Source organism: Pagrus major, chromosome 14 (assembly GCF_040436345.1).
Source record: "Pagrus major chromosome 14, Pma_NU_1.0".
NCBI classification, from domain to species: Eukaryota; Metazoa; Chordata; class Actinopteri; order Spariformes; family Sparidae; genus Pagrus; species Pagrus major.
In genome coordinates this window covers 2,507,525-2,629,420 of record NC_133228.1, presented here as the reverse complement: position 1 = coordinate 2,629,420, position 121,896 = coordinate 2,507,525, and the positions used below count along the sequence as shown (strand labels likewise).

Here is a 121,896-nt window from a genome sequence, read left to right as displayed (position 1 = left end):
CCAAGACAACATGACTCAGGGAGTTGCTACAGCACAACACGGTATTTGAATGGACTGCTCGACATGAGAAGGAGTGGAAAAAATTAAAGGAAACTGTAACTACAGAGCCAGTCCTCACATCCTTTGACCCATCAAAACCAACAAAGATCTCCACCGATGCCTCAAAAGATGGCTTGGGAGCTGTACTGCTACAAATGCATGAAGACAAATGGCAACCTGTAGCACATGCGTCTAGATCAATGTCAAAAGGAGTCTGCCCAGGGTTCTACCCTGTGCGTGTGGACTTGTGTATGGCTAATGGACTGCTGCTGGGACAAAACAGGATTGTCATCCCACAATCCATGCGTCAGGACATGCTTCAGCGTATTCATGAGGGACATCTGGGTGTGGAGAAATGTAAAAGGAGAGCGAGAGAAGCAGTTTATTAGCCGGGCATCAACGAAGACATAGAGGAGATGATACAGAAATGTGAAACATGTCTCAAACATCACTACAAACAAGCAAAAGAGCCTATGCTAATAGCAGACCCACCCACTGCACCATGGCAAAAAGTAGGCACTGATTTATATCATCTGCATGGCAAGGACTATCTTCAGGTGATAGACTATTATTCTAACTATCCAGAAGTTGCACAATTGTCGAGTACATCAGCACAGTCTGTCATCACGCACGTGGTTTTTTGCCAGACATGGAATTCCACAATGTGTCGTCAGTGACAATGGTCCACAATATGACTGTGGTGAGATTAGTAAATTTGCAAAGCAATATGAATTTCAACATGTCACCTCTAGCCCTTTGTATCCGCAGGCTAATGGACAGGCAGAAAAAGGGGTCCAAATTGTAAAGAGACTGTTAAAAAAGGCAAAAGACTGTAAAGCTGACCCTTACCTGGCTTTGCCAAGCTACAGGGCTGCAGCTCTGGAGTGTGGAGCATCCCCTGCTGAACTACTCATGCATTGCAAGCTGCGCACCACACTTCCACACATTCCAAGACACAAGGATAACAAAAACAACGACAAACTGACTGACAAAAGGATGAGACTCAAGCACAGACAGAAAATGAACTATGACAAAACAGCAAGGCATCTGGAACCTCTTCAGGAAAGGGATGTTGTGAGGATTGAGGGCCCTGAGTACTGGGACAGGAAAGCAACAGTCCTCAGTGAAGTAGGTCCCAGGTCTTTTGTGGTTAAGACAAAGAATGGACAAGTGTTAAGGAGAAACAGGAGAAGTCTGTTAAAGACTCAGGACATTGAGAATCAAGCCGAGGAGACTGCATCTGAACAGCAAGAGGGTGCTACACCAGATGTGCACCACAGCGAGCCTCCTTCACCTTCCCCAATGACTGTGACACTCAGAAGGTCTACCAGACCTAGGAAGCCTCCTGAGAGGCTCATAGAACAAGAGTGAACTGTTCAACTAATAAATGTGAAAGAAAGTTGTTGACATTTGGCACTGTTATAAAAAAAAAAGGATTGTTAATCCTTGTGCTGAATGTGATATGTTATAATGGGTTATTGACTGTTACAGTTGTGTAAAATGTGAAGAACAATACTGTATATCAGTGTTTGGTATTCATTTGATTTGATCAAGGAGATTAATGGTATTTTGAAATACGTATAGAGTCTATGGGCTAGACTACATTTTGTGTTGCACGGAGTTGATGTAATGGTTCATGTTGTGTTTGCCTGTTTGGAAGGGGGATGTAGTGATATGTGGTAGCAGAAGGTCACCCATAGGTGGCAGTGTAACCTCAAGGGGCCTCTGAGAGACTGAATGTGATTACAGGAGTAGAAGAAGTTCTTGAGTGAGACAGCGTGGCTGTGTCCAAATTCAGGGTCTGCAGCCCTCGAAGGGCGCATTTGAAGGCCAATTACGTCACAACGCCGCGTGAAGGCTGTCCAAATTCGAAGGCTCCTTCAAATGCAGCCCACAAATGCAGCCTGCACTTCCCACTTTTTGGAGGACACACCGCTACTATCCTTCACGGCCTGCTATATCCCAAGATCCTTTGCGCACCGCTGCTCAGTCCCAAAACAGAAGAGGAAGCAAGAGAAAATGGCGACATCAAGTGGCGCAGACATGACATTTAAATTTAAGTAATGGGTTTGTACTCGGTTTTTAGTCATTTGAACATCCAACACCAGATATGTTAAACTTCAAGGGACTATAAAACCTCCAAATTTCAACTTTCAGTTAAAATACGTGACGCTGGTACTGCTATGGTAAATATAGTTGTTATTCACCAATGGGTTAATGTTTATTTTGTAATGTTGATAATTCAATTTAGATTTGACACATTGTACACACACAAATAAATGTACACGTTTGATAGATTTGAACCAAAACAGACTTTAATGCATGAACACCTGGTGACGCAACCAGGAAATACTCCGAAGGCTCAACCCTCCCATTTAACAACGGTGGACGCGGCCTTCAAGGTCTCTCCGAAGGACCCGGCCTCCGTGGGCTGCAAAGGCCGCGTCCTTGAAGGCTGCAGCCCCTGAATTTGGACACAGCCCATGTGTTACAAAATAAACAGCTAGCTGAAGCTAGCATAAAGTTCAAGTTGAAGCTTTATTTATAAGCACAAGAACTTTACAGTGCCTTTCAAGATAGAAGTAACAGAAACTGACTTAAGGGTGTTTGAGTCAAAGAGAGAGCCTGCTTCTAGCCAACTTTCCTCCTCTCCTTCTCGAATCTTTCGATCCAGTCGACTTAATGCTCTTGACACAATGAACTTAGAAATCTCTACACATAGATCCACTCTTTGACGTATTTCCTGGTCTGGAGTTGAGACTTTGCGTGGACATCTGCAAAAAGACTTTTGACATCACCGATGATATAATTAAGCAGATCCTCAGCAGATCCTTGTGTTACGACAAGGGCCTAGGGGAAACCCTGGCGCAACATGAAAATGAAACTCCCCTCTTCCCATCCCCCAAGCACCACCAGCAGCAAAGCATTTTTGAAGGTTTTATTTAAAAACACATCTAGAACACAAACAGACATGCTGGCAGTCTGGCTGAGAGAGGAGAGCCCTCAGTAACTGGGAAGAGCTGGCCTTTAAACTTCTGGCTTCAAGGCAGGAACCAATCAGCTCCCTGGAAAACCTACACTCACTCAAACACACCTACAACCAATCTCTCTCTGTCACACACACACACAGGTAACAGAGAGGGGCATTTAAGCACAGAGCCAATTAAAACACATGTTTATACAACCTCTGGGGTCGTAACACCTCCCCCCTTAAAACATTTCTCCCCTAAAGAAATGTTCAATTTCAGAGACGCAATAGGGTGTTCAGCTATCACAAGTCTGACCCACTCTGTCAGGCTGAACCACACAGTCTACATAAAAGTGATACTTCATCTTCTGCACTGGATGAAAATCAGTGGGTGCCACTCCCACTAACAAAATGGCTACCACCATGAGGAGAGAACACAAAACCAAATGCATAATTACTGTGGTAACACACACCACAAAACAGCAACAGGTGACCAACACAACAGTAAGTGCAACAGCCACAAAACGAAAGGGTCACAACAAGTAGATAAACTACAGAATTTCTGCCATCCACTAACAGCAGCACACATAGACCCAACACAAGTGAACTCCCACTACTACGACACAAAATAGACACCTTGTGGTCTCAAACCACACGTTACTGTAATGGAGATAGTAACCCAGAAACAAAATGACTGGACACACTGGGAAGCCACACCCATCACTCAAGATCCACTGATCTGTGGACTGACTCCATCCCAAACACACTAACTGTAATTAAATACACTAAAGCAGTAACACCTACGTGACCACACCAAAAGTGGACTGCAACAACCACCACACAAAAGGCATCACTCTGTAGTCACCACTACACACATATGTTGCCAGCTTACACCTACGCTGCAACCACAAGTGACCCAACAAAAGTGGAGTACAGTTACCACAAAGGTCACAAACTACTAATTACTGCACAAAAGTATTAATTACAGCTACACATCACAACGTGACCAAAACAAAAGCAGCCATCTCACACAAAACCAAGTTGTTGTGCAAAGTATAAAACTAAGGGAAACTGCAGAGATACCCAAACTTTACCTGCCAACCAAGATGGCTAACTTACCTAGCTAGTCTTTAGTGGCTTGCCAAGCTCGAGGCGTCTTTAAACGCTGAACTCAGTGCATCACCGAAGACCAGGAATCTAGTCAACTGCAATACGCTGAAGTGTGCCCCCACTCAGGATTACCACCAAAAATAAAAAAGGCAAAATAATAAAGTGGCAAATTCTTGAACTTGCCCGGCAGCTATCTAGTCAGGGTGCTAAGTCAAAAACAGAACTTAACATGCAGCAACAATAACAAATTATCTAACAAACGAGATGACCACTACACTTAACTAAAGGCCACTAATACAGACAAAAACTGAATCACATGTACCGCACCTCATGGACATTCGGATCCCGGACGAGCCCCCAACTGCTACAACCAGGGCCTAGGGGAAACCCTGGCGCAATATGAAAATGAGACTCCCATCTTCCCATCCCTCAAGCACCATCAGCAGCAAAGCATTTTTGAAGGTTTTATGTAAAAACACATCTAGAACACAAACAGACATGCTGGCAGTCTGGTTGAGAGAGGAGAGCCCTCAGGAACTGGGAAGAGCTGGCCTTTAAACTTCTGGCTTCAAGGCAGGAACCAATCAGCTCCCTGGACAACCTACACTAGCCCTTTTCACACAGAGACGCCGCATTATTGCCGCAGCGGAGGTTTGCCAATTCTCCGCCGCTGTTTGTTCACACAGAGCCAAGCAGCTCTGGCGTAAAGACGCACCAGTGTGTAATTCACACAGAAAGCCAGCGCTGCGGCTCCAAAAGAGGCAAACACGTCATGATGATAACGTGTGTGTTTTTTTCAATGTGTTTCCCCCGGTGTCCTCCTGTTAATCTAAACATGTACCCGCTGACTGTTTATAATCATATGGATGCTGTTATTCTGGAACGTGACAAAGTTACGTTTTTCATTCTAAATTATATAATTACATAATCACCATCAGTAAACAGGAGGCTGTCTGACTCTGTCACTCGCAGGGAGGGAGGCTGTTTTCTGGGGGAAAGTTCACTGAAGTCTCGGTCGGGAGGCTGACCGTCGCGGTGACTTTTTTCATGGCGACAAACACTTGGTGAGTAAAACTTTTTTGCCAGGGACAGGCTTCTGTGACGAAGAGTCGATCGGACAGACAGGATGACAGACACTTCTCCACGTATAACTGGCGCAGCGAAATTTCATCCCTCGCCGCATCTGAGACTTTCACACAGAGGAGGATGCGGAGAATTGGCGCAGGATCCCTGCACTCAAACGGCAGTGTGAATGAGGCTACTCACTCAAACACACCTGCAACCAATCTCACATGCACACACACATACACACACACACACACACACACACACTCAGGTAACAGAGAGGGGTATTTAAACACAGAGGCAATTGAAACACATACAATAGAAATGTAATACGACCTCTGGGGTCGTAACAACTGTGATAATGGCTGCTCAGCAGATTTAGCATGTATTCTCCATTTGTTGTAAATATAGTTGAACCTTTGTTGAAGTACTTTAATTTTTCTGTCTTGCATATCTTTGCCCTTCTCTGTTAGAGTTCTGGTTCTTTTACCTTGTCTAGCTGGGTATTTTCACTATCCCTATCACTGTTCCTTACCTGACTTGTAGGCTCACTTGGCTCTGACATCATCAAATCTCTGCTTTAAATTGACCAAGTTTGTAAATAGAAAATGTTCTGTATGAAACCTCTACATTAACTTTTAACACCTGCTCAAATGTAAATGTCACTTAAATGTAAATACAATACAAATACAATACAATTAAACCAAATAAAATGTTATGACTTTCAATAATAGTATCTCAAAAGAGGTCAAAATGCATTTAGAAAATAAATTGAAAATGTGCAGAAAATGGCCTGATTCAGCTTCAAAATGCACTTAGAAAGGCTTAGAAAACCTCTATAAAAATGGCAAATAGCCTTCACTTATTACTTACAAAAACACACTTAACATTTGGGATATAAAAGGTTCAATAAATAAAGTGTATACACTTTAATTGTGGCACTTACAATGAAAAAAAATATTGACAATTTAAATTTGGCTTAGATGTGTCTATGTATCTATATGGCAAGCTTCAATTACATTATGTAAGGAAATAAGTCAAACATTTACCTCACACCAGGGTAAGCATTCACAGCAAAAGTCATTGAGCAAACCTTTACAAAGCCTTCTTCTTCTTAGATCACTCTTCGCTTTTTATGGCTCTTGAAGATGCTACACCTTAAAACTATGTGCCTTTTCTTACTTCTTTATGTGGCGTATAGTCCGTGTTTTCTGCTCATCCGCAGTCCTCTGCTGCTCCATAAACTGTGGACATGTTGTGGTAAGCCTGCCAATCCTTAATGTTGCCGCATCGTTAATAGATGCCCACTTAGGATAGGTAGGATAGGTAGGATATCAGAAGTGCTTGAGGATGGTTTCATTTTTCCTAGCAAGGCTACAATATTACCTAAGGACACAGGAGAAAGGGAGTTCAAGATATAAAAACTATCAGTGAGAGGACTGGATGAGGGTGAGCACTTGCCATAACCTGGATGATTGATAACCTTCATCAACGTGAGATATTTGCCCCAACGTTAGCAACCTTGTCTATAAAATGAATGAGAACGCTATTGCAGTCAATGTTAGAGAAGATTGGTAAGTTAGAAGTGGTGGGAGAGACAATATTGTTTATAGGACTTTGGGATTTTTTCTTATTGGAAGATATTAGGTTGGTGAAGTAAGACGCTCTCTCAACCTTCATCATATCATTGAGGGTTAGAGTTATTCTCTAGGGTTTAGAGAAGTAACAAGGATGCAGCCTGAGTACTATGGTTTTCCATAGGTATTCAGTCTGTTGACATTTCCGCCTTTAACTTCAGATTTTTTCAATTATCCATGGGGATGGCGTTTTGGAGGGGATCTTTCTAAGTTTCAGGGGAGCCACTTTATTCAGCACCAGGGAGCAGTGGTTATGAAAAGATTGGACAAAGGTGTCAATATTTCTATAATTTAAAACATTATTGCAATAAAACAACATGGAGAAGTTGACAGCTACAGCGTCATTCAGGAAACGGGAGCATTTCAAATGGCAGGATGATGAAGGCTGAGTCTCTAATGAGGAGTAAATGTCAAATAATATACATTTGTGGTCACTGACACATAAATCCTTTGAACCGAGAAATTCAATATCTAAGCTATGTGTAAAAACAGGGTCCAAAGTGTGCCCACCAGTGTGTGTTGGGCCAGAAACGTGCTGCTTAAAATCAAAGGACTCAGTGACATTTATAAATTCAGAGGCAAATTACAATTAGTGCAATCAATACAAGAGTGTTAAGGCTGCTAAAAAAAAAGAGTCAAAAGAAAGATTCATCATTAATGGATTCTGAGGAATATGACTTTGAATAGTATGTTTGGAAACACTGATTGATCTCTTGGGATTCTTTAATTTTAATTCCCATCTCATTATTAATTCTAATTATAGATTGATCAGTATTCTTTTGTCGTAATTGGTGAGCCCAAATTTTTCCAATCTTTTCACTGCACTCTTGTGTATTAATTTATTCATAAGTTTTCAGCATTTTTTGTGGACAAGAGAGAGAGAATACTAGATACTCTTTTATCTCTTTGAAATTAATTTGACAAATCTTGAATCTGAAAGGAGTAAGGTATTGAGACAGATTGAGAGCGTGTAGTTGGTATGCATAGGGTCATCAATCATCAGATCAGAGCATGATCTGATATTACTATTGCCTGATATTCACATTCTGTAACTAATGGAAGCAGTTCATTGTCTAGAAAAAAGAATCAATGCGTGAATATGTTTTATTGACCGGTGAATAGAAAGAGTAACTTCTGCTCTAACTTCTGTAGCAGACACCATCCTGTCTTCGCTGCAGTTTTCAGACATCATTAAACGCTGATTTTGCTTGTGCAACACTCAGTGGATAGTCAGTGGAATATGAAGATCGTAGCTCTGTTGTATTGTAGTGAACCAGCTTCTCTGGCCCAGTGGAGGACTTCAATGCAGTCTTGATAGTAGTGGAGCTTTGCTATTATGGCTAGGGGTTGCCATCCGGTCTCTTTGGTTGAAGAGCCCGATGAGATCTGTCAACCAGCAAAACATTATCCATTTTAAGAGTCTCTTTGATCTATTTTGAGACAAAGACCAGGGAGCTCCACCACATTTTGGTATATTGATGTTTGATCGTCTCAACCCCCTCCATGTCCAGTTACTTCTCCTGTAGGCTCACCACATTTTTTTCAAGATTCTGCACGGTGTTCTGTAGGGATGTTATGTCATCCAAGCAGGCTAGAGGCCCCTTTCCACATCCGACACTGTTGTTTTAATTGTGTCCAAGTCGGAATGCAGCACTGTGGTGTTACTTGCAAGCTTCATTTTAACCACTTGTAATTCCGACTTAATCTCACCAAATTCCAGGAAACACAATCAGGACACTGTCCTGACATTAGCTTTCATGTCCATCATATCTGTCTGCTCAGCGGGCTCGGACATGTTCCTAGATGTAGCAGCAACTGACTTGCTAGCAGTAACGCCTTCCCAGTGTTCCTGTACTTATGTGGACTGTTCTCCATTTACATGAAAAATAAAAACATCAACCAGTTGCGGAGTCTTGGCGACACTTTAGGTTATCTTTTCTATATCTTATTGTCGATGAGGGATGCCAAAAAAAGAGTTAAATCAAATTTCTTGCAGAGCACACCTGACACACAACCTACTCCATTATCTGCTCGCTAGCATCCTCTGGGTGGTTTTAATCAGCCGCTGTAGAGCCTTCCTGTCCTGGGCCGTGATGAACTGTGCCAGTTTGTGATGTTTCCAGTCAGGATGCTTTCTATGGCTCCTCTGTAAATGTTGATGACAATTTGCGTAGTCCTTCTGACAAACCAACCAACAAACAGACATGGGTTAAAGCATACCACCTTTGTGAAGGTAAAAAATAAAAACTGTCCCAATGCTCTGGAACACATAGATTTTTTAAGCCCCTTGAGGCATATGGGTGATTTGTGATCTTGTGCTGTAAAAATAGAATTGACTTGACTTATAAACTGCTGGAATGAAACTAAAAAAATAACCTGCAATGAACTCTGTCATTGAGAAAAGAAGAAGGGTGAAAGAACATCTGATAATGATGAACTGAGTTTTGAGGGTACATTTTATTTTCCCCTTATTGAAGTTATTTTTCCCATGTAAGTATTCATTTCAGTTAGACATAATTTTTTCTCTTTCAATTGTAAACAGTTGGGACCCCACAGATAAAAGTGGAAAAGGACAGGTTGTAACGAATCAGCTGCTGCTGTTATGTCAGAGGCTGTAGCTGTGGCAATAACCGCGCCAGCACTGAGGGTGGCAGTAACATTCCCACCGTACCTCTGTGTCGACAGAGAAGAGGAGGAAACCCGTAAAGTGCCTGTTTACTTTGCTTTACGTCCACCGACAGTCGGTTGTCGGTAAAACGGGGTAGGGCCACCGTTCTCCGTCAAGCTAGCCGGAGTTTGACACGAGAAAAGGCGATTGTGCCGCCAGAGTGAATGCAGCACCGCAGCTCAAGCACATTTCTGATGAGTCTGCCGATAATAAGCATTTTCTTTTGAACGTACTGACCGGAAGTTGTGTTTGTAACTCTCGGAGGTTTGACCCTGCTCAGGCCACAGTCAATGCAGATCCATAACGCTTGGCTGAATATAAAGCAGAAACGTAAGCTAACGGTACATGTATGTGATACATAAAACACTGAAGGAACCGTGAAATTAAATACACATGGATCCCAACCGGATAATCCAGGCTCTGAAAGGGACTATCGACCCTAATCTGAGGATAGCGGCGGAGAATGAACTCAATCAGGTGGGTGAGCTAAAGTAGTTGTTTGTTTTTTGTTTGTTTGTGTGTTCCGGGTAGGAGGCATCATGGACCGTTCTGGCCCAGAAATTATGCCGGTGTTCGTGGAGGAGGGGAGGCCGTGATTTTGGGATGTCGCTCGGCATCGGCCGGGTAATTCTTCAGCCCATGTTTGGGAGTTTTATATCAGGCCGGTGATCAGCAGTTTGACTGAACTGTTCCTCACACCGACTCAGTAAGCTGCGTCGAAGAACAATAGGCGTCAGATGTGACAGCCATCATGAACCAGCAGGAACTTTTTCATGTCAATACTAGAGTTCACTGAAACACTTCAGAGCTCTGCTGCTGCTGCTGCTGCTGCTGCTGTTTCAGTCAACAAATGGTCAGTTTAGGAGAACTGTAGCGATCAGCCCCCCTAAATAACTGATTGATAAAAAGGTGAATGGTTTATTGGATCATAGTTTGGCTCAAGCTTAATATCTATTCAAGCTTTTTTCTTACAGAAAATGGACCTGTGTTAGAAAATGTTAACTGATCATCATTCAGAAACACATTTACCTGTATATCTGTTTACTTCACATTGCAATCGAGTTTCTGCATCATAACCACACCAATTTAAATATTAGATAGTTTAGTTTTATATTGACACATAGTTGAATGATTTACCATGGTCTTATATGATGTTCTCAAACCCATTTACTCAGCTGTCTTAATTCCATTAGAAACTAAATTCTGGTGTTCTGCCAATCGAGCTGCACGGTGCTGGGCTGTCAGCACAGGTCCCACGAGAGGACATCGGGCCCTCATGCCACCCTCATGGAGTCTGTTTCTGACAGTTTGGTCAAGAACATGCACACCAATAGCCTGCAGGAGGTCATTTTGTAGGGCTCTGGCAGTGATCCTGAGCTGTGGAAATTTCTCGATTTTAAGATGCATTGCAGTGCGGACGTGGAAGATCCTAGTATTTTTTAAACCGACATCTACGACATGTCAGATTTTAGGAATCAACTGTCAACTTTGCCGTCCAACTCTGAGAGAGGTGTGTGCAGCAGAGTCAATACATGCCTTATCTTAAAGTTGCCATGTGAAACAATATTATTGTAGATTACAACAAACATGTAAGGTACTGCAGATGGATAAATGTTTTGTTTTGTGTAATGTTTATGTATTGAAAAGATGCAGCTTTTATTTTGTAGACTTATGTAGATGCCATACACTGAGATGCATCGAGAATGGTTTTGCATTTGAATCTTTAACGGATGAATTGTAATGGAATCGCGAGGCTAGCGAAGATTCACACCTCTAGTGCTCCTCCTGTTCCTATTCTCAAAAAGGCACAGATAACAGTCCTGCTGCCGGGTTGATGACCCTGTCCAGTTCTTCTCGTGTAACAGCCAGTCTCCTGGTATCTCCTCCATGCTTTTGAGACTGTGCTGGGAGACGCAGCAAACCTTCTTGCGACTGCACGTATGAATGTGCCATCCTGGAGGAGCTGGATTACCTGTGCAACCTGATCGGGCTGCAGATACCGCCTCATGCTAACGGTGGTGACAAGGACAGTAGCAGAACCCAAAACTAGAGAAGAATTAGCCAGGAAGGATAAGGAGAGAGCAATTGTCTGTGGCCACCGCATGCAACACCATTAAATTTTGGGGGTTCGTCTTGCTTCTGCCTCTCCAGAGGCGCCTGTTTTCTCCATTTCACACCTGTTGTCACTTTCATTTGTACCAAAGCATGTGAAGATGATTCACAATCACTTGTGCTTCCTAATTGGACAGATTGATATCCCTGAAGTTTAACTGACTTGGTGTTATACTGTGACAGTATGGCTGGGAGGGTCAAAAAACAAAGACATTTCAGAAAATACAACATTTCTCATTTCAGAAAATACAACATTTCTCATTTCAGAAAACACAACATTTCACATTTCAGAAAGCACAACGTTCCAGAAAACACAATATTCCAGAAAACACAATGTTTCAAAAAACACAATGTTTCAGAAACCACTTTTCAAAGAGCACATTTCAGAAAACGCATGATTTCAGGAAAAAAAAAAAAAAAACACCTTTCAGAAAACACAGCATTTCACATTTCAGAAAACACAGCATTTCACATTTCAGAAAACACAGCATTTCACATTTCAGAAAACACATTTCAGAAGACACAAGATTTCAAATTTTCAAAAACACAAGATTTCAAATTTTCAAAAACACAAGATTTCAAATTTTCAAAAACACAAGATTTCAAATTCTCGAAAACACATTTCACATTTCAGAAAACAGAAAATTTCACATTTCAGACAACAGAAAATTTCACATTTCAGAATACACATTTCTCATATCAGAATACACATTTCACATTTCAGAAAACACATTTCAGAAAATGCCACATTTCACATTTCAGAAAACACAACATTTCACATTTCAGAAAACACAACATTTCACATTTCAGAAAACACAACATTTCACATTTCAGAAAACACAACATTTCACATTTCAGAAAATGCAACATTTCACATTTCAGAAAACACAAAATTCAGAAAACACCACATTTCCAACAACACATTTCACATTCCAGAAAACACAATGTTTCAAAAAACACAATGTTTCAGAAAACGCATCATTTCAGGAAAAAAAAAACACCTTTCAGGAAACACAGCATTTCACATTTCAGAAAACACATTTCAGAATACACAAGATTTCACATTTCAGAAGTTGCAACATTTCACATTTCAGAAAACACAAAATTCAGAAAACACCACATTTCCAACAACACATTTCACATTCCAGAAAACACAATGTTTCAAAAAACACAATGTTTCAGAAAACGCATCATTTCAGGAAAAAAAAAACACCTTTCAGGAAACACAGCATTTCACATTTCAGAAAACACATTTCAGAATACACAAGATTTCAAATTTCAGAATACACATTTCACATTTCAGAAAACACAGCATGTCACATTTCAGAAAACACAACATTTCACATTTCAGAAAACACATTTCAGAATACACAAGATTTCACATTTCAGAAAACACATTTCAGAAAACACAACATTTCACATTTCAGAATACACATTTCACATTTCAGAATACACAAGATTTCACATTTCAGAACACACATTTCACATTTCAGAATACACATTTCACATTTCAGAAAACAACATGTCACATTTTCGAAAACACAAGATTTCAAATTTTCGAAAACACATTTCACATTTCAGAATACACATTTCACATTTCAGAAAACACAACATTTCACATTTCAGAATACACATTTCACATTTCAGAAAACACAACATTTCACATTTCAGAATACACATTTCACATTTCAAAATACACATTTCACATTTCAGAATACACATTTCATATTTCAGAATACACATTTCACATTTCAGAAAACGGGAAATTTCACATTTCAGAAAACTGCATTTCACATTTCAGAAAACTGCATTTCACATTTCAGAAAACGCAACATTTCACATTTCAGAACACAGCATTTCACATTTCAGAAAACGCAACATTTCACATTTCAGAAAACAGCATTTCACATTTCAGAAAACGCAACATTTCACATTTCAGAAAACACAACATTTCACATTTCAGAAAACACAACATTTCACATTTCAGAAAACACAACATTTCACATTTCAGAAAACACAACATTTCACATTTCAGAAAACACAACATTTCACATTTCAGAAAACGCATTTCAGAAAACACGAGATTTCAAATTTCCGAAAACACATTTCACATTTCAGAAGACACATTTCACATTTCAGAATACATATTTCACATGTCAGAAAACACATTTCACATTTCAGAAAACACAACATTTCACATTTCAGAAGACACATTTCACATTTCAGAAAACACATTTCACATTTCAGAAAACACAACATTTCACATTTCAGAATACACATTTCACATTTCAGAATACACATTTCACATTTCAGAAAACACGAGATTTCAAAATTTCAAAAACACAAGATTTCACATTTCAGAATACACATTTCACATTTCAGAATACACATTTCATATTTCAGAATGCACATTTCACATTTCAGAATACACATTTCTCATACCAGAATACACATTTCACATTTCAGAAAACACAACATTTCACATTTCAGAAAACACAACATTTCACATTTCAGAAAACATAACATTTCACATTTCAGAAAACACAACATTTCACATTTCAGAAAACACAACATTTCACATTTCAGAAAACGCAAGATTTCACATTTCAGAAAACACATTTCACATTTCAGAAAACACATTTCAGAAAACACGAGGATTCAAATTTTCGAAAACACTTCACATTTCAGAATACACATTTCACATTTCAGAATACACATTTCACATTTCAGAAAACACAACATTTCACATTTCAGAATACACATTTCACATTTCAGAATACACATTTCACATTTCAGAATACACATTTCTCATATCAGAATACACATTTCACATTTCAGAAAACACATTTCAGAAAATGCCACATTTCACATTTCAGAAAACACAACATTTCACATTTCAGAAAACACAACATTTCACATTTCAGAAAACACAACATTTCACATTTCAGAAAATGCAACATTTCACATTTCAGAAAACACAAAATTCAGAAAACACCACATTTCCAACAACACATTTCACATTCCAGAAAACACAATGTTTCAAAAAACACAATGTTTCAGAAAACGCATCATTTCAGGAAAAAAAAAACACCTTTCAGGAAACACAGCATTTCACATTTCAGAAAACACATTTCAGAATACACAAGATTTCAAATTTCAGAATACACATTTCACATTTCAGAAAACACAGCATGTCACATTTCAGAAAACACAACATTTCACATTTCAGAAAACACATTTCAGAATACACAAGATTTCACATTTCAGAACACACATTTCACATTTCAGAATACACATTTCACATTTCAGAAAACACAACGTCACATTTTCGAAAACACAAGATTTCAAATTTTCGAAAACACATTTCACATTTCAGAATACACATTTCACATTTCAGAAAACACAACATTTCACATTTCAGAATACACATTTCACATTTCAGAATACACATTTCACATTTCAAAATACACATTTCACATTTCAGAATACACATTTCATATTTCAGAATACACAACATGTCACATTTTCGAAAACACAAGATTTCAAATTTTCGAAAACACATTTCACATTTCAGAATACACATTTCACATTTCAGAAAACACAACATTTCACATTTCAGAATACACATTTCACATTTCAGAATACACAAGATTTCACATTTCAGAACACACATTTCACATTTCAGAATACACATTTCACATTTCAGAAAACAACATGTCACATTTTCGAAAACACAAGATTTCAAATTTTCGAAAACACATTTCACATTTCAGAATACACATTTCACATTTCAGAAAACACAACATTTCACATTTCAGAATACACATTTCACATTTCAAAATACACATTTCACATTTCAGAATACACATTTCATATTTCAGAATACACATTTCACATTTCAGAAAACGGGAAATTTCACATTTCAGAAAACTGCATTTCACATTTCAGAAAACGCAACATTTCACATTTCAGAAAACTGCATTTCACATTTCAGAAAACGCAACATTTCACATTTCAGAACACAGCATTTCACATTTCAGAAAACAGCATTTCACATTTCAGAAAACGCAACATTTCACATTTCAGAAAACACAACATTTCACATTTCAGAAAACACAACATTTCACATTTCAGAAAACACAACATTTCACATTTCAGAAAACGCATTTCAGAAAACACGAGATTTCAAATTTCCGAAAACACATTTCACATTTCAGAAGACACATTTCACATTTCAGAATACATATTTCACATGTCAGAAAACACATTTCACATTTCAGAAAACACAACATTTCACATTTCAGAAGACACATTTCACATGTCAGAAAACACATTTCACATTTCAGAAAACACAACATTTCACATTTCAGAATACACATTTCACATTTCAGAATACACATTTCACATTTCAGAAAACACGAGATTTCAAAATTTCAAAAACACAAGATTTCACATTTCAGAATACACATTTCACATTTCAGAATACACATTTCATATTTCAGAATGCACATTTCACATTTCAGAATACACATTTCTCATACCAGAATACACATTTCACATTTCAGAAAACACAACATTTCACATTTCAGAAAACACAACATTTCACATTTCAGAAAACACAACATTTCACATTTCAGAAAACACATTTCACATTTCAGAAAACGCAAGATTTCACATTTCAGAAAACACATTTCACATTTCAGAAAACACGTTTCAGAAAACACGAGGATTCAAATTTTCGAAAACACTTCACATTTCAGAATACACATTTCACATTTCAGAATACACATTTCACATTTCAGAAAACACAACATTTCACATTTCAGAATACACATTTCAGAATACACATTTCACATTTCAGAATACACATTTCACATTTCAGAATACACATTTCACATTTCAGAATACACATTTCACATTTCAGAAAACAGCATGTCACATTTCAGAATACACATTTCACATTTCAGAATACACATTTCACATTTCAGAATACACATTTCACATTTCAGAATACACATTTCACATTTCAGAATACACATTTCACATTTCAGAATACACATTTCACATTTCAGAATACACATTTCACATTTCAGAATACACATTTCACATTTCAGAATACACATTTCACATTTCAGAAAACAGCATTTCACATTTCAGAAAACAGCATTTCACATTTCAGAAAACGCAACATTTCACATTTCAGAACACACAGCATTTCACATTTCAGAAAACGCAACATTTCACATTTCAGAAAATGCAACATTTCACATTTCAGAAAACACAACATTTCACATTTCAGAAAACACAACATTTCACATTTCAGAAAACAGCATTTCACATTTCAGAAAACGCAACATTTCACATTTCAGAAAACAGCATTTCACATTTCAGAAAACAGCATTTCACATTTCAGAAAACAGCATTTCACATTTCAGAAAACGCAGCATTTCACATTTCAGAAAACGCAACATTTCACATTTCAGAAAACACGAGATTTCAAATTTTTGGAAAACACGAGATTTCAAATTTCCGAAAACACATTTCAGAATACACATTTTATATGTCAGAAAACACATTTCACATTTCAGAATACACATTTCACATGTCAGAAAACACATTTCACATGTCAGAAAACACATTTCACATTTCAGAATACACATTTCACATTTCAGAATACACATTTCACATTTCAGAAAACGCGACATTTCACATTTCAGAAGACGCGACATTTCACATTTCGAAAACACGACATTTCACATTTCGAAAACACGACATTTCACATTTCGAAAACACGACATTTCAAAATTTCGAAAACACGACATTTCAAAATTTCGAAAACACACAACATTTCACATTTCAGAATACACATTTCACATTTCAGAATACACATTTCACATTTCAGAAAACACGAGATTTCAAAATTTCAAAAACACAAGATTTCACATTTCAGAATACACATTTCACATTTCAGAATACACATTTCACATTTCAGAATACACATTTCATATTTCAGAATGCACATTTCACATTTCAGAAAACACATTTCACATTTCAGAAAACGCAAGATTTCACATTTCAGAAAACACATTTCACATTTCAGAAAACACATTTCAGAAAACACGAGGATTCAAATTTTCGAAAACACTTCACATTTCAGAATACACATTTCACATTTCAGAATACACATTTCACATTTCAGAAAACACAACATTTCACATTTCAGAATACACATTTCACATTTCAGAATACACATTTCACATTTCAGAATACACATTTCACATTTCAGAAAACAGCATGTCACATTTCAGAATACACATTTCACATTTCAGAATACACATTTCACATTTCAGAATACACATTTCACATTTCAGAATACACATTTCACATTTCAGAATACACATTTCACATTTCAGAAAACAGCATTTCACATTTCAGAAAACAGCATTTCACATTTCAGAAAACAGCATTTCACATTTCAGAAAACGCAACATTTCACATTTCAGAACACACAGCATTTCACATTTCAGAAAACGCAACATTTCACATTTCAGAAAATGCAACATTTCACATTTCAGAAAACACAACATTTCACATTTCAGAAAACACAACATTTCACATTTCAGAAAACAGCATTTCACATTTCAGAAAACGCAACATTTCACATTTCAGAAAACAGCATTTCACATTTCAGAAAACAGCATTTCACATTTCAGAAAACAGCATTTCACATTTCAGAAAACAGCATTTCACATTTCAGAAAACGCAGCATTTCACATTTCAGAAAACGCAACATTTCACATTTCAGAAAACACGAGATTTCAAATTTTTGGAAAACACGAGATTTCAAATTTCCGAAAACACATTTCAGAATACACATTTCACATGTCAGAAAACACATTTCACATTTCAGAATACACATTTCACATTTCAGAAAACGCGACATTTCACATTTCGAAAACACGACATTTCACATTTCGAAAACACGACATTTCAAAATTTCGAAAACACGACATTTCAAAATTAAGAAAACACGACATTTCGAAAACACGACATTTCAAAATTTTGAAAACACGACATTTCAAAATTTAGAAAACACGACATTTCAAAATTTCGAAAACACGACATTTCAAAATTTCGAAAACACATTTCACATTTCAGAAAACACATTTCACATTTCAGAAAACACATTTCACATTTCAGAACACACAGCACAGAAAACACATTTCACATTTCAGAAAACACATTTCACATTTCAGAACACACAGCATTTCGAAAATTTAAAATCTCGTGTTTTCTGAAATGTGTTTTCTGAAATGTGAAATGTTGTGTTTTCTGAAATGTGAAATGTTGTGTTTTCTGAAATGTGAAATGTTGCGTTTTCTGAAATGTGAAATGCTGTTTTCTGAAATGTGAAATGCTGTGTGTTTTCAGAAAACAGCATTTCACATTTCAGAAAACAGCATTTCACATTTCAGAAAACGCAACATTTCACATTTCAGAACACACAGCATTTCACATTTCAGAAAACACAACATTTCACATTTCAGAAAATGCAACATTTCACATTTCAGAAAACACAACATTTCACATTTCAGAAAACACAACATTTCACATTTCAGAAAACAGCATTTCACATTTCAGAAAACGCAACATTTCACATTTCAGAAAACAGCATTTCACATTTCAGAAAACAGCATTTCACATTTCAGAAAACAGCATTTCACATTTCAGAAAACGCAGCATTTCACATTTCAGAAAACGCAACATTTCACATTTCAGAAAACACGAGATTTCAAATTTTTGGAAAACACGAGATTTCAAATTTCCGAAAACACATTTCAGAATACACATTTCACATGTCAGAAAACACATTTCACATGTCAGAAAACACATTTCACATTTCAGAATACACATTTCACATTTCAGAAAACGCGACATTTCACATTTCAGAAGACGCGACATTTCACATTTCGAAAACACGACATTTCACATTTCGAAAACACGACATTTCAAAATTTAGAAAACACGACATTTCAAAATTTAGAAAACACATTTCGAAAACACGACATTTCAAAATTTTGAAAACACGACATTTCAAAATTTCGAAAACACGACATTTCAAAATTTAGAAAACACGACATTTCAAAATTTCGAAAACACGACATTTCAAAATTTCGAAAACACGACATTTCAAAATTTCGAAAACACGACATTTCAAAATTTCGAAAACACATTTCACATTTCAGAAAACACATTTCACATTTCAGAAAACACATTTCACATTTCAGAACACACAGCACAGAAAACACATTTCACATTTCAGAAAACACATTTCACATTTCAGAACACACAGCATTTCGAAAATTTAAAATCTCGTGTTTTCTGAAATGTGTTTTCTGAAATGTGAAATGTTGTGTTTTCTGAAATGTGAAATGTTGTGTTTTCTGAAATGTGAAATGTTGCGTTTTCTGAAATGTGAAATGCTGTTTTCTGAAATGTGAAATGCTGTGTGTTTTCGAAAACACATTTCAGAAAACACGAGATTTTAAATTTTCGAAAACACGAGATTTCAAAATTTAGAAAACACGACATTTCAAAATTTAGAAAACACGACATTTCAAAATTTAGAAAACACGACATTTCAAAATTTAGAAAACACATTTCACATTTCAGAAAACACATTTCAGAAAACACATTTCACATTTCAGAAAACACATTTCACATTTCAGAAAACACATTTCACATTTCAGAAAACACAACATTTCACATTTCAGAATACACATTTCACATTTCAGAATACACATTTCACATTTCAGAATACACATTTCTCATATCAGAATAAACATTTATTGTGTGCTCTCAGTCTCAGTCCTAATTCTTCTGACAGGTCATTATTTTTCTGAAATGTTGTTGGTTCATGATCCCTGACATATATTTCAGTATTTTGAAATCTTCTCAAAAGCACTTCATAAATGTTTGTACTGGGAGACAAAATCAAATATCACAATGTTTTTGTCCAAATACTCCAGTATTAATATTTTGACAACATTGTCGGAATGATTTTGTACTTCAACAAAATATAACACAATGAGATTTCTGATCAATCATCAGTAATGTGGATATTATGATATTACATAAGTGGATAAAGGTTAGTATTCGAACAAGTAGAACAGTCTGGTAAGTTTAGAAAATAACATCACTTTACTGTAAAGCAGCCTGTAAAACCAGGAAAAACGGTATATTGTCTCATTTCATGATAAGAAATATAAAATGGATATATTTCCCAGCCCTAGCATTTTCAAAAATATTTTGTCGTACAACACACACGAGTGGAGAATATAAATGGTTAGATAACAAGGAGTTAGAAATACTCCACATGTCCTTTACTGGTTGTAATTTACTAAGTCTTCTCTGTGTGTTTTAGTCCTACAAGATCATCAACTTCGCTCCAACCCTGCTTCAGATCATTGTGTCTGAGCAGGTGGAGTTTCCTGTTCGACAGGCAGGTAAGACTTTAAAACATTACTGCTGTTGTTTTATGGACTGTGGTTTTGCATATCACTTATCATTGTGTTCAAATACTAGCCCTTTTCACACAGAGACTCCGCATTATCACCACAACAAAGGCTCCCCTTTACACTGCCTGTGTTTGTTCACATTGAACCAAGCAGCAGTGCTGCGGAACCAAAAGAGGCGTGACAGTACACATCATGACGTTGACATCCGTGTGTTTTTTCTCAACGTGCTTTCCCCCCGGTTTCCACCTGTTAATCTAGACATGATTTGGCCGACTGTTTAAATTAATATGAATGCAGTTATAATGCCTTGTGATTAAGATCCTGATCCACCATGCATCCTGGAAAATGAAAAAGTTTTTTGCTCACAATGACATAATTACATAATCACCATCAGTAAACAGCTGACCCTGTCTAGCTCTCACTCGCCGGGAGGCATGTTGTTTTCTGGGGGAAAGTTCATTGAAGTCTAAGTCAGGAGGGCTCAGTGTCTTATTTTTATGATTTTTATGATATGAAGTTGCCAGAGACATTAACTACAACAGCACAGTAGTGGAAGGCGACAAAGACATGGTGAGCTAAAGTTTTTGCTCTAAATCATGTCACACAATCACCGCCATTCAACTGCAGAAGCCGCCTGGCTCTACTGCCGGGGACAGACGCTGTTTTTCAGGCAGAAATGTGACGAAGAGTCGGTAGGACAGACAGGATGACACTTTTCCATGTATGGATGCAGTATTTTTTTCCTCATATAAGTTGCCAAAGACAATACCATTTACTACATTACTGTCCTGTAACATTGCTTTGTGGGTTGAAGTATGGGTCATTTCTCTTTTATTTGACGACTGAAGGATCTGTTTAGCTGTCAGACTGTGAACACCATCAGACCGACACACCCCTGTTCCAAGCTGCCGGCTTTTCCATTCACACAGATGCCGTCTCACCTCTGTTGTGGCTTTGATACTACCTCCAGAGGTGGAATGAAACTGTCCCCCCTATCCGCAGCTGTAACTTTCACACAGAGGGCAAGGCAGAGTACCGGCACATCATTCTTGCATTAAAGATAATATAATGACACAGCTTTGGCCAAGGTATTTTTTAGAGTTGTTCTGGAACCGCGCTACTTCCCAGCAGCATCTCTATTACATGTATGCAACTTCACAGATTTTTTGAGACCAACTAGATGGATACAGTGCAAAACTGTGTTTTTATGTGCATGTTTGCCCATTCCTCTGTCTGTGTGTGTGTGTGTGTGTGTGTGTGTAGCGGCCATCTACTTGAAGAACATGGTCAGTCAGTACTGGCAGGACAGGGAGCCGTCCCTGGGGGAGGTTGTCTTTCCCTTCAATATCCACGAGAACGACAGGCAGCAGATCAGAGACCACATAGTGGAGGGCATAATCCGCTGTCCAGAGTCCATACGGTACAGAGACTGAATTCATGCATGCACACATGCACACACAAACACACAGCTTGATTCAACCACTTACCTCTCATGAAAAGCATCATTAAAATCTAAATTCAACACTTAGGTTTTACAGATGCAGCATCTTAAAACTTCCCTTTCCTCTGTGACAGGGCCCTAACCAGTCTGTGACGGGTCTATGAAGCAATCTTATGCAAAACAAAACAAAGGCAAAAGTCCCTGTTGAGTCTGCCTTGAATGCTCCAGAAATCGTGGCATTTCCCAAGCTGGATAAATACTGCATATATAAACAAAAAAATGCTTAGCTAGCTCGAGGTTGTTATAACAAAAATACCTGCTGAAGAAAAATATTTTCCACAGACAGATTTAGGCTACCATGTATCTGCAATCTAACTTCAGAGTGTTGAAATGTATAGAAAAAATATCAATGTAATAATTTCCAAAATCAATATGTTTTAACCTAATGAAATACTCGAATACTCGAAATACTCAAATACGCTTGAATCCATATTTGTTGGTGTTTAGCCTTCCAAAAACAACTGTTGGTACTGTGGCAAAAAAAAAAACGTTTGCCCTCGGATTTTTGCGCACACACCTGACAGCATGGTCTAACTGCTCGGTCGGTGATCATATTTGTATTTGAAATATTTGGTTTGAAAATTTCACTGGGTGTGGGTGGTTACAAGACACATGAACTGTGACACATTTTCAGCAGAAATGATTGTCATTGCACTGTATAATTGTTTCTGATATTTTTATCAGAAATTCCTCACGCAGTGGCAGATGATTAAAGAGATTCAATCAGTTTATAAAAGTGTGTTCACTTTGGCCATCCCAACAGGTCTCCCAGACCCCCACACTCCTCTGGTGGCTGCAGGGCTGTTGAACCAATTACAGAATTTGTCCCACATTTTGTCAGCGTGCGTCCGCAGACACACAGAGCTCAAACAGATCTTGCGTGCGCTCTCTCTAAACCCCAATCAAACTGTCTAGACTTGGCAGTGCTGATAAAATATAAAACAAGAATCTGTTACTACACTACCTATTCATCCCCTAACATGCTATGAGGAACACTGTTAGTGTAGTGCTTAGCTAAAATAGAGAAAGCTCATGAACCGGAAATCCCCACTATTTTGTTTATGTACTGTGAAAACAGAGGCTAAAAAACTCTTATGGGACTGTAAAACAAGATGGTGATGAAATGTAATACAATGTTGTTTGATATCAGCTGGGGAAAAACACGGACTCCCTTTCTCTGTTTGCTCTGGTTATGTAGCATAACAATTTCAAAAATAGCAGTGGGTTGCAATCGACTGGGAACCGGCTGGCAGTTGGCTAGTAGCTGAAAGACCTTTGGTTGGAAGGGGAAAATCAAGGCGGCTGCATCTGAAACTTGGATGTGAAGTTTTTCAACTTTCGTGTACATTTTATGAAGTGCACAGTGGGTGCCTGAGTGATATGCACACACTGAGTGAACATATCTGGTAACTGACTGATGCAATATGTTTTTATGTTCTTGCTCTGTCTGTAGCGCCCAGCTGACCATGTGTCTGCGAGCCATCATCAAACACGACTTCCCCGGCCGCTGGACCGCCATAGTGGACAAGATCGGCATGTACCTGCAGTCTCAGAACAGTGGCAGCTGGTACGGCAGCCTGTTGGCTCTCTACCAGCTGGTCAAAACATATGAGTGAGTAACCTGTAAATGTTCCTCTGTTTCACCTCACTGCCCTGAACATCCCTCCTGGGGAGCTAATAGCCCTCCCATCACAACTACAGATTATTTTAGTACCATTGTTAATGATGGTCCGAGGTCATCTTAGTGTTAAAATGCTATTGGGAAACACCCATATTTATACTTTCTAAAAGATTAGAGTTTATAGACTGTATTCACACAGTGGCCAGTGGTCATGCTCAGGGTGGAGAGCTCAAATGCTGGGATAATGTTGCTGTGTTTCAAGTTGCAAGTCATATAAACAAAGGCAATCTGACAAATTGTTGTAATTTTACTGCTTCTCAATTGATCAGCAATTGAAATGACAAGTGATAGTGATTGAGAGACCCCTCATGGCAGAAATTACATACTGTGTGTTTAAAGAAGGATGCTGGAAGGATGCACAAACTCTTATTTCCATCCAGCAGCTCTTATTACATTATATATTAAGATACTCATTTGTCGTTTTACTCTATGTGTGTACCACAGGTACAGGAAAGCGGATGAGAGGGAGCCGTTGCTGGCAGCAATGCAGATCTTCCTGCCGAGGGTTCAGCAGCTCATCGCCCAGCTGCTGCCCGACTCCACTATCTTCTCTGTCCTCATCCAGAAACAAATCCTCAAGATCTTCCACGCTCTTGTACAGGTGTGTGTGTGTGTGTGTGTGTGTGTGTGTGTGTGTGTGTGTGTGTGTGTGTGAGAGAGTGTGTGAAACATATTATACACTGCCTGGCCAAAAAAAAAGTCACCACCTGGATTTAACTAAGCAAACAGGTAAGAGCCTTCCACTGGATAATTCTCTCACACCAGGTGACAGATATATGCAGTATGGTTTATTTGTTAAGGTCCTGTCACGTCTGAATAAAGCCAGACTCCTCTGTGTCAATAACAACAGAAACAGTGGATGAAGTCAGTCACTAGCCCTTTTCACACAGAAACGCAGCATTATCGCCGCAGTGGTGGTTTGCCAATTCTCCGCTGTTGTTCACACAGAGCCAAGCAGCTCCTGCGTAAAGACGCACCAGTGTGTAATTCACACAGCAAGCCGGCGCTGCGGGTCCAAAAGAGGCGTGGTAGTACACGTCATGATGATGACGCTTTTTCGGCCAGAAATGTGACGAGTTGGTCGGACAGACAGGATGACAGACGCTTCTCCACGTATAACTGTGGTATTTTTTTCCTCACATAATTTGCCAAAGACACGACCAGTTACTACGTTACTGTTGTTTGGTCCTGTAACGTTGCTTTGTGGGACATTTCTCTTTATTTTGTTGAGTGAAGGACCTGTTTAGTTATCAGACTGTCAGATCAACACACTCCCTCTCCGCGCTGCCGGCTTATCCATTCACACAGGTACGGTTTGCCTCTGATACGACCTCCGGAGGGGCATCAGAGGTGCAGCAGAATTTCACCCCTCGCTGCATCTGAGACTTTCACACAGAGGAGAATGCGGAGAATTGGCGCAGGATCCCCGCACTCAAAGGGCAGTGTGAATGGAGCTACTGTTACATATCGCATGTCTGTATAGAGCTCTTGTGTGTGTCACTGTGATGATGATGATGATGATGATGATGATGATGATGACAACAGCATGAATCTCATTGCTGTCCTGCAGTACTCGCTGCCTCTTCAGTTGATCAACAACACAGTGATGACTCAGTGGATGGAAATCCTCCGAACCATCATGGACCGAGATGTCCCAGCTGTAAGACACACACAACGCATGCACGCAAACAAACACACACACACACACACACACACACACACACACACAGTATACATATGCATCACTTTCTAGGTGTTGTCAATGCATTACAGCGACTTTAACTAATAAATTTTTTTTTTTTTACCTATTTAACTTAAACTTCAATAAAGGAAAAAGGATTATAATTTTGAGTCATTGAGGTTATCTGAGTTTGGGGAGATGAACTGAGCTTTTCTTTGGATTAAGACTACTACTCAAACTCATTTTAAAACTGATTTATTTTAGGATGAACAGCAAGTAAATCTAACCCAGAGCTGAGTCTGTGTTATTAACCTTGTTTGGGCACTGGATGTGGCCTGATGCTGACGATGTCGAAGATGATCCTTCATGATCCAATCATGATGCTATCATCTGTTACCAATGAACCTTTTTACCTGTAGAATGTTCCAAACAGGTGTTTTTGTTGTCTGTTGTTGCTCCTGTCCTAACTGGTTTGGAACCTGTTCCTGCATCAAATTCAGAATAAGCATGTATTTACAAAAATCAATGAAGTTGATGAGGTCAAACATGGAATGTATTGTCTTTGTACTGTATATGTCAAAAAGAATGATTTATCTATGTTTTAAAGATGTCCCTAGTGTATTTAGTGTATAGTGCATTTTATGTATTATGGAATTATGTGTAATCATATTGGGTATGTATTTTGTATTAGTGATCGTCAACGACCAGGCAGCGACTCTGTTGACATCTGTTTTTTATCCTCTTTCACTGGATTCACAAGCTTCAAAATCTCACCATAAAGTTTGTGTCTTAGGAGACGTTGGAGGTTGATGAGGACGACCGCCCTGAGCTGGCGTGGTGGAAGTGTAAGAAGTGGGCGTTGCGCATTATCACCCGACTGTTTGAACGGTGAGTCCAGAGCCGCTCTCACATCACCAGACAGCAGATTGGTAGTTGGCAGCCATTCTCATGCTTCTAGTCTGACTTACAGGTATGGAAGCCCTGGCAATGTGACAAAGGAGTACTATGAGTTTGCAGACTTTTTCCTCAAGACATATGCAGTGGGCATACAACAGGTAATCCTGTGAAAATGTTAGATTTTCCTGTTTATCTGTCGTTCAGGCTTTGACAGATTTAGCTTCACTGTTGTCCTTGTGGTTACTGTGTTATCTGTCCAGGTCCTGCTGAAGGTGGTGGACCAGCACCGGCAGAAGCAGTACGTCACTCCTCGCGTCCTGCAGCAGTGCATCAACTACCTCAACCAGGGCCTGTCACACTCACTGACCTGGAAACAGATGAAGCCACACATGCAGGTAGGACAGGCATGGATTCATCTGATGCAGAGTGGGTGTGTTGATGGGTATGACAATTGGATAATTATATTGAAAAGATAATTTTGTTTATTAGTATATCTGCATTTGTCTGCCATATTAAGAGACATGCAATAAGCAGTGTGTTCTGGCTGTAGCTTTGATTCTTAGTCTTAACCTGTTTAGACCAGACCTAATACATTCAGGTTGGGCAGGGTTCTAATTCCCTCCGATTCAGGCTGTGTCAGTCCACTCACATCAGGTCAGGTTGTTTCCACTGCAGGAACCAAACCACTGGACCAAAAGCCTTTTGATGAACTCAGGAATTAAACGTGCATTTTGACTGATGGAACTACGTTTAGTCGGTTGTTCTTTCTTTCGAGTTCAACTGCAGAACAAAATACAACGTCAAGACAACGTTTGAAATTGTATTTCAAAAACAGCAGTTCTTTAGTCTGTCATTGGTCAAATTTTGACTAATCGTCACTGTTATGTGATGGAAACACAAACAGAATTGTGCGAAGAGGACTTTTAGTTCCTAGTTTAGCTCTTCTGGTTCCCTAGTTCCTGGAACTTTTCCAAAACCTGACAATGGGAGTGTGAATCTGCAACAATATATGAGCTCATGTGCCATGGTTAAAATCTATGTTTTCATCAGGTTTAGGCTCATTAAAGATGCCCTGTAAACGAACAAAATTATATCTACATTCACAAACACATTAGCTGTATCCTTGAAGCCTAACAAACATATGCATTAGGGTTATTTATGAATGTTTTGATTATCTACTCATTGGTTGGTTATTTTTTTATTGATCAATTAGTCAATAAAGTGCAAGAAAATAGTAAAAGAAAAAAATGTAGATCAGAATTTCCCAAAGGCCAAGGTGACAGTTTCAAATAACTGATTATCAAATTTGTTGGTGAGAATTTTTTTGTCAGTAACCTCATTAACAACTAGTGCTTTAACAATTAGTCAATTAAGCACTGTGTTCACGAGGCAAAATATTTAGATTTGAGCTTGAGGTTGTGCGCAAATGACATCCATGATTGCTAGCTTTCAGTCTTCCTTGTTGTCTCTAAGCCACTATTATTCTTCTCCTGAGCTTATGAGAACCTCATCCCTTACAGGCCATATGCCAGGACGTCATCTTCCCTCTCATGTGTTACAAAGATGAGGATGAGAAGCTCTGGCAGGAAGACCCCTATGAGTACATCCGCATGAAGTTCAGTGAGTACACGAACAGCCCAGTGTGAAATTCTATATGTATGTATGTAGGGTCGGGTATAGGGTATATATGTATATATAGATTTATATGTATATATAGATTTAGTCTGGAAAGGGAGAGAGAGAGAGATGTGAGTATGTATATATGTATATATGTATATATATATATATATATGTATATATGTATATATATATATATATATATATATATGGAAGCTGACATACTGATCTCTTGTCTCATATTCATCTTTTGGTGTTGAATCCAAATGTTTTCAGTGTACTACAAAAATAAAGGAATTGGCCTTGGTGTTCCAAAAGTTTTGGAGGGGACTGTACATATGCATATACATACAGTACTGTGCAAAAGTTTTAGGCAGGTATGAAAAAATGCTGTAAACTAAGAATGCTTTCAAAAATGGAAGTGTTAATAGTTTATTTTCATCAATTAACAAAATGCAGTGAATGAACAGAAGAGAAATCTAAATCAAATCAATATTTGGTGTGACCACCCTTTGCCTTCAAAACAGCATCAATTCTTCTAGGTAGGTTCCAGTTTTTGAAGGAACTCAGCTTGTAGGTTGTTCCAAACATGTTGGAGAACTAACCACAGATCTTCTGTGGATGTAGGCTTCCTCAAATCCTTTGTCTCTTCATGTAATCCCAGACAGACACCGTGATGTTGAGATCAGGGCTGTGTGGGGGCCAGACTTCTCCATGGTGCCATGGTGTATGACCTGGGACATGAAACTGTCTTCCACAACCTCACCTTGGTAGCAGAGTTTGGCTGTTCCTCACCCAGTTTTAAGTCTCCTACACAGCTGTTTCTGTTTCAGTTAATGACAGTGTTTCAACCTACATGTGAAATTGATGATCATTAGCACCTGTTTGGTATAATTGGTTGATCATATACCTGACTATAATCCTACAAAATCCCTGCAAGTGTACCTAATAAGGATTGATGCTGGTTTGAAGGCAAAGGATAGTAACGCCAAATATGAATTTGATTTAGATTCTTCTTTTGTTTGCTCACTTTGGATTTTGTAAATTGATAAAAATAAACAATAATTATTTATATTTTTGAGAGCATTCTTAGTTGACAGCATTTTTTCGCACCTGCCTAAAACTTTTGCACAGTACTGTATGTATCTATATGTATATATGTATACATAAGTTGGTAGCAGTTTGTGTTATATACAAGCTCACAGAAAGTGAATAGGCTTTTATTATGCAGTTGTGACCTTTTAGTTGCATCACTACCATGGTATTTAGTGGTGGAGGAAGGAAGCCCTTCATGTTTTACAACGTGTTGTTTGATCCCATTCTTTGTGTGAGTCAGTGTGTATTTGTCTCTGTTGCAGACCTGTATGATGACCACGCCTTACCAGCCACCGCTGCCCAGAGCCTCCTGTGTAAAGCTGCCCGCAAGAGGAAGGAGGTGAGGAAGAGCATTTTAGCATAGGCCCAGAGGAACTGAGTATATTAACTCAATAACAGCAGTTTGTGGGTACTGGCTCTTTACCTGTGTTTAAGAGGCTGAGAATTTTATGAGATGTTTTTTTTTTTTTTTTTTACCAGTTCTTTACATTTAATGCATATTCCTCTATATTTTATTTAAAGCTGCACTATTCAATATCTGTTATGCAAACAATGGATGTAGTGATGGATGCTATGAACCCACAGAATTATCACACCTCTTTTAGCTCACTGTTTAGATTTTTCCGCCTGCAAACAACCTGTATTTATCAATAGCATGTAGCTTTGTTTACCAATAAAGCTGTGATAAGCCCACATTATGCTATTTGCCAAGCTCCTACCGAGGAGGCACACAGTTATCAAAGTAAAACAAAACAACTAGCTGGTGAACCTCTTGGAGCATTTGGCTGGTAATGAGACAAATATTTTTGTCAGTAAATGGTGGAGATTAAAACAGAGCTAAAAAAAAAAGAGTAAATATTAGACTCACATTTTACAGGTGGACAGAAAAATTACTTAAAATAAGTAGAAATGTTGCTCTTTGTCTTCTCAATGTGCAACATGTCACGAATTGGACTGAAACCCACCTTGAGTTATGAATATGATGACTTTGTCAACAGAGAATATTTCTGCTGCAGTGAATTTCAGCGTGGGCAGTTCTTGTTTGATACTGTCACCGACAGCCACCCTTAAGCAGGTCCTGTGTGTTGCATGAAAGTTTTACGCCTTTCGTAGAGGTGTGCCAGAGACCTTCTTCAGGATCCCAAAGATAAACTGGAAAAAAAAAACAGCAGGGCCAAGAGGAAATATGATGGCCAAGTGAGTGTTTTGTCACACTGTGTTTTAGCCAGCAAACTAGTAGCTACAGGCTCAGGCAGTGATCTACAGCAACAATGAGCTGTTTTGGTATATGGTGAGGTGGTATATGGTTAAGAAGACTAAGCAGTGTTGAATTAAACAGAACCTGTTAAGCATGATTTTAAATGTAGTCATATAGTAAAATATTAATGCGTATGGGGGTTTAATTCTTGGAAACGGTAGGCTATTCCTGAAAATACCATAAAAACAATTTCCTGTTTCCTGAGAAATATGATCACAAAAACAGGGAAAAACACCATTTTGTAATTTATAACATATTGAAACATATTTAGAAAATCTGTAGGCGTACAGTTTACCTTCTCAAAACATATGCAACAGCTGTTGCATGAAAACACACACTAAAGCTTATTGTAATTACTAAACAAAATGCCCTTAAATTCAAAGCAGATGCTAAGGACCCCGAAAAGACTTGTTGAACATCTGTCAGGATGAGGAGGTCAAGGCTGAACAAGAGGAGAGAGTGTATCTTTAGTAGATGGAGAGGCCACGTCAAGAGCGCAACACGAAGACGGCGAATTGAGCACGCACAGAACCAACAGGTGACGGTGAATCCAACCTGGTGGTAAATGTGCAGTAGGCCATCTCTCTGACCACTGAACCAGCTCCAGAGGAGGAGAGGAGAGAACCCAACCTGATGAAAACTGTAATCAAAGAATTACAGATGGCTCACAGCCTCAAACCAGCAGCCTCTGAGCGCTAACAAAACACCAAATGACTTGCTTTAATGAATTTTGTTTGTTTTTACAATGGATTACTTTTAAAAATCTTTTTTTACATGAGGCTCTTCTGAGCAAACAGACCACAGGCAAAACACTTGACATATAATATTCCTCGTACTCGCAGCTGTAGCTAATACGAGCTGAAAGTTTATTGAGTACCTTTCTTTTGATCATTACGTTTAATTATTATTAATAAAATAATACGCTAAAGTGGTCAGGTTGGGAAGCCTGTAGCTGTAATGCAGCGCATCAGTAATAGTTAATAGTTCATCGGTCCACTCAGCCGTCTTTCATGTCATTGTTTCTGTTGTATTCATTCAAAGTTTTACAGCATATCTGCATAGTTTTTATTGTGAATCAACGTTATGAATTCATATTTTTTTTCTCATACATCATTTACTTAATATGCTACACAAGTCTATGAATATTTTACCTGCAGGACTAGACTAAGATCAAATATGTTCTAATCCTGGTACATAGGCAGGCTGTGCAAGAAGGAAAACTCGAACAACACAACTTTCTCTGTCAAGACACCACACTGGGGAGTTTATTGCCTCAATAAACTGCATTTACCATCAACACTGATTTGGATATCCACATAAAACATGGTGAATTTCATGGAAAATGTCTACCTACACAGGGGTTAAAACTACACTACTCTACGACTACTGTCCAGAATTGGGCTGCAAGACTCCTCTGTCACACACGGTCCTGGGAGCACATCATACCAACCCTTCAACAACTGCACTGGCTTCCAGTTCAATTTCGTATTATGTTTAAACTTCTCCTTCTTGTTTTTGAGTCCTTTTAATGGGTTGGCACCTTCCTACCTGTTCAGTCTCTTTCATTCCTGTTCCCTAACTCGCTGACTCTGCGCCTCCAGTGCCCATCCTCTTTCAGTTCCTCCCTCCAGACTTTGCACCATGGGTGACAGAGCCTTCAGTGTGGCTGGTCCCACTCTCTGGAATGCCCTCCCTTAGGGGTTGCACCAGTGCACATCAGTTAACCCTAACCCTAACCCTCCCTGTGGCTCTTCCTGAGGTTTCTTCCATCTTTTTTTTTTGCTCCCTGTTAAAAGGGTTTTTTTCTCAATGTGGCAAGTTTTTCCTCACTTGAATCAAGGGTCTAAGGACAGAGGATCTCGTTCACTGTACAGATTGTAAAGCCCACTGAGGCATGTGATTGTGATTTTGGGCTATATTCAAAATATAACAATAATTCTTTTGGGGTGTGATTTGCTGGTCTTTATAATTTTGTTCTTCGTGTATTGACTGTTTTTATTTGCTTTGTAAAGTGGGTGACTTGAAAGATGCTTATAAATAAAATGTATTATTATTATTATTGTTATTATTATAGTCGCTCTCATATGACACGAGTGTTTTCTGCTTCTGGTTTTAAAGGCTCATTACAGTAAAGTGATGTCATTTTCTGAACTAACCAGTCTGTTCTACTTGTCCTAATACTTGCCTTTACCCACTTAGTCATTATATCCGTGTTACGGATGATTATTGTTCAGAAATCTCATTGTCTTATCCCTACAGTACAGTTGCAATACAAGTTGAGGTATTTGGTCAAAAGTATGGTGATATTTGATTTTGTCACCCATTCCTAGCATTTATGAAGTGTTTTGGTGGAGATTTTGAAATACAGCCTAAAAGATATTGCGATATTATTTCAAGACAATGTCGTCCAGCACTAGTATTTGTTCATCGTAGCAATCATTACTTTTTCCATCACTGCAATTCAGTCATTTGTCTTATGAAGACATTCAGCAGCATCTCTCATCCACAGTCACTCTCAAGTACAACAGTACAATAATCTTCCATTTCTGCATCAACGTTTTCTACATGTAACATTTGTACTATCCCCTTTGGCAGGTTCTTCCTCAGATGATGGAGTTCTGCCACCAGATACTGATGGACCCCTCTGCTGACCCCCGCAGGAAGGACGGGGCCCTGCACTGCATCGGAGCTTTGTCTGAGCTCCTACTGAAGGTACATACATCCACAGACACCTCTGCATGTGCGTATCCTGTAGAACAGCTCCAGTGGAGCCTTTAAAGTCAATTTAATCCTCTTACTGCCCCTCATGCATTTTAATCATCGCTGTGCTGTGTGTGTGTGTGTGTCTCATCCTACAGAAACGGATGTACAGGGAGCAGATGGAGCTGATGCTGCAAAACTATGTCTTCCCTCTGCTCAACTCTCCTATGGGTTACTTGCGAGCCAGGGTGAGAGAACCTTCCCATCCCTCCTTCACTGGGCTCATCTATTTGTTCTCTTTGTTCACTTTGATAGTATGTCACACAGACCCTTTAGACCCAGAAAGTGTGTATACTACACAATCGCAGGGAGTGACCAATTATGGTTTCTCTGATGGTGCTTCGGTGTAGGTCAGTGTAACCGTGCAGACTGTGGTTATTTTTCTCACTCTGGACCCTTTGATGCTGATAGCAAATTTACTGCTAGCAGTTATGCTGTGCTGTGATTGTAAATATTTTATACCCCTTTCATCTTAAGGTACCTTTCTAGAAAAGTCTGCCCTGACCTCAGGCTCGCCCACAGCAAGCAAAAGTGACATAATGTAAACATCAATTTTTTATTTCACAGTTATGATATGATGCACCATAGAGATAAGGTAGTGAATTTGGTTTAATTACTGTAACTAATCTCATATTTCTCTTTGTAATTGAAAGGGATGAATTACATTTATTCTTAATATCACAGCTGAGTGTTGTATAAGAAGTGTTACTAGGTTCACTGTCCAGTTATTTAATCAACATCAAGCTGTTTACACTACAAGTGCTGTAATTGGTTTGTATTTTTCTGTTTTGTTTCAGCTGGTTTGACCTTTTTAAATCTTTTACTAGGATTAGATGGGGTTTGTGTGAATTGTTGGAGTTTGACCTTAAACCATCAGTGGACACGTTTTCTTTTATCAATCATTATGAAGTAAATGTTGACTGCACAATGTCATGGTTATGGAACAATGACAACATTTGCATTCAGATTGGTTCCCTATAAACTCTGCTTTCACTGTGCAGTTTTTCTTGCCACTGGTTGCCTGTTTCCACTTTAATGAAGTGAGACACGAGAATGATGGACAATGAGATGAGACCACTTCAACTATCTCCAGTGTTTCCACTTCAACTGAGATTTAATTTTACGTCATTGTTTGCAGTTCTAACATATCAACTGCTTTCATCTCTTAAACTTCTGCTGACAATTAATCTTCTTCCTGGACACACAGACTATAAATCTATTGATCTTCAACCATCTATCTTCTCTCAACCCTTATACTTAAAGGGACAGTTTACCCCAAAATCAAAAATACATCTTTTTCTTCTAACTTGTACTTTTAGTTAATAGTTTGTAATGTACTTTTTGGCACTTTGAGCACCACAAGTCGAGTGCCATGTAGTTCCTTTATATTTGAGAGAAGGCAGACATCTCTACTGCCGATATTTACAAATCTCAGCAACTCACAGCAAAACAATCTAGATGGATGAATAGCACTGCAGGTAAGAGGAAAAATATGTACTTTTGATTTGGGGGTGAACTGTCCCTTAATCTATCATTTCATAATTTTTCAGTACTTCTACTCAGCTGACATTTCAGCTGCTGTGGCACTTGTACCTACAAAGCATGAACTTAAGACTCACATTGCAACTGCTCTTAACTACAACTGACAACTCAACATCAACACTTCAAGCCCTTTCGGGGCTGTCTTTTCAAGTGACACTACTACTGCTTTCAACTCCCATAAAAGCAATTTACCTTCACTTGACAGTCTGTAAATAAAGACGGGTAACGTGGGGAGGGAGAGGGGTGTGATGTGCAACACAGCCCCCTGTCCTGCGGTTAATGTGATATACAATACAACAAGCACATGAGCACACTTAAATTAGCTTCAGAAAATATTTCCTTTATACTTAATATCATGTTGTTTTGAGGGATTTGATTGAACTTTTCTGAAATCATGGATCAATGGAGACATTTACAGGTATTAAGAGATGATGTTCCATAATGAAGTTTGGACATGTGAAAAAATGGAAGATTAGTTGGGAACAGAAAGCACTTGAGAAAGAAAGAGTTGTGCTTAGCCAGGTACTTTCCATATACAGGTAGACTACACTTGTGACTTGAACTAGTACTGTAGTTTTTTCAGCAGATGGCGCCACACTGCTGCTGAAGAAATGACTTTATAACTGTTACAGTACAGCAGACATATGGTCTTAATGTCCACCTTCACACGTGTGGCTCAATTATGTGACAGTAAGGGTGCCATAATGAGCCTTTGGTGCACAGCCTTGTGGAGCATTCATCTGTAAGCCAAACATTTGGACACATGCAGCATTTTGTTTGTATGTTTTTTTCTCTCTGGTATAGTTGTAGTCCTTTTTGAAATGAAAGGACTGTTTCTTACAGCTTTAACTCTTCCACTGGCTCTCCTCCCTACAGTCCTGTTGGGTGGTCCATTCAGTTAATGTGAGTCTGTGTTTCAATCTCTTCACCATTACAGATGTATTGTAATCAACACTGACACGCCTGGTGGGGCAGCACTGACAGCAACAGTGGACACTTGCAGTGGGGCTTTCAGAGATGTAAAATCACTGTGGATGGAGTGAAATGAGTCATGTCTGGGTGTTGTATTGATCAGTGCTTCTAAATGTATCTGCTTCTGTTGTGTTTTGGCAGTCGTGCTGGGTGCTCCACTGTTTCAGCCCACTGCGTTTCCATGATGAGCTGGTGCTGAGGAACGCTGTTGAGTTGGTCAAACAGGACTTAATCGAGGACAAAGAGATGCCTGTCAAGGTAGAAGCTGCCATAGCTCTGCAGACGCTGGTCAGCAACCAGGAACAAGGTCTGTGAAGATGTTCATGAAGGTTCTCAGTCATCCAGGTCATGGTAATTCTAAGTGCTGTATCATAGGCAACTAACCCTAACCCTGGATGTTTCAGTTTCCTGAAGATGTTTCACCTCTCATCCAAGAGGCTTCTTCAGCTCTAACTAACTGCAGGGGAGTTGCAGGCTTTTAAACTCTGTGTGGAAATGTCCTTACAGAGTCCATGTGAGCTCTGAGTTTCAGAGTTGTCAGGGCCACTTGTGGGTCGTTGAATTGACCGGCCTTCATGTGGGTCGCTTGGGCTATGTGAGCCCAGGTGTGAATGGTTGTTAAGCTGTCTGGGGAGGGAACTCAGTACTGCACTGTAGGTGGGTGATAAGTAATGTCGTAGGCCACCTCCTCTGTTCAAAGACAATCGTTCCAGTTTGACATAGATGGATTCCTTTACTCCTCTTTCAAACCATCTGTTTTCTTTGGACAAGATGTACACTACCAGTCAAAAGTTTGGACACACCTTCTCATTCAATGTTTTTTCTTAATTTTTCTTATTTTCTACATTGTAGATCAATACTGAAGACATCCAAACTATGAAGGAACACATATGTAATTATGTAGTAAACAAAAAAGTGTTAAACAAACCAGAATATGTTTTATATTTTATATTCTTCAAAGTAGCCACCTTTTGCTTTGATGACAGCTTTGCACACTCTTGGTTTCATGAGGTAGTCACTGGTGAGATACTGAGCACTTGTTGGCTGCTTTGCCTTCACTCTGCGGTCCAACTCATGCCAAACCATCTCAATTGGGTTTAGGTTGGATGATTGTGGAGGCAAGGTCATCTGATGCAACACTCCATCACTCTCCTTCTTGGTCAGATAGCCATTACAAAGCCTGGCGGTGTGTTTGGGGTCATTGTCCTGTTGAAAAACAAATGATGGTCCCACTGAGCGCAAACCAGATGGGATGGCATGTCACTGCAGAATGCTGTGGTAGCCATGCTGGTTAAGTGTGCCTTGATATTTTCCGGATTGACTGACCTTCATGTCTTAAAGTAATGATGGACTGTCATTCTCTTTACTTAGCTGACTGGTTCTTGCCATAATATGGATTAGTACAGTAGTCAAATAGGGCTTTTCACTGTATTGGACTGTGTAACAACCCTAGTTCTGCACAACACAACTGATGGTCTCAAACATATTAAGAAGGCAAGAAATTCCACAAATTAACTCTTAACAAGGCACACCTGTTAAAGGATCTTGGGGCAGGATCAAGAAATAAGACTCAATAGTGACACGACGGCCGTTGCGGCTGTCAGGGTAACTGCAGCCATCAGACAAGCCGGCGCGGGAGCATGCATGAACTCTTCACAGCAGTGCAGCTGATGTCTTATCCCCTACACACACGAAGCAGCCGGGAAGCCGGCTCGCTGTGTGTAGCGACACACAAGCGCGGCGATTTACCGTTACGGTTGATGCAGTCTGAAAGGCACAGGCAAAAGCAAAGACGGCATAGTGAGGGACAAAAATATCGTCTCTGATACGGGATTGCTGTGTGTAAGCGGCTAATGTTACTACACAGACACAAACAAACCGCAGGGTTTCCTCTACATGTTGCGCACCGCCACACCTTCAGAATAATGTTTTCTTTTTTTTTCTTTTTTTTTTTTTACCTTGTTTTTATGTTGTTTTATATTTATGTTAATGTAAATTATTGTATGAAATGTGAATTTTGGCACAAAACATGGTGTTTTTCATGAAATGTGACGCTACGCTGCAAATACCCTTATTTTGAAAAACCAACACCGGACACCACCTGCCTGTCTGGCTGCGGCGCGCGAAACACGAAGAGAGTAGAGACGACAGTCTGACATGGAGGGAGAGAAAGGGTGAAAGAAAGGTACCTAAGCTAGGTTATATTTGATACAGTTTTGTTCAAACCCGTGAAAACGACCCTAATGTTTTAGATGGATTAGGCTACAGAAAAAATCCTGAGTCGGGATAAATGTGTTATTGATTGGTTAATACAGGATACGCATTATTTCTATCATTAGCCGTTTTTATACTGGGCAATAAGCCGCCAATTGGCCGTCCTTTTTGCGGCTAGGTCCGTGGATTTAGACAGAAGGCGGCAAATTGGCGGTCTGTTTTGGTCCGCCAATTTGACGCCTCGGAGGGTACACTTATTTCCGCCTCCATTGCTATCTAAATCCGAGACGTCAATGTGCCGGCAATTGCGTGAGATGGGCGGAGGTGTCGATGACCTGCACTGTTGTGAGACCCACAGCCGGAGAGTTTTAAAACCAGGAAACAGCTGATCACAACAGTCAGTCCATCACTTCATCCGCGGACGTCAAGATGAGCAACTGGAAAGCCGCTGAGATCCGGGAAATGCTAGCATCTCCTCGGTCTCTGTAGCTGACAGCTAGCGAACACAACCAAACAGCTAGTAGCTGCTGTCAGCTTGTTGTGTAGCGGCAAGCTACGAACGGTCTTTCAAATTAAAAGCCCCCCGCTAAGAACCCAGTTCTAAAATGGGGTGCAATGTAAAGCTCTTATTTTGAAGACAAATTCGTTGTCACTGTTCACTGCCCAACTTCGTGCTTCACGTCACGTCACATGTTTACGCCTACCCCAGTGGTGGCCAATTGGCGGCTTTTGGAAAAGGAGGAATATTACGCCTCCCTTTTAGAAAGAGAAGGTGGCAGGTTGCCGCCCTTTCCTTGGAGCAAATATGCCGCCTTTTCTATCTAAAAGGGGCTACTATTTCAGAGAGATTCTTATTTTTATTTTATTTTGTACCATTGACACTTGTTAAAGAGAGATTACTTTAGGCCTAATAAAGCATGTCGAGTCTTTGGTTATACAGTAGAGAGAGATATTATTTTGTTGTAGATTAATTTTTAACTGTAAAACTTAATTTTCTATTAATAGAGGAAACCCGTTACGTTTCAGATACACATTTTGAACAGCACGACATAATGTTAGCTTAGGTAATGCCCAGGTCATTTTCTGCTATGACTCTTTTCTGGTTACATTTTCAGATGAGTATAAAGAAAAGTAAAGTGCTCTCAGCCAGGCTGCAAACTGTGCCATTAGATTAGGCAGTTGTGTATATGCTTGCTACAGTACAAACATTCAGTTTGTAGTCATAATTTCAAATGTTAAAAAATTTCAAGTCTCACAGGAGACAGGAGGGCACAGTTGTGTATGTAGTTGTGTTACAGCCTTGTATTTTTACATTGTAGCTATTTTCTTCAAATGGATGGACTGCCTTTTTCTTTTGTACACATTCTATGCAGGAAGAGATGTTTATTTGACTGTATTCAGTATAGACTAGTTTAGTTATTTAACTTTGAAATATATCTTTAATTTGTTGTTGTTGTGTTTGTTGTTTTGGCCTAGTGATACTGCAAGATCCTATTTTCAATTATTATTTTCAATTCATGTACCGGAAACCCTATAGTAAATAATGTATTTAGAAAAACATTCAGTTTGAAATAGTCATAATTTCACATTTCAAAATTCATGTTGTCGTCGTCGTCGTCACCCCCCCTCTTCCACCCGGGCAGACCTCCCCCACAGTTTAAAAAAATCCTCGAGGAAACCCTGAAACCGTTAGCCTGTGGCTACATCCAGCTGCTAACGTCACCTCCCGGATAACAGCTTTCGGTCCCATATATAAAGGGACATTTCTAACTATTCGGTTTCAGACTAAAGGACCGTGGAAAATGCGCAGTCTGTAACTATTCAGTGTTACACAGCGGTGGACTAAGTTACATGTTTGCAGCTAACACTACTTTGCACATTAGGTCACTCCGAGTCCTCGGTGATCTCATATGATTTTCAAATCAAGCTCTAAACATGACCTGTAATGTTTTCTTACCTGGTTACTAGGAAATGAGCCATGTCAGCATCTGTTTTCAGTCCCAATTCAAGTTGAAGCTGCCTCCATGAGTCGAACGCGTATCCGATGTGTATTCAGGTGCCAGCCCGGCTTTAGTCGTAATTTCGTTTTGACTCATGACATGCCGCTGATAAAACCTTTGTTTTCTTCTTAGTATGACTTTTGAGTGGACTTTGTGTGGTGGTGGGTCGTTTGCTGGCCGTAGCAGAATCCATTACTACCCAAACACTAGTTTGGGTCCACCGCGCTTGTCTTCTTCCCATATCCAAGGACGCGCATTCAGCGTCATCGGACGTCACGTCCACAAGACTGCGCGGGAAATTCGGGCCTGTATTGCAGTACATTATGCAGCACACAGCCTGTTCAAGGCAATGGAGAGATGCGTGGGTGGGCTGATTCTTTTTGGTTTTGAACGCTTCATCACCCATTAGCATTAAAAAACTTAAAATGCATGTTTATTTTTTCACAGATCCTGCCCCAAGTTCCTTTAATTGAAAACCATTCCAGGTGACTACCTCATGAATCTGATTGAGATAATGCCAGAAGTGTGCAAAGCTGTCATCAAAGCGAAAGGTGGCTACTTTGAAGAATATAAAATATAAATCATATTCTGGTTAGTTAAACACTTTTTTGTTTACTACATAATTCCATATGTGTTCCTTCATAGTTTGGATGACTTCAGTATTGATCTACAATGTAGAAAAAAAAAAATAAAGAAAAACCATTGAATGAGAAGGTGTGTCCAAACTTTTGACTGGTAGTGTAAGTGGACAGCAGAGTCTTGACCTGAGGAGTTGGCCCTCCTGTGTTGTGCCATTCGTTTATGGAGAGGTTGTTTTGTCTCCCCAATGTACAAATCTGTGCAGTCCTGCTCCATTGAACAGCATAAACTAGATTGCTTAAAAATTTCTCCTTGGGGATAATAAAGTGTCCTCCTGAGTTTTTCAGATGTTCCTGCGACATAAGGAATGACGATGTTGTCACGTTTTCCCATCTCCTCCTCTCTGTCTGCTCTGGATCTTTTTAGAGGTTTTGTCGAAGGTCCAGTTTGGGTATCCACAGGTTCTAAGTGCTCCTCTGATGTGCTTCTGTTCCTTCTCCTTCCCCTCTGACTTTGTGGGCACGGTCTCAGCCTGATGGTTTAGGGTTCTGATGACCCCCAGCTTGTGCTGCAGTGGGTGATGAGAGTCGAACAGCAAGTATTGATCTGTGTGTTGGTTTTCTGTACACCTCAATGTTGAGGCTTTTGTCTTCTTCAATGTGTACTGCACAGTCCAAGAAGGGCAGACTGTCTCCTCTGACATCTTCCTGCGAGAACTTGATCTTATTGTCCACAGCATTTATATGTTCTGTGAAGGCTTCCACTTCCTTTGTTCTGATTTTGACCCATGTGTTGTCCACATATCTGAACCAGTGGCTAGGAACAGTTCCTGTGAAGGTAATCAAGGCTCTGCTCTCAACTTCTTCCATGTAGAGGTTGTCCACTATTGAGGACACCAGTGAGCCCATGGCACAGCCGTGCTTCTGTCTGTAGAAATCTTCACTGTACTGGAAGTAGGTGGTCATCAGACAGAGGTCAAGTAAGGCACAAATGTAGTCTGGGGTGAAGGTGGTTCTGCTGGACAGAGTGTGGTCCTGTAGCAGGCGTTTCTTCAACATCTTAGTCGCTTGGTGGAGTGGGAATGCATGTAAAAAGTCATGTGACATCATAAGGAGTTGAGAGCAGTCTTTATTAAGTCAACAACCCACAAGGCACTAACGACTCTGGCCCTCAGAGCTCACACATGTCCTTAACAACTCTGTAAGGACACTCCCACACAGAGTTTAAAAGCCTGCAGCTCCTCCAGTTAGTTAGAACGGAAGAAGCCTCTTGGATGAGAGGTGAAACATCTTCAAGAAACTGAAACACGTCCAGTTGCCGACGATACAGCACTTAGAAGGTCTGTGAAGGGATGTGGATGTTACTTTTCAATCTTTCAAAGTTTAAAGTAGGTTTTATACACACATATACTCTGTGTTTCTGTGTGTGTGTGTGTGTTGTGTGTAGCCAAGCTGTACATCAGGCCCTACATCCGTCCGATCATGCAGGAGCTGCTGCATGTGGTGAAAGAGACAGAGAACGATGACCTGACCAATGTCATTCAAAAGATGATCTGCGAGTACAACCAGGAGGTGGCCGCCATTGCTGTAGACATGACCCAGAACCTGGTATGGACACAACACATATCTTATCATTTCATGTGTATCAAAGCCTTAAAGGTCCCTCATTTTATGCTCGTTTTCAGGTTTATACTTTTGTTTTGGGTGTTGACTTGAAAATGTTTAAATGCTTTAATCTTCTGAAAACACATTATTTATCTCATACTGTCCATTGCTGCAGCACCTCTGTTCACCCTCTGTCTGAACGCTCCGTTTTAATGCCTGTCGCTTTAAGGCCCTTCACCCAAAAAGCCCAGTGTGTTCTGATTCGTCAGCTTTCACGGGCCTGAGCAGGCACCGGCCATCATGTTTTGGCATGAACTGTCTGTGTCTTAGCAACCACATTTGTGCTGGGGGTGTGACTGAGAGTGGTGATTGTTGTTACGGACCCTCTATTAGAAAAGCTCGTAAAGAGGGTGCAGCATATTCAAAAGGACACTCGGACAAACCAATCAATATATAAGCCAGATTTTATTCATAAACCAAGAAAAAGGTAAAACTACGTACCAACAGAAAAGGTTGGAGAACCCAGCCAAAATAAACAAAAGGGGGGAAATCGCTGGGCCAGCCACGCAATGGGCCGTCGCACCCAGCTATCCCCTCTAAACTAAACAAAAAGAAGGAAATTAAATTATCTAGATCTAGATCTAGATTAACCAAAGAAAACCGAAAAAACTAGACTGCTGGTGATCTCCAAAACAAAACTACAAACAAATTAACAAAGCAAAAACCCCAGCACTAAAAAAAACGTGGGGGAAAAAGTAACAAAGGAGACAAGGTCTCCTTTTGATGTCAGCTGGGCAGTGACTTCCGCCCCGTGGCTTCCACTCGATCCTCCTTAAATGCTCTCAGGTTAATTGCGACACACCTGGACAGGTGTGTCTTCCTGAAAGAAAACAGACACAAACAGGAAAGGGGGGCGCCAGAGCGCAACAGAGAGAGAGACAGAGAGGGAGAACGCAACCAGTCGGGCACAATGATTATCTTTATAGGCCTGCACATAACAACTGTATAGTGACATCACAGCCTTACAGAAGTCCTGACAGCTCATTTAAAGGCACAGTTTCTAAATATGGGCTGTGTGCATTTCTGTATAGATCTAATGCTTTAATATAATACAGTATTTATACAACACCTTGTTTCTCACCTTGTGAGCGTCAATCTCACTTTCTACAATCGGGGACCTTTAAATAATTTATTTACACCAAGCTCTGTGTTTGTATCTCTTTGTCTGTAACTAACTGTTGTAAAGATATAATGTAAACCTAAAGCCTGTGTAACCCCTGTGTGTGTGTGTGTGTGTGTGTGTGTGTGTGTGTGTGTGTGTGTGTGTGTGTGTGTGTGTGTGTTTGTGTTTGGCAGGCGGAGATCTTCACCAGGGTCCTTCAGAGTGAGGAGTACGAGGAGAATGAGGACAAGACCGTCATGGCCTTGGGCATCCTCAGCACCATAGACACCATCCTCACTGTCATGGAAGACCACAAGGAGGTCTCTGACTCTCTTTCTCTCTCTCTCTCTCTCTCTCTCTCTCTCTCTCTCTCTCACACACTCACACACACACACACACACACACACACACACACACACACTCTCACACACACACAGCAGTCGGAGAAAATCCTTGAACATGCTTTCATCGTGTTTCCATTCTCACTCTTAGATCACTCAGCAGCTGGAGGAGATCTGTTTACAGGTGATCGGCCTGGTCTTGCAGAAGCCCATCATAGGTATGGCAGGTGTGTGTGCACAGGCAGTCCATTGTTTTTACATGAACACTTTTACACAAACACACACAGACATACTCTTGCCACGCTTAATCCTAAAAATGTGGAATTGTCTCGCTGACACACACAGTCTGAAGACATACATTTATTCTTGTTTCCTTTCCTCAGAGAGCAAAGAGCCCTTGTGTCAATTTTGTCTAATTGATACGATTCATGCCACAGACGGCAGAAAATCAGCTTGTAGAGGGTTGCTGTGATTCTATAATGTCACCCAAAGGTTTCCTACAGTGACATTTTCAAAAACTGCAGTTTTGAGTTGCTGCTCGCTGCCATCATGGCAGAGACAAAAGATGGAGGGGAGGGTCTGAGGCTGGATTGCTGACAGGGGGCTCCAGTCAGCAATCAGCTGCCAGCTGCAGCAAAAAAGTTCAAACCGACTCAACTTTTGGAGAAATGGAGCCCTATGTCACATTGCAGTGGCCAATCACACAAGCTGCTGATCAGAATGTCAGTATGAATAACCGAAACAACAGTGGAGTGTAACGTCATGTGTCATGTGTATTCACTCAGTTTGGCTTTGTACACTCCCCTGCACTTCTCTTCACACAGTCTGTCCAGTGTCAGTGATCTTTGATCTTTGGACTGGGTTCTGTCATTGTCATCATGTGACTCCATCTTGATGAAAAATGTTTCACTCAAAATGTCATTGTTACTGTGTGCCGATGGCCTTTTTTCTTATTTTTCGAGACGCACATTTTTGCCGTTAGTGTTGTCTTTTACACTTTGCACACATTTTCCCCGAGGCAAGCCATTGTCTTGGTTTGCGCTTTTCACCGCATCTCTTTCAAGTGAACATTTAATTTTCCTTAGCATTTTCCTTTCACTGACACAGCCTCTAACGCCCCCCCGCCTTGGCTTGCTGCTCCAGACACAGACTCATCAAAAGTCAGTACGTGATGACGTGCTGGCTCATTGACTTGGCACATTTTTACAGAACTTTCCAATATGAGTTCTGTTTCTCTCAATGATTACTCTCAGAGCTTCTTGTCTTTTGTTCAAAATACTATAATATCTCATCTCTGAGATAAATGTGCTGTTTGTTTCTCTTGACATAGTTAACCCTGTTCTGGTAACATGTAATGTTTCTTTTTTAAAAGCATAAAAACACACTGATTTCGGAACTTAATGCCAGCTAGGGTAGCTACTTCATTGTACAGTACACACAGAACAATATGTTATTCTCTCTACTTCCCATTTTAACGTCCTATATCAAGATGTCATACTGCTACCTACAGGTACCACATTTACTGTAGAAACACCTGTCATTTCACATTTCCCCCTCCAGGTGAGGTAATACAGGGTGTGTTGTGAAAGTGTGTGCATGCATGTTAACCATTAATAGTCCTTTCCTTTCCTCTGCAGAGTTCTACGAGGAGATCCTATCGCTGGCATTCGGCCTCACCTGTCAGACCATCTCCCCCCAGATGTGGCAGCTTCTGGGCGTCCTGTACGAGGTCTTCCAGCACGACTGCTTCGATTACTTCACAGGTATGTCTCACATGGATGCACATGCTCTTGCTTATCAACACTTCCAGTCCAGCAGATAATTTTTGTTTGGTTTCTGGGCGGCAATAGCTCAGTCCATAGGGACTTGGCTTGGGGACTCAAAGGTGGCCGGTTCAAGTCCCACTTGGACCAGAAAAAGTGTGATGTGGACTAGTAATGGAGAATGCTAGTTCACATCCTGGGCATTGCCGAGGTGCCCTTGAGCAAGGCACCGGCCCCTAACACTGCTCGTTGGGCGCCGTGCATGTGGCAGCCCCTTCACTCATCTCCTCTATACACTGTGTGAATGTGGGTGCATGTGTGTGTAATGCGAGTGAAAAAGAGAATTTCCCCATTGTGGGATTAGAAGGGATTTTAAAAAAATAATAATAATAATAAAAATTAAATAAAGTTATCATACTAAAAGTGTCAAAAGTCTGATGCAACAGTGAGCTGCTATCAAATAGTGGCTGATCTGGCTAAAATTTCATGAATTTGTTTGGTTGGGTAATTTTGAAATTAAGTGTGGAGTTTTGTGTTTAAGAAAAAACATTGATAGAACCTGAACTGTACCTTAAGAAGGGCCACTCCAATGCATCTCCAGTCTGAGATTGTGCCTGTGATTTTCTCCAGCAGGAAATCCTTCTGCTTTTGAACTATTGATTAAAGCGGCATTAGGGACTGTTGTGTTTATCTCATATCCCATCTGCTGCCCCAAAATGAGACTCTTACACTAAGTCAATGAATGGAAACCTAAATACTGACTAAACCGTATTACTCTGACAACTTAAGTACTGTATGCTGATACACTAACCAACAATTATTGTTAATGTTAATATTCGTCTGTCTTTGTTTTACAGATATGATGCCTCTCTTGCACAACTATGTTACCGTGGATACAGACATGCTCCTTTCCAACCCTAAGCATTTAGAGGTCATCTACAGCATGTGCAAAAAGGTCAGCCTATAAATGTCTTCACCTTCTGCTCACAGTTAGATAAAATGGACCAGGATCCTGTTTTTACAGTGGTGCTGCTGAGTATTGACTGTTCAACTGATTTGACCTTTGACCTGCTGTAGGTGCTGACCATAGATGCAGGTGAAGACGCAGAGTGTCACGCTGCCAAACTGTTGGAGGTCATCATCCTGCAGTGCAGAGGCCGAGGCATTGACCAGGTCTGAAACTACCTCATACAGTACAGAACTTGATTCTCGCTCAAATCTCTAGACTGGCTTTAGGAAATGTTACATGAAGCTGGAGGTCTGTGTCACTGTTGCAGAGATAAAGTTTTCACAATGGTCTGACTCTGAGGTTCAACTGTAGGAGTAACAGCAGCCTGATGTCTCTTTGTTTCCTACCTGCAGTGTATCCCTCTGTTTGTGGAGGCAGTTCTGGAGCGGTTGATGCGGGGGGTGAAGTCCAGCGAGCTGAGGACCATGTGCCTGCAGGTGGCCATCGCTGCTCTGTACTACAACCCAGCCCTGCTCATCCACACTCTGGACAACATGCACTTCCAACACAACCCACAGCCCATCACTGCCCACTTCATCAACCAGTGGATGAACGACACCGAGTTCTTCCTCGGGTGAGGGGGAGGCTTCTGTTGTTTTTAACCAGTAAAGGGAGACTGATTTCTGCTGTCAGAAAAACAAAACAAGATTCTAATAGAGGCTCCATGAAGCTGAGAGGAACTGCAGAGTAGATGACCACAGGTTGTAGTTCATTTTGGTTGTTTGCCCTGGTAATTAGCCTAATGAGAGTGGTGAGACTGAATACTAAAAAAATGTAGCCTCTTGTAGAGCTACAAAGTTGGGCTATCATTTTTTGGGAGTTTCTTACTATAGGCACATTACAGTCATTTAATTCTTGTTAACAGTTATGTGTAGGGGAGCTTTAAGTCACAGCACGGTCAATTTCAACAGTTAGGGTTGTTATCTCTCAACAAGTATCAGTAGTGTTGTCAAAAGTATCAAAATATGGATACATATCGATACTGAATGTACAAGGTAATTTATTTGTCATTATACAACACGGGTGCATTATGAAATTAGAGTTTGTAAACTCCTTCATGATACACAAAACATACAGTCCATCCACAGTCAATACAGAACATATATACAGTTATTAATAAACAAATATACATAAATATTAGGGGTGTGCATCTCTCCCTTATAAGATGATTAGATACGTATCTAGATACATGGGCATGTGATTCGATCCAGTTTGGGTACGATACAATCCGATACAATTCTTTGTTTCATATTCATATTTTTCATATTTCATATATTCATTTTCTATTATAAATTAGAATAAGCCAACTCTATAAAAGAATTTGCTTACCTTCAAATAGATATTTCATAAGACCAGGGAAGACCAGGGAATCCTATGTATTTTTCTTGTAATTATGTATATCTTTACCTTCATCTACTTATACCTCTGTGCATAAAAAACACACCTGTTGTCTCATCCTGATCTGATGAACGACTATCCTGTTGTCTGGATCTCCATAAGCAGGGTCTCTCTGAGCTGGATCTGTCTGCATTGGATCTCTCTGAACTGGATGTCCCTGACTGTCTGTATCCCCTGTTCCTAGTAATAATCTGTGTATAAAATCACACCTATGATTAACAATCAGACAAATGTTTACTACTGATAACAAACTCAAAAGCTGGATTAACTTAACAGTGTGCACTGTGCACAAACTGCCAGTAGACAGTAAACAGTCTGCAGTATGGTACAATTCAGTACATAATTTCAGTAGACAATGACCGTTAACAGTGTGCAGTACTACCAGCAGTCACAGAATACAGCTAATGATAGCAACACTTTCAAAAGCAGTTTTTTGCAATAAAACGTGCTATAGATGCCGTGATTACCTTAGACCTCACCGAGTTGTGGCTAAGTTGTAGCTTGAAAAAGTGTTTAATCTCCATGTCTTTGTCTTGCTAGTTCTTGCTAGCGCTAGCTTTACTAGTATCCTCGTTGTCAACACAGGTTTCATGTGGTCGGCATATTCATATCAAAAGTTCAACGTCTGGGAAACACTGTCCATCAACTCCGACTGTGTGTGAGCACCAAGTACCGAGTCCACCTCTTTTCATCCAGCTGTGGTCCTGCACTCTGTCAGCTCAGAACACAGTCAAACATTTGACTGATTTGATTTGATTTTTAAAAAAAAGAATATAACTATTGTTCTGTTCAATACAATACAATTTTTCATCAATCATTTGAGGGGTACCAAAGGATGAACTTTTAAGGTGCTATGTAAAGAGTTCCAAGTGGTCGGGGAACAGAAACTAAAAGCAGATCTGACAAGCTCAATACAAACTTGAGGATCTTGTAGTGAAATCCAGCCATTGGGCCATGTCATATATGGTCCAGAGGAAAAAAGCAGCAAAGATGTGATATAAGATGGAAACTTCCCAACAAGGGCTCCGTAGAGTAAGTAATTTGTGTCAAGTGGTACAAATAAACATGAATTTGTGTCTATTCACATCTTTGTGTAATGTAATATAAAAGAGAACTATGTACAATTAGGGAGTAGTCTTTTTTTTTTTTACAGCAATGATCTGTAAAAATAAAATCAGGCCTACAGGGCGTTACATTTTTTCCAGTGTGATGAAAATTGTTCCAGTTTATGACTGACAAATGCTGTTATCTTTTCCATGTTGTAAATGTCCATAGTGATGTCCATCCATGTATTTAAAGTTGGGTTCTCCTGTGATAACCATTTCTTGGTAAGAGCCATTTTAGCAGCGACCAACAAAGCGTTCATTAAATGCTTTTTTACCATTCTTGAGATACACACCCAAAAAATATAATCTTAATCTCCAGGGGTATTACACCTTTAAAAAACATCTCGGAGGGCATTGTGTACTCCTCTCCAATAGTCTGGGGCAGTCCAAGAGAACATGGTAGTGATTTGCAGGTTGGTTACCACAGTTCCTCCAACACACAGGGGGGTTTCCATCATAATGGGATTTCTGACAAGGTGTAGTAAAATATCTAGTCAGGCTTTTCCAACTGAACTCCCTCCATTTCTGCAAACTGGTACATTTCCATTGGTACCTCCACATTATTTTCCATTCTTCCTCAGATATAATTATCCTCTCTTCCTTCTCCCTATTCGTCTTAATGTATGTAGTTGGGTGTGTTTTAAGATTTGACAGACCCTTATGTATGCATGAGATAATTCCAACGGTAATAGCTGAATTATATGATTTTCTAAACACTTATTAGACTTAACCTTCCTCAGTTACCTTTTTTACTTTCATATTAGTATAATGTCGCATCTGCAGGTACCAATAAAAAATCTTGTTTTTCCAGTAGATATTTTATTTTTAATCGTTTCAAAACTGAGCATTGTTCCTTCTTTTATTACCTTGCACAGAGCTGTTAATCATTTTGCTGTCCAATCTTTGAATCTAGTGTCCAGTTTATTTGGTGTGAAATCTGAGTCGTATGCACACATTTTAAGAATTACAATACCATCTTCCAGTTTATATTCTTTATCAAGGTTGGTCGAAACTTACATACAATGTCTTTATAGGAGAGATTAAATAACACAAGCATTATCCTTTAACCTTTTGACACCTTAATGAATAATAAGATAGAAGGCCATTGTGGTGCCATTGATGTGGTACAGTTTATCATTTCGTTCAGAATTGGTTTCTATGACACTCTCGATATATATAGTGATTTAGTATGTAATTGTGCTGCTTATGACTTTGTATCACTTTGATTTCTTTTCACATGGGGTAATGGCAGATGTAAAAAGCAGCACAATTTTTGGTTGTCGAACTGAAGTTTGACTAGCAGAAGCAGTGGGGCTGGGCTGTTGGCTACTTGAGGGGAGGCTGACGCTAGCATGATAGCACAAACTCATGCTCTCGGAGTACTGTTTGGGACGGTACCTTTTGAGATGATGGAAGAGGTTGGTGGTGTTTCCAGTTCTGCTGAGGACTGGTCACTGACACATTTTGCACCTAATGCTGGTCTCTGCTTTGTCAGACTTCAGGTAGCTGAAACATTTCCAAATAACTGAAGTGGTATGACACTGAACAATGGGTACAATTTCTTCATCTTTGGCAGTTTCCTCGCACTCGGTTTCACTAGTCGGACCACTCATTTTCTTGTGTAGGCTAGACACACAAGTGGTCACCGTCATTCTAAGTTGTTGTGAGTGGGAGGGGCCGGAAACATGTATCAACCACATGCATTTGTTTCTCTGCTGTGCGATTGGCTGTTGGTGTAGTGTTTTCTACGTAGAGGAAAACTGACTCAAATAACTATCGAAAATAAATGTCAAAAATGTATCAGCGTTATCATGGAAGATTTTATAATGAAAATTACCAAGATCGTTTTATCGCCCCGCCCTATTTTAAACAAATGAGGTATAGCATCTTAACTAATGGTAGGTGTATTTGTTGTGAATGTTGGACAAAACCAGGCTAGCTGTTTCCCCCATTTCCACTAAGTAAAGCCAACCACGTCCTCACTCGTGCTCTGTACTTGACACACAAATATGACATTCTCTGATCTACTCCCCAGGCTCCATGACCGTAAAATGTGTATCATCGGCCTAAGTGTGCTGATAGAGCTGCCAAGCCGGCCGGCGGTGCTGGAGGGCGTTGCCACCCAGATTGTCCCCTCCATACTGCTCCTGTTCCTCGGCCTCAAACACCTCTACGCCTCCCGCCTTGTCAACAAACCAGACCTGCTGGCTCGTGCGGGGGCACAGGATGAAGACCAGAACGGTGAGTGAAGATCTGAAGAGCACAGCAGGACGAGGACAGAGTGTAGGACAGAAGTGGAGGAACTAATGTACAATGAATACAGACAGAAAGGAAAAAGAGAAAAAAAATACATAAATTGACTTAGTGATGATAATGAAATGTGATTCTTCATTTTTGCAAACATTGGATCCTCCACTTCTTGCCCTTACTAAGCCCTAAGCTCAAATTAGCTGCACCACATTTATTTTCTCAACCCGCACTGGCTGTACTTTGCTTCAGTCAAGCGCATAGGTATTAGATTCCTAAACCTTGTCTACTGCTCGTGGGGCAGACTGATAAATTAACTTAGTGCTATGGTGACGGCTAAGGCTTTCTCCTGCGGCCTGGTATTTAAAATGCATTGATTTCACCATATTAAATGGTTCAGAATGGTGTAATCCTAATAGAGCAGCTTAGAGTGAAAGTTGAACGTGTTCGGGTTTCAAATATGCTTTCAGTCATGAGGGAAGGATATAAAAGAACAATGTCACAGAGCAAATGTCAAGTAACAGAACAATCTCCAAGCTTTAGTGTAGTCAGTGTTGTCAGATGATTTATCACATTGAGAGTATTAATGAATAAAGAGCTCATACATTTGCAAAGTTACCATAGATCTTGATCTTAAAATACCAAGCTTTGTTTTCTTGTAATCAGTAGACTAGACTAGATTTGCTAGTTTATCAGGTTCATACATCTAAACAAATGCAGTTAAATAAAATAATCTTGCAATAAATCCTTCCTTCATGAAGGTTCTCATGTTCAGTTTTTGTTTGTTTTTTTTTTGTTTTTTGTGATAGATGATTTTTTTTTATTGAGGGTATTATGAGCATAAGAGATTCTATTGGAAGTAGCCATTTTGCACAAATTTAGAGAACATTTGTGAGAAAAAAAATTACATTTTTATAGGCCTAAGTGGGAAGAAACACTGCACTACAACAGAGTCCAATAAGGGCAAGAAACACGATCAGACAGGTTGGAAACATCTCCAGAGGTTAGTCAAACTTATTTGTAAGAGAAAGTTGAGGTTAATGATGAAATTATCCAAACTATCCCTTCATAACATCCATTAGAGACTTCAGCTGCTTCAGTTTTGGCCTAAAACTTTGCGCACTCATACTCCTGCACATTGAGCTTACTTGCAGTTTTACCGCCAAATAAAGCAAGTTGGATAATCAGACTTAATGTTTGCTTGTTTATGACCCCAGTCTCCTGGTTGACAGTAATGTGACTGAACCAATCACCCAACTCTGAACTCCTCCCTACATGGACTTTCTGGCTCTTTATACAACATTTGTCCTTTGTTCCATCCATCTTCCATTATCACCCCCTGCTGCCATTACACCTTCATACAAGGGCATACTTTTTATGCCAAGGCAAAAGAAAAGGATACAAAAGTATATAAAGAGCAGTATGTGCAGCAAGGTGCTTCACAATACACACAGACATCAGTCTTTGCCCTGAAGAAATTTCAGTACTGGGTCCCAGATCTTATCAAACACATCTCCTCTGTCATCATCATAAAATCCATATATCATACTTGGGAACAGCTTCCATTTTCCACTCACGCAGAATTAACTTTTTTCAATCACCATTTCTAAACAAAACGGCAGTTTTTCATACTTATTTGCCTGAGACAAGGAACTAGTATCTCCAAGAATAGCAATAAGAGGGTTAGTTCCCATTGCTTCCCAAAGGCTTCTGAAAAACAATGACATATATTTATCCAGTATGTGTACAGTTTACTGTATAACCTAAAAGAGTGTGTTAAATCACTGACTTACATCGGTTGCAAATGGGTGAGACTTCATTAAAAAAGCTGTGTAATTTTTTTCTGGAGTCTGTGTATTGTTTTAATTATATGTCACATTTATTGTTTATTTACTGGTCATGTACTGCTTAAAGCGTCCTTAGGTCTTGTGAAAGGCGCTATATAAATCCAAGTTGTTGTTGTTATTATTATAATAATAATTATTATTATTATTATTATTACTATTATTATTACTGAACAATCATGTATACTCTTCAGACACTCATCCCAAACGTCATCTTTAAGTTCTACATTCAGCTCCTCCGCCCACGCCTGTCTGAGTCTTGTGTTTGACAAAGTTGTGTTTTGTAGGATGTCATAAAAAAAGGAAACCACCCCACGTGAAGAGGGATCAAATTTATTTATCGCCTACGGGGACTCATGCTCATGCAGGCTTTCAAATTAGTGTACATGCTTTCTGATCCAAATTAGTAAATGTCTGAAAAAACTTGAGAAGATAAGAATGAGGTCTTTTTGCATAACAATCTTTCGATGTGTAACCATGTAGTGCAGGAGTCCAAGGTAGCAGGCGGGCCATTTTTCTACCACTCAAGAATATATAGGTGTGCGGCCCAGTAATACTAAATTCTAAAATTTGGTAGAGCAAAACCACCATCATTTTTGGTTTTGATAAGTGTTTTTTAGAAATTCTGACAGCTTTATAATTCCAAATAAATGGTATAATAATTGAATCTAATTGCTTAGAGTATGATTGGGGGATAAAACATGGAATTGACTGAAAGATCAGATCTTGACTGCATTGATCTTCCCGACCAGGGAGATTGAAAGGGTTTTCCAGAAGTCAATGTTACGTTTAACTTGTTCAATTTTGTTTTGCCAATTGAATCGTAAAGATCTATTGGGGTTTTTTTTATGACCATACCCAGATATGTAAAGTTGTCATAGGCTTTTTTGAAAGGAATCGATTGCAAAAATGTCGTATTGACCACCGTGGAAACTGGCATTAATTCACTCTTGTCCCAGTTGATAGAGAATCTTGAGAGACCACTTAAATCATTATTAAGCACCAGAAGGGGTGGTTTTGATGCTTGTAGTTTGGAGATGTATAAGAGTATGTCATCAGCATATAACGAAAGGTGGTGTTAATATCCATGTAAGTCAATGGGAGATATTGAAAGGCTCTGTCTAATACTGGCAGCCAATGGCTCAATAATAACTGAAAACAGAAACAGGGAAACGAGGGAAACCACGGCAACCTTGACAGGTGCCGTGGTGAATTGCAAAGGGGAGAGAGATATTCTATTAGTAGTAATTGAGGCAATAATTTTGATCCATTTCATGAAGGCCACTCAATTTGATTGAACATGCATTGTGCATCTAACGAAAAAAACAACAGCCTCCTGTAATACAAAATATAAAACAGGTGACTCAGATTGAAATACATATGTCTACCTGGCATTAAGCCAGTTTGGTCGGGATGAATAATTGAACAAATGTACTCTTTTAGTCTGTTGGCCAAAACTTTTCCAAGAATTTTATTTTCCATGGGCAACAATGATATGGGGTTATATGACGAAATCACTTTAGGGTCACGGCCAGGCATTTCGGAATTAGTGAGATATTGGCTATATATAAGGTGGGTGGTAACCAAGAGTTCTGTGAGGAGTGGTTCAACATGCATTAAAATCAGAGGCGATAGTCTAGAATCAAATACTTTAAAGAACCCCTGCTGATCAGTTTGCCGAAAGACAAAGCTGCTATGTTGTTGTGCTACTAGCATGCTGGTACTGCTAGTGATCATTTGTCTTCATGTTGTGTTCCCTCTGTAGTATTTATCCATGCTAAATAACATGTCCTGCTGATCGCCATCATATGTGATTGGCCAAAGCAACATATATAAAATCCTGTTTACTTTTTGTCCCCGGCCAAATGTAATATATATTAGGATTACACAGATTTACGGAAGCCCTAAAGGGCCATGCATTCATACATTTTATTTCCTCCGTTTTCCCGTGATAACGAGTTAATTTTCGCGAGATATCGAGATAAAGAAACTTTGTTTTCCCGAGATAACGATATAATTAATTCGAGATCTCGAGATAATGACTGTGATATAATAGGCCTGAGATTATGGAGACGCCCAGGACCTCGTAGCCTTTCCCTGGTTTCGTCATTTTGTTTGCAGTGTTGTAATACATTGTAGTAGCAAGAAATAGGCGTTTGACTCTTTTCCCATTGCCAGAAGTTCGTCATTACCTATGCACTGGTAAAACAGGGAACAGTAGGAAACAACAGATCATAAACTGTGTCAGACAGGGCCCAGAAGACATTCAACTTGTTTTAATAAGTCTTAATCAAGAATATTCCGAATTAAACATGTCTTTTTTTCTGGAGCTGATAACTGAAGTTATCTTCAGACATCTTGCTTCTTTTTGATCTCTGTTTAGTTGCACATGTGCAGTACTGATCAGGCACTGACAGACTCAGACCACATGTAAGCCACAAACATTACTTTAGTCTCTCTTTCAAACTCAGTGCTGACTGAACGAAAACATATAATCAGGCCAACAACCTTAAGTTCAACATACGTCGTAACATCATGCCTGAAAAGGAGAGTAAATTAGCGTTTTTCACCTGGGTGTTACATTTACATAACAACTTATTCAACGGGACTAAATCCTGACTGTACACATTCACATTTCACTTAAAATATCCACCAACACCCGCTAACATCTGGTTTATAAGTGAGGACTTAAAGTTGAGCATGCAGTTGTAAAATTAGCTAGCTCAAAAATAAGAACTACAACAACTGACCTGACAGCAGTTAAGTTCACTAGCTGCCTAGTCTGATTCACCTGATGTGGTGCCATTTGCTGAATATTTCGGTCTGCATTCTCCCTTCCATGATCTGCGTGAAAGCATTTTCAAAATCCCAATCTCTACGTGAAACAACAACGGCGCTGACACAGCACTGTAGAGAGCACTCTGGCTATACAAGACTGCCTTCTTAGCTTAGCTGCCAGTGTACTTACTAGGTATCTAGATTTTTGAAGACTGTAGAGAGTTTGGATACCAAAGTGTAATATATCTGTATCTTTCTACTCTTAAAACACTTTTCTCTCTCGGGAATCTGTAGAGATCTTAATGTGATTCTGAGTGCTTTTGCAGTTAGAGATTCTTTCTCTTCATGTTAAAAAGTTCAAAACAGCCATAGAGAATAACACATTATGAAGGCTTTGATCCTGAGGGCTATATTATTTTGTGTTTGGGCAGAGGAGATTCCCAGTGATGAAGATGAGGTGAACGAGAACCGTAACGCCATGCAGCAGCAGTCCAGCATGCAGCCGGGCCAGGGTGGCGAGGATGATGATGAAGACGAAGATGACTACTGGGATGACGACGGCTTTGAGGGAACGCCTTTGGAAGAGTACAGCACGCCTCTGGACTACGACAATGGAGAGGACGAGTATCGCTTCTTCACCTCTGCCCTCCTCCGTCAGTCACCTTTCTTGTCTATGCTGTCTTTACATGCTGCTTTGTTTTATCTGAGCTGTTCACGTCTTTGATACACAACATGACGGCATAAAAGCATGTGTTTTTAAACAACTGATGCAAAATAAATCAAGTAGTAAAGTATCAAAGTTGGCATCGGATGTTTGTTGTAATTCCTGATCTTATTTACGTATTTTCTGATCAGATATTTCCTGATTTAATCAGGACACTTTTCGCTTGTATGACCTTAAACTTTTATTCTGAAATATGACATTAGCCCAGTGTCAGACTGTCAGACTGGACACCACTGGTCTAGATTAATCAAGTCTCTGTTTGAGTAATAGAATAATATAATAATTTCGTCAAAGTATGAATCTCCTAATGTATGAATACCTTTCTCTAGCCAAACCTAGCACTTTCAGTTTACAGTCATGTAAACCGAAGGAAAGCGGTAATTCCTGACATTTCAGAAGCTGGAACCAGAGAATGTTAATTATCCATTAATTTGCTGTCAATTTAACTAACTAGTTAATCTTCTAATCTTTTCATCTCTACTGTATCTGTATGAAAACGCCACACTATAACATTAACTTTGGCCTTATGTGTGCATGTTAGGGGTCCAGAACACTGATGCAGCCTGGTACCAGTGTTTGACAGCTCCGCTCAGCGATGACCAGAAGAAACAGCTGCAGGAGATCTACAGCATCTCACAGCAGCGGAGGAGCACGGCTGCCAAGGGCCAGTGGTGAGAGGCAGCACACACCCGTGTAGAATACAGACAGGACAGGGGAAGAGAGACACAGGCAGGGGAAAATGGGTTTAAGAACAAATTCAGTCCATTCATTTAGAGATGATTCTTAATTGGAACATTGGCCTGAGGAGTTGTTCTGTCACAGTTAACTTATATACTCATAGTATAACTTTCTGACACTTTGTGGAACACAGCATTAGGACCAGTGGACATCATTCAGTCAAATTCTTCAGCAGGGGCGGTTGCTCATATGTGCAGCCGCCCAGGGTGGCATTTGTGGCGGGGCAGCATGAGCGCCTGCAAAAAAAAAAAAAAAAAACGGACAGTCACCCACAGTAACCGGCTCTGTAGCAACCGCCTCTGGGCTTATCTCAGCAGATCGCCCCCCGGTGCGGACCCGTACCGGCTGCCTTAAATTTGTTTGCATTTCATCTGGTTTTTGTATTGCTCATTTACACGTCAAGTTGATTATATCATGTTGCCGTGTGGGGAGCGGGTGGCTGGGCGCCCTCTGTTGTTTAAAGGTGCGTGTGCTGCTGCTGAGAAAGTCTCATATACAGAGGTGGAAGAAGAGGGAGGGGGATTCATGTAATAGTGCATAACTAATGCAATTAGTAGGCTAAAGTCAATCACATCACGTATTGCTTCCAAATTAAGCACATTTTAGTCATAATAAGATAGATAGATACAATAAAATGCTGAGGTATCGAAGAGAAAAGGTAAGTGGAACATAAGGTGCAAGAGGAAAAGGTGCAGTATTTACGGTAATAATAATTTAAAGAGCATTATTTGTGTGTTATAAAGTTTGATGGCACCAGGTAGGAATGATTTTCTGTGCCGTTCCTTTAGGCAGCGGGGTTGAATGAGTCTGTTGCTGAAGCTGCTCTTAAGCTTGTCCAGAGTTTTGTGGAGGGGGTGAGAGACATTGTCCATGATTGCCAGCAGTTTTGCCAGCATCCTGTCCTCCACCACCTCCTCCAGGATGACAAGCTTAGAGCCAACAACAGACCCCGCCTTCTTTATGAGTTTGTTCAGTCTGTTGGCGTCCTTCGCTTTGATGCCTGCAGCCCAGGACACCACAGCGAAGAAGATGGTGCTCGCAAACAACAGACTGATATGTACAATAATATTGTGAATATTAGTTTAGCAAAAAGTTATTTTGTGCATTTCCTCTACTTTTTTCGCTCAGGGCATCATGCAAGCTACAAACGCCACTGTTCTTCAGAATAAAAGCCAAACTTTAACTGCCAAAAAAAAAGAATCACAAAAACTGTCAAGTCAGAGGGCTTTTTCTGAACAACATATGACACTTTATAAATCTTAAACCCTCCATTTTGATCAAGAATAGTTCAAAATTTTAGGAAAATATACAGTGTTGGTCAGAAGTTTCCATCCACTTTTAGAGAACATGTATATCACGGCAGTCTTCAGTTCCAATGATTTCTACAGCTCTCGTGTTTCTGTGATGGAATGAGTGGAACGCAAACTACTTTGTCACATAAAACATTTGGTTCAATAATTAATTTATTATAGGTCTTCTGAAAATATGATTAAATCTGCTGGCTCAAAAATATGCATACAGTAACTTGAACGATAAATTTAGGTGATCATAGAAAGCTGTGTGAATCAAATGTTCTTTGTAGCATGGCCTCTTAACTTCTTCTGAGTGATTCTGATTGATAATAGCTGGTGACTTTTCTGGACCCATTTTAATAGGACCTGTTTGATACAGCCATTAGACTCAGCCACAAACACTACAATGAGAAAGTCTAAGGAGCTCAGCATTGATCTGAAAGAATGCTTTATTGATTTGAACAAGTCAGGAATGTCACTTGGAGCCATTTCAAAGCAGTTACAGGTCCCAAGATCAACTGTACAAACAACTGTTTGTAAGTCTAAAGTGCATGGCACAGTTGTGTCACTGCCACGATCAGGAAGAAAACACAAACCATCACCTGCTGCTGAGAGAAAACTGGTCAGGATGGTCAACAGTCAACCAAAAACCACCAAAAAAGCAAGTCTGCAATGAATTAGAAGCTGCTGGAAGACAGGTGTCAGAGTCCACAGTCAGGTGTGTTTTACATCAACATGAGCTGAGAGGCTGCCGTGTTAGAAAGAAGCACTTGCTCCAGACGCACCTTAAAGCTCAGCTGAAGTTTGCTGCTGATCACATGGATAAAGAAAAAACCTTCTGAAGGAAAACTCAGTGGTCAGATGAAACAAACATTGAGCTGTTTGGCCACAATGAGCAGCAATATGTTTGAAGGAGAGAAGGTGAGGCCTTTAACCCCAAGAACACCATACCTACTGTCAAGCACGGTGCTGGTAGTATTATGCTGTGGGGCTGTTTTGCTGCCAGTGGATCTGCTGCTCTAAAGAAAGTAAATGGAATAATGAAGAAGGAGGATTATCTCCAAATTCTTCCAGAAAACCTAAAATCATCAGACAGAAGATTGGGTCTTGGGTACAGGACAATGATCCCAAACACACATCAAAAGGATTGGTAAAGGAATGGATCAATCAGGCTAGAATTGACATTTTGGAAGTCCAGACTTGTGAACCCTATGGTGGACTATGCTGAAGAAACAAGTCCGTGCCAGGAATCTAACAAATTTAGTTGAACTTTACGGATTCTGTCAAGAGGAGTGGTTAAAAATTCAGCCAGAGGCCTACCAGAAGCTTGTGGATGGCTATCAAAAGCACCTAATTAAGGTGAAAATGGCCAAGGGACATTTAATCAAATATTAAAATTTCTGTATGTATATTTTTGAGCCAGCAGATTTGGTCACATTTTCAGAAGACCGATAATAAATTAATTACTGAAGCAAATTTCATGAGTGTTTTTTGTATCATTCCATTCCATGCATTCCATTGTATTCATTCCATCACAGAAAAATGAGAGCTGTAGAAATCATTGAAACTCAAGGCTGCCATGATATACATGTTTTTTACAACTGGATGTAAACTTTGTACCTCGACTGTACTTGCTAGATTACTTTCTGGGACTGCACTGAGCAACTTCCAGGTGTGGGGGGTTAAAAGTCATGCTACAGAAGTAGTACAAGGTGGATGGATAGACTGATAGGTTGACATTTCTGATTGTGTATGGATAAAATATAGTGTGAGCTTTAGAGGTATTAGGAGGTGTATCTTTCAGCTTCGCACTTAACCAGGCTAACTGTTCAGCTCACCAACTCCTCCCTCTGATGATCGGACTCAAATGGCGTTATATATTTAAAGATGTATATATACAGTATGTGTATCTATGTGTATATATATTTCCCATAACATATATATATTGCACTGTATATTTGTAAATATTTGGAGTGGTCATTGAACACTATTTCTATTTCTATTTCTACTTTGCACGGAGCATCTGGAACAAAAACAATTTCCCCCCAGGGATTAATAAAGTATTCTGATTCTGATTCTGATTCTGATTTCCCCTGCTTCCAGTTTTTATTCTAAGCTAGGCTAACAAAATCCTGACTCCAGCTCTGTACTAGACACGAGATCACTCTTGCAAAGCGAATAGGCATATTTCCCAAAATGTTGACTTACCCCTTAAAGTAAATCTTAGTGGGTATGATTAATACATATTAAATACCAAATAACAGGACATTAAAACAACTCTATAAGGTTTGGCTTTTATTTTGAAGTCCTACAATCTTGGGAGATCTTGCAAAACTTTTGTAGATCCAACTTTATTCTTATTAAAGCATTTTTACAATGTTCTTTTTGGAGGTTCTATAGCAGACATTTAGAATGACCACCACCAACAGAATGACTACAGAAGCCTTTAAAAAACTGACCGAATTGTTCTTGATTTGAATTGAAACTTGTTTTGTTTGCAGAGCACTGAGGAGACAGACGGACTGCACAGTCAGAAGAGGGGGACGAGGAAGAGAGGAGCTGGTCTGACCTGACCTGGAATGGATTTCAGTCTAGACTGAATTATCTCAGTCCAGATCAGACCATATCAGATTTAATGGATCCCACCAAAACCAGGTCCCAGGGTGCCATCAGAACTGGATGGAGTAGCAGGGGCTGGGGTTGGCATGTTTAGGACCTGGTGCACTGTAAAGAGCCCCTACTGGAATATTCCTATCACCAGGACAGGACCGCTGGCCTGTGTGTGTGTGTCTGTGTGTGTGTGTGTGTCTGTGTGTGTGTGTGTGTGTGTGTGTGTGTGTGTGTGTGTGTGTGTGTGTGTGTGTGTGTGTGTGTGTGTGTGTGTGTGTGTGTGTACTCCAGAGAATGGTCTGCATTACAAATATAAATGTCCTTGACCAGCAAAATTCGTTTTAGGTTCTTGTACAGTGCAGTCCTTTGGTCTGTAACTAAATAACTGTGTGAGTGAGTGAGTGAGTGAGTGAGAGAGAGAGAGAGAGAAAAACTGTAAGAAATAAAAAAACATCAGAGCGTGTGTTTGTACGTACTGTAAGCGCTCGTCTCTGTCTCTCTATAGTTGAACACTTTGTATCATCTCATGAAGTGAGGGCCTATGAGGAGCAAGAAAAGCCTGATTTCTGTCAGGGTGCCTTGTATACAGACTGGATGGATGAGAAGGATCAGGTCAAAGGTCAAAAAGTTGTCGCACATGAAATGGGGAAGCAGTTTTTTTTGTCTTTCTGTTTGTCCCTGGATTTTGTTTTTGTAACAGTTTTCAAAACTAATTTAAGAAAATCATAAAAGTTCATGTAACATTTTTCTGAGTTGTTTTTGTTATTCCATCTTTCTTTACTCCTTCCTTCTAACCTTTACTTAACAACGTCTTTGGTGTTTTAGCTGTGTTAATGTGCCTGCGTATTAGATTTTTAAACACTCAGTGTATGCTATTTCTGCCACAAGGGGTCTCAGTCAAAACAAAAGATGTAAGTAGTGTGTGGGAGTTGCTGTCTTCATTGTTAAACAACCTGTCTGATGGCTGTGTTGAACATATGATAAAGTATACAACATTTAGAGTTTGGGAGCGACAACTTGCAGAAACCCTGCTATGACCTTAAACTGTGCTGCAGAGTTGTGGGACAGAGAGGATTTTAGTGCTGTCCAACAGCCAGTCGTTCCTTTTTTCACTCTCTGAATTGTGTACACAGTCTCTTTCTAATGCAATCACTATGCTGGCCTCCTTCCTTCTCTCTAAGTTGGTATTCCCTGTGTGTTCTGTTGCAGCTTGTGTGTTGTAATGCTTCTTCTTCTTCATCCCTCTGAGTGTATGTGCAGGACAACAGAGCAGCCAAGCAAAGAAGAGCTGTCCTGTGGTGGAGGGATGTGGGCTGTCGACAGCGGGTTTTTCACTGTTTCTCACCCTGTGGCTCCTCGGTCATGAAGCGCTGTGGGGAATTCACTGTGTAGTGGTGGACGCTGTCTCTCCATCATTAGCTTCTGTCTCTGCCTTGCCGTCTTTCGCTCACATTCTGTGCAAGTGTTGTAATCATTTGTCCTGCATGTGAATGACACCGGCTGGTAGAACATGTTGTTTTGGCTGACATATCTAGGCCAAGTGAAGATGCTGCAGCAGCAATAATGAGCATTCCCACGCCAGGAGAGGAGAGCTTGAGGATGTTATCAAGAAGAGAGTTGTACAGGAGAAAGGCAAGACCAGTGAAAAATAACCACATCCGCCACAAACACTGTAAGGCCTGAGCTGATTTGCAGCCCCACTGAGCCTCTCTTGATACATGGGTGGTATGTGGAATCGTAAAAAGTTGGATTCATCCTTAGATCAGAGTCTATAGCTGTAATGAAGATGAACAGAGCAGAGGGCCTCTTCAGGCTTTTATGAGAACGCCTCTAAATCTGCAGAGAAGTACACTGAAAAACAAAGCCAGTTAACAAGTAGTTGCTACTCATGGTTGACTGTGAGTAAGTGGAACTAGGCCTAGAAAAAAATCTAATACTCTCCACACAGTATGTACCACCTATCAAACACTTTCCCCTGAATACTGGTGAGGCCATTGAGACCATGAATAGTGAAATACCCTCTTGACCAGGACTGCCTTAAGTGTTGGACCCGCCATAACATTAGATTTGGCCCACCAGATGTTTCTAGTGAAAAAACCGACAAAATTTTTTTTAGATTTAAGAGATTTAAAGATATAAATCGTATCTATTTTATTTTCGTGAGGTAAAAATTATTTATTTTTTGTCATCTGAGCATGGCATGCAAAGTAACACTTTAAGCACAAGGTCAGTCAAGTAAGGGAACTTTGAAGACTTTAGACTTTCCCATTGTAGTGTTTGTGGCTGAGTCTAATGGGTGTATAAACAAGCCCTATTAAAATGGGTCCAGAAAAGTCACCAGCTGTTATCAATCAGAATCAATCAGAAGAAGTTAAGAGGCCATGCTACAAAGAACATTTGATTCACACAACTTTCTATAATCACCAAAATTAATCGTTCAAGTTACTGTATGCATATTTTTGAGCCAGCAGATTCATTGTTTGTCACTTCATGATTTAACCAAACTTAATGAATTGTGACAAAGTAGTATGTGTTCCATACTCCATGTGAAAAAAAAACAAAAACTTACACTGTAAAACAGTTAATTGAACTGCTAAAAGCTTGTTAAACTTGAGACATGAGTTTAATCAAGCGTTGCCATACTGAGTAACCACTAACCACTTTTGTTATCCAAGTCCATTCTTTCACTTTTGAAAGGTTAGTTTTTTATTTGCCACACTGATCCTTTAATGATACTATGTGACAAACCAAGGACTTCAGATTTTGAATGAGTGAATTTAAAAAAGTTTTTAAAGTATGTGTATAAAGGGTTGGTGCTGAAGTCGATACTATCTACAGTTCTTGTTCAATAGTTGCCTGGAAATATGCAAAAATGCCTTTCCTTAAAGACTTTATAATTGAATGCAGGGCTCTAAATCATTTCTTTGTTTTGTGTGTAGTATGATGTAGTGTAGCACTACTGCTTGAATTTCAAAGTACAACCCTGCATTTTAAAATGATAAATACTTGACGCTTGAACAGGTCAGTTATGCGGCTCATCCTTTCAGGTCACAAGAACCAGTTCTGAAACTGGTTTGAAAATGATGACTATCTGTCTATTGCTCTAAATCAGTCTCCAACAGAGTGACTTTTTAAGATCTTTCGAATACTGACAGCTACCATTGAATGTCAGATGCGTAATCTTTTTTGATCATTCTTGGACTTTGATTTGAATCAAAATATTGAAGAACATTAAAGAACATTTATTTGGTATTATAAACAATACCCAGCCCTAACTGACTGATTTCACTGAATTCCAATATAACTCCTTGTCAAGAACTTTTTCCCCTGGAGGGCTAATGTGAAACTTAATGGTGGGCCACAAGCCCACTATACAATACATATCGTATTGTATTGTCAAGATGCAAAATGGTACTAGGATCCCATCCATCCATTGTTTTTAACTGTTTATCCTTTGCAGGGTCATGATATATACAGTACAGTGCCTATAAAAAGTATTCACCCCCTTGGATGTTTTCTCCTTTTTTTACTATTATAAATAGAATCATGGTAAATATAATTTTGCTTTTTTGACAAAAAAAAATGTACAAATAAAACTCTTCAGTGTCAAAGTGAAAACAGATTTCTACAAAGTCATGTCAATTCATTCAAAAAATATCATGTAAAATGAGTGATTGCATGAGTATTCACCCCCTTTCAAGCAACTGACCTAATTCAACAGAGGTCCAGCCAGTTAGTGCTAGTAGTCTCACAATTAGTGAAATGAAGAGCACCTGAGTGCAGTGAATGTGTCATGTGATTGTAGTATGAAGACACCTGTGTCTGAAGGTCCATTCACTGGTTAATCAGTAATCCTGGCTACAATTACACCATGAAGACAACAGAACACTCCAAGCAACTCTGTGAAAAGGTTATTGAAAAGTATAAGTCAGGGGATCGATACAAAAACATTTCCAAGTCACTGAACATCCCCCAGAGTTCAGTTATTCTGCATGGTATGATGCAACTAGGCCAAGTGTGAGTGCGCCCTTAAAAGCTTCAGCAGCTGAGATGGGAGAGACACCGCATACAACAACTGTTGCCCAGGTTCTTCACCAGTCAAAGCTTTATGGGAGAGTGGCAAAGAGAAGGCTACTGTTTAAGAAAGCGCATTAAATCTCCACTAGGGTTCATGCAAAGGCATGTGGGAGACTCCAAGGTCAACTGGAAAAAGGTTCTTTGGTCTGATGAGACCAAAATGGAGCTTTTTAGCCATCAGACTAGACACGATGTTTGGCAGACACCAAACACTGCACATCCTCACAAACACACCGTCTCCACCGTGAAGCATGGTGGTGGCAGCATCATGCTGTGGGGATGCTTCTCGGCAGCAGGCCCTGTGAAAATTCAGGTCACCTCATTTTTATTTTTGTGACCTGTCTGGTTTCAAAGCATGTTGCTGTTTTTATATAATTTAACAACGTTTCAAATTAATTCTTGAAGCATTTGGTTCCTAAATATTTCAGAGTAATATAGTCAAATCTTTGGCAAATAAACTACAGAGTGATTAGATAATGTGTTATAGAGGCTATCTTGCACAGATTAATACAGGTGTGCTGTGAAATGTTGGCTTGTCCTCTGCTGTGCTTTGGGCACTAAAGGTTTGAGAACCACCTGTGAATCTCTGAGAATTATCCTCGTTGCTATGGACATACCCAACTCAAGAGTCTGCTGTACAGAATGTGACAGGAAAGGCTTCAGTCTAAACAAACAAGACAATGAATGCACTTGGCTCAAACTGTAAATCAAAAATCAAATAACGATATCTTCCCAAAAAGGGACAAAACCAGAAAGTATGACCCCTAGCTCCTTTTGCTGCATCTGTCACGGATATCATATCCATTAGGATACATTTTATAAGTCTTTTCTTCAGAATAATGCGCTGTATCTCTAGGTTTATCCTGGCCACCCCCTCCCTCCACACCACCTCATCAGCTCCACACCAGGATTTATGTTTTTAGAATTGCTTTACTTTTATGAAACGAAGCAGCTAATAAAATGTTTTGAAGTTGACTCAGCTCTAAATATTTTTGTGTTGACTGAAATTGGAACTGTTTTAAGTTCAAGTTTGCTTAAATATTGTAAGATGAACTGGCTCAAATATTTCTAATTGGCTTAGCTTAAAATGTTTTACAATGTGGAAGCAAAGTCAAAGTCACGTTCAAAGGTCCAGATGCAATACGTGGAAAAGAGGAGGGAAAAAAAGAAGCAACAAAACCTCCTGAGAAAGACAAAACAGGAAAACAGTCAGAGCCTTTTTGAAATGAGAAAGGAGACACTTTCTGGAGAATGTGTAGAGAGGCGGATACAGAGAGCAGCAACGTCCAAAGAAAGCACAGTCGAAGCATGGCAAGTCTTCACCGTGACAACTGAAGATATGCGTTGTACTGTTTGTGCAGTGCAGCGGCTCATCCAGGCACAAAACTGCCTCAGCTGAGAGGTGTGTGTCTGTCAGAGGCAGCGACCTACATACATGGAAGATGGCTCAGGGCACACAGGTGGAGGAACAGCTCAACTTTTACACAGTTTTTTACTCTTCTGCTGAATTAACATACAACACTTCCTCAAGTAATGACATGTTTTCACAGTGCAGAGAAACTGTTTAACGCCCCTCAAACACGGCACAGAAAACTCCTGAAACTGTAGTTTCCTCCACACAACGGCACAACATTACAACATTATTTCACCTTTTATAGTCAACCTTGACACTAATGTTCCTCTATCTTGCTTCTTTATATTATGGACTTCTGTTTTACCTTCAAGCTGATTTAGCAAAAGCACTGAGTTGGAAATCCTTCCATTAATATCTGTATTAATAACAGCTAGCTGCATATAAAATCTCAGCTCAGCTCAAAGTTCATCATTTGACCAAATTATCATGTCCTGTTTTCATTTGGGATCTGCGGACCATAGGTCCAATATCTACTCTCCTCTTAGATCCAACAAAATCTCAATCTTTAGCTGAAATGCTCCACTGTGCTCACCAGTGAATCACTAACTGTCTATCTGATTTTGGTGCTGACAGGTAGTGTACAGCGGGTTTATTAAAGCAGAAAACTAGGGCCGTAGCCAGGTTTAACAGTACATTCTGAAAACGGCTCCATCTTTTGTTTCAAATATGAAGCGATAAAAGTAACTTCACCCAAATTGTGCATATTAAATGACATGAATGTCTTGTCACGTCTTGTGACTGTTGCTAAGTCATTCTGTATCTATATTGTTCTGTTGAGTGAAGTTTGCTTACTAAGTGTCAGTCTTCTCCACAGACTTGGGGAAGTAAAGCACTTTGTCCCAAAATCCACCTAGTGGATGACAGACCTTTCAAACTCCCCTACAGACGTGCGGTACAGCACACTACCAACAGCTCCGGGTGACACTGAATGAAATGGAGGAGAGAAGCATCATCAGAAAGTCTACTAGTGAGTTTACATCACCACTTGGTCTACACATCTGCACTGTTTCCGCTGGCTCAATGCTCGGACGGTGAAGGATGCCTACCCTCTTCCCCATCAGGCAGATTGCCTTGCTGCCCTGTGGGGGAATGCACTGTTCAGTACCAGGGACCTCACATCTGGATTCTATTACGTCCTCCTTCATGAAGACCACAAGAAGTACACTGCATTCGTCTCACCTGTTGGCCTCCATGAATACAACAGGCTCCCCTAAGGACTTTGTAACAGCCCAGCAAGTTTCGTGCACATGATGATGATGATTTTTGGGGATCAAAACTTAATGAGCTTGCTCTGTTACCTTGATGACCTCATGGTTTTCATGCCTGGTGAGGAGGAAGCTGTGAAGATACTCGAGATGGTCTTTCAACGGTGTGGGTGCACAACCTCAAGTCGGCCCCCAAGAAGTGCCACCTTCTGCACAGCTCAGTACACTTCTTGGGCCAAGTCATTGACAGCAGTGGTGTGTCAACAGACCCTGCTAAGGCGGACACCATAACTAAGGTGGAAAGGTCGGACTTGATGCTTCCTGATGACCAGACCCCATGCCCTAAGAAGATCAAGTAATTCCTGGGTCTTGTCGTGTGGTACCAAAGCTTTATTCCAAACTGCTCTATGGTGGCCAAGCCTCTCTACCGGCTATCATGTGAGACAAAGATCAACAGGGCAAACAAAGAGCGGAGATGGTGACATGTGACTTACAGAAAACTGACAGCTGCAGACGAGATCCAGGAATGTGACCGGGCACTACAGAAACTGAAAGATGCTCTATTCAACAATGTCATACTGACTTACCCAGATTTCTCTAAGCCATTCATCCTCTCCACTGATGCATCTTCTGATGGCTTAGGTGATGTTCTATCCCAGGTTGCTCCAGGCAATGAACAGGCATGTCCAATAGCGTTTGCTAGTAAGTCCCTGAACAAAGCCCAGAGTAAATACCCTGCTTACCTCTTGGAGTTTCTAGCCCTGAAATGGGTGGTCTGTGAGAAATTCAGCCACTGGCTTTAAGGTCATGTTTTCACCACCTGGATAGACAACAACCCACTTGCCCACATTCTCCCAAAGCCGAAGCTAGATGCATGCGAGCAGTGCAGGGTTGCAAAGTTGACTGCAGTTTGACGTCAAATACAGCCGTGGTCAAAAGTTTACATACACTTGTAGAGAACATGTTTGTCCTGGCAGTCTTCAGTTTCCATGATCTCTACAACTCTCATTTTTCTGAGATGGATTGAGTAGAACACATTAATACTTTGTAACAAAACATTCATGAAGTTTGGTTCATGATGAATTTATATATTATGTATTATTATAGATCCTCTAAAAATGTGACCCAATCTGTTGGCTCAAAAATATACATACAGCCTAAAAATGGTGTTGCAGATGCCCCGAGTAGGGACCCTTTGCAGCAAAGTGTCATGTCCACTGGTCAAGATGTGTTGCCATCTATCTCTAAACAGACCCTCAGGGACATACAGCTGGAAGATGCTGACCTTGCAAAGTGATGTTCTATGTTGAGCGGCATCGCAGACCTTCAAGGAGAGAGAGACCCACCAAGACTGTGAGGTCTGAGACTTATGAGGCAATGGGACAAGTTAGTGTTAGAAGATGGTATCCTGTATCGTGTGTTCAGAGATCCACTTACCAGAAGGAAGAGACACCAATCCGTCATCCTTTTGTCTTTAAGAGACACAGAACTGGTTGTCACGGAACCCCCAGACCTTTGAATTTCTTGATCCCATCTCAGGCTAGACAAAGGTTATCCACCGTAATCTGCCTCTTTGTGTGAATTTTCTGCCAGTCCTGCCTGAGGCTGATGACGGTGCCTCTCTGATCTCTTCCTGTGCTTCTGATGGGAGTGAAGCTGTAGATCTCTTCACTGAACAACTTACACAGCCTGAATGTGCCATAGACTATATCGCCTGTACTCACGATTGTGTCTCTCAGAATACTTGGGAGGGTGAGGATTGTCTGTCTGAAGGTACCACACCACCTATGACCACCTGTGTGATGAACGGTGGCCAAGAGGATGTCTGTGGCAGGTGAAGCCCCCTCAGATGTCCCAGTCCCTTATGATGGCCTGAGATACTAGACTGACCAAGAGCATGTTGGGTCTGACACCCCCCAAGTCGCTGAGTCTGAACTGTGTCCAGAGAGTGTTACAACTGCCAGGGCTAGGGCCGGCTGTGATGTTAGACCTGTCAACAGGCTTATTCAGACTATGAATGGTCAGAAACTGCACACACAGACCAATGAGTTGAAGGCGTGGGATAGTTCTTTATTCAGTGTAAGCACAGTGTGTTAGACTCTCTTTCCAATAGATGGCTTACTCTATTTATGCCTTCTTCTGTATCTCCAAGCCGTGCCATTGTAGATGGTTTGTCTGAGTTTGAAACAAATTTGAAAAGTGTATACAGGCACTTTTTATGTCATCAGTGGAGGGTTTGTGATGAGCGCTGCACTTCCCTCATGAGTTTTTTATTGAGCAGCCTTCTGGCTTGACGGGGCACATTGATATTGTGTGTGTTATTCATTCAAAGTGTTGCTTATGAGGTATGAGGGGGTTCAAGGCCGGATTATCCAATGGGCTTTATGGGCACAGGCCCAGGGGCCCACGTGCACCTGGGGCCCAACCAGACTTAGGGAAAACTATAGAAATGTGTGTTTCTCTTCTACTTACTGATATTGACACCATGTATAACCAATAAAAACACCCTCATTTTTTAAACTAAAGACAATGATTTAATTGGTCAAGTGCAAGTGTGGAAACCATGGGAACAGCCAGCTCCGCCCCCATGCCACTGTCCGTAAATGACAGTGCTGAACAGACCGTATCGTGGGGAAGTAGTTGGAAAAAAAAAAAAATGAGTGAAAGAAGCGGTTGCAGTAAGCGAAAATGTAAAAGAGAAAAGGAGGAGAGGGAGGCAACTTTTTTGAGAAGTGTGCCATCCATCCAAACCTTCTTCAAACGGAGTCAGGACCCGGAGCTAGAGGAAGATGCCGGAGGAAGCGAGTGTCAGCCTGTTGCTAGCTGCAGTCACAGCACCGGTGTGAGCTGATCTGGCAGCCCGAGCACATCCAGTACTTACACTGGCAGCTCACATGAGTGGATGTACCAGGTGTCGGATCCGGCATTGTGGGGCGAAATTAATGAAAATGCTCGCGCTGTCCTAATCGATCGTGGACCTGCTGTGTTTCATAACAGAACGAGCAAATACCCAGCCACAACTCATGATGGCGGTTTGGGCAGTAAAGTGCGCTCCTTCACTAACGATCTGATCTACTGCTGTTTACCAAATGGGGAAAGAGTTTCCTGTGACTGGATGACATATTCACCATCTACAGGTAACATTTATTGCTTTGCCTGCATGCTCTTTTCAACAAAGAAACATCAATTTGTTAGTGGCTTCTCTGACTGGAAACACCCTGAACGTGTGTGGGATCATGAGAAAAGCACAGAGCACTGTAGTTGTATGCTAGCATTGCTTCGGCGCTCATCTGTCAGCGGGAGCGGGACTGTGAACGCTCAACTAGTGCAACAACTGGAGGGAGAGAAGCGCCACTGGCGCCAGGTGCTGAAATGTGTCGTGGCTGTCATTCAGTTTTTAAGTGAAAGGGGGTTGCCTTTCCGTGGTGATGATGAACTTATTGGATCACCACACAATGGTAACTTTCTTGGCATTCTGGAGGTCATTTCCCAGTTTGATCCTTTCCTGGCTGAACACATGAATAGGTATGGTTAAAAGGGAAGGGGAAGCACATCATACGTTTCATCCACTATATATGAGGAGTTGATAAAGCAAATGGGCAACAAAGTGAAAGCTACCATAGCTGCAGAGATGCAGCATGCCAAGTACTTTTCTGTGATTGTGGACTCCACTCCTGATCTGTCACATATTGACCAACTGACCTTCAGTTTTCGATTTGTGAATGAAGAAGGAAAAATAATAGAGCAACTTGTTGTCTTTGAGCCAATTGAGAATCACACAGGGGAGAGCTTGGCCAATACTGTAATGGCTATGCTTGACAGTTTAGGCCTAGATCTTGCAAACTGCAGAGGCCAGGCATATGATAATGCAAGTAACATGTCTGGACGTTATAATGGGCTGCAGGCTCACTTGAAGAACAAGAACCCCCTAAATCCATTATATACCTTGCGCAGCACATTCTCTAAATTTGGTGGGTGTCAACAGTATTGAAGGCAGTTGTCAAGATGCAAGTCATTTTTTTGACCTCATGCAGTCCCTATATGCCTTTTGTGCAGGTTCCACTCAAAGATGGAACAGACTCTTCAATAATGCAGACATCGAGGTAGACATGACATTGAAATCACTATCATCAACACTTTGGAGTTGCCATGCAGATGCATCTAGGGCACTTTGTAGAAATTATGCACAAATAAGGGATGTACTTTCATTTCATCTGATGTGGGAGAAAAACGTGAAACACGCAATGAGGCAGCAGCACTGTGCTCAAAATTAGGCAGTCTTGATATGTCGTTTATGGCACAGTTTTGGGACAGTGTCTTAAGCAGATTTAAAGTGACAAGTGAAGCACTGCAAAAGGCTGACCTGGATCTGATGACAGCCATTCGTCTGTTTGAGTCTTTGAGATCATGGGTTGTATCACTGCAAGACCAATTTGACCATTTTGAAAGAGCTGCAAAGAGCGTTCCTTGTGTGTGCCAGTCATATCGTGATGAACTACAGAGGGTCAAGAGGCGCAAAGCACTTCCGGATGAATCTACAGAGCATGAGGTAACACTGGAAGGCCGGGAGCGATATCAAATAGAAACGTTCAATGACATCATTGACAAGCTAAGCAGCTGTTTAGCCCACAGAATGGAGGCATACAAGAACATCACTGACAGATTTGGGATTCTGCTGAAATTGGAATCTGATGATTTGCCCACTGTTGGTAAACAGGCTGATGCACTCTGTGCCTTATACCCTTCTGATTTAGATCAGAACCTGGCAGATGAACATACAGTTCAGATGCTTTGTGCAGAGCGAACAAGATAAGTCTCCTCCAAAACTGCTGCAGGTGCTCTTGAAACGTGGTCTGCTATCAATTTTCCCCAATGTGTTTGTAGCCCTATGTATTTTTCTGACACTGCCAGTCACAAACTGTGAAGGAGAAAGATAATTTTCACAGATGGCAAGAATTAAAAATGAACTTAGAACAACGCAAACACAACAGCGCCTTTGTGCACTGTCACTGATGGCCATTGAGTCTCAGCTTGTCAGGAACTTGGACTTTGATGAGATTGTGACTGAGTTTGCAAACAGGAAAGCAAGGAACAAGCCTTTCTAAGACAGGGGAGGAGGAGAGATGGAGATGAGGAGGAGAGATGGAGATGAGGAGAGACAGAGCTGAGGAGGAGAGATGGAGATGAGGAGGAGAGACAGAGCTGAGGAGGAGAGACAGAGCTGAGGAGGAGAGACAGAGATGAGGAGGAGAGATGGAGATGAGGAGGAGAGAGACAGAGCTGAGGAGGAGAGACAGAGATGAGGAGGAGAGATGGAGATGAGGAGGAGAGAGACAGAGCTGAGGAGGAGAGACAGAGATGAGGGAGAGAGACAGAGCTGAGGAGGAGAGACAGAGCTGAGGAGGAGAGCAATGGAGCTAAGGAGAGACAGAGCTGAGGAGGAGAGAGACAGAGCTGAGGAGGAGAGAGACAGAGCTGAGGAGGAGAGAGATGGAGGTGAGGAGGAGAGAGATGGAGCTGAGGAGGAGAGAGACAGAGCTGAGGAGGAGAGACAGAGCTGAGGAGGAGAGATGGAGATGAGGAGAGACAGAGCTGAGGAGGAGAGAGACAGAGCTTAGGAGGAGAGACAGAGCTGAGGAGGAGAGATGGAGATGAGGAGAGACAGAGCTGAGGAGGAGAGAGACAGAGCTTAGGAGGAGAGAGACAGAGCTGAGGAGGAGAGAGACAGAGCTGAGGAGGAGAGAGATGGAGGTGAGGAGGAGAGAGATGGAGCTGAGGAGGAGAGAGACAGAGCTGAGGAGGAGAGACAGAGCTGAGGAGGAGAGATGGAGTTGAGGAGAGACAGAGCTGAGGAGGAGAGAGACAGAGCTGAGGAGGAGAGAGACAGAGCTGAGGAGGAGAGAGATGGAGGTGAGGAGGAGAGAGATGGAGGTGAGGAGGAGAGAGATGGAGCTGAGGAGGAGAGAGATGGAGCTGAGGAGGAGAGAGATGGAGGTGAGGAGGAGAGCAATGGAGCTAAGGAGGAGAGACAGAGCTGAGGAGGAGAGATGGAGATGAGGAGAGACAGAGCTGAGGAGGAGAGAGATGGAGCTGATGGAGGTCCGTGTGTGTGTGTGTTTGTATTCGGGGGGCCATCCAAGAATTTGTGCCCAGGGGCCCCTGCCCTCTTGATCCAGGCCTGAGGGGGTTCATCAAAATTAATTTCTTTGTTCATTCAGTATTCCTTACATAGTCAAAAACGTTATTTTAATATTTTAATTTATTTGGGGAAATACTTTATGTCCTATCTGAATCTATGCAAGGCTAATTTTATTTGTTTGATTAGCGCGCCCTCCTTATCATCCATGTGGCGGCGGTGGTAATTATAGAGACTGGAGAGCTCGTCCAGGTTGCTTGGTGACAATCTGAACTACAGTACGTTCTGAAAACAGCTCCGTCTTTTGTTTCAAATATTTAGCAATAAAAGTAATGTCACCCAAATCAACGTGCATATTAAATTACCTTAATAGTCTTGTCACATCTTGTTACTGTTGCTAAGTCGTTTTTCTGTATCTACGTTGTTCTGTTGAGTGTAGTTTGCTTGCTAAGTGTGCTAGCTTATGTAGCAGTTAGCTGCTCTGTCTCATGAATTCGTGTTAAGAGATATACTGTGCAGCTAATGTAAATATGGTGTCTGCTTCGGTGTGTTAATTGTATTCCTACTCGAATGTGTAGGGGCTGGAGCTGTACTGTATGATCCACCATCACCACCAACCACATTAATGTTTTTGTCTAATAGGTATGTTTTATTTTCTGTATGGAAAATATGCTGTAGTTAGCTAGCTTTATGGCAGTTTCTGTGATGAGATGTTTATATAGAAACAGTGCACAGAGCGTACATTTGTATTAGAAGACTTTTATTTTGTCAGACAATTGTATTTTTATTTGTTCTACAACACTCAATGATCACATTGTAAAGGATCTGTCAGCTAAATGCTCCCCTTTGCTTGCTGACGATCTGAACTATGGGGCTGGAGCTGTACTGTATGTTCCACCATCACCATCAACCACATTAATGTGTGTGTCTAACAGCTGTGCTGGAAATAAATGCTGTGAACCTGAGAGAAGTTGTCAAGTGATCCCTTCAAGTCTGCTTTGGAACGTTTTGCTAATAATCACTGTATGCACAACTGTCTATCTCTGCCTTGTTTCCTCTACATTTGGTGTACAAAGACTCTAATACATGAAGGCGCAGCATGAGAGGGCAAAGGGAATTAGAAAATCTTGTCCCTCCAAAGTAGCTGCACAGTGGCCTAGAAGAGACAAACTTCTCTCTCATACATATGCAAACATGTTTATGGTCCTGACGGGCCACTTTGGAAGTAGTAATATTATATTTGTAGAAAATCTCTTAATATCCAGACAGCAATCAAAACATCAAATGCTTTCAGGAAAAAAATCCATGGTCTCTGGCAGCAACAGGGCTGTAATAACTTCATCCAATCAATTTTAGCAGCCCAAAGATATTGTATGGACTGCCTACCTGTCTATCAATCTTTCCTCGGCCCACCCTAGAGTTTAGATTCTCTGCCCGAGCCCGAACTTGACCTGAACCGGCCCACGGGCCGGGTCGGGTCAATATTTCCTGCTACTATCCTCGGGCTGGGCCGGGCCTGGCCGGGCCGGGCCGGGCCCTTGATCAAGCATTTGTGTTTTTGTTTTGTTTTTTTTGTTTGTTTTTTTAGTCATTACTTTATTCATTTGCGATCCATTCCATTCTGAATAAACAAACAACGCAGTTTGCATGCTTCGTCCTTGTTGCATTATTCATTAAGATAATTCTAAACAGATTTCTGTAGTTCAAACACCTCGGAATTGTAGTTGAGAACGTCAGTTATAACAGCCCACTGTAACGTGGGCTGGTGAAGGGGAAGGTGATGGTCCACTTTAGTGCGGGTAGCTCCGGTTACTCAAGAGACGGCAGGCAACATGTGGGGGTTTCCGCACGGCACTTTTATTCATATTACTGACCATACCATGCCAGGTCTCTATGGCACCAGATGTTACAGGCATACACGCAAACAAACACAGGCCGAGGTTCTTGCACCAACACTTTACAAAATAAAGACAAAATAAAATGGGGAGTCTTCGCTCTGTCGGTGGTATCCTTTCTCATGGGGAGTGGAAGTACACCTGCTCTTCTTCATCGTACAGGTTACATTACCCACTAAACAAAAGGAGGCGCCACCTAGTGGCGCAACATTAAATAACTCTGACTGTTACACCACGTATTAAAAAATTGTCGGGTTTAAATCAGGCTCGGGCTCATAATTACAGTTAATGTGTTGGGCCGGGCTGGGCTCGGACACAACGTGCATGGGCTCGGGTAGGGTCGGGCTTGATTTTTTGGACCCGATCTAAGCTGTAGCCCACCCTGACTCTGCTCATCACTCATTGTGCATGACCGGGGTCTACGCAACGCACTGCTGGAGCTGTGGTGGAGTGAGCTAATTTTTTACGGACAAGAATGGCAGAGAAAGTGCAGCCACACTTTTCATTAGGAACTTTACCTATAGCAACTAACAACTAACATAGTCGAAGACCTGATAATGTACGCCATGTTAGCTGTGTCTCTGTTGGACAGGTAATGCGCTGGTTTGTTTTGGTTGGGGGGAATGTATTCTCTCTGCATTATGTAGTCAACGTAGCTAACATTAGCTTCCTATGTTGCTGTCGTATACATTAGCTCAACACTAGCATCGTTAGCATCATCAGCTTGTAGCTAATGTTAGCTAGCTAGCTATGATATTGCCGGCTATTGCCATGTTAAAGATATTTACATGTAACGTTACCATTTACACTCAGGCCAACGTTTACACGTACTTTGGATCTAATCCATATAGCAGTGTTCACACATTCACTGCTATCCTGGGCTCTTTGGACATTAGCCAGATGAGCTGTATGTGAGAGGCGGACTAATTCTTGTGTGCTACATGTGTGAAAGGTTAAGTCCACTGTTTGGAGGTCAAGGGAAGACTGCATATATCTGTGAATATAGTTTGCATTGTAGTTGTAAACAGATGTTGTTAGATGGTATTTATGTGACATTTTACAAATGTGCTGATGTTGCCTATTTCTGTGTTCTATAGTTATGAGAGGGACGCATCACCCTCCACACCTTCAAAGCGTCAGTTCACGGCAGAACCATGCCCTGCTGTTTCAACTATTTCTGCAGAGTCTCTCTCTGACTGGTGAGTGTAACTTGATGCTGATAGCAATATGGATCAGACCACTGTTAATCATATAATATGTATCTTTGTTGGATACATTCCATTTATGCATGTGTCCTTGCTTCATATCAAGTTGGTTTGCTTTATGTGCATGAATGTGCTCCTTAGCAGGGATACAATACAAAAAGGAACAGCATCAATTCATTAGCTGCACCAGTAAAATGCTTCAAGTACTGGTCCTAACAGTGACATGTTAGCCTACTGCTTGAGGCTATTACATATTAGTAAGACATTTGGAAAATAGACTTTGCATTTCAATTCATGATCTGACTGTCAACTGACCACAGTAGAAGGTGGGAAACACTAACCATAATTGCTGCACACAATGCACCTACCAACTCCTTCAAATAATCGTTTGCCACTTATCACATAAGCTTCCCATCATCCACCTGGCCCCAGACTTCTATTACATAGCAAAATTCCTGTGTTGTCTTTGAGAGAAACATTTTTGTGCCCCATAAACACATTCAGATGTAACTTTATGTAGTGTAAACACATTGAAATGTACCTTCTCTGTAATTATTATAATTTTTGCAGAGATGATGACTTTTCAGTCACAGGGGTTGCAGAATTGGACAAGTAAAGTTGTAAAGTAATATAAAAGTTTCACTAAACTGGAACTCCTTTCTCTTATGCCTGGTACTCCAAGGTGTACAACAAAAAGTCCAGAAAGTAGAGCTTGTACACACTACTGTCAAAATGCAAATTAAAAATTGAAGCTGCAAGCAGCGATGAACGGGCCCTCGCAGTCCACGCGCGTCGGTGCGTGCTACTGTCGGTATTAAATGTACGCTGAAGTCCGAACAACTCCCTGCAATATACATAAAGTACAAATAATGAGAGGACTACAATGTGTGACCCTACAGACTCTTAAAAAGAGGTTTGTATCCATTAGCCAGCCAGCACTGCCCTCTGTTGGAGAAAGCCTGAATTTACAATCAAAAGTGAATGCAGTCAAGCGGTTCTTTCGTCATTTAGCAATAAAAGTGCCACCTATTGGCCGATTTGCACCAAATTTTGCACAAACCATCATCGGGCCATGGAACACAATTAGCAAAGGTTTTGTGGTAATGGGACTGTATTTTGGCAAGATATGCAAAACTGTCTGTTTGGAACAAAATGTACACAAAGTTGTTATTTAATAACTTGAGTATTCTTTAGAATATCAAAATTCTTTTCACAACTTTTTGTCAGGAGGGTCCACAGATGCTGTGTGCAAAGTTTCGTGCAAATCGGTGAAATTGCCTGGAAGGAGTTAGCAAAAGTAGGTTTGCTACATTTTGTGAATTTGTGAAAAAATTAGGTAACCGGAAATGGGCGTTGCCTATATCAGGAGATTCAGCACAATTCACTGAACATGTGGATATAAGGTTTTTTGAATGTGCGACAAAGTATGTGGGAGTTATGAGCCAAAATGCACTTTCCTTGATTATAGCGCCACCTAGTGGTGGAAGTTCACGATGACCATAGATTATCAAATTTTTCGCCAAGCCTAATATGTTTGCCAAATAAAATCGCGTTTTCGTCCATGTTCAGGTAGTGAAAAATGCGATCATTTCCGACAAAGAAAAAAAACAAATAAATAAAATAAAATAATAATCATTCGAAAAACAATAGGGACCTCGCAGGAAATTTTGCTAATCCCCCAAAACAGTAGAACCGGTAAATATGAAATGAATGTAAATAGCGCAATTATGAGGCTATTTCTGGTTGAGGTCAAGAATATCTGTCACTGCATGAAATGCATGCAAAGTTGTGGTGTTATAATACATTGAAAGTAATTTCAAGGTCCTTGAAGAGCTGTATACACTGTCAGATAAGTAATTGTGCTGTTCTTTCTACAGGACAATCCCTGCCAAAATGGCAGAGGATTGCAAGAGCATCGACATCAGCCTAACCTGTTGGCGAACACTGACCTGTATTTATAATCAGTCAAGAAAAACCTCTGGACGTCCTTCCTGTATATAGTTGTTTATGCTAAGTATACTGTATATAGTATGTCTAAAGGTTAAAAGGTATACTATTTTTGTAGTGTTATTTATTAACATGTGTTCCAAAAAATTCAATAAACAAGACACACATCTAGTGATACACAAGATCTACACATAAAGTCTTAGAACTGTAATGGGTTGGTTGTTCATGCTGGAAGTGTAAAGAAAAGGCATTTACCATTTTCAGGACTTTATTCAAACAAGTTAGAGATAATGCAAAGCAAGGAATAAATACGGAACGAGAAATAAATAGGTGTCAGGCAGAGTTCCAGCACATGATGTGATTGCTCCAAACATAGTCCTTGAATTCTGGCCTGTAAAACAACAGATTAGCAACATGATTAGATATTTTTATGGAACAGAACTGTCCTCAGCATACTGTGAACATATACTCTTTCAGTGGTAATACTTTCCTGGACAAATCTGTACAGATGGCCCAGTTTATTTGACATTTTTAATTCATGGTAATACTAAGCGCTGTATCGAAGGCAACTGGACGTGTCCAACCTGACTACTGAGGAAAGGAAGTTCCTGGCATCACTCAAAAGAGACCGGAACATCACCATCTTGCCGGCAGCACTGTAGTGCTAAACACAACCAAAGTCACTGATCTGCTTAGTGATACTAGCACCTATGAGACTCTGAGGCGAGATCCTACCAGTAGCTACAAAAAGAAGGTTATAGAATATCTGCAAAAAGTGGAAAAGGACAAAGCCATTGACAGGCCATTATATTACCGACTGTACCCCGGGGAAGCCATCCCACGTATTTATGTACTCCCCAAGATACACAAGGAAGGAGCACCACTCAGACCCATCATAAGCAGCATCAACTCAGTTACCTATAACATATCCAAGCACTTAGCCAGTATCCTAGCTCCTTTGGTCGGTAACACTCAATAACACATCAAAAGAAGCGATTAAGATGGTTAAGAAATGGCCGCTGTCCAGCAGAACCAACTTCACCCCAGACCACATTTGTGCCTTACTTGACCTCTTGTCTGATGATGACCACCTACTTCTAGTACAGTGAAGGTTTCTACAGACAGAAGCACGGCTGTGCCATGGGCTCACTGGTGTCCCCAATAGTGGCTAACCTCTACATGGAAGAAGTTGAGAGCAGAGCCTTGATTACCTTCACAGGAACTGTTCCTAGCCACTGGTTCAAGTATGTGGACGACACCCGGGTAAAAATCAGAACAAGGGAAGTGGAAGCCTTCACAGAACATATAAATGTTATTATACATATAAATTCTTTCGTTGCACACTTTGAAGCACCAAACGTGACAACCAGAGGGTAGGCTGGTCCTTCGCTACCATCTATCGGGCCAGCCCTCACCATCAACACAGCAGACACATGCAGGGCCCTAACCAGGGTCAACCCACGGAAAGTGGGAGGCCCGGATAACATCCCGGGGCGTGTGCTCAGAACCTGTGCTGGTGAGCTAGCAGATGTCCTGACTGACAACTTCAACATCTCCCTCAGTCAGGCCATCATCCCCAGATGCTTCAAAACATCCACTATAATACCAGTAGCAAAGAAATCAGTTGTATCCTGTCTGAATGACTACCACCCCGTGCACTGACACCACTTGTGGTAAAGTGTTTTGAGCGGCTTGTCAAACCACACATCTCAGCCAGCCTCCCTGCATCACATGACCCACACCAGTTTGCTTATTGTCGCAACCGCTCCACAGAGGATGCAATATCCACCACTTTGCACTCAGTCATCACCCATCTGGACCAGAAAGACAACTACACCAGAATCCTGTACATTGATTTCAGCTCAGCATTTAATACCTAGATCCCCTAGAGAAACTCCTACTTGGCCTGAACACCGCCACATGTCTCTGGATCCAGGACTTTCTGACGGAGAGACCTCAGTCTGTCCGTGTCAGAAATAACACCTCCAACTCCATCATCACTGGATCTCCTCAAGGCTGTGTACTCAGTCCATTGTTGTTTACACTGCTCACACACAACTGTGCATCCAGGCACGAGGGGAACCAGATCATCAAGTTTGCGGATGACGCCACAGTGGTGGGACTCATTCATAGAAATGAGGAATCAATGTACAGAGAAGTTAAACACCTAGAGGGTTGGTGCAGAGAAAATAATCTGGTGCTCAATGCAGACAAAACAAAGGAGATGATTATCGACTTCCAGAGGTCATAGCCCAAGCACGCTCCTCTCAGCATCAGTGGCTGCACAGTGTCTCCACTGTGCGGCCACTGAGTGGAGAACATCAAGTTCCTCAGAGTGCAAATCTCGCAGGACCTAAGATGGAATAAGAACACCTCAGGGATCACGAAACAGGCCCAGCAGACACTATACTTCCTGAGGAAGCTGAAACAAGCCTCTCCCCATCAGCATCCTCAGGACCTTCTATAGTGGTGTGGTGGAGAGCGTTCTGACATATTGTATCTCGACATGGTACTCCAGCTGCAGCAGGTCAGACAAAAAAACCCTGCAGAGAATAGTTAGAAGAGCTGAGAGGGTCATCAAAGTTTCCCTCCCCTCTGTCCAAGAACTCTTCCTAAGCCGCTGCAGGAGCAGGGCACTGAACATCAGGGACCCCTTCCACCCCTTCTTCACACATTCTTTGAAATGCTCCCATCAGGAAAACGGTTCCGGAGTCTAAAAGGCCGAACACGCTTCCTTTCACAAGCTGTTAGATTGCTGGACTGCTGATCTGGAGCATGCACACTACTGCACTTCATGTGCCTTTGTCATAGTTTTAGTTTTAAATTATTATAGTAATATATTGTGTGTATTTATTCTGTTTGTGTTATGGGATCCCGGAGAAATGCAATCTCATTTTTGCTGCACTACTTTTGTAGGTGCAGCTAAATGACAATAAAACTTTGATTGACTGATTGATTGATTGATTGAAATGCTGTGGACAATAACATCAAGTTCACACGGGAAGATGTCAGAGGAGACAGTCTGCCCTTCTTGGACTGTGCAGTACACACTGAAGAAGCCTCAACATTGAGATGTACAGAAAACCTACACACAGATGAATACTTGCTCGACTCCCATCACCCACTGGAGCACAAGCTGGGGGTCATCAGAACCCTAAATCATCGGCCTGAGACCATGCCCACAAAGAAAGAGGGGAAGGAGAAGAAACAGAAGCACATCAGGGGAGCACTCAAAACCTGTGGCTACCCAAACTGGACCTTTGTCAAAACCTCTAAAAGATCCAGAGCAGACAGAGAGGAGGAGATGGGAAAACATAACATCGTCATTCCCTAAGTTTGTACACTGGGGAGACTAAATGACCTCTCCATAAACGAATGGCACAACACAGGTGGGCCAACTCCTCAGGTCAAGACTCTGCTGTCCACTTACATCTGAAAGAGAAAAATCATTCCTATGAGGACAACAATGTAAACATCTTGGCCAGAGAAGACAGATGGTTTGAAAGAGGAGTAAAAGAATCTATTTCAAACTGGAACCGTCTTTGAACAGAGGAGGTGGCCTACAACATTACTTATCGCCCACCTATATGCAGTACTGAGTTTCCTCCTCAGACAGCTTAACAAATATTCACACCTGGGCTCACCTAGCCCTAGCAACCCACATGAAGGCTCATGAATGGAAACTGACAGCCTTTGCCTCCACCTCCTCGGACACTGCTGGTTGCCCTCCTGTCGTCCTCTCTGACGTAATGATGTGCTTTGCTCTGGCATGTACTTGTCATCAGAGTCAACGATGCTGTCCTCATGGAAGCTCTAACATGCAAAATATCGTATTATCATGAGTCCAATACAATATTCAAGTTTGTCTGTGAATCACTAAGGGTAACAAAAAAACAACATGTAGCAGATCCACCATTGATCTTTGCAATATCTAACGTTACCACAGCCAGCTGTTGCTAGCTAAACAACAATAAGTTACAACATCAAAATACTTTCAAAACAATTTCTGAGGGGTGCCCATTAGCTCAGTTGGTAGAGCAGGCAGCCCATGTGCAGAGGCTTTGTCCTCACGGCCCAGGGTTCGAGTCGGACCTTTGGCCCTTTTCTGCATGTCACCACAATGTTGTGATGAAAGTGATGCACCGATACACTCTCCTTCCCAACGCTCATGAGGACTCAGCACTCCATCGGCGGTATTTGGCAGTTGTCTGACAGTGCCCATTCATGGTTTGGGGGAGTGGCTTAGGAGAGAGGCCTAAGTGCAGGGGGTGGGAACAGAGGTTTGAACGGCTATAGATTCCACATGGCTTGGCGAGTGCCTCTATTTCTCCAGACTGGTAGCTTTCACCCAAAAAGTAAAATCCAATCATTATGACCTCCCCCCATGCTGATGGAAAGTCAGGTGAAGTCCACAAAACATTTCTGGAGCTTCACAGCAAAACAGCATAAACAACTGTAGTAGCTGGGGACTTTTTTAAAACGGAAAATACCATACAGCTCCAGCTCGTCTGCTGTGATCCAAGTCTCCAGATGCCCAGAGATGGCAAACCACTTCCTTTAAATGCAAATTAATTAATCAGTGAATCAAGACCAGCTCAGTGACAAAGCACACGCAAAGCAACACATGTATTTTTCTTTTCTTTTTTGTTGTGATTATATTTTTATTTGGAAAAGATATAATTTCAGCATACAGAGTTTCTACAGTTTTTCATATCACTCTTTTCCAGTTTTTCTTTTTCACATTTGTCTGCATATGTACAGGAAAATAATCTGGAAGCTGCAGTCCTCTGAGCTGTAGCTCAGTCCTTAGAAACTATACAGTCCTCCTCTTCCAGAGATGTGTATTCAAGAGAAACCCATCACATTGGCTTATCTGTTTACAACTACATAGCATCAAATATATATATACTGTATATATATAGCTATACAATTGTATGTGCTTCTACTGTACCCTGCCAGCCATTAGGTGTGCCACTTGCATACATATGCTCATCCCTTATTCCAAGAAATTGTATTGTAACTACATACAACAGAACCAAAGGGAGCTTACATTTCTACATTTCTATGTCATTTTTTCCATCTTAAATATCTCTAAAATTATGCCATACCAATCTTCCACTGTAGGTGGTGTTGTATTTAGCCATTTTCTAGTGATTGATTTTTTGCTCGCTGCCAAAAGGGCCTGCAGCAGCTTTGTATCCCTCCTTTGTTTCAGAAACACAACGTAGCTTAAATAAAGCGTCTACATGTATATATATATATATATATATATATATATATATATATATATATATATACATACATGTATATATATATATATATATATACATGTATATATATATATATATATACACACACATGTATATATATATATATATATACACACACATGTATATATATATATATATATGTACATACATACATGTGTATATGTGTGTGTGTGTGTATATATGTATATATATATATATATGTATATATAATTCTTATCTAGACAAAGGGGTGAGAGCTAACAAGCTATGCTTCTTCTCACTCCTTTTTGAATATGTCATTTATTTATTTTTTGTCTGTGCTTTATTTATTTTGCTTCCTCAAATTTTCATTTCTATATTATGTTGTGCAAATAATTTGCTTAGTAGCAATCAGGAAGCCTTGTACTATTTGCATATTCGGAATACATTTTTTAAAAAAATGCCATTCTCATGCAGATATGTAGGTGTTCACCTGTGAGCCTGGAACGGTACTTGTTTTTGATATTGTTCATAGTCGAAAAAGCTGACTCACAGCTGTAAGTCGATCCAAACATGGTCACGGTGTGCAGTGCTACTTTGGTTAGACCAGGGAAAACAGTCTCAGACACAGTCTGTAGCCAGAAAGTAGCAGGGTCAGTTGCCTCAAAATGCTCTCTTAATGCATCATTTCCTTGCAGATCAATGAGCTCTAGCTGTAGAGATCCCGCATGTGCCCACTTGAATGTCTGTGTCACCTCCTTTGAAAATCTCTGATGAGGAAAGGATTCTGGTTTAGCAGGAGGAGCTGCTACCCAAGGCTGAAGCTGTCAAACCTTTTACTGAAGTTTCCAATCAGCTTGTTTATGAAGTCAACATAGGGAGAAAGATCTCTCTCACCCTGAGTCTGTTCCTGCAGTTTTGGGAAGTGTGTGCACTCTCCTTCAAGATCTTCTTTGAAAATGTCCAGCTTCCTCTGGAAAGAGCAAACAGCTATCATCAAATCGGCAACTGAATTGTTCTGGCCCTGCAGCTTTAAATTGAGCTCATTAAGGTGTGATATAATGTCAACCAAAAAAGCAACCGTATTCATTTTGTGCTCATCTTGCAGAAAAAGTGAAAACTGTGCTGCTCTTTGACTTTTGAGCTGCTCTAAGAAAGCTGCTATTTCTTTTCGAATAGACCAGAAACGTCCCAGTGCATTGCCTTTACTCAGCCACCTCACATTGTTGTGCAGTAGTAGGTCATTGGCATTTGCCTCAACATCTTCCAGGAATTCTCTCAGGAGGCGATGCTGAAAGGATGAGGATGTCCTAAGGAAGTTGATGAGTTTCATCGTGTTCATTACTTCAGCAAAATCTTCTGAAAGAGTAGCACACAGAACAGTCTGATGGATGAGTCAGTGGTAAGCTATGAGATCAGGGTTGTCCTCTTTCATCCGTGGCACAGCCCCCCTCTCTCTTCCCACCATGGCAGGGGCACCATCTGTGGTGACTGAGACCACCTGTTTCAGATCTATACCTCTCTTTCTCAACATCTCCTTTATTGCTGCATATATGTCCTCTCCTCTTGTATGTGTCTCAAGTGGTGTTACACCCAAGAGGTCCTCACAGAGCTCTTTCTTATCTTTGTGAAAAAATTTCCCATACACCAAAAGCTGGGCATTACCAGTAACATCTGTAGACTCATCTATGGCCAAGGATATGCATGGTGCACTCTGACTAGCTGCATCAAGCTGTGCCAGTACATCATCTGCTAATATGTCAGATTTTCTGGTTGCTGTTGAAGCTGACATCGGGATTTGTGTTTTTGTATAACAATCTTGGGAGAATGTTCATTTTAATTGCACTAACCCTTGAACTCCCTTCCATTCCATCAGCGCAGGTCTGATTTTATCTTCAAGGATAATGGTCCATAATTTGCTTGTGATAATTTTGAAAGGTCTTTTGTTAGCACTATTCCTAGATATTTTAATGATTCAGCTCCTGTCAAGTTTATATTTGTCTTGCAGGCTCTTTGGTGCAGTAAAATTTAAAGTCATAACCTATGTCTTTGATATGTTGAGCTTATACCCTGATAGATTCCCAAAATCAGCCAACAGTGTCATCTAGCCTAAGAAAGATTTTTCTGGCTCCCCCAAAGGAACTAAAACATCATCTGCGAAAAGTATTGCCCTCTGTTCAATCCCTGCCACTTCAATGCCTCTAATAGAGGCATTGAAGCCTCTAATAGAGGCATTGAAGTGGCACTCTGTCTTATTAATTTGCCCAAGGGTACAATAAATAAAGCAAAAAGAAGGGGGGATATCGGGCAGCCCTGTCTTGTTCCCCTCTCCAAAGTAAAAGAATCAGAAAGGTCCCCATTAATTTTTATCCGCACTGTAGGCTTATCATTTAGGTCTGAATTACTCTTATAAATCTATCTTGAAAGCCGAATTTTCCCATAACCTTATACAAAAATAACCACCTAACTGAGTCAAAGGCTTTTTCTGCGTCTAAAGCTACAATCATTGATTTTGTCTTATCTTTCTTTATCTGTCCTAGTATATGTAAAGTCCTTCTAATGTTGTCCTGGGTCTGTCTGTGTTGTTTAAATCCCATCTGGTCTAAATGGATGAGGTCGGGTAGGAGTGTTTCTAGTCTGCAGGCTAAGATAGATGTAAACAGTTTGTAGTCCATGTTGAGGACACTGACAGATCGATAGTTACCGCATTCTTGCTTGTCTTTTTGCTCTTTGGGAATGACTGAGATAATTGCTTCCCTCCAAGAGGGTGGAAGTTCTCCTTTCTGTAAGATCCAGTTAAATGTGTTAAGTAATAATGGTGATAATTGTGGCTTCAAAGCCTTATACCATTCTCTAGTGAAACCGTCGGAGCCTGGGGACTTACCAACCTTTAGTTCAGCAATGGCTAAATTAAATTCTTTTGCAGAAATTGGTTGTACAAGACTCTCGCTCTGTGAACTACTGAGTGCGGGTAGTTCTAAGGAACTCTGAAATGTATCAATTTGGGTTTCATCGGAGGCCCAGTGAAATATTTCAAAGCTCTCTTGGATTTTCTCTATTGTGTTTTCGACAATTCTTGTTTTTGGGTGCATTATTTTATAAATTGTATTTTCCCTTTGTTGTTTCCGTAGCCTGTATGCCAACAGTTTTGCTGATTTGCCCCCTACTTCATAATTTCTTTGTTTCAAGAAGACACACCTTTTCTGGGTTTCCCGTATATCGTCATTTTCGAGCTGCAATTTTTTTATTTCCTGTTTTAAATTAGAGTGTATTTTACTACTGTCAGCCAATTATAGCTTTTTTAGTTTTCCCTGTAGATCCGCTAACTTTCGTCCTTTGAGTTTCTTCATATATGAAGTAATGGAGATAATTTTCGCCCTCATTACAGCTTTCAGTGTGTCCCACAGAATTGCTGGTGATACTTCTCCCGAGTCATTAAGGTCAAGATAGTCTCTAATGTCCCCCTTCAGCCTCTCCAGTAATTTGAGTCATTGAGTATATGCAAATTCAGCTTCTTTCTTTCTTTTTTTTTTCCTTTCTAGAGCTAGTGACATAGAAATAGGGCTATGGTCTGACAGGTCAATTGTTGCAATATTACAATCTCTGATCCTAAATTTATCAGAGCTGAAGACAAAAAAGTAGTCCAACCTTGAGTAAACTGAATGCGGGAAGGAACAGTGTGTATAATCTCTGCTAGTAGGGTGTAATTCTCTCCACACCTCTACAATGCCCAACTCGCCCATCAGTGCTTTCAGTTTCCTAGTCAGAGACCAATTCTGTATAGTTGCTTTTGAAGAATCCAGTGCCGAGTTTAGCCTAATGTTAAAATCCCCCCTGCATATTATCACACCCTAAGAGTTAACCATTAAGTCAAAGACACATCTATAGAATAACCAGTCACTTCCCGGCGGAGCGTAAACATTCAGTAATGATATTACAGACCCCTCTATTCTCCCTGTGATCTTAATAAATCTTCCCCCATCATCCACAGTCTCTGATATGTGTTCATAAGCAAGTGCACTTCATATAAGGATAGCGACTCCTCTCTTGTGACCTGACTTAAATGAAGAAGAGAATACCTGTCTAAAACTTTTGTAGTTTTGCATGTTCTCCTGAAGGAAACGCTATCTGTGCTTTTTCTTTTTTCAATTTTGACAAAATCTTACCTCTATTAACTGGATTCAAAACCCCATTCACATCAAAAGAAATTATTTTCACAAGTCCACTTTGCATTCTGTCATGAATAAAGTGAAATACTCACTCTTCCCCTCTATGTAAATAATAAACAGTCCCTTCACATCGAAATAACAGTAAAACAAACCAGAACAAGAACATGGGATGTTTTTTACCAGGAAAATTTTTTGTCCATACTTCCAAACGTGAGGCTCTTTCACTCACCAGCTTCAACTCTAAGGGGTAACCTTTATTCCCTAACTCAGTTAGAGGGCCCTCCGCTGTCTCAACAGCCATGAAAAAAAAAACCCTCTTTAGTTTCTCAACCCAATATAGGATGATTTCATTTGTTTCGTCTCGATTGTCCTCTGTTTGATCGCGTCTGAATACTTGCAGCTTTTCTTTGTATCCCGGTACTCCACCAGCCTGCGTTGTGCGCTGTGCCCTCACTTGCTGCCATGACCCCCGCTGGAGCTTCTCAAGAAGGGATGCCGGCTGTGCAATAACTTTTACAGGCAATCCCTGGTCCGCCAGGTCCAACGTTGCCTCCTCCACCGTATTGTAGGTTTTTGTCCCGTCCTCATAGTAGACTCTCAGCCAAGCCAGATACAGGGTCTGGAACTTTATATCTTTTTCTTTCAGAGCCCTCCGTGCCTCTGCGTATTCCCTTCGCCTGGCCAGGATAAACGGTGCATAATCATGGTTGAGGTTGATTTTGCAATTTCTCCACATGAACCCTTTCTTTTGCCATGCTAGTTTAAGCACTTTCGTTCTGAAACTGAGGAATTTAACAAGGATCAACCTGGGCTGGGCACCTGCTGGGGGCTGCGGTGCTAATGCAGATCCTTCGTGTCCAGTATGTCGAGGTTCTCTTTAAGCAGCTTATCCACAAAGGGGATCATTGCTCTGGGCCCGTCCTCTGCACCTCTGCACCTCTGTGCACTCTTGGTCTGCCAACTTCGACTGGAGCTGCTCCTGTAGCTTTAGCATTTCTGCTAGTGCCTCTTCCGCGTTTTGCAGTCTCTCTTCATTCTCCATAATCCTTGCTTCCGCTTCATCCAAACCGAGTTAGTCTTTGTGATTTCCCCTTTGATGTCTTCAAACTGTTTTTGTTGTCTTGTCTGAAGTGGCGTATCTCTCTGAGGATCAGGGTCAGGTTCACTGGCTCTTCCCCTCCTCCGGTATTGTCGCTGTCATGGCTAGCCGAGGGGGAGGTAACCTTAGCACCATCCCCTTGTTGTTTTTGTCGGAGTCCAGAGCAGGCTTTTTACCCTTAGATTTAGACGTCATCCTCGCCCCTCTACTTCGTATAGTCAACGTGAACCAATACTTGTATTATTTCAACTTCAGGGCAAATTTCTATTTATTTTGTCGAGAGCGCTTTCCCAATGCTGCCATCTCGTTGGTGACCCTGTATTTTTCTTTTCATATTTAAGTATTCTGCATGAAAAGCAAGCAGTAGTGAGTATTCTATAACAACCCTGGAGAAACATAGAGACCCTCACTGTGAAGGAAATATGTTGATGGTTGGACCATTTAAGCTTCACATAGAGCAGTTCATATGAAGAAGCCCCCAGTCCAGATACAGTTCTTTGCTGTTTCCTGGTCTGTGATACATGAAAGGTACAGTGATGCTGCTGCATCTCAACAGGCTGAAACTCATAAGACCTGCATAAATTAGCATGTATGTATGTAATGTAAATAAGCGGCAGCTGAATCTAATCAGTGATCAAAGCAGTGCTCATTTCCATTCTGTGTGGCACTTTCATAAATCAGATTTGCAAGCTCATACATTTGTCTCGGCACTTAGAGCTGCACTCATTCAGTCCTTTAACTGAAGAGACGTACCCTCGAGCGGCCGGTAAACCACACCTCTTTGACCCTAACTTTATCGACTGTCTTCACTTCATAATGGCTGCATTTATGATTTTACAGTCATCTTCTTAGCGGCCTGCTTCATGTCGCACTTAATTGCATTAGCCTTGTTAATCACTCTGTGTGATTGCATATTAAATATCAGTCTCTGCCTTGTCCAGCAGCTTTGATTGCCTGTCTTGTGTGCTGCATCCCTGAGGGGCTCATCAAGTTCAGTCATCCCTGTGCTCTTCATAGTTGAGTGCCACTCTAATCATCCTCTCGACTAATGGCCTATTCAACCTACAGCACTATGAGTAATATTTAACAGGCCTCCTATGCTGGGGCTGGCAGGCTGAATCATAATGACTGCCATTGCCATTTAGTGGCAATCAGCCAGCCAGCTGTAATAATGAAATGAAATAGCAGAGTTAACAGCCAAAGTAGTTCATTGTCATTTATATAGCAACTTTAATCCACAATTCAGTCTATCATTATTCAAAAGAAAAGCTTTTATTAAACAATTGCCTGTGATGACTGGGGCAGGTAAGACAATAAGACTGTGTTAAAAATCTATGGATATATGCAATAAAGGACAGCATCTGTGAAAAGTCTAAAAATTACAGTCCAGTGGCTGAGTGACTCTTTTTAATGATAAAAATGTGATATCTTCACTGATCCAATGTAATATCCTTGGAAAATGTACACAATGAATCCAAAACTATGCGTATCATGCCTGCATTCAGATTTAATAATACTAATCATACATTTTATTTATATAGTGCTTTTCATGGTACTCAAAGACACGTCAGCAGAGATTAGGAGCAGTTTTTAAAAAATGAGTTTTGATCAGTGATTTATGTTATGTTTGGGGAGTGTGTTCCAGAGGGAGCGGGCATCAGTGGAGCGAAGGTTGTAGGAAGGAGTGTGATGGTGGAGCAGATCGGTGAGGGAGAAAGGAGGCTGGACAGGGAGCCAGTGGAGGTTCTGGGGGAGAGGGGTAAAGTGGAAGTTGGTGAGCAGGTGGGCAGATTATTTTTAAAAAAAAACTTTGTATGGTCATGAATGGGGAAAGACAAATACATTTTTGATCCTGTATGAGTTGTGTCATGTGTTACTCGCTAAGAATACAAACTTTTACTGTACTTCAACAGGTTTTCAAACGAAGAGGTTTGGCTCTCTGTTTGAAAACCTCTGTTCGAAGCCAACCAATCACATCACTGTTCACATTAGTAGGCATATTTGTAAGTGACCGCATCATTGCTGACAACACCATGACACTCTTCAGACTGTCTTCAGTTCAGTCCAATAAAAAAGTAGAACTATAGGAGCACCGTTCATAAAGTGAACAGCTTAGCAGCAGAGATAACGCCACAATTATGTTTATGGCTTTTGCTCTCTTTCCATGAGCTTTTAACCAGGAAGTAATGCGCTGGATATATATCCAGGTAACTCAGTTTATAATGAGGCATTTGTTAACTATATTGTCATCTTTCAGAGAACATGCTGTTTGGAGTGTTCTTCTAGTTTCTGGTAGCGTTCCGCTGCTATAACAAACGGCACACAGGGCCTTGAATGCACAAAAAAACCCTCTAAACATATGAAGAAATCAGCTCCGACACAACGCTTGTATTACAAACAGCTGACAGTGAATAGTTCCTCCAAGCAGTCCCCGTTGTAGCTCAGAAGGAAGCTGTGAGAGCAAAGAAGAGAGATGGAAATGGAGAGAGCAGGTGTTTTATTTTCTTCCCTCCTGGAGTCTCTGGTGATTCATTCGAAGTGTTGAATAGCTGATGCAGTGATTACAGAGGCTGCGAGTACAGACGAGAGCCTAATAGGGACATACAGCCTTGTGGGGCTACTTGGCTACAGGTGTTTCTCTCTGCCAGCTGAAGGGAGGTGCAAGGCCGACCACCCCTGGGAGGAAGCAGAGCCAAACGGACACCAAGAGGGTTTCACACTAATGATGATGCTGACGCGCAAAGCCGAGAAAAGAGCAATAGGCCAGATGGGGAAAGTATAAGGAGAAGCGTTGAAGGCTGCTGGTCTGCACTTTCATCTCTTCCTCCATCATGTCTCTCTCTCGCCTGCTCCATCTGAGCATTCTGTCAGACTGCCCCTAGAGAAAAGGCCTTCCTTGCTCCTTCCGCTCATACACCTTCTTTGCATAGCTCCTTTACTTATAACGTCCATATAAAGACAGCACTTTGATAAAGCCCCTGTCCAGCTCAGAGCCTGTCCACACCAGATCAATGATGTGCCAGATCTATGTCAGGCGCCTGAGTGAGCTACTGTCAGAGTCAGACAACATGGTAGCACCATGATCCACACTGATTTTACTGCAAAATAAAAGCGTATTTGTTTCAAATAAAAGTTATCATATACTATATATTATACTGTACACTGGGGATTTTTTATTGTTTATTATAATTTTTTGTATTATTATTGAATTACTTATTTTTATACCCTGTTTTGGGTTTCACATTTGATCTTTACCTTGCCTCTTTTTCCACTGCCACTTACAATTTCATCTGGATAAAGTTGGTACTTTAGTCTAATGGTGATTAAATGCAGTCTTGTGTCACCAAACAGCATTGAAGTATCTTTGAAACATTATATTTCCTTGCTAAAAAAAGTGCTACATTGTGTGTATATATCAGTACATCCAACATTTTGGGCACATGCTGAGGCTGGCCATCTTGTCTCCTTGGCTTGTTTACACAGCACCCAGGGATAGAAGTGTCCCTGTAACCATCCCAAGGCTTTCTAATAAGCCCTCCCACCCTGCAACTCACTGTTGGTAAGTTCACCAAATGTGTGTGTGAGCGAACGAGAGAGAAAAAGGCCTATATGAGAAGATAAGAGAAATGTGCGAACATATTGCCACTGGGAGATACTGTGTGTATTGGGGTAGCTTGTATCAAAAGTGGTCATGGATAGCAGGCAGTCTGTCAGCCTGTGTCGCTGCAGTGCCCCTCATGTACTTATTTGCCCCTCATGTATCTCTCTCTCTCTCTCTCTCTCTCTAAGTGAATTTCCTGCAAAATTGAATGCGTCATAAGTCTTTGTTGGACAAATATTCTAAAATAACATATCCACCAGGGCCATAATCCTCTTTAAAAATGCAATCATTTCTGTCATACGTACAACACAATCTGTCATTGGTTTTGTAGAAGTGCATACCAGTAAATGGCAGAAAAAGCTGATGTGAATAGCAGTCCAGAGGTCTGGGCATGGATAATGCTTGAGAATGAGTTGATGTGAGTGCTAAAACCTTAAAATAAATAATAAATGAAGCCAAGTCTATCAGTTTAAAGCGGAGGTGAACTCGATTGTTGGGTGTTTTATGTTCTGTTATGTTGACTGCCAACTGGAGCTGGAGGGGAAATGAGAGGTATATTCAGGTAGTCAGCTGACCTAATATCTGGGGCACATAACATTACTGAACCTAGACTTGACCAACTGAATCAACCCCAGTTCATAACACTGCCCCCTACAGCCTTGTACCGTAGGCACTAGGCATGATGTGTGCATCACTTCATTCTCCTGATGCGGCCATCACTCTGGAACAGGGTAGATCTGGACTCAGACCACAAGACCTTTTTCCATTACTCCAAAGTCCCTCTTACTTTCACTATTAAACAAAGCCGTAGTTCTACTGTTGATTTGTTGTTGTTTACCATTTGATTTCACCAAACTTTTAAGTGATCTTTTTTTCCGACCACATTTCTTCCTCGAAGATGATTGTTTACCACTATCCTTCTAGGTCTTAATAATGCTTTGGACAGTTCCTAACCCAATTTTAGTAGTTTCAGAAATCTCCTTAGTTGTTTTCCTTACTTGATGCAGGCCAATAATTTGACCCTTCTGAAACAGAGTAACATCTTTTCCACGACCACAGGTTATGTCTTTCCACATGGTTGTTTAAGAAATGAGAAGCTACTCACTGCATCAGTTAGGATTAAATAACTTGTTGCCATCTGAAACATATTAATCACTGCAGTAATTAACTAATAGAAGGCTCTTACCTATTTGCTCAGTTAAATCTAGGTGGTGACTTTTTTTGGGCCATTTCCTTTTTTTTTTACATGAAATAAACAGCCGCACGTTATGACCCTCGGACCGCCATGTAGTTTGGGAAATCAGGAAGCGATGCAGCAGTAACGTTGTGGATGGTAAGCAGAAACTGATAAAGGTTCTTTTGAAAGGCAAGTTCAGCTTCAAAGCCCTGCCAGATGGTTCTCTCGACAAGAACAAAGTTATTTGCATTTACTGTCGCTATGAACTGAGTTCCCACTGGAGTAGTCAAGTCTCAAATACCACTTGCTGGCCAAGCACACAGCTGATGCAGAGAGCCCTCCTCCCCCACTCCAAAGGCAGACCACAGTGGATAGTTTGCAAGAGAGACACCTGGACAACTCTACATGCGACAAACTTTCAACAGTGATAGCTAAATGGGTGGCTGCAGCTTGCAGGCCGATTAACATTGTTTAGTTAACCTTTACAAGTGTAAAGTTGGACACTACATTGTGTTGATATTACTAAGAAATGTTACATCCAGGTCAGTATGCCCATCTGTTGTTGCTTGTTGGGCTTGAGTTTGCCTTGAGTTTGTTAAGGACAATATTTGTCATTGCTTCGGATTGGGGCAGATGCAACCACACCCTTCATCAAAAACTCACAATCTTCACAATGTGTTTCCCACAGGATTTCTTGAAACTATTGTAACCCAGGTCCCATGTAGTTAAGAGCATAGATTAAAGCACAAAAAAATCTTTTGACTGAAATGTTTTTTCGAGCTGTAGCCAAGTCATATTCCCAATTTGTAATTTGTGAAACATGTTACAGGGCATTTTACTTGACACGTGCTAAAAAATAAGATAAGATTTACAGCCTCACCCCACACCATGTTCTCTAATGCAGACATCAAGTTTAAATATTTGACCAACAGTGTTTTGCAGGAGGATGATCTGAACAGCTGTTCTATTCACACTTAAAATGTTTTTTGTCTTTTCAATGTAATTTTCAATCTATGAAATCAATCTGTGCCTTTTTCTGCCAAGCTTCTCTCAAGTTTTACTCTTTCAAATAATCAACCCTCTACAGAACTTTTCAGTACGCTATTTTTCTACTTCTTCTTCTCATCATCATTATCATTAATTATTATTATTAATAATATTGTTTAAAGTGAGCCTCTTATCGTTTAACAGAAAAATACATCATACAAACAGCAACTTTTACAGCCTTGTCAGTCTGATGGTGCGTTATCACCTTTCTGTCATCACTAACATACTGTTAATAATCAAAGAAGCTCTGAGGCTTTGTTCTATATGTTATAATACAAGATTTAAGCATTGAGCTACAATCAGGCAACATTCATGATTTTGTACAGTCAAACTAACCAAAAACTTCTTATTGATCATCATTATAAAGTTTCAGGGCATTCCTGTAACCATGGTAACTCACGGTGCCAGAGGGGAGGGAGAGTAAGGGAGGTAACTTTAATAATGACCACCACAACTGTACTTTAAATGCAATAACCTCACAGGTATTTATTTACACAAAATGAAATACAATTTAAATGGGAAAGCATTTTCTTATAAAATAAATGGGAAAATTATGTTTCATATACCAATGAATAGTTTCCTTTTCCAAATAAAATTCACTTGAAAAATAAAAATTAGGTACTCTTTACCTCCTCTGTTACCAGCAAAAACACATTTTTACTTTCAAAGAAAACCCTTTTGCTTTCTATACTTGAAAATAAATGAAATCTGATCCATCGTAATATCCTTAAGTTACCTTCAAACAGTATTCTTTACTTTCCAACAACTCAAACTCAATTTACCTGTGGGCCCACACACACATTCACATGAAACACAAATGAGATTTAAACCCGTTGCAGGCCTGTTGGATGAAGCTTGTGTGCGGTGGGGCCTGGAAACTATAATGGCCGCTTCACTCAACTGAGCTCAAAATAAAAAGCATGTGCACAAGAGTTTCAGTTAGTACTCACGAATCCAATGTTTGTTAGTAGGGACAGAAGGGGACAAGCGATGGCAGTCTCATGCGGGCAATGGCAATGGCAGTCACAGTTCAAACACACACGTGGGCAATGGCACACAGCAGCGAAGTCACTAGGAAGAAAACAGCAGGGCCGTCTGTTGGAAACCAATCTCGACCTCTCTCCCTCTCCAACGTCTGTCTCCTTCAAGCATATCATCATAAGTTGAGCCACAATATCAAACGCTATCTCTTATCGACTTAGCATTGGCTTGCTTAAGCTTCAGTAACATCTTCATGCTAAAGCTAGAATACACAGGCACATTAGCACCGTATGCTACCGCTAGCTAGCACATCTCTAACCGCGTTACACATCCAGTCTCTTTACACTATAACAGTTAGATATAGCACAAAATACAGGCATACACATCATATTCACCTCTTTCAGGTCACACTGAAGTTTATATCAGGACCACGAGTAGTCGACCTCCACGATAAAACTTAAATGCTTCCCACACCACGATGCGTCCGTCTTAGCTCTCTGGTCGATAGCGTCTGTCTTTCTTTGTTGCATGCTCACTACACTCCATACTAACCTGCGCCACTAGTCCCGCCCCTTAAACAGTGAATTTACTCTGATTGGCTCATGAGTTTGATAACAACCAAAAAACCATATATATATATATATATATATATATATTTAATTTATATATATATTTAATTTATATATATATATATGCAAAAAACAACACATGAATGAAATGATTGACAGGTAACAAGTTAGATTACACACGAGAATACACTGCTACTTCATCTCTCCTTTTTCTTAATGAACTTAAAACCTTTATATATATTTATCTTTTAACTGTAAATAGTCTAATTTATTACACTGTACATATTATATTTATACTTTTTATCCAGCACATATTTTAACCATTTTTTTAATATTATGAACTTCCTCTTTTAAATATCATGAACTTTTATGCACTGTAACCTAAATGATTTTATACAGGGCTACACTATGATGGGTGGACCTTCGACCCTCTAGGGGGGTCTGGGGGCACGATCCCCCGGAAGAAATTTCACACATTTTTAAGTTAATGCATCAATCTGGTGCACAGAGAACAATTAAGAGGCGATCTCATAAATAACATGACCATAAATATTTTAAATGTGGAAAATAATCAAATATAACACTAAGTTTTGGCCTAGTGATTAGTCCAGTCCTCACAATTCACTCTACTAAACAGCTCTGGCTATACAATGTTTGCACAAGCCTAAAACCTATAGTCAATATCAATCTATTGCTTTCAGTCTTGTAGCCTATTAGTCCTGACGTGTAACTAGCTTTGCTGAAGCAACGGTGCAAATGATCGAGATCTTCAATGCTATTACGATAGGTGAAAAACACTTTTGATCAATATGAGACTATGGTGCAGCAACTTAGACTATGGCGATCCGCCGAGTCTCGTTAATTAATGGGAAACACTGTCACAGCACAGAATCTTTAAGGTCTTCAGAGTTTTCTCACCATGTTTTAGCTTGACGTGGTAATCCAGCTAGGAGGAGGACCTCAGTGTTTAAAAATTACAATTTCTGCTGCCAATAGGAGCACTATGACTGTAACTGAATATTTGCATATCAATGTGGTTGGGCCGGGACTTTTACCAAGCCGGTGAAGTTTGGTGCAGATTCGTGGATTCTGTGGATTTACAGCAACTTCCTGTTTCCTGGCGAAACATTGATATTCGCCACCCCACCACAGCCACGGCCTTCAAAGAAAACTCAAGCTTGTAATAACTCTTAATCGCAAAGTTGTGAAGACTGACCTGACAAAATTTGAAGTCAATCTGATTAAAGCTGTAGCACAAGTTTATTAAAATACAACACGTGCAAATCACCAGAAATTAGCCACTTCCTGTTTGGTTTAGGTCAAGGCTACAAGACACTTTACAAGAGGGTCCTCGCACAGGTTGGGGCTCAGGCCCTAATTAAAACTGCATGTAGTGATGAATGGGCCCTTGCATCTCTGCGCAAGTTGGGACGTTCGACATGCCTCTGAATCTTCATGTGTTTTGGACATTATGCAAAGAAGTTGAGACTTCTGTGTCCACATTGTGGCGCTAACGAACGCACACTGGTTAGATGTTAGATTCAAGTATATAAGGGGTGGACCACACTGTAAATGTCATGTATATCAAATGATGATTGTCACAAAAGGTTTACTTCCTGTCACCAATAGGTGTTGTAATGAGCATACCTCCTAATTTGCATGTAGATGTGTTGTGGCCGGGACTCTTATCAAACATGTCAAATTTGGGAAAGAGTGGATTGTGTAGTCACGTTACAACAATTATCTGTTTCATGGTGACTAAAGCGGGCCACATCAACGGGATCCAATGAGAAGTCATAATGTTCGCCATACAACGTCATTAAGGAAGGAAGGATTTTGTGAGCAAATTTCAGGTGGATTTGGTCAACCTGCTAGAAAGAGTACATAAAAGTATAGAAACACGCCACTTCCTCTTGCCACAAGGTGGCACTTTGACTGAGCTGAATATTGGTATGTTAATGTCCTCATGCCGGGACTCTTATCAAACGTGAAATTTGGGCCAGATTCAACCATGAACAGTGGAGTTACAGTAATTTTCTGTTTCATGGTGTCACATCGACATTTGCTGCGCTGCCATGACCACTACATTCAAGTGAAACTAACAAAACTAACAATACAGCATCATCAGAGTCAGAATCAGAATCAGAAATACTTTATTGATCCCAGAGGGGACATTGCTTACGTTACAGCTGCTCCCATTCAAAGTTCAGAATATGTAGAAAATAACAATAATAATAATAGTAATAATAATAATAATATCTATATATAAACAAGAACAACAAAAACAAAACAAAGTACAAGAAATGTTCACTCCACTAGAATAAATATACATATATACAGAGCAAGAAATAATACCAAAGTTGAAAACACATTTGCCATTGCACACTGTTTGTCTTAAATTGCAAATTAGAGAGAAACAAAGCATCCAGAGTCCTCCTATTCACTCAGAGTGTCTGACAGTTGACTTGAACAGTTTGATAGCCATAGGCAGGAATGATTTCCTGTGGTGCTCTGTGGTGCATCTTGGTGGGATTAGTCTAGTGCTGAATGTACTCCTGTGGCTGAACATCAACATGTTACATGTTTTGTAACCATGTCTCAGGCAGATCTGGCCATCTAGCTGATAGGAGTATATCACTATTTTAAAAAAGTTATTTCCTGCTGTCACTAGGGGGCGCTATCACTGTTACTTAATATCGGCTTGCAAATGTCTTCAGGCCCGGACTGTTAACAAACATTTTAAGTTTGGTGCAGAATTGATCATGTACAGCCAAGTTACAGCAACTTCCTGTTTCATGGCAAATAATGTGTTTCCATTGCAACGGCAATCAATGAAAACTCAAGACTCAATATGGCATCATGAAGGTCCTTTGACTTATCAGAGGAAATGTGAAGTGGATCTGGACGACCTGCTAGGAGGAGTGCATCAAAGTATAAAACATGCTATTTTCTGTTGCCAATAGGTGGCACTATGATTAAAAGTGATTATTGGCATGTTAATGTCTTCAGGCCAGGATCAAATGTGTAAAGCCTGAAACAGAGTCGACCATATACAGTGAAATTACAGCAACTTCCTGTTTTATTGCAAATCATCTAAATTTGCCACACTGCCACAGGCAAGCCCATTGTTAGGGTTTTAACAACAAGAGGCTTTTTTGTGTATCTTTATGTGACACGAGTGCCTAACAGTTTTCCAGACATGTAGGTGAAACGTACTGCAAGGGCTACCTCGTTTAAATTTTTTAGGGAGTGATGTGGAGACATTTGCTAAGCTCAATCATGTGAGCCACACCAGATTGCAAGGTTATCCGCTAGTGATATCAGGGTATATACAGAAATTCTTAAGTTGAATTTAATACCTTTTTTAATACCTTCACAATATTTTTTAATACCAACACGACTTCAAGCTGCAACTGTAGTGGCAACCTTTCAAACTTCAGTGTTGGGGGTAACTAATTATAAAGTAACGGATTACTGTCATTTTGTTACTTAACTTTCTGAGTGAATAAGTGTAGTGATGCTTACAATTCAAATCAAGTACCTATTATTACTGGATACTTTGTTACTTTTTTGCCTCAATAAAAACACTGACCTATACACAAATATTTGTTATTTAATCCTAACCCAAGACAAAAAATTATTTCATTGTTATGTGTAGGAAGCGCACACACCACTTCTCCAGCACTACACTCTTTCTTTCACTATAATTCTATCTCAATGAAGACAAAATAGAGAGAGAGAGAGAGAGAGAGAGAGAGAAACAAACATCCAACAGAATCTTTACATGCAGAATTCTGCAGATACATTTTACACGTACACAGAAACACACCAACAAATGCATGTAGCGCAGAATTAGGCAGATACCCACTGATAATTAACATTCAAAAGAGAACGCTCAACTTTTTTAACCACCTGAAATCCAGCCCCCGAGACACCCTCCACTCCAAAGCCCTCCAAACTCAAGAGCTGAGCCCAGAAAAGAGTCCCCTATGTCAGTTGGCACTGAGGCTAACTGCCCCCTCTCAGACACAGTCTGACCAGCCGCACAACAACACTGCTCTCCAAACACCAATCAGAGTAAAGCAAATTATAACACAATGTAAAGAAACCTATCTGGAACATTGGAAAGAAGAAACTAAAAGCCAAAGTAGATTAGAATGTTATCTAGCCCTAAAAAGAGATTATGAATGAGCAGATCTCTCTACTGTCAGAGATAGAAAGCAGAGACAGATCCTCACCAAGTACAGGCTCAGTGACCACAAACTGACAATCCAAACAGGAAGACACAAACAATCATGGCAACCAAAAGAAAACAGAACATGTGGTCACTGCTCGACAGGTGAGGTTGAGACAGAGATGCACTTTCTCCTACAATGTAAAGCATTCAACGAAACCAGGAACATTTATTTTAACAAGTTATAAGGTAATCTAAGACTTCAAAGAGCTGAACACATATCAAAATTAAAAATACTCCTGGGAGAAGGAGACAGGGCATATCTTGCTGGCCAATATGTGTCAACATGCCACAACCTGAGGGACAGTGAATGACTGACACACACCCACACACACACTCACACACACATACACACTGTATTATACTGTATATATAATTAATGTAAATCAATCTTGGTGTTGTGTTTGTGTTGTTATTTGTTATGTTCTGTCCGAGTGTTTGGACAAGTTGTGTTTTGATGCTTTGGCAATATTGTTGTAAAACTTTCATGCCAATAAAGCCCCTTTGAACTGAATTGAATTGAATTTAGAGAGAGAGAGAGAGAGAGACAGAGAGACAGACAGACATAGAGTTTGCTGTCTGACGTCTGTGTAGGTCTACTCACGGTACGCACTAGCGCAGAACATCAAAATTGGTAGTTGCTCACTACGTCTGCGCATTCTTGTTTGGTGGCTATTAGACTCCATGTGTGACTTGACGGCATTCACGCCCATCCAGGTGATATTCATTGTCTTTTTACAGACGTGGCAATAAGCCTCTCGGCCTAAGCCAGTCTTTGAATCTCAAGTCCTCTAACCAGAGGTCCGAAAAATTACATTTCCCCATGACTTTGTCAATACTAGCGAACTTTTGGAAACTTTTGGCAGCAAGCCAGCCGTGTGCTATCCAGTTGGAGCATAGACTGAGGTGTAAATAGTTTTACCGCGTCGCACACTTTCTGACTTCACATCATCGATACCTCTCAGGTCCTACTCGCACATATAATTTATATAAATAAATTCACGCGATTTTTAGGAGATAGGCCTGCAATTACCACAAATGGAAAAAAAACTCATAGTTGGATAGTGGTTCGAAAATTTAATACCTCGTCAGATGACGTTTATTACTTTTTAAAACTTTTTAATGGCCTTAATTTTTGCTAATTTCATTTACTACCTTTTAATACCTTTTACAACCCCGCGGACACCCTGGATATATGTGACAATTTTAAAAAGGCATGCCGTGCAAAAAAAAGGCACGCCGTGCAATGTGGACAAAGACTTTTAATCAATTTCAACTTTTGAGTGTTTACTGTGGACTGCCCCAATATGATCTGATGAATTGTGTATTGTGAGTTTGTTAAAGTACAATTCCTGTACATTTTTTTTCTGAGTTTTCGAGTACTGGAAGGCCATCAAAATTGTGTTTAAACAGCAGGAAATAATCTTTACAAAAAGAATAGGTCCATGGCACCAGTGGTGCTCAGGCCCTAATCAGAACTATAGATGATAATAATGAAGCCTCAAAGACTCTCTCCCGGAGATTATAGCAATAGGCGAGCAAATAAAACGCACCATTACCATGAGTAAGATTTATGATTTCTCTTGGTTTAAACATTGTTGGAAACTTTGGGATAATGTCAGTACACGACTCAACAAAATATATAACAAAGGTCTAGTCATTTTTAGACATTCTAATGCAGAAATCTTACATGCTATATCTTTAAAAGATGGTAAAATGTTCTGTTGGGTTGCAGAGTTGGTGATCATTTCTGTGAGTTCCTCACTAGGAGTTAGCCTTTTAACAGTTAACAGTCATTTTTCAGCCCGCTGTAAGACAGAAGCTCAGGTTGTTTTTAGTGTGAGCAGCTGTTGCAGTGTGCTGGAGTGGCTCAGACTGAAATGAGCTCTGTTTCAGAGCAGGAGGCAGAGCACTCAGTGACCAGCTGGCCACAGCGCAACAGGAATGGCGATGAGTTGGTCAGGTTGCGAGGGGACACACCAGATGTTCAGCATGTTGTTGACCGACTCTTTGCTGTCTGCCCTCAGGCTCTCCCTCTCCATGCGCTCATTCTCTAGGTCTCTCTCTCAAACCTCTCTTTCTTTTATTTTGTGACCTTAAAACAATCGCAATTCCCACAAAAACAAATGCAACAGGAGTCAAGATATTTTTCTCAATACATACTGTACATCAGAAAGTACGATTTCCTGATTTATGAGGTTACCTGTACAACTGAATGCAATAAAATAATACAACACAATCTGTCTGAAGCATACCACCTGCTGTTACTTTGTTTTATATTTAGGGAAGCAACTAACTAATTATTTCCATTATAAATGTATCTGTTATCAATCATCAATTGATGATTATCAATATGTTTATGTATATATATATATATATATATATATATATATATATATATATATATATATATATATATATACACACACACACACACACACACATATGTTTATATGCATAAACATATATATGTTTATATATAATATGTATAAACATACAGTTGCAATCAAAATTATTCAACCCCCATTGCATTTTAGGTTTATTGGCAAAATTTACAATTTTTCAGGTGTTTGCAATAAACAATATTACAAGGATTTTATCCAAATTCAACACTAAATCCTACTTTCAATGACTACTGCAGTCTCAAAAATATTCAACCCCCTGAATAGAATTCCTCATAACAGCACACATTTGCAAATCAGGTGTGGTCTCAAGCACACCTGATTTGCAAATGTGTGTTTGCAAACCAATCAAGGGCTTCAATAGTTGCATCAGGTGTGCTTGAGATAGAACACCTCAAATACCTGGACTGTTGACGGTGATGTTTCATTGCATGTAAGAAATATGGCTATGTCAACAGAATTGTCCAAAAATGTTCAGAGAAGAGATCATTGCCTTGCACAAACAAGGAAAAGGATACAAAAAGATAGCAAAAGCACTGAATGTTACTAGAGATACAGTTGGAAGCATAGTTCGTAAGTTTAAAGTTAAAGAAACAGTGGCTACACTACCTGGACGTGGCAGAAAGAGGAAGCTATCAACGGCTGCCACCAGAGTCCTGAAGAGGCAGGTGGTCAAAAACCCTCGACTGACTGCAAAAGACCTGCAGCAAGACTTGGTGGCAGCAGGCACTGAGGTTTCAGTTTCCACAGTAAGGTACATACTAAACGCTGAAGGGCTCCATGCCCGAACTCCAAGACGTACACCACTACTGACCCAAAAGCACAAGAAAAGTCAGCTCCAATTTGCTCAAAACTATATAAATAAGCCAAAGAGGTTTTGGGATTCTGTTCTGTGGAATGATGAAACAAAACTGGAACTTTTTGGGCCTATGGATCAGCGGTATGTCTGGAGGAGGAAGAATGAAGCATACGCTGAAAAGAACACCCTGCCTACAGTGAAGCATGGCGGTGGCTCAGTGATGCTCTGGGGCTGCTGCGCTTCCTCTGGCACTGGAAACCTGCAGCGTGTGGAGGGCAAGATGGATTCAATCAAGTATCAGGAAATCCTGGGAGAAAATGTCATGCCATCTGTGAGGAAGCTGAAGCTTGGGCATCATTGGACCTTCCAACAGGATAATGATCCCAAGCATACCTCAAAGTCCACCAAGGCTTGGTTTCATAAGAAGTCCTGGAAGATACTAGAGTGGCCATCACAGTCGCCTGACTTGAACCCCATTGAAAATCTCTGGTGGGATTTGAAAAAGGCGGTTGCAGCACGCAAACCCAAGAATATTAGTGAACTGAAGGCCTTTGCCCATGAGGAATGGGCTAAGATTCCTCAGGAACGCTGCCAGAAGCTGGTGTCTGGCTATGCATCACGTTTGCAGCAGGTCATAACAGCAAAAGGGTGCTCTACTAAGTACTAAAGATGCTTGTCGTGAAGAGGTTGAATAATTTTGAGACTGCAGTAGTCATTAAAAGTGGCATTTTGTGTTGAATTTGGAGAAAACACTTGTAACATTAGTTGTGTTGAGCTATTTAAATTGTTCTTGTTTGATTTGTTTATTGCAAACAGCTGCTAGTTTGTACATTTTGCCAATAAACCTAATTTGCAGTGGGGGTTGAATAATTTTGATTGCAACTGTATATATGTGTATATATATGTATAAACATACACCGATCAGGCATAACATTATGACCACCTGCCTAATATTGTGAAGGTTCCCCTTGTGCAGCCAAAACAGCTCTGACCTGTCAAGACATGGACTTAAGACCTCTGAGGGTGTCCTGTGATGTCTGGCACCAGGGCGTTTTATAGTGGATCCTCTGGGTCCTGTATGTTGGGGGCTGGGGCCTCCATGGATCAGAACTGCTCCAGCACGTCTTACAGATGCTCGATCAGATTGAGATCTGGGGAATTTGGAGGCCCGGTCAACACCTTGGGCCCTTTATTGTGTTCCTCGAGCTGTTCCTGAGCAGTGTTTGCGGTGTGTCAGGGCACACTGTCCTGCTGGGGGGCCACTACCATCGGGTAGTGTTGTTGTGATGAGGGGGTGTACTTGGTCCACAACAGTGTTTGGATGGGTGGTGCGTGTCAAGTGGCATTCACATGAATGCCAGCACCCAAGGTTTCGCAGCAGAACATCGCATTGTGATGAGATGATCAATGTTATTCACGTCACCTGTCAGTGGTTTTAATCTTGTGGCTGATTGGTGTATATATATATATATATATGTATAAACATATATATATATCTATATATATAGAGATATATATACACACACATATACATATACACATATACATATATAAGTATTCATAAGAAGACATAAGAAGACAAGTAGATGCTTTCAGTGTTTATCTTCCTCCCCTCTAAGCCCCACCTCCTATGGCAGTCGATATGAGCCATAGTTTTTTAAATGCCGTTATCTCAAGATCATAAGTTCATTATTACGTTATGTTGAGATAACAAAGACGGTTTTCGTGTGATGGCAGATTAATTTATTTACCTCATTATGCTGAGAAAACAAGCTCAGATCAAGGAGTACCAATCTTGTCTTTACTGCAATCTTACTGTAATCTTGCTAATTTATACTTTATTAGTCTACAACATTCAAACACCCACCAATGTGAGTAGTTTCTTTTCCCTTTGCTAACGAGAGGTTGCAGCAGACTGGACAGTATCACATGTGCTTTGAGTTGATCACTGTATGTAAGACTGTTGTTTATTCTGCCCTCTCTCTGCCACAGATTTGCATACAGTAAACAGTACACACTTTAGCAAGCAACTCCTCACAAGTGTCTCCCTCTAAAAAGTCTGTGTGGAAACAAGTACTACATAATGATACTATTGTTACACCTATCCCTTACAGTAGCCATAATGTAAATACCACCATCTCAAATCAATGGATTCAAATTCAAATGATCTTGTTATCTTGAAAAATCTGCCATTTCAAAACTCAAAAAATAATTGAACTTGCAGCCCTTCCGGGCTTCCGTACCCTCCCCCCAAATTTCCCTCTCTCACCTATTCTTCTCTCACTTTTATGTTCTGCCACAGTTCCTCTCCCAAAGAACTTTATTGTGATGTTCGATCGGCACTTTTCAGAATGATGTCAATGATGCCCTGTCTCATCTGCCGGAGGGGAAAAGTGTCCCTGGGCTCACCTTAAGTGTCCATCTGAGGCGTGAACGCAACAGCAGGATTTTGTGACATCATAACTGGTTTGGAGCCAATTGTGCGTCCAGTACGCCACTTGAAGCTTCCAGGTCACATACATTAATGGACTTAACAGTAAGTAGGAGACAACGAAGGAGTATCAGACAAATTCTTATTTAAATTTGTAAAACTTCCTCTCCTGCCTTTCCTGTCTCTCTCCTGCTGTCAGTATGTGAAAAAGGCAGAAATGGCAACAAACAAACAAACAAACAACCAACCAAACAAACAAACAAACAAAATACAGTTTTTGTACAGAAGATGGTGAATATGCAGCTTTTGACCTTGCTTATCAGAGGTTGCATTCAGCCTCTTCACCTCTCCTGCAGGAGCATCCATTCATGTGTCTTCTCCTCCTCCTCCTCTCAGCTCATGATGAGTGTGTGCGGGGGAAAAGGTCAAGTATGTGCCATCGCGACTATGCGCTCATGCAGCTTCCACCGAGCAGCATTGATTTTCTGCAGATGATGTTACTGTCGGCCCGGACTGGCAGGGTCCCTCTGCGCATGCGTCTGTAGGCGGGCTCTTACAGCGATGTTGCGTTCTGGTACTCCACATAAACTCGTACACCCAATTATTCTGGCTAAACGATACCTTTAATCCAATATTTACACTTAATGATACTATTTCTATCATTACAGCCTGCCATAAACATTCGTCCCTTAATTATTTTCATTATCTCCAAATAATTTCCAAGAGGCCAATCATAACAGAACCGAGTCCCAGTCCTTTTTTAATATCAATGCAATTACATTTGTGCCAATGGGAGTTTCAATATGATTTTTTTTGTTACTATCTACACACAGACACTATAGTCGCCTTATTCAGAAGAAAGCCTTTGGGTCTATTTATTCCTTCTGTATGACAGCTTAAAGTTGTTTTTATGTCAATATGTCAGTGCTATTGCGGAACACTTCCCATCTATATAGCAATAATAATAGCAATTCAAATTTCCAATACACGGACTGCTGTTAAAGTAATTGGCTAGTAAAATACAATACAATAAAGAAGGTTTAATGTTCGTATTTGAAATATATATATTTCAATAGAAACGGGAAAAATTACAGTAAAACATCAGCATGTGACGTCTCCCGACTGAACTTGAACGCCGCATAAGACATGCACACCGTCCCCGCAGTCTACAGAATACACAACCGCTACCTGCCAGGCGGAATGGACGTATCCCCCGGTCCCCTCAGTTTCATCCTCAGCCCAGCGGAGCCGCGGGAAAAGCCAGGCCCAACATGACAGCACCGGGACGGGAGAAGAAAGCCCACCATCCGCCGCGGGTGACCATCCGGCCGGAGGCGGTGTGGGCAGCGGGTCGCTACGCCGTGCTGGCCGCCCTGTGCGCCCTGTGCTACAGCAACTCTCTCCATGGGGAGTTGGTGCACGACGATGTGTGGGCTATCATCAACAACCCGGACGTCCGACCGGGCTCCAGCCTCAGAAACATCTTCAGCAACGACTTCTGGGGCAAGAGAATGGCGGACAATACGAGCCACAAGTCCTACAGACCGCTGTGCATCCTCACCTTCAAGTAAGTTCTCCCGCTGTCCCAGCTCCGCTCTTTCCACCAGGAACTAACACTTGGTGCTCGTTTAACCGCAGTGTTGATGACGTTAGTTAGCCCGGGGTCACTGTCCGGTCGCTAACTGCTGCATGAAAGCTATATCAACGTGCAATTAAGGCTGACGTCATACAGTTGTCCCCTGATGGAAAGAAGCTGTTGTAGCCGCAGGGTTAACTTTAGAATAACACAAGCTAAATACTTCCTCACATGAGACAGAAGCACCAGGTAACTACAGAGGAGGGAGTAGGCTGTGACAGGAACACTGTGGAGATCTGTCACCAGTTTAAGCCTCTGCCTCTGTCTGAAGTAGTTATTGAAGGCGTGAGAGCAGGAAAGCATCTCTGCTGGACAGCTGCACACACAGCTTGTCCCAGCACATCCCAGTCCTCACGCCCTCACTATTGCCTTGATGCCACTTCAGGTTGAGGTATTAAAGGAATTCAGTTAACACACACACACACACACACACACACACACACACACACACACACAGAGCTTTGGAGGACTGCCTCTTCCATGGCAGTGGAGTTGGAGGTGATGTAAAAGTTGTGCATGACAAAGGGAAACGCAGGCTGCTGTGCTCCGAGAGGGCGGGTCTGCTGCGCTCAGTTTGGCGCTGAATTTCGGTCGGAGGAACCAGGCGAGCATCCAGAACAGGGTGGGATTGTGTTCTAAATCATATTATGTTGCAGTGATTGCATGGGAAAAAGAAGGCCGCCCACACAGTGTTCCTAAATGAGGGAAAACGAGCCAAGCTGAGCCATGCTGATGCAAAAGTGGATTGAAACAGAGCCAAAAAGACGGTGGCCCCAAGACTGTCAGCTTTCTTCTTTCTTTTCATTACACAATTCAATTGAGGATGCAGTGTAAGAGAATAACGTCACATAAATAGGTGTAAGACGGCGTTACTTTTCCTCATGTCATGTCTGTTCACTCTTCTTCTAATTGAACAGCATCTTTGTTGAGGAAAATAGTTACGGGGAAACGGTGACAGAGAACATGAGCCTGGTTTAAAACTTCAGTCAAAGGGTTAGTGGTCTAGTGAGCCACAGTTACATTTTAAATCCAGAAAGTTTATGGTTGTTTACATTGTAATGATGGCACTAGTGCACATGGACAAGTTGCAGACTGTGTGTGATAAAGAGGCACTCGTCAGTTACATATACACCAGAAAAAGTTTTTTCAAAAACTTCAAATAACAGGCATAACAATGATAGACTTTTGTTCTACTAACTCTCATCTTCATAGAAACATATGTTGTTTTTAGATTTTCAATTGGAATCAGAATTTATGTGACAATTTGTTGCATTAGTGCCTAAAATCATCATATGGTGTGAAATGAAAATAATTGTATATAAAATGAAAATGGATTATACCTTTCTTAAGTTACTCACTTTATCAAAGTCCTTTATCATAACTAAACTGTGATCCATTATAGTTTTGTGAAAATTAATTAAATTTGTGTATTATTTTCTAAATCATTGCTCAATGTGAGACCTATGTCGTCAGTCTTTCAACGTATTTTCTATTTATTGTGACAAACCTTGCTATAAAATTATAAAAATAATTGTGACTCTTTCTCATACTTTTTTCTATGTATTCCATGAACATTTTCACATTTTATCATTAATAAAGATATGTTATTTTCACAATTTGGAATGTCACACCACATGATATAGTGTCACACCATATGATCATGTCGCCATGTGTCAATGCAAACCATGTATCAACCTACCTATTGGTGAGTACTGATCACTCATATGGCAGGAAATATTTAACCACTTATAACTGCTGGAAGGTAATATTCAAATTTTATTAATTGATTTGATACAAGTAAACAAGTAAAACAAACATTTTTTATAACGTATGAACCATGACTAATGAATAATGAATGATATGAACCATGGTAAGCAATCTGTATTATTGACCTCAGAAAGAACAGCACCCATCTTCGGCTTGTTTGCTGGCCTGGACATCATCAGAAAATACATTTCATTTCAATAAATGTTTATTTATTAATCAATACATCAAATTATTCCCCATAGTCTATTCTCTGCATTTCATAACTGCGTTCCTCTTAGTTGCACTGCCTACAGTGTTCTAGTCCAATGATATTTTAGATATCATGTATTGCCAGGCTTCAAGAAATCTGCCCCAAGGCCTTTTGAATCAACAATGAAGGCACCCTCTAAAACCCTCCCTCAGACCTTCCTATTGGTCAGCGAATGGAAACAGACAGTTGTCGTTTACTTTTCTTTGCCTCAGCAACTCCTCTTTCCTTGCAGGGTTGGAGTTCAGTCTCTCCCTGTATCTTTTTGTCCTCTCTGCACTTGTCATTATTTGCCTCAAGCTGACAAAAGAAAAGGGAATGTATGGTTTAAGATGAAGACAAAACATTCTAAGGTTTCTGTGAAGGGGTCTGCTGTGTCTGTCTGATAAACTAGAAATCTGTATCACCGAATAAAAGGATATGAAGAAGAGGTCACAGGAGAATAAAAACAAGAAACATCTCAGCACTTTCTGAAAAATATTTTGAAGGAGCATGCATGTTGCTCTTAAATACAATTATACAAATGTTGCAAACATTGTTGGCTTGTTATGTTTATAGGTACATTCTGTTACTGTACTGCTGTCAATGTCCACTAAATGTCACATTCACATGTGACTTGAATATGACCCTTTATTTTTGTGCATATCTCGCTATATTGCTCTCTCATGGTCCCCAGATGATGTATTCTAATCACTTTGGTGATCCTGACTTCCTGACAGCCGAGTTTTGAGTAAATGTCTGACACTTGTGAATGGATTGCCATGACATTTGGTACAGTTATGCTCTACTCAGGATGAATTGTTACAGCATTGGTGATCCTCTGACTTTTCATCTGGCACTCTACATCTTAGTGTTTGTGACCCCTAGGGGGTCCGCCAAATTATTGTTTGATAATATTTTTAAAGTTTTCATATTTTCAAAAATGTAAATGTGTCTGAAAATACACATTAGCATTAATCCAACTTATAATTAACAAAGATACATTAGTTAAAAAAACCAAACAAATCAAATTTACACAACATTGATTTCTACCTTTGATTCCTTGTTCAAACATGTGAGCAAGCTAACCTAATGCTACGCTAAATCATTGTGCAGTTTTCTTGATTATTATCCCAAGTGTAAGGACATTCTTGTAAGTCTCAGCGATTTTGTAACATGCAAGAGACTCTGACATACCCTCAGAATCCACTGGAAAAATTCCAGAGGGTGAGGCTAACTTGCCTAATATTAGCCCTGCTAATTCCAGCGCATTGTGTCCATCATTTTGAGGAAATACCTGCAAAACTAATGATATATCCATCAGCCTCACATGTACTTAAATGTGCTAATTAGGAAATGTTAGCATACTAACATACTAAACTCTGAACTGGTGAGCACACCTGCTAAACATGCTAGCATTGTCATTTTGAGAATGTTAGTATGATGATATTTGCATTTACCCTCATTGAGCAGCTAGCATGACTCTGAGACTGGTTCAAAGAGACTTATTTGGCCTTGTTTAGGCCTCTTGCAGGCTAAAAAGTAAACTGTAAAACATGAAATTAGTGAGGCTGACTTTTAAAAATCAAATATTTTTAAAGAGTATTTCAAATATTATTTTGTCTGTAATTGTTGTGAAGTTGTGACTCGTGTACAGTTGTATCCTGTCCTACAGGAACCACATTACCTTCGTATCATAACCTGCTTATGTCAGATTCATGATTCATTCTAGTACACTACTAAAGCGATATTGATAGGTAAGCATCCTGCGTCTCTGACACATTCAAAACCAAAAGGAGAAGTGAACTCACTATCCATTTTTTATCCCTGATAATACTTCATTGTGAACAACAAATCCGTATTGAAATAACAATAAAAGGAAACTCGCCTTGGAGACCAAAAAAAATCTTCTGGTCACCGTTTCTGACTATCTGCACACTGCATGCGTATCTCAATCATCGTGATACTTTCTGATGCAATAAGACCAATCCTGACACACAGATTTCAACAATCAAAGCTACAAACTTGGCTTTGTCGAACAGACTAACTAGGTCACTGTCAAGAATAATCTGATTATGATTCTCTCGTGACGATGATGATGGATGATGCTTTACCATTCGGAAGAACCTGCCATGTTGAAACCATAGACATAAACATAGTTTATTTGAATTTTATAGACAAGTGTATCAGGATGATGTGACAGGGCTGTACCCGACTCAGGAGTTTATCAGTGAAATCAGATTTTACTGCTCAATAAAAAGATTCAACTATCCTTCTTTTTCTCAGTTCAGCTCCACACTGAACTTCTTTATCAGCCTACATCAGTGAGTTTTACCTGCAGCCTCAGACTCCTGTTTTAACGCCTTTCATCATCTGTGAAAATTGAAGATTAAGCGAAGATGAAAATGTCCACACAGTCAGAGAAAGTTAAAGTGTTCATCCTGCTCATATCAGGTTTAAAATCCCAGCACACCACGGAGAGTCTCTTGTGTCGGCTGCTGACAGCGTTGTTAGAGCAGGGCCGGTGCTATATATTTTGGATCCCTGGGCCGGATTAGAATTTGGTGACCACAAATTGTAGCTCCTTTAATCTGTTAACCACTATCACATGTTGTCAGTTGGCTTTATTTAACTAGTGCAGCAGCGGTTCCCTTCATATATAATTCCTCATTGAGATGTGCTTCCTGAGCATTTTTGTAAGCTTCTATGTTTTATCCTGTTTTTGTACTCTGACTGACAAAATGATTGTTGTTTTCAGATTTGGGATTTGATTTGTTTTTTATTTGTTTAATTTTCAGAGACATGTTCTACATACATGAATATCACCATGATTATAACCATAAGACACTGAACATGAGTTTAACATTACAATTTGTCAGAAATCACAAATTTAATTGGGGACCCACTGAATTTCCTTGGGATCCACTCAAATGACCACCTGTGGGTCCCAGGGACTCACTATATTGAAAATCTATCAAAATCACTGCTACCACATCAACTGTTACAATTAATTAGAATATGTTATAACCAGCAAAGAATTTGTTTGAATTTGTGTCTGTTATGCCATCACAGAGAAGTCAGAGGTTAGGTTGAGCTACAGAATAGCAGCCATGCAGTTGATAGGGATTGTCAAAAGAGTTGAGATCTCTATACACTGGCCATACACTATTGGCAAGTAAAGGACATTATACCTAGTGATTAAGACAAGTGATTAAGAAATATATGAGCTCTGCTATTAGTGTATTAATAATCAGATGTGTAACTATTGTTTTCATGATTACAATGAAGTTACAGTGAAGTTACAATAAAGTTATACAAATGAGAAACAGTTTCAAAATTGAATTATGCAATCGATGGCCAGCTGAGAAAGTATAAAAAACGCTGCAACAGTTGTTACAATGTTCTTTCTTCGCTCTCCTACCTTGGATTAACCCACAAGACTGATTATTTGAGCAGCCTATCAACGCAGAATGGACTTCAAGATTTGCAGTTCGATCCAAGAATAATAGAACACAAGGAGGACTTACCATTTTCCAACCAAATGTGGATTTTAATTTGGATTTTGGCATTCTTTTGTTCACCCTGCTGGCATGAAGTCTGGACTTTGAGGAAATTTGGGGGCCACGACTTGGACTTATAGCAGGACGGGAAAGGCATATTACCCATGGCCTGACCCTTTCAATCTCTACTACATCTAAGTATTTTAACCAGCCTCAGCTCTTTTAGATTAATTTTTATTATATACACTGAATTGTGATCTTTATATGCCTTTTGATGGAACCTGAAGATGGAACAGAATCTTCAATAATGCAGACATCAAGGTAGACATGACATTGAAATCACTATCATCAACACGTTGGAGTTGCCATGCAGATGCATCTAGGGCACTTTGTAGAAATTATGCACAAATAAGGGGTGTACTTTCATTTCATCTGATATGGGAGAAAAACGTGAAACACGCAATGAGGCAGCAGCACTGTGCTCAAAATTAGGCAGTCTTGATATGTCATTTATGGCACAGTTTTGGGACAGTGTCTTAAGCAGATTTAAAGTGACAAGTGAAGCACTGCAAAAGGCTGACCTGGATCTGATGACAGCCATTCGTCTTTTTGAGTCTTTGAGATCATTGGTTGTATCACTGCGAGACCAATTTGACCATTTTGAAAGAGCTGCAAAGAGCGTTCCTTGTGTGTGCCAGTCATATCGTGATGAACTACAGAGGGTCAAGAGGCGCAAAGCACTTCCGGATGAATCTACAGAGCATGAGGTAACACTGGAAGGCCGGGAGCGATATCAAATAGAAACGTTCAGTGTCATCATTGACAAGCTAAGCAGCTAATTAGCCCACAGAATGGAGGCATACAAGAACATCACTGACAGATTTGGGATTCTGCTGAAATTGGAATCTGATGATTTGCCCACTGTTCGTAAACAGGCTGATGCACTCTGTGCCTTATACCATCATGATTTAGATCAGAACCTGGCAGATGAACATACAGTTCAGATGCTTTGTGCAGAGCGAACAAGATAAGTCTCCTCCAAAACTGCTGCAGGTGCTCTTGAAACATGGTCTGCTATCAGTATTCCCCAATGTGTTTGTAGCCCTATGTATTTTTCTGACACTGCCAGTCACAAACTGTGAAGGAGAAAGATAATTTTCACAGATGGCAAGAATTAAAAATGAACTTCGAACAACGCAAACACAACAGCACCTTTGTGCACTGTCACTGATGGCCATTGAGTCTCAGCTTGTCAGGAACTTGGACTTTGATGAGATTGTGACTGAGTTTGCAAACAGGAAAGCAAGGAACAAGCCTTTCTAAGACAGGGGAGGAGGAGAGATGGAGATGAGGAGAGACAGAGCTGAGGAGGAGAGACAGATGAGAAGGAGAGACGAAGATGAGGAGGAGAGACAGATGAGGAGGAGAGATGGAGATGAGGAGAGACAGCTAAGGAGGAGAGACAGAGCTTGGGAGGAGAGCAATGGAGCTAAGGAGGAGAGACAGACCTGAGGAGGAGAGAGACAGAGCTGAGGAGGAGAGATGGAGCTGAGGAGGAGAGGTGGAGATGAGGAGGAGAGATGGAGCTGAGGAGGAGAGACAGAGCTGAGGAGGAGAGAGATGGAGCTGAGGAGGAGAGAGATGGAGATGAGGAGAGACAGAGCTGAGGAGGAGAGACAGAGATGAGAAGGAGAGACGAAGATGAGGAGGAGAGACAGAGATGAGGAGGAGAGATGGAGATGAGGAGGAGAGACAGCTAAGGAGGAGAGACAGAGCTTGGGAGGAGAGCAATGGAGCTAAGGAGGAGAGACAGAGCTGAGGAGGAGAGAGACAGAGCTGAGGAGGAGAGACGGAGCTGAGGAGGAGAGATGGAGCTGAGGAGGAGAGGTGGAGATGAGGAGGAGAGATGGAGCTGAGGAGGAGAGATGAAGCTGAGGAGGAGAGAGATGGAGCTGAGGAGGAGAGACAGAGCTGAGGAGGAGAGAGATGGAGCTGAGGAGGAGAGAGATGGAGCTGATGGAGGTTTGTGTGTGTGCGTGTTTGTATTCGGGGGGCCATCCAAGAATTTGTGAACAGTAGTTCAACAGTAGCAACTTCCTGTGTTGACTTTCAGAGCAGCGAAGAAGAATTGATTGCCAGTGTGTAACGTAAAACAGAGCTAACAGAGCTAACTGGGAAGTAGAAGGGTCCTGTTTCTAAATTAACTGGTATCGGATACCATCCCTGCATTTTCAGCAGTATCGGCGGCATTTCTGATACTGGTATCGGAATCGGAACAACTATAGTTGTAGCTTCCAGGGCTGTTTGGCCGTCAGCTTCTGCACACCATCTTCATTAGTTTGTCATGTAAAGGCCTCCGGTTCATATGGAATGAGTGTAGCTACATCCTTTTCCTCATCTGGGAGATAGCCTTTAGCTCAGTCTTTAACCTCAGCTGCTGCAGCTAATGTGTGCAAATGGATAAAGGTGTAGCGAAGAGAAGGCACTCATACTTTGCTCTGTGGAGAAGTAATGATTAAAGGCTAATTCAGGTCACAGTGAATGTCAGGCCCATTTTCTCAGCTCTGTCTCTCCCTGTAGAACAACCCAATTTTGTTCAACTCCAAATGCTATCAAGACTTTGCATAATTAAAAGTATTAACAGATAGCATTTGGTGAGTGGAGAATTGGTGACCAAATATATACAATTATTAAGGCCATACTTGAAGGTAAGATGGCTGTATTCATGTGTGAAAATTGTCATCTGCCACATTCAGGCCCTTAAGTTCTGCTCATGTGAGCATGTGAACAAACCTTTTTGAATCTCAAATTTTAGCTTAAATGATCTCACAGGCATTTTCTCTGCTGTAGCTGTTTCAACATGATGTATGATTATTGGCCCAAAGAAGATTTCTGGTATGGAATCACAGATTGGAGTCAGATCAATTGACCTACAGCTGAGAAAGGCTCAGTGCACAACTTCATAACTTAAGGCTCTGATGTACTTCAAAACAGATGTGGACAGCAGGGTAGACAGTCACATGCACATGCTTCTTTGTATAAGAATACATCTGTCTGGATGCATACTTCTAGCATGGCCTTACATTTTGGGTGGCAAAGTGATGAGCCCATCCTTCCAAAAAGAACAACAAGTGATGGAGGACGTCTTGACAGATGGTGAAATATATGTCCATCCTCTTTTTGCTAGTAAATCACTAAAAATGGTACATCCTGTAGAGTCTCTGAGGCATGAGCAGGAGAGAGTGTAACATGGAAGCAGTGAATTTAACTACGTGTTTGGAACATAATGAATATACAGATTATAGCCTGACTGGTTTGAGGCCACTACTCAAGGCTATTCCTGCACATTAATTTTGGAGGCGGCCACCACCACTTAAAATGGTTGATGTCAGCATAAACTAACACAATATAATCATTCCACATCTTCATCACAGTTTTTTAAACATGCAGTGACCGCAGTTGTCCATCGCAGTGCCTGATTATGTCCGCATCCCAGAATGGAAGCAGAGGAAGAAAATAAACCTCAATTTTCCTCGAAAAAGTTTCCTCTTTCAGTGTCAGGCGGTGATATTGATATTTGACCAGGTGCGGTAGTGGACTGGCCATCTGGCGCCGCATTGTTGGGCCCGTCAGGCAGTTTCGCTTGCACCGGCCTGTCTTGACTTTTTACAGGCCCTAGCGCTTTATCGATCATTATCGTCATATAACCAGGTCAGGTCAGGTCAGGTCAGGTCAGCGTGTTGGTAGGTTTAAAGTGAACCGGGATATGATGTTTATTGAAGATCCTCCTGAGCTTCTCAGATGTTGTTACGTTTTCCCGTCTCCTCTGTCTGCTCTGGATCTTTTAGACCAGGGGTTCCCAACCTTTTTTGTGCGAAGGACCGGCAGAAGCATATAAAAAAAATTCACGGACCGGTTGGCAATTTATCTCAACTTTAATATACATTGTAGAAAAAACAATGCATTTCAAAATGCTATCATTCTTTTACAGTGCTAAATGCACAATAGTTTCATATATTAACCCACCAACAGGTGGCGACAAACGCTTATTTTATGAAAATAACAGCCTATTTCAATGGTCGGACCGCTTCAAAATTAGACATTTTGGCCCCTTTGAATTGCGAAAGACATTAACGTTATTTCAGTAGGCAACTCACACAGTTATTTCAGCCTATCATTTCTAAAAGTAGCTAAATGTAAAGATCAGGCTTTACAAATTTTGTCAAATCTTAGACCACCCCACACAAGAAAATACCTGACCAGACCAACAAGAACAGAACAGTTTGTATGTGATCATAAACTGGTTATTGATTGACTGTATATTGATACAGTTCCTCTTTAGCTGTACAGAAGACTTGTCAGCTGTTCTTCCTGTGGTTCCATTAACAATATGCATCCAAAACATACAGTTCAAAACCAGGATACAATAAAACTAAACAAAAAATAGGACCACCTTACAAATATTAATGGCATCAACTTACTGAAATCAGTGTCAGTGAGACCCCTGGGCCTGTTTGCCGGCCACAAGAACATCATACCGGGGCATGATGGGAGACAGTGAGACGCGCAGGGTATTCCTCACATTCAGTCTACTTCTTAGTCTCGTCTTAGTGGTGGTCATGGCAGAAAAACCAGCCTCGCACAGATATGACGTTGGGAACGGGAGCAGCGTCTTCAGAGCGAGCGTGCTGATCTCGTTGTATTCTCCTGATGCTTTGATCCAGAAGGATGACAGTGATGTTGAATCAAAGAGTGTTTTCAGTCCTCCGTCATTCCTGAGCTCAATCAGCTGGTCGTCTTGTTTTGATGGGAGCCGGTCTCGACCATCGTCATTTTGAAATGGATCACGCATCCATCCTTTGCCATTCCTCGGGTCCTTTGAAAATGGGAAATAGCGCTCAAACGCATCAGACAGTGATGTCAGGTGACTGTGTATCAACTCGCCAAGTCCCGCTGGCTCTTCCGAAAAGCTGGACAAGTTGCTGAACATGTCAAAAACACCCTGGTTGACGCGCCGTGCCCAGGTTGCCAGTTTGGCTTTGAATCCGCAGATTTTGTCTGCCAGCCTGAATGTATCAGCCATCCTCCCCTGCATCGTCAGATTTAATTCATTCAAGGACATGAACATGTCTCTCAAATATGCTACTTTTGAGAGCCAGCTCTCGTCACTTAAGTGCTCTGCTAATGGTGACTGTCTGTTGTGGAGGAATTTCTGTAACTGCTCCCTTAACTCGAACACTCTGGTTAACGCTTTTCCTTTTAACAGCCACCTAACCTCTGTATGTAGAAGAAGGCGCCTGTAATCAGCATCCATGTCCTCGCACAATAATTCAAACATCCGCGAATTCAGGGCATGGGCTTTGATGTGGTTAATGACCTGTGTTGTGTCATTCAGGACTGTGTGGAGTTCAGGAGACATTTTCTTGCTTGCCAGCATCTCGCGGTGAATCATACAGCGAGTTGCCTCGCATTCACTAACTCAGTCCACCCAGTACGTGTTTGTCTCAAATCCTCTTCCCTGCAGCTCTGCATCAATATTTGGGGAATTATTAGGTCGACTTTAAAAAGTGAAATCTACAATAAATAAGCGGTTCAGATAACGTGCCGAATCACGGATCAACTTCGTTCAGTTATACCACTATCTGGTCAGTTTACATTAGTGACAACAGCAAATTAGACAAAGAAAACTCGACATACACACATCATTCACCTGAGCTTAAGGTTAATTTACCTTGCATTCGCTTAACAGTTGAGGGTGATGGTCGTGCAAATGAGTAAGTAAATTGGATGTGTTGCCGCCCCTCGCAACAACTTTCTTCTTGCAGCTCCTGCAGATAGGGCTGCCATCCTCAACCAGCTGTCCCTGAGCATTCTTATAATAACCAAAATACGCCCAGACTTCAGATTTGGTTCTCTTTGAAGGTGGAAAAATGCCTTGAGGGCCGCTACTATCACGTCCTCCCTCCGCCATGTCTTCTTCACTACATAACAAGCGCACGTTGCACGCTGCGCCTGCGTAGGGAGACTTGGATAAAGTATCTCGCGAGTTTTCCACACCGTGGTTATCGACCGCGGCGGTTACCATGGTAATTAAAACTTAAACAGTAACCTTCACCGTAGGGAATTTTACAGTGGTTTACCGTGACACCGGTAACCGTTACATCCCTACTCCTAAGTACTTAAAGGTTTTCACCTGTTCAATGTCTTGGTCATGGTTGGCCACAGGGCTTTGGTCACCAACTGATCTAGGATCAAGCAGCATCTCTACAGTTTAGGTTGTGTCAATATGCAGCAGATGCGCATCACACTAGTTGACAAACTTGTCAACCGCAGTTTGGTGAACACTTGAATTTGTATTTGTGGTGAGCAGGCTAAGAATGGCAGTGTCATCAGAAAATTTTACTATGAATTGGTTTGGCTCAGAACTGACACAGTCGTTGGTATAAAACGTGAACAGAAAAGGCAAACTGACACACCCCTGGGGGGCACCAGTGCTGCTTACTTCCAAATCAGAGGCCGAGTTAAACTTAACCTGCTGTGGCCTATTGGATAAAAAGGAGTGGTACCACCTAACTAAAAAAGGGTTAACATTTAACTGAACTAATTTCTTAAGAAGAATGTGTGGCTGGATAAGATTAAGGCAGAACTAAAATCAACAAAAAGAAGTCTGGCATAGTCTTGAACCTAGGATCTACCATTGATGCCATGTTCGGGAGGTCATCAGTGATCATGTCATATTTCTCGACTAAATATTCAGTGACTGTTGTGTTGATGGTTTTGGTTACCTTGGTGTCATCATTGTCACACTTTAACAGCTCTTCATTGAAAAGATGCAGGACTGGTATGAGGTAAGATATACTGACATATTCTTCCCCAGAGAGGGCATCGGTGAATTCTAAGTGGATTCGGCACTTTGTGGAATGACTCAAGGACATCAGTATCCTGCCACGTGGAAGTCATCTGCCTGGTCTTTTTGTCAGCTGACAATACCTGTGCAATGGCAGTCTCTTGTTCCAGCACTCTCGCTACCATCTTTTGACGTGAGCCCCATCTTGTAAGTGACTCTGTGACCATTTTGTGCTGGGGTAGTTTGAGCTCCTCTTGAGCTGCTGCCAGGTCTCACTTCTTTTTCCAAGAGTAGGGTCTTTTACATACTCCAACAGCTCTTTCAATTCTCTTGTCTCTCCCACTTCTCTCTGAAGATACATAGAAAGGCAATATAGAAAATATGTTAAAGACGACTCAGAAAGTCACTGATGATATGAAGAAATACAAAAAATATATATCACAACACTACACTAGAATAGCCAACACTACAATTACATAAAACTAATAGCATTTTAGAAAACTGGGCAGAGGTAAAATAGTTGATGACATGAAATTGCTTTTGAAACTCTGAAAACAATGGGATCCAATGGCTTCTGTAATCTAAACAACAAAGGACTTGGGCATCTAGACTTAGACTTAGACTTAGACTTTCTTTATTGTCATTCAAATTGCACCTTACAATGCAGATCGGAATGAAATTTCATTGCAGTTGGCTCAGCAAAGTACAGGATAAAACAGCAGCAAGTATTACACATCAAAATAAAATAAAATGTGTAAACATAAAATACTATAT

General features: G+C 40.7%; 2 protein-coding genes across 5 annotated transcripts in view; both read left to right on the top strand.

Moving 5' to 3' along the window:
* The first annotated feature begins 9,597 nt into the window (after positions 1-9,597).
* Positions 9,598-62,276, top strand: ipo8 (importin 8). Of its 4 annotated transcripts, none has more exons than XM_073481205.1 (26): positions 9,598-9,964; positions 21,024-21,105; positions 22,381-22,537; positions 24,072-24,230; positions 24,744-24,900; positions 25,870-25,959; positions 26,774-26,868; positions 26,951-27,035; positions 27,138-27,272; positions 28,398-28,497; positions 29,853-29,929; positions 33,443-33,559; positions 33,706-33,795; positions 36,026-36,052; positions 36,263-36,428; positions 42,361-42,521; positions 43,875-44,000; positions 44,173-44,239; positions 45,659-45,784; positions 46,642-46,739; positions 46,862-46,957; positions 47,147-47,367; positions 51,333-51,538; positions 56,598-56,819; positions 57,432-57,561; positions 61,422-62,276. In XM_073481205.1, coding segments are annotated over exons 1-26 (3,075 nt in total). In that variant the 5' UTR covers positions 9,598-9,880; the 3' UTR covers positions 61,423-62,276. The 4 variants fall into 4 exon arrangements, with proteins under 4 accessions (XP_073337306.1, XP_073337305.1, XP_073337308.1 ...); XM_073481204.1 differs by having other exon boundaries at positions 44,173-44,248; XM_073481207.1 differs by lacking the exon at positions 36,026-36,052.
* Positions 62,277-108,352: 46,076 nt separating this feature from the next.
* tmtc1 (transmembrane O-mannosyltransferase targeting cadherins 1) overlaps positions 108,353-121,896 on the top strand; it is a 281,545-nt gene continuing 268,001 nt past the window's right edge. The window contains exon 1 of the mRNA XM_073481208.1: positions 108,353-108,713. Coding sequence (XP_073337309.1) covers positions 108,418-108,713 — 296 coding nt within the window. The 5' untranslated portion in view covers positions 108,353-108,417. The remainder of the gene's footprint in view (positions 108,714-121,896) is intronic.

Bases quoted from the DNA above. Each gene is read 5' to 3' on its own strand.
- ipo8 (XM_073481204.1), top strand. From the start codon at position 9,881: ATGGATCCCAACCGGATAATCCAGGCTCTGAAAGGGACTATCGACCCT. The intron at 9,965-21,023 runs GTGGGTGAGCTA...TGTGTGTTTTAG, and splicing joins CGGAGAATGAACTCAATCAG to TCCTACAAGATCATCAACTT. The intron at 33,796-36,025 runs GTGAGAGAACCT...TCCTCCCTACAG, and splicing joins TGGGTTACTTGCGAGCCAGG to TCCTGTTGGGTGGTCCATTC.